Raw genomic sequence first — 121,896 nt, 5'->3', positions numbered from 1 at the left:
TGTAATGAGTGTGTAGTGTGAAATGTGTGTATGTTGTGCATGCAGTATATGTAATGAGCGTGTAGTGTGAAATGTGTGCATGCAGTATATGTAATGAGTGTGTAGTGTGAAATGTGTGTATGTTGTTCATGCAGTATATGTAATGAGTGTGTAGTGTGAAATGTGTGTATGTTGTTCATGCAGTATATGTAATGAGTGTGTAGTGTGAAATGTGTGTATGTTGTGCATGCAGTATATGTAATGAGTGTGTAGTGTGAAATGTGTGTATGTTGTGCATGTAGTATATGTAATGAGTGTGTAGTGTGAAATGTGTGTATGTTGTGCATGCAGTATATGTAATGAGTGTGTAGTGTGAAATGTGTGTATGTTGTGCATGCAGTATATGTAATGAGTGTGTAGTATGAAATGTGTGTATATTGTTCATGCAGTATATGTAATGAGTGTGTAGTGTGAAATGTGTGTATGTTGTGTATGCAGTATATGTAATGAGTGTGTAGTGTGAAATGTGTGTATGTTGTGCATGCAGTATATGTAATGAGTGTGTAGTGTGAAATGTGTGTATGTTGTGCATGCAGTATATGTAATGAGTGTGTAGTGTGAAATGTGTGTATATTGTTCATGCAGTATATGTAATGAGTGTGTAGTGTGAAATGTGTGTATGTTGTGCATGCAGTATATGTAATGAGTGTGTAGTGTGAAATGTGTGTATATTGTTCATGCAGTATATGTAATGAGTGTGTAGTGTGAAATGTGTGTATGTTGTGCATGCAGTATATGTAATGAGCGTGTAGTGTGAAATGTGTGCATGCAGTATATGTAATGAGTGTGTAGTGTGAAATGTGTGTATGTTGTGCATGCAGTATATGTAATGAGAGTGTGTAGTGTGAAATGTGTGTATGTTATGCATGCAGTATATGTAATGAGTGTATAGTGTGAAATGTGTGTATGTTATGCATGCAGTATATGAAATGAGAGTGTGTAGTGTGAAATGTGTGTATGTTGTGCATGTAATATATGTAATGAGAGTGTGTAGTGTGAAATGTGTGCATGCAGTATATGTAATGAGTGTGTAGTGTGAAATGTGTGATTGTAAAATAAAAACACTTCCATCATGTTGGTAAACAAATACAACAGTATTATCAATGAAGTTGTACAATAAAAAAAATATAGCATAAAACAATTACAACCAGTCCAGGTATTAAAATACTGACAAATATTATGAATTTAGTGTAGAAGTGGGCATAACTGAAATTATATAGGCAGCGGCTTTATGGAAATATATGAAGCTCAAGTATCTTTCGCATACTGACAATTCCCAAAATGTTGCACCAACAAAGCAGAAAAAAAAGTAATAAAATGGTTGTACAATCAATTCTCTTAGAGGGTTAATTATAAAATAAAAGTAATTTTCTTTATTTGTGAAGATGGCAAAAAGACATGAACATTGCAGATTCATGTCTTGAAGCAAAGAATTCTTATTGGAATCCTATATTTTTGCTAAATAGTTTTGTTATGACCAATAAGAATTTAAAGGGACATTTGGAGTGCAGAACAGCTTTGAGTAATCAGGCCTGCGTGTCACTTGGCCGAGTTTCTTTCTTCTCCAGTATATTGCTTAAGATGGAGTCATAGTATGGACTAAATACCAGTTTATTGTAGTTGACAAGACGTGCAAATCTGACAGCAATCTGCTCCAGTTCTTTCTGAATGGAGCCCAGTCCCCCTGGTAATTGGGGGAGCGACTTCTGACTACTGGAGGATAAACAGCTCAATAAAAAACTCTGGATCCTTGAATCTGCAAAGAAAAATGCAAACAGATTATAATAATATAAAGTAAATCTACATCTATAGAGAAATATGTGCACAGGATATGATACTTATTCTTGAACAGTTCATTTAAAAAAAAAGTGTCAGGTACATAATTATTAAAGTAACAAGACTAGAAATTAAATATACAAAATAAAAATCTATATTTTGTATCATATTCTATCTAATACTAATCAGTGAAATCCCCCAACCTCTATGTGGGACAGGGCAGAATTATTCACCACCCCCCTTTTACTACATTTAAAGGGACGCTGTCAACTTTTATTGGTTTTCTTTTAAAAATGGGTATTTAACCCTTTGAGTGCTAAGCACTTTCCCACCTGGGTGCTAAGCTGTTTTAAGACTTACACTGTTGGAAAGGTTAGCTGCTTAGATGCCTGAGATACAGGCTTCTAAGCAGCATGCCCCCTGCTCCTATACTTAACATTGTGAATTTTAAATAAAGTTGTGCGGTGACGCCATCACGTCATTGTGTGTGATGTCACCGCTCATAACGTGAAGTCCCGGCAATGCCTGTCACTATGCAGGCCCGATCGCCATGATAGGAGCGGGTGGGAGCCCCCAGATCTCCCTCAAGGCGGGAGAGTGCTAGCGACAGCTCTGAGCCATCGTTAGCACCAGAGTAGGAAACTCTGCGACGGCTCAGAGCCGTCGCTAGCACTCAAGGGGTTAAAAATAGATTTAAGTTTTTGTATTTTGGGAAAAAAAATTGAAATCTTCTTGTAGAGGTATGTGTCTCTCCATCTGTAAATCATAGACAGTTGTTCTTATCATTGAGAACCCGCAAGTAGCATGAGACTAAGGGGCCGATTTATTAACAGTCGGACGGACATAATCCGCTGTAGCGAGTCATGTCTGCCCGACATTGCTGAATGCCGACAGCATACGCTGTTGGCATTTAAAACTGCTTGTGCAATGCCGCCCCCTGCAGATTTGCGGCCAATCGGGGTGTCAATCAACTTGATCATATGCGATCGGGCAGATTAATGTCCGCAGCCTCAGAGGTGGCGTACGACTTAAGACCACTGCTTCTTAACTCCTGTTTCTGGCGAGCCTGAAGGCTCGCGCAGAAACAGGGGCTTTCAGGGCCATTCTGCCCTTAAGAAATTGGCCCCTAATGCTGCAGTATTAGTTCAACTTAAATTTAAACAACCTTTACATGTTTTCAGGCAAAAACTATTTATTTCATGTAATTGGCAAGAGTCCATGAGCTAGTGACGTATGGGATATACAATCCTACCAGGAGGGGCAAAGTTTCCCAAACCTCAAAATGCCTATAAATACACCCCTCACCACACCCACAATTCAGTTTTACAAACTTTGCCTCCTATGGAGGTGGTGAAGTAAGTTTGTGCTAAGATTTCTACGTTGATATGCGCTTCTCAGCTTTTTTGAATCCCGATTCCTCTCAGAGTGCAGTGAATGTCAGAGGGATGTGAAGAGAGTTTTACCTATTGAATGCAATGGTCATCCTAACGGGGATCTATTTCATAGTTTCTCTGTTATCGGTCGTAGAGATTCATCTCCTACCTCCCTTTTCAGATCGACGATATACTTTTATATAACATTACCTCTACTGAATCTCGTTTCAGTACTGGTTTGGCTATCTGCTATATGCGGATGGGTGTCTTTCGGTAAGTATGTTTCATTTACTTAAGACACTCTCAGCTATGGTTTGGCACTTTATATATAAAGTTATAAATATATGTTTGTACTTATATTTGCCATGATTCAGGTTTATCAGTATATTTCCTTTTTGCAGACTGTCAGTTTCATATCTGGAAAATGCATTTTTTTTTTCTTTTTAAATTTCTTACCTGGGGTTTTCAGATTTACTTTTTTCTAAGTGCGGGCTGTATTAAGCTTGCGAGAGCGCTAAATGCTATAATTTATTGCGTCATTCTTGGCGCAAGACTTTTTGGCGTGAACATTAGGTCTGTTGACGCAAATTCGTCATTTCCGGCGTCTTAGTTGGCTCTGAGTGTTTCACGAGGTTGCGTCATCTATGGTACTCGTGTTAAGTTCCGGACGTTTTTGGCGCCAAAAAATATTTTTTCTGTTTGTTGAGCGTCATAGTTGGCACCAAATATTTTCATTATTTAAAACCCCATTCCTTTTGCCTCTGGTCTTTTTTTCAAATGTCAGAGGCCTATGCTTTTGCATTTTTTCCAATTCCTGAAACGGTCTTATAAGGAAATTGATAATTTTGCTTTATATGTTATTTTTTCTCTTACATATTGCAAGATGTCTCAATCTGATCCTGTCTCAGAATCTGCTACTGGAATTCTGCTGCCTGATGTTGGTTCTACCAAAGCTAAGTGCATTTGTTGTAAACTTGTGGTAACTGTTCCTCCAGCTGTGGTTTGTAATAGTTGTCATGATAAAATTTTACATGCCGATAATGTTTCCATCGGTAGTAGTTCATTACCTGTTGCTGGTCCATCAACATCTAATGTTCAGGATATTCCTGTAAATTTAAGAGAATTTGTTTCTGATTCCATTCAGAAGGCTTTGTCTGCCATTCTGCCTTCTAATAAACGTAAGAAGTCTTTTAAAACTTCTCATAGAGATGATGAAATGACCGACAACATACTGATTTATCTATCTCTGATGAGGATCTGTCTGATTCAGAGGATCCTGCTACAGATATTGACACTGACAAATCCTCTTATTTATTTAAAATAGAGTATATTCGTTCTTTATTAAAGGAAGTATTGATTGCATTAGATATGGAGGAGACTAGTCCTCTTGATACTAAAACTAGTAAACGTTTAAATTCGGTTTACAAACCTCATGTAGTTATTCCAGAGGTTTTTCCAGTTCCTGATGCTATTTCAGATACGATTTCTAAGGAATGGAATAGACTGGGTACTTCTTTTACTCCTTCTTCAAGGTTTAAAAAATTGTATCCTTTGCCTACTGATTAGAGTTTTGGGAAAAGATCCCCAAAGTTTATGGGGCCATCTCTAATCTTGCCAAGCGTACTACTATTCCTACGGAAGATATTACTTCTTTTAAAGATCCTTTAGATAGGAAGCTTGAATCTTTTCTAAGGAAAGCTTATTTATGTTCAGGTCAGCTTCTTAGGCCTGCTATTTCTTTGGCTGATGTTGCAGCTGCTTCAACTTTTTAGTTGGAAACTTTAGCGCAACAAGTATCAGATCATAAGTTGTATAGCATTGTTAAATTAACTCAACATGCTAATAATTTCATTTGTGATGCCATTTTTGATATCAGAATTGATGTTAGATATATGTCTTTAGCTATTTTAGCTAGAAGAGCTTTATGGCTTAAATCTTGGAATGCTGATATGACTTCTAAATCGACTTTGCTATCTCTTTCTTTCCAAGGTAATAAATTATTTGGTTCTCAGTTGAAGTCTATAATTTCAACTGTCACTGGGGGAAGGGAGCTTTTTTGCCTCAGGATAAAAAATCTAAGGGTAAATTTAAAGCTTCTAACCGTTTTCGTTCCTTTCGACAAAATAAGGAACAGAAACCTAATCCTTCCCATAAGGAATCTGTTTCCAATTGGAAGCCTTCCTCAATCTGGAATAAATCCAAGCCCATTAAGAGATCTAAACCAGCCCCCAAGTCCGCATGAAGGTGCGGCCCTCATTCCAGCTCAGCTGGTAGGGGGCAGATTAAAAATTTTCAAAGATGTTTGGATGAATTCAGTCCAAAATCATTAGATTCAGAACATTGTCTCTCAGGGGTACAGAATAGGTTTCAGAGTAAGACCGCCTGTGAGAAGTTTCTTTCTCTCACGCATTCCAGTGAACCCAGTGAAAGCACAGGCTTTCCTGAAGTGTGTTTCAGACCTGGAATTATCTGGGGTAATCGTGCCGGTTCCTTTTCAGGAACAGGGTCTGGGGTTTTATTCAAATCTGTTCATTGTCCCAAAGAAAGAAAATTCATTCAGACCAGTTCTGGATCTAAAAGTCTTGAATCGATTGGTAAGAGTACCAACATTCAAAATGGTGACTATAAGGACTATTCTGCCTTTTGTTCAGCAAGGGCATTATATGTCCACAATAGACTTACAGGATGCATACCTTCATATTCCGATTCATCCAGATCACTATCAGTTCCTGAAATTCTCTTTTCTAGACAAGCATTACCAAGTTGTTGCTCTTCCTTTTGGCCTAGCGACAGCTCCAAGGATCTTTTCAAAGGTTCTTGGTGCCCTACTCTCTGTAATCAGAGAGCGGGGTATTGCGGTGTTTCCTTATTTGGATGATATCTTGGTACTAGCTCAGTCTTTACGTTCTGCAGAATCTCACACGAATCAACTACTGTTGTTTCTTCAAGAACATAGTTGGAGGATCAATTTAACAAAAAGTCCTTTTTAGGTTTCCAGATAGATTCAGTATCCATGACTTTGTCTCTAACAGACGAGAGACATTTAAAGTTGGTTGCAGCCTGTCAGAACCTTCAGTCTCAGTCATTCCCTTCAGTAGCCATGTGCATGGAGGTTTTAGGTCTCATTTTCACATGAGACCTCTTCAACTTTGTATGCTGAACCAATGGTGCAGGGATTATACAAGGATATTACAATTAAGATCCTTAAATCCCAATGTTCGACTATCTCTGACTTGGTGGTTGGATCACCATCATATAGTTCAAGGGGCCTCTTTTGTTCGGCCAACCTGGACCGTGATTACAACAGATTAAAGTTTTTCAGGTTGGGGAGCTGTCTGGGGATCTCTGACAGCACAAGGGGTTTGGAAATCTCAAGAGGCGAGATTACCAATCAATATTTTGGAACTCCGTGCGATTCTCAGAGCCCTTCAGTTTTGGCCCCTATTAAAGAGAGAGCCGTTTATTTGTTTTCAGACAGACAATGTCACAACTGTGGCGTATGTCAATCATCAGGGTGGGACTCACAGTCCTCAGGCTATGAAAGTAGTATCCCGGATACTTGTTTGGGCAGAATCCAGCTCCTGTCTAATTTCTGCGGTTCATATCCCAGGTATAGACAATTGGGAAGCGGATTATCTCAGTCGTCAAACTTTACATCCGGGAGAGTGGTCTCTTCACCCAGATGTGTTTTCTCAAATTGTTCAGATGTGGGGGCTTCCAGAAATAGATCTGATGGCATCTCATCTAAACAAGAAACTTCCCAGGTACCTGTCCAGGGATCCTCAGGCGGAAGCAGTGGATGCATTGACACTTCCTTGGAGTTATCAACCTGCTTATATTTTTCCGCCTCTAGTTCTTCTTCCAAGAGTGATTTCCAAGATCATCATGGAGCAATCGTTTGTGCTGCTGGTGGCTCCAGCATGGGCTCACAGGTTTTGGTATGCGGATCTTGTTCGGATGTCCAGTTGCCAACCTTGGCCACTTCCGTTAAGGCCAGACCTTCTATCTCAAGGTCCGTTTTTCCATCAGGATCTCAAATCATTAAATTTGAAGGTATGGAAATTGAACGCTTAGTGTTTAGTCATAGAGGTTTCTCTGACTCAGTGATTAATACTATGTTGCAGGCTTGAAAATCTGTTTCTAGAAAGATTTATTATCGAGTTTGGAAGACTTACATTTCATGGTGTTCTTCTCATAAATTCTCTTGGCATTCTTTTAGAATTCCTAGAATTTTACAGTTTCTTCAGGATGGTTTGGATAAAGGTTTGTCTGTAAGTTCCTTGAAAGGACAAATCTCTGCTCTCTCTGTTTTATTCCACATAAAAATTGCTAAACTCCCTGATATTCATTGTTTTGTACAGGCTTTAGTTCGTATTAAGCCTGTCATTAGATCAATCTCTCCTCCTTGGAGTCTTAATTTGGTTTTGAAGGCTTTACAGGCTCCTCCGTTTGAGCCTATGTATTCTTTGGACATTAAATTGCTTTCTTGGAAAGTGTTGTTTCTTTTGGCCATCTCTTCTGCTAGAAGAGTTTCTGAATTATCTGCTCTTTCTTGTGAGTCTCCTTTTCTGATTTTTCATCAGGATAAGGCAGTTTTGCGGACTTCATTTAAATTCTTACCTAAAGTTGTGAATTCCAACAACATTAGTAGAGAAATCGTTGTCCCTTCTTTGTGTCCTCATCCTAAGAATTCTTTAAAAGGATCTTTACATTCTTTTGATGTGGTGAGAGCTTTGAAATATTATGTTGAAGCTACTAAAGTTTTCAGGAAGACTTCTAGTCTATTTGTTATCTTTTCTGGTTCTAGGAAAGGTCAGAAGGCTTCTGCCATTTCTTTGGCATCGTGGTTAAAGCTTTTGATTCATCACGTTTATTTGGAGTCGGGTGAATCCCCGCCTCAGAGGATTACAGCTCATTCTACTAGGTCAGTTTCCACTTCCTGGGCTTTTAAGAATGAAGCTTTAGTTGATCAGATTTGCAAAGCAGCAACTTGGTCTTCTTTGCATACATTTACTAAATTCTACCATTTTGATGTTTTTTCTTCTTCAGAAACAGTTTTTGGTAGAAAAGTTCTTCAGGCAGTTGTTTCAGTTTGATTCTTCTGCTTATATTTTCAGTTTTTTTCTTTTCCATTATAAGATTAAAACTTATGATTTGGGTTGTGGATTCATTTTTTTCAGCGGAATTGACTGTCTTTATTTTTTATCCCTCCCTCTCTATTGACTCTTGCGTGGAGTTCCACATCTTGGGTATTGATATCCCATACGTCACTAACTCATGGACTCTTGCCAATTACATGAAAGAAAACATAATTTATGTAAGAATTTACCTGATAAATTAATTTCTTTCATGAGGCCCACCCTTTTTATGGTGGTTATGATTTTTTTTTTTTGTATAAAGCACAATTATTCCAATTCCTTTTGTTGATGCTTTTTACTCCTTTCTTTATCACCCCACTTCTTGGCTATTCATTAAACTGAATTGTGGGTGTGGTGAGGGGTGTCTTTATAGGCATTTTGAGGTTTGGGAAACTTTGCCCCTCCTGGTAGGATTGTATATCCCATACGTCACTAGCTCATGGACTCTTGCCAATCTGAAAGAAATGAATTTATCAGGTAAATTCTTACAGAAATTATGTTTTTGACACATGTAAATGTTTCTTTATCATATGCAGGACAACTTTTAAGAGCAATATCCCTTTTAAAGGGATAGTAAACGTCCCTTTGCACTATGTGCAGAATTATGTATCATACTCAAGCCCTTTTGTTTCAAATTGATCCTCTAAATTAGTAATTTGGCACATACAACTATACTTATCTCTTGTCTTAAAAATGCTGTGCAGAAGAGGATAGCTTCAAAAAGTGCGTCACGGGTTCACTGACTAATCACAGCAAGCTCCATGGCGCCATCTACTGCATATAGCATGCTCCTGTGCTAAGTAAAGGTGTCGGCTGCTAAAAACATAAATACCAACATTTTATGACTCTATTTAAAATTATCTTCACTACTGGGAGCTAGCTGCTTATTTGTTGTTTTATATATATATATATATTATTATTTTTTTTTTACACCAAGATATCTACACATTGATATTAATATGATGCATTTTACAAGCTATATGATTGGTTTATAGGTTGCCATAACTACTATATTTTTGGCGCAATTTTCAAATGGTTGGGAGTGTGGTTACACACATATTTAAAGAAGTTGTTTGTCATACTTGTTTTATGGTCTGAGGAAGGGGTGTTTTTGTGACCCTGAAACATCGCCAATATGGAATAAAGTTTAAAGATTGTATATTCAACAAATCCAGTGAGTGCAGTCCTTTTGTCAGAACTGTTACCTAAATGATCTAGCACCCTGGTTGCTGACTTTATATATATATATATATATATATATATATATATATATATATATATATATATATATATATATATATAATCCTCGCTTATACCTTATTTTAAGGTACTGCAAAGCCTCAGCACACTACCGAACAATTAAAAACAATTGAAACCCACGCAATTGGGATTCTCACCTGAATATTGCAGAGTTATTTTGTATCTGCTTCTGGCAATCTAAAAAGCATTACTGGGCTAAAATGCTGCACCCAGGTGGTAAATCGCCATAGAACAGGCTAACAATGGTATTGAGCCAGTTGTTCGTTCCTGTGAGTGCACTTCTCTCTGTATGTATTTAGTCTCCCTATGGGAAAAAGGGGCAACCAGACGTGGACTCCTTGCTCAGTGTGCTTAGAGGAATATGGCTATACCTCACTGACGAGGCAAAATGAAGGCCGAAACGATCGTCTGGGGTTGCTGTGTTCCTTGTTCAGAGAGGAATTGCCTGGTATTTCGGCGCTGGACTGACTGTAATAGACGAGATCAGACTGATATACTACAGGAGAGTTCTACTCTGTGAAAAGCATTACTGGGCTAAAAAGCTGCACCAAGGTGGTAAATCGCCATAGAACAGGCTAACAATGACGTTTCGGTACCGGACTGGTAACAATTGTTTTGGAGATACTTGAACTACCCATTGAAAAAGATGCCAGTCCGGTACAGAAACGTCTGGGGGTATTTTGTGCAGTGATATGCTGAGATAATGAGGTGAATAAATTTTATCACTTTCAAGACCAGTGAGTGCAGCGTTTTATTCTTAAAGAGGATAAAGGAACTTTGTTTATGTGTTATACGCAGCACCCTGGCAGTTGCTTATGAGGTCCTAGTGAGTGCACCTGGAATTGGATTGGTATATATATATAATCCTCGCTTATACCTTATTTTAAGGTACCTCAAAGCCCCAGCACACTACCGAACAATTAAAAACAATTGAAACCCACGCAATTGGGATTCTCACCTGAATATTGCAGAGTTATTTTGTATCTGCTTCTGGCAATCTGTAGCAGAAGCCCTATCCTTCCAGAGCGAAGTTATTCTACCACCAATTGGTACATTTTATCTGCATGCGGTATCTCCGTAAACAGGCCTGGGACCCTATTGGTTAACAGTTCTCTATACGCCAGATCTCTTTTGTACTTAAAGTGCCATGAAACCTAAATTTGTTTTTCTTCATGATTCAGATACAGCATACAGCAATGCACATGGGTTAGCCAATAACATTAGTTGTATATGTGCAACCATCAATCAGCAGCTCCTGAGCCTACCTAGGTATGCTTTTCAACAAAGGATACAAAGAAAACAAAACATTAAAATAATAGAAATAAATTGGAAAGTTATGCTCTTTCTGAATCAGGAAAGAAAAATGTGGGTTCCTTATCCCATTAAGAAAATGACCTCCCCTAATCCTGTCGCAGGCTTGTTTTCCTGTGTACAGTGTGTCACCAGAGGATGACACATTAGCTCAAGACTACAGAGGAATTTGACAATATAAACCACAGATGCTTGGTACAAATGGGTTAAAGTTATTCTCCTGTGCCACTCCAGGATATCGCGGGTGAGACAATTTGTCTGTATAAGGAATGGGGGTGAATAAGTTTAACTACATGTTTAAGCCTTTTGAAGGAATTGAGCATATACTAAAAAGAAGAGAACTATATGGTAACAACTATATAATAACTATTTAATAGTAACTAATTTCCTATGTAATTTTTAACTAAAATTGTGGTTATAACCTCATTTAGTTTAATGTTGTTGCCTTTAGCATAAGTGTGAGTATAATAGAACGTCTCCTGGCCTCTCCCAACGTTAGTGACCGACCCTCCATACAAAAGGGTTGTGGCAGCTGTGATCTATGGTGAAGCCAGTTAGTAGCCTCTTGTATCATTTAGCAATAAAGAACCTTTTTTTCCATATGGGCTTTTATTTCACAACCTCTGTAAATAGTTTACAACACACGCAGGGTTTGGCAGACAAGTTCTCCGTTTCTCCAGTTGACCTTGTCCTTATCAGCAGTTTGTTGACTAAATAGCAGCTCTCTATTGTTGGATGTGTGTTAGCAATTTGCTTCATACGTAGAAATAAAAACAGTTTTGCAACCACTGGGAAAAAAACGTACCCAATCACCTTTACAACTAACAAAGATCATGTGCTGTTACCTATTAGTTGGCGAATCTGATTTGAAGGTGAACCAGCTGCCTGAATCTGACCCTTAAGCGCAGCCTGTCTGTCTGCCGAGAAGGGAGTGAAGCCATGCTGAGTTAGAGTGCTGTTCACTTCCACACAAATCTTCTCACCCAGTGCTGCCAAAGCTTCGTCCATATTGAAAGAACTAAACAAAAATGATATAGATAACAAAGAGAAACAAAACAATTAACGCAGGATTCATTACATAAGTAAAGTTCAGGATCCACTACACCGATATACCAGTATTAGTTGTGCTCATTGGTCGATACGTACCTCTGACCAATGCGCAACCAATAAACATAAGCAGGAAGTGCCTATCAGTTAATGAGCATTAGTAGGATGTACAGTTGCAGGAATTTCCTAGTTAAACAGCTTTTAAGTCACATTTTATTCATGCAAAAAAAAATCAACTCTTTTTGGATGCAGCTCTTTCATATAGATGATGAAACTTTTAAAATGCCAGCACACCTGTAATTAATTGTCTACACCACAATATCACACAGAGATATCACTGGGGGTCACAAAGTTATGTGGCGCCTGCAATGCTGCCCACTCATCGATCCAGCATGTGACATTTCTGCCATGGGGCAAACTTAAAGGGACAGTCTACACCTTAAAGTCTTACCCCTTTCTATAGCATGCAGCAGGAACAGTAAAAAAAAGTTATTTTAAAATTAATATTGTTTCTGGCCACTTTGAAATGGCTGCCAAGCTCCGCCCACTAAAGACATCACAATCTGGGCTGCATCTAGCCACTGCTCATCTAGGCACTGCTGAATAGCATTGACAGGCTGTTAAATCTAACTAGTGAGCCTTTTGTGATTAGACGCCATATACAGCCCAGATTGTGATGTCATCAGTGGGCAGAAACAATATTCCTTTTAAAATAACTTTTTTACCATTCCTGCTGCATGATATAGAAAAGGTACATAAAGGCTATTTGCAGCTTAATCTAAGTTAAGACTTTAAGATGACTAAAGTGTAGACTGTCCCTTTAAACTGACATGAAACCTCAAATAGAAAGAGAATGCAATTTGATTTTTTAAAATACATTTTTATTGGTTTTTACATGTTTTCAGTATCAACATAAACAGCCAAAAGCAAATGAGTGAAAAAGAAATCAAATTATGCATTACAATACATGCATTGTTTACGAAAAACAAATCTCAAAATGTCACAATAATGCAATATTGCTTGTGAAACTGATGCATATTAAATAAACAGAATAAATCAAATCAAACAATGTGTAATGGCTTGTTTTTTCAAGCTACATAGGGGGGGGGGGGGTAAGGGTAGAAAAGAAGAAAAAGAAAAGAAAAAAAAAAAAAGGGGGGGTGTATCTGGGCCCTTTCACCAGACCCCCAATAAAATTATTTTGGTGTTTCTGAAGGGATAAATAAGATATTCTATTTCATTAGGGGGGAAACTTTTAATAAGTAAAGACCATTTCTTAAAGTATAAATATCTCGATCATTATTCAAGTCTACATTATGCTCTTCTAGTATATATTGTTTTTTCAAATAATTCTTCATTTCTAGAATATTAGGCGTAATTGTTGCTTTCCATTTCTTGAAAATCAGGTATCTGACCACTAAAATAATCAGATGAATCAATTTTTTGTATTGACAGTTTTGAGTCCCTTCCCACAGAAAAATGATTTGTGTCAGGTGAATATTACGCATGGCCAATTTAAGGGTATTTAATGCCCAATAGGCTATTTTCTGCCAAAGTTGGTAAATTTTAGGGCACTCCCAAATCATATGCACCAGATTAGCCCTTGGGTAGGAACATTTTGGACAGGAACTGAAAGAAAGGTTTCCTCCTCTAAATCCCTTCTCTGGTGTATAATATGTCCTATATAATAAATTCACATGGGATTCTGTCCAAGTTGAGGACAATGTAGTTTGAGGTACCAAACATAAAGACCTTTGAACAAGGCAAATGTGTATATTTTCGGAGGGAATAAAATTGCTCAATTTTTTAGATATTTCTCTCATATTTGATTCACCTTTTTGGAAGATATGCAGTTGATATCCAGTAGAGATAGATAGGAGTCCATTTTTGGCCAGTGTAAGCCAGTCCTCAATTTTACCCCAATGCCAACTCCGACCACATTTCGCAACTACCTTAGAGACATAGGCCTAGATTTAGAGTTGGGCGGTAGCCGTCAAAACCAGCGTTAGAGGCTCCTAACGCTGTTTTTTACCGCCCTCTGGTATTTGGAGCCAGTCATTAAAGGGTCTAACGCTCACTTTCCTGCCGCAACTTTTCCATACCGCAGATACCCTTACGTCAATTGCGTATCCTATCTTTTCAATGGGATCTTTCTAACGCTGGTATTTAGAGTCGTGGCTGAAGTGAGCGTTAGAAATCTAACGACAAAACTCCAGCCGCAGAAAAAAGTCAGTAGTTATAAGCTTTCTGGGCTAACGCCGGTTTATAAAGCTCTTACCTACTGTGCTCTAAAGTACACTAACACCCATAAACTACCTATGTACCCCTAAACCGAGGTCCCCCCACATCGCCGCCACTATATTTAAATTTTTTAACCCCTAATCTGCCGCTCCGTACACCGCCGCCAACTACGTTATCCCTATGTACCCCTAATCTGCTGCCCCTAACACCGCCGACCCCTATATTATATTTACTAACCCCTAATCTGCCCCCCACAACGTCGCCGCCAGCTACCTACAATAATTAACCCCTAATCTGCCGACCGGAGCTCACCGCTAGTATAATAAATGTATTAACCCCTAATCCGCCTCACTCCCGCCTCAATAACCCTATAATAAATAGTATTAACCCCTAATCTGCCCTCCCTAACATCGCCGACAGCTAACTTCAAGTATTAACCCCTAATCTGCCGATCGGAGCTCACCGCTACTCTAATAAATTGTTTAACCCCTTAAGATAATTCTAACCCTAACACTAACACCCCCCTAAGTTAAATATAATTTTTATCTAACGAAATAAATTAAGTCTTATTAAATAAATTATTGCTATTTAAATCTAAATACTTACCTGTAAAATAAATCCTAATATAGCTACAATATAAATTATAATTATATTTTAGCTATTTTAGGATTAATATTTATTTTACAGGCAACTTTGTAATTATTTTAACCAGGTACAATAGCTATTAAATAGAATGCAAGCTCAATCTGATTGGCTGATCGGATCAGCCAATCGGATTGAACTTGATTCTGATTGGCTGATTCCATCAGCCAATCAGAATTTTCCTACCTTAATTCCGATTGGCTGATAGAATCCTATCAGCCAATCGGAATTCGAGGGACGCCATCTTGGATGACGTCCCTTAAAGGAACCGTCATTCGTCGGGAAGTCGTCGGAAGAAGATGGGTCCGCGGTGGAGGTCTTCAAGATGGAGCCGGTCGTCATTGGATGAAGATAGAAGATGCCGCTTGGAAGAAGATGGTTGCCGGTCCGGATCTACTCTTCTTCCCGGATAGGATGAAGACTTTGGAGCCTCTTCTGGACTTCTTCAGCCGTCGCTTGATAGAAGACTTCAGCCGGATGATGGATGTCTAGCCCCCGCTTGGGCTTGGATGAAGATTTCGGAGCCTGGAATGATCGGTGATACCTGGCATGGTGAAGACAAGGTAGGAAGATCTTCAGGGGCTTAGTGTTAGGTTTATTTAAGGGGGGTTTGGGTTAGATTAGGGGTATGTGGGTGGTGGGTTGTAATGTTGGGGGGGTATTGTTTTTTTTTTTACAGGCAAAAGAGCTGAATTCTTTGGGGTATGCCCCGCAAAGGGCCCTTTTAAGGGCTGGTAAGGTAAAAGAGCTTTGAACTTTTGTAATTTAGAATAGGGTAGGGCATTTTTTATTTTGGGGGTCTTTGTTATTTTATTAGGGGGCTTAGAGTAGGTGTAATTAGTTTAAAATTGTTGTAATTTTTTTCTAATGTTTGTAAATATTTTTTTTATTTTTTGTAACAGTTCTTTTTTATACTTTAGTTAGTTTATTTAATTGTATTTATTTGTAGGAATTGTATTTAATTTATTTATTGATAGTGTAGTGTTAGGTTTAATTGTAGATAATTGTAGGTAGTTTATTTAATTAATTTATTGATAGTGTAGTGTTAGGTTTAATTGTAACTTAGGTTAGGATTTATTTTACAGGTAATTTTGTAATTATTTTAACTAGGTAGCTATTAAATAGTTATTAACTATTTAATAGCTATTGTACCTGGTTGAAATAAATACAAAGTTGCCTGTAAAATAAATATTAATCCTAAAATAGCTACAATATAATTATAATTTATATTGTAGCTATATTAGGGTTTATTTTACAGATAAGTATTTAGATTTAAATAGGAATAATTTATTTAATAAGAGTTAATTTATTTCGTTAGATAAAAATTATATTTAACTTAGGGGGGTGTTAGTGTTAGGGTTAGACTTAGCTTTAGGGGTTAATACATTTATTATAGTAGCAGTGAGCTCCGATCGGCAGATTAGGGGTTAATTATTGTAGGTAGCTGGCGGCGAAATTGTGGGGGGCAGATTAGGGGTTAATATAATATAGGGGTCGGCGGTGTTAGGGGCAGCAGATTAGGGGTACATAGGGATAACGTAGTTGGCGGCGGTGTAGGGAGCGGCAGATTAGGGGTTAATAATAATATGCAGGTGTCAGCGATAGCGGGGGCGGCAGATTAGGGGTTAATAAGTGTAAGGTTAGGGGTGTTTAGACTCGGGGTACATGTTAGAGTGTTAGGTGCAGACGTAGGAAGTGTTTCCCCATAGAAAACAATGGGGCTGCGTTAAGAGCTGAACGCTGCTTTTTTGCAGGTTTTTTTTCAGCTCAAACAGCCCCATTGTTTTCTATGGGGATATCGTGCACGAGCACGTTTTTTAAGCTGGCCGCGTCCGTAAGCACCGCTAGTATCTAGAGTTGCAGTGGCGTTAAATTATGCTCTACGCTCCCTTTTTGGAGCCAAACGCACTGAAAACCCAGCCATTCTGTGAACTCTAAATACCAGCAGTATTTAAAAGGTGCGGGAGAAAAAAAGCACGCGTAGCTAACGCACCCCTTTGGCCGCCAAACTCTAAATCTAGCCGATAGTGTCTGACTTGTAAGTATGCAAAGAAATCTTTATTTGGGAGGTTAAATTCGAAACTCAAAGTATTAAACGTTTTAACTGCTTGAATTTCTGTTTCCAGTAACAGAGATCCTATTTAATCCTAAATTATTCCATCTCCGAAACACAGCTGACTGGGTACCTTGTTAGAATTCTGGATTTCCAAGAATAGTTTGGAACTTAGAAATATTAGCCTTAATTGCTAAAGTTGCAAGAATCTTACGCCAAGCTAATATAGGCGTATATATGGATTTGAGTTGTTTTACACTCTTAGGAATTATATTAGGTCCACAGTGTATCAGAGATACAAGGGAGAATGGGTAGGTCATATTATTTTCAAGGACATTATTAGTAAAGTAATCTAATTTCAAGATCCAATCTACCAGTATCCGAGTTATATGATCGAATATCAGGCAGCACCAAACCTCCAAATCAAATTTTTTGGGTAGAAAGATCTTTAAGTGAGAATCTCTATTTCTTATTTTGCCAAAGAAACCTTCGAAGTGAAACATTTAAATCTCTTAAATCCTTCCCTCTTAAAAAGACTGGGGTGTTTTGCAAAACATACATTTTTTTGTTAAAACGACCATTTTAAACAAAGCTATCCGTCCAGATATAGAAAGTGGGAAGTTTTGCCAGTTTTTCATGTATTCTTTGACTCTATCAAGGACAGGGAGTATATTAAGCCAGTTCTCTGGATGAAGAGTTATAAAAATACTTAAAGAACATACACCTAGATTACAAGTTTTGCAAAACGAACGCAACACCCTCCATAGCGCTGCTATTACAAGTTTCAGAAAAGCCGCCTTGTGCGTGCGATATGGTGGCGATAAGCTCCATACCGCACAAAATCCAAGGGCTGCTTTGACGTACTCGTGCATGCTTTCCCATAGACCTCAATGGGGAGAGAGTGTTAGAGAAAAAACTGACACCTGCAATCGCGGAATGAAAAGCTCTGTAACGCACCCACATTGATGTCTATGGGGAAAAAAAGTTACGTTTAAACCTAAAACCCTAACATAAACCCTAAGTCTAACACCCCTAATCTGCCGCACCCGACATCGCTGACACTAAAATAAAGTTATTGACCCCTAATCTGCCGCACCTGACATCGCTGGCACTAATAAAAGTTATTAACCCCTAATCTGCCGCTCCCGACATCGCCGCCACTAATAAAAGCTATTAACCCCTATTCCGCCGCTCCCCGACATCGCCGCCACTAAATAAAGTTATTAACCCCTAAACCTCTGGCCTCCCACATCACCGCCACTAAATAAACCTAATAACCCCTAAAAAGCCAGCCCCCCACATCGCAAAAAACTAAATTAAACTATTAACCCCTAAATCTAACAACCCCTTAACTTTAAATTAAATTTACAATATCCCTATCTTAAAATAAATAAAAACTTACTTGTGAAATTAAAAAACTAAGTTTAAACTAACAATTAACCTAACATTACTATTCTAATAAAATTAAAATCACTACCAATTAAAAAAACTAAATTACACATTAAAAAAAAACACTACTAAAAAAATTGAATTCTAAAATAACAAAAAATAAAAAATACTAAATTACGAAAAATAACAAACGAAATTATCAAAAATAAAAACAATTACACCAAATCTAATAGCCCTATAAAAATAAAAAAGCCCCCCCCAAAATAAAAAATAAAAACCTAGCCTACAATAAACTACCAATAGCCCTTAAAAGGGCCTTTTGTAGGGCATTGCCCTAAAAAAAATCAGCTCTTTTACCTGAAAAAAAATAAAAAGACCCACAACAGTAAAAGCCACCACACAACTAGGGACAAGCAGTCATAGGAAGCAGGTGAGGCAGTGCCACACCTGCCATTTCGGATATTTTTAAATTATTATTTTTTTTTAATAACCCCCCCCCATTTCCCCCCCTCTATATTGCGCAATAGAGAGAGGTAGCATAGGGTTCGGCTTTCTCTCTATTTTGCAATCTTGCAGCATATCAGTAGCCGCTCTCCTGTGCCACCCGGTGGTGGTTTGTAGCTGCAGCACCGCTAAAAAAACTACTTATAGAGGCATCTCTAATGCGGCCTCTTAGTTTGTAGAGAGCCAATGAGCGCAGGTTATGTTTGTTCGCCTGGTGATTGACAGCACCAGGAGAACTTGACCAGCGATGTGTGGCTCTCCCTGCGCAGTGCGCATGCACAATACAACGATCCCTCCACGCCGGTGCTCCACCCCACCTAGTCTGACTCTACCGGTAATACATGTGTGGGGTGAACTGTTATATTGCTGTGTCAGTGTTTGAGCCAATGGAGCCTGCTCAATTATTCAAACTAGGCACTGATCCTGGCTGGAAGGCTCATAGCCTGTTTACAGAGAACCGACTAAAGAATGAACCGTCTCTACAGCTCAGCCTTTTGGAAGCAGGATGAGCTGCCGCATTGAGTTTGTTGGGTAACAACGTAGCCGTAATGTCCCTTTGGAGTAAGGTAGGAGAACCAATTTTTATCATTTTTTAATTTACAAATGTTTCTCAGAACCCTTAAAAGGGATATATAACCCTCTTATACATTTTTCATTGTTTTCTTGGCATCTTTATTTGAAAAGCAGGAATGTAAGTTTAGTAAGCAGCCCATTTTTGTTCAACACCTGGGAAGCACTTGGTGATTGGTAGCTAAATGTAGCTGCCGATCAGCAAACGCTACCCAAAAAATGGTCCTGCTCCTAAGCTTACATTCCAGCTTTTTCAAATAAAGATCTCAAAAGAATGAAGACAAATTGATAATAGGAGTAAATTAGAAAATTGCTTAAAACTGCATACTTTATCTGAATCATGAAAGAAAAAATGTGTCAAGTGCCTCACCAGCCTCTGACCTCACATCACTGCACCCAACCAACCCTCCAAAATAAAAAAACTAACTAACAAAAACCTAAGCTACCCATTGCCCTGAAAAGGGCATTTGTATGGGCATTGCCCTTAAAAGGGCATTCAACTCTTTTACACTACCCTGAAAAGGGCATTCAGCTCTTTTACATAAAGCCCACACCCTAATCTATAAAAAAAAAACAAAAGTATTTTGCAAAAAAAAAAAAAACTAACACTAACCACCAAAGATCCACTCACAGTTTTAAAGTCCAGACATCCAGGCGGCGAGATCTTCTATCTTCATCCAGGCGGCACAGAGCAGGTCCATCCTTGAAGACATCCAGCGCGGAGCTTCCTCTTCATACGGTCTCTGCCGTACACTGGATCTTCAATGCAAGGGAGCCTTTTCAAAATGGCGTCCCTTGCATTCCTATTGGCTGATTTGATTTTTGAAATTCAAATCAGCCAATAGGATGAGAGCTACTTAAATCCTATTGGCTGTTCAAATCAGCCAATAGGATGAGAGCGACTGAAATTCTATTGGCTGATTTGAATAGTCAATATAATTTCATTAGCTCTCATCCTATTGGCTGATTTGAACAAATCTAAAAGTTTTCTTTGAATCCAAATTTAAGAAGGGAAAAAATCAGATGGTCATAATGAACAGAGACAAATGCTTTTTCAGCATCGATCGATATGATCGTTAGATCATGAGAAGTTATTTTTTCCTGCCCAGGAAAATTGTAGCAATCAATAGTTAAAAATGTCTCTCTAATCTTGGCAGCAGAGTTTCTTTTATGCATAAACCCAGTCTGATCTTTATGAATGATATTTGGTAGTACAGTTTGTAAACGGCTAGCAAGAATAAAAGTAAGTAATTTATAGTCGGAATTGAGGAGCACTATGGGTCTAAATCTTAAAGACTTTGTAGGGTCTTTTCCTTGTTTCAAAATTAACGTGGTCATAGATGCAGAAAAATTGGAGGGAATAGGTTTATTCTCAATATAAAAGTAATTAAAAAGATTTTCCAAATAGGGAATAATATTTTGGACTAAGATTTTATAAAATTCATTAGGGATTGCATCCGGTTCAGGTGCTTAAATTGATAAATTTTTGAAAGTTTTTTAAATTTCATTTTCAGTAATAGGGACATTCATGTTCATGATTAATTCAGAAGATTAGGTGGGATTCTTGATCTTTCCCCAAAATTCCTATGAATATAAATGATTATAATATTTGGTAAAGACTTGCAAAACCTCTTCTGGAGATGTGGCAAATGTTCCATCATTATGCATTCTATCAATTACTGGAGGTTTATTAATATTCTTAACTAAAGCAGCTAATAATTTACCCGATTTATTCCCATGCTTATAAAACTTAGCTTGTGATCTTATTTCAGATTGTGTTTTATGAATTAAAAAGTTGTCCCTCTCAAAGAGAATGCAGTTTTAAACAACTTTCCACCTCACTTCTGTTATCTAATTTGCTTTGTTTTCTTGGTATCCTTTGTTGAAAATCAAACCTAGGTAGGTTGAGAAGCAGCAATGAACTACTGGGAGCTAGCTGCTGATTGGTGGCTGCCAAGATATGCCACTTCTTACTGGCTTACTTAATGTGCTCAACTAGCTCCCAGTTGTGTTTTGATGCTCCTTCAACAAAGGATACCAAGAAAATAAAACAAATTAAATAAAATAAGTACATTGGAAATTGTTTAATATTGTATGCTGTATCTGAATCATGAAAGACAAAATTTGTATTTTATATCACTTTATACAAACAGGAAAGTTTACCATCACTTTAAACAGATCCGGAATGTTAGTGATATTTTAGATGGACTTTAATTCATCGGTTGTAATGAAGATGCGCTATAACTTACTTTTTAATGTAGCGCTGAAATTCAAATACCCTGTGCTATGGCCACCCACTTCAAAAAAAAAATTTGGTGAGCTAATGATTTGAACTCTTCTCCAAAAGTGCTATACAGCTAGAGTGCCGATTGGAGAACAGATGTCTAGAGCGCGGGGTATTAGAAGGGCATGGGTAGATTACAATGTAAGTTACAGCACATCTTCATTAGATGTGATCAATTAAAGCCCTTGTAAAATGTTGCTTAGATACTGGACCTGATATTAAAACATTTAAAGTTTACCATCACTTTAAATTATCCCCTTGGATGCTTCATAATATGTTTTACCTCTCCAAGAATTTAACAAAATATTTTAGTGAGGGGTGCAAACTTTTGTTAACCCCCTTAGACCACCTAATGATGACCCCTAACTCCTGTCTAGAGGTGGGTGACTAGCAATACAGGATATCTACAAACTGGTGATATCTCGTTCTACATGAGATTTCAGTTCTGTACAGTGGTTTTGCCGAGTTTAACTGAGCACTTCTCTATTGCATACAGGATACTCGTCTAGCATCTATACCAGACAAACAAGAACCAACTCGTACATAGCACCATAGCAACTAAACAGTTTATTGGAACTCTCGGGTGCCAACTCAGTCCAGTAATCCACCAGAGAAGCACAGCGAACGGCTCAATGGTTAGGTGTAAAAACTTGTTATTGTGTCATGACCTATGGAATTTTATACTTTATGATTATATTCCAATCTGTCACTCCTTCATTTCTACACTTCCTTATACCACCTTATTTGCTCACTGGAAATATGTGTGTTATACAAATACCCCCACTTTCCAGCAATGCAATACCTGTCTAGATTTGAACACAGAATTGCTACATAGCTAGGGTGACTTTTTCCTAGCCTGTGTAATAATACGGCCGTTTCTAATAAAAGTGACCTTGTGCCTAGCAGCAACCAGATTAAAAAAGCGCTGTGGAATCTGTTGGCGCGCTACAAATAACCGATAATAAGAAGAAGAAGAATCAGCGAGACCAATGAGAGTGACTTGCTTCTCTGGAATGTGTTTATACTTGTTTTAGAACATTTACAAATTACTTTTTATAAATGTTAATGGTATGTTATTCCAAGTAATTAGAGAAGCAAAAAGAACACAAATGACAGCAAATGACAAGTCCTCTCATGTATAGCCATATACGTACTAGCAGACGGGTGCCCAGACTTACAGAGGTAGCACCTACTTTTTTATAAAAGTGATCAGTCTGATGTACTTGAACAAGTGCTGAATTTAAAGGAAATTTGTACTCACATTTTCCCTATCCTTAATATAAAACGCCAGCATTTTAACATAGTGATATATATATTTATTTTTTTGCCTGATAAAATGTGAGTTAATAGGTATTTAAATTAAAAGGGACAGTAAAGTCAAAATTAAACATGGTTTAGATCAAGCATGTAACTTAAAGGGACATTCCAGCCAAAACTGAAATCCACATGGATGCATTTCAGTTTTGAATTTAAGCATTTTTATAATATAAATGTGCTAGCAAAACTGCTTCTAATAAAAGTTATAGCTGTTTCAAATGTGTATTTAAGTATGCACCGTGCACTAGCATTTTAAACACAGCACTTGCTTAGAGAGCCTAAGGTGCTTGGGCCATCTGGTAATAACTCAAATTGTTAATTGCTGACATGATACAAGCCCCACTGGCACTCTGAGCAGCTGTAGTACACAAAATGCTGGTGCACTGAGAATATCTAGCTATGCCTCACATGCACGTGCAGAGAAAAATGTTAACCCTAAAACAGTGATAACTTTAACTAGAAGCATTTTTGCTAATATATGTATATCGCAAATATGTTTCTATTCAAACATGTAATTCATCTATGTGCATTTAAATTTTGACCGGAATGTCCCTTTAATGAAAAAAATCCAATGCACTTATTTGATCAAATCTGCTTCCTTTTGTTGGAGAGTAAACCCAGGATATAGTAAAATTGTTTTCAGCAATGTTTATAAAAATGTCATACAATGTTGCAAACACTGTTGCAATAGAGTGCTACAGACATGTTTGCTGTTCTGAGCCCCTATATGCCTATCTAGGTATTTTTTTTTTTTTAAAGGGACATGAAACACAAACTTTTTCCGTTATGATTCAGATAGAGAATACAATTTTAAACTTTTTTCCGGTTTACTTCTGTTATATAATTTGCTTCATGCTCTTGGTATCATTTGTTGAAGAAGCAGCAATGCATTACTGGGAGCTAGCTGAAATCATTGGGTGACACAATGATATGATGCATATATGTGCAGCCACCAATAAGCAACTCCCAAGCCTACCTAGGGATCTTTGTCAACAAAGGATACCAAGAGAACAAAATAAATTAGATACCAGAAGTAAATTGGCAGGTGTGCGGAGTAGCGTTCCGTTTCCTTTTTACACCGACCAAGAGGATTGGTATATTTTAATAAGCTCAGCGACTCAGCTAAACATCTAGAAGTAACAGCAACGCATCGATCGGGACGACTGTCTCTCCAGCTGCAGGCAGCATAGGGAGAGAAGTTGCGAGGACGCCGTGTTTGTACTAGAGACTGTCACGCCAGTGAATCAGATAAGCCGTTTCAACTAATGTTTCTTGCACGTGCATTCTTTAGCAGATGTGCGTGTTTTATGATTTAAAATAATACTGGCTCTTTGTTTTCTTTCCTTTACATCCAACACTGAGTGTGTCCGGTTCAACTGTAGCTGCACCACTGAGAACACAGTATGCAGATTTTCTGTACAACTGAGAACACAGTATGAAGATTTTCTGTACAACAAGACTGTCTATTGAATGAATAGAACTTACCGAAACACCCTCGGCTAACAAGTACTTTTCATAAACATTTATATACAGGATCCCCCCAGAGATTTTTCGTTTGGGGACTTTATACTTCTGTGTGATATCTCTAATTATAGCGCTCTGCTTTGTTTTTTGTTTCTAGTATATAATAACCATTAGCAGCATCTGCCTATTACCCAATAAGCATTAGTAGGAAACACACAACGGATACTGCAGTATTAGTACCAAGTTTACATTAAACAGATTTTCTTTCTTTTCTTTTGTTTCATGTTTAAATGATGTTCTTGAATAGGAATTATAGGGAAAAAATACAGTTATGGTAAGGAGTTTGCAAGCCATGCATAGCAATATACAAATCATCTTGTGTTGAATCACAATTTACTCAAACAACTACCTATGTGTTTAACCATTTTGGAGGAATTAAAACACATAGTGCCCCATTTATTAATGTGTGTGGGGACAAATATCCCAGTCAGGGAACCTGTCCACCTGCATTTAACCTGCAGTTATCATTGCACAAGAATGTCCTTGTTTAGCCTTTCCCCCTGTCCTCACTCAACCAATTGATGCAAGAGAAGACATGTCAATCATTCCAGAAGCATCTGAGGAGGCGGAGAGGTTAGGAAGCTCCAGTCTTACACGGCCTGTACTTCAGATTACATTCTCTACCAAAATAAAGCATATCAGTTTTGCATCAGTTTATCCCTTTAATACTGCTTGGTTTCCCTGGCGATAAAACATAGCAAGGATTTTATTTCCATGTTAAACACATGTTAATAACTTTTTATGCCTTAGATGGACTGCCATTAAAAGATGATCCAGAGCTGACAAACCAAAACGTGTTCAGCTACATCAAAGAAGCTCGCTTTCAGGCAATTAGGCAGTTTGAAACTAAAATAAAAAAAATGCTGCAATAAAAGCTATTCTACAGACTGCCCACTTATTTCAGTTCTTTTGACAGACTTGCATTTTAGCCAATCAGTGCTCACTCCTCTGTAAATTCATGTGCATGAGCTCAATGTTATCTATATGAAACACATGAGCTAACGCCCTCTAGTGGTGAAAAACTGTTAAATGCAGAGGTGGCCTTCAAGGTCTAAGAAATTAGCATATGAACCTCCTAGGTTTAGCTTTCAACTAAGAATACCAAGGCCCCTATTTATCAAAGGTCTTGCGGACCTGATCCAACAGTACGGATCAGGTCCGCAAGACCTCGCTAAATGCGGAGAGCAATACGCTCTCCTCATTTAACATTGCACCAGCAGCTCACAAGAGCTGCTGGTGCAACGCCGCCCCCTGCTGACACGCGGCCAATCGGCCGCCAGCAGGGAGGTGTCAATCAACCCGATCGTACTCGATCGGGTTGATTTCCGACGATTCCTGTCTGCCTGCTCAGAGCAGGCAGACAGGGTTATGGAGCAGCGGTCTTTAGACCGCTGCTTCATAACTGCTGTTTCTGGCGAGTCTGAAGACTCGCCAGAAACACGGCCCTTCAAGCTCCATACGGAGCTTGATAAATATGGGCCCAAGAGAACAAAGCAAAATTGGTGATAAAAGTAAATTGGAAAGTTGTTTAAAATTACATTCCCTATTTGAATCATAAAAGTGTTTTGCACTTGACTGTCCTTTTAATAGAAATACATTACATAATTTATTATTTATTTTATCAGTCTACTTACGGAAACCCCACTCCCTCCAGCAGTATTCGAATGAGAGATTTCATCCGATCAGGGAACCCAGGAAGGCCAGACAGAGCAGAACTTGCAGAATTGTGAGTTATCAAGAGCAGAGTCCCTACAATAGTGAGTTGGGTCAGTTCCATTTCCATCTCTTGAAAGCGAACTTGGTCCATTAACAGGGTCTAAGGACACAAAAGATAATACAAATGAACCCTTTTTTATAACCTTATAATAGCAGATGGCTAATATTAAAATAACACTGAGATAGAGTTAAATTGCGTTGCAATGTTTAACTGCAGTATCACAATCTGTTTCTTTACATCACAAGACAGGGTACAATGCGGAGAGATCAAGTGTAAATGCCCCACAGAATGAATTGAGACACTGTATTACATAGTTAAAGTGATGGTAAACAATTATAAACTACTAAGTGCCAATTAAAAGCAAATTTAAAAAAAAAGATTATTAATATTTTTTACCTTCTATGATTCACAATATCGTTTGGTAGTATGTTTTCTGCATTGTTCCCCCTCTGGCCCCACTCAAAAGTACTTTTCTTTACTAGCCAATCAAATTGCAGGTCATCCGACAAGCTGAACGTTATGAAAAAGTAGATAGCGCTATACACGCATGCGAGCAACTATCTTTTCTAACAGATAGAACTGTCCAATAATTTCGTAATCTCCACCCTATAATGACGTGCAGGGCAGTACACCCCACTCTGTATGTCACATCACTGAAGCCTGATAATTCACAGAAGGCAGAGGGATGATATTTGACCGACAGGTGATTAAATGTAAATTATTTAAATTATAAAAGATATTTAAAAAAAAAAAAAAAGTTTTAGGTTAGCATATTTATACTGATGGGTATTGATTTATGTATAGAAGTATGCGCATCGTTTACCATCACTTTAACAGCACTATAAAGGGACATAAAACTGCGTTAGTCCATTTTCTTACTGTATAATTGCTTATTGATACATGCATACATAAATATGCACCCCACAAACAGGAGTAAGTTACACACTTCTGCTCCTGAGCTGGAGACAGACAAGTGATAGGTACACATGTGTCGCTTGTGGTCGGCACACAGGCCCACGTTCAGCTTCGTATTGGCAGCACATTATCTCTCCAAAGCTGGCTATTTGGGGGAGCTAAACACATACTAATAGGTAAGCAATAGTGTAATAAGAAAAGTATTCTAATGCATTAGAGCATTTTCTTATTTGATTTTGTGTGTCACTTTAAGTGTATATTAGAGGGATCCATCCAAATCCCACACCACAATTAACCCTTAACCATGTAGGATACCAAGAGAATAAAGCAAATCTAACAATAGATGTAAAATTGGAAAGTTGTTTAAAGTTCTATGCTCCGTCTAAATCATAAAAGAAAATATTTGGGTTCCATAGTAAGAGTAAAAAAAAAAAAAATGCAAGAAGCTTCTAAATGGGTTTGTTCCTGGGCTGCAAAACATGCACGTTTTGCAAACAAAATAAGAGTTTAATTTATTTACTATTTATTTTGTACACAAACATTTTGCTGTGTGGTGCTAAAAGAGATATTAATGTCATTTTTTGTAAAAATTTATTTTAGAAATTCTTTATTGATTTGCAACAGAACTGCACACAAAAAAAAAATAAAAAGCTGTCATTTTGCTAGAAAAACATGCATTGTGTTGCAGTCCTGGGACACACCCCTAGAAAAGCCCTTTGAATGCTGTTTATCTTATTTCCTTTATTGCAGCCAATTATGGATAAATACAGAGTCTTCTGTACCATATTAACCAATAACTATACTGCATTGCTGGAGTGTCAGATATAAATATACCAGAATTTGATATAAAAAAAAACATTTGAGTATACAGTTCCTACACCATCCCCATCACAATACAAATTCCCACTGGTAGAGCCTCAGAGACAGTTGTTTGTGTGTTGTGAGGCTGATAAGAGTTGATTACCTCTGGGAAGAGTCGGTGCGTGTGATCCCATTTAAGCAGTTGCATATAGGCACGGTTTAAAACAGAATCTGAGCACCTGGGTGCCGCAGCCGCCTCCTCGCATACAGGGTCCTTAGACATTAGCAGGTTGTTCGCTGCCTCTTGAAGCCACTCTGTGACAACTTGAAGAGAATCTAGAACAAGTAATGTTTAGATCTAGCAGAGGGACATTAGACATTGTGACACTGTCCCTATCTGATGTCAGCAGCAAACTAATAAGCTAATAGGCTTTTAAAGGGACAGTAAACACTGATATTTTAATATAAAGTGTTTAATAACATATCATAAAACAACTTTGCAGTATACGGTTATTCTTTATTCTGCCTCGTTTCCTGGTAATTTAAAGGCACAATACAGCCAAAGCTGGAATCCCTATGGATGCATTTTAGTTTTGAATAGAAGCATTTTTGTAATATACATGTATTAGCAAAAATGCTTCTAACAAAAGATATAGCTGTTTCATAAGTGTATTTAAGTATGCACCATGCACCAGCATTCGAAACACACCACTTGCTCAGAGAGCCTAAGATGCTTGTACCATATGGTAATGACTCAATTTGTTAATGCCTGACATGATAAAATCCCCACTGGTGCTCTGAGCAGCTGCAGCATTTAAAATGCTGGTGCACTGAGAATAGCTAGTTATGCTTCACATGCATGTGCAGAGAAAAATGTTAACACAAAAACAGTGATAACGTTTATTAGAAGCATCTTTGTCAATACATGTATATTGCAAATATGTTCTATTCAAATATATAATTCATATTTGTGCATTTAAATTTTGACCGGAATATCCCTTTAAAGGGACATAATACTCATATGCTAAATCACTTGAAACGGATGCAATATAACTGTAAAAAGCTGACAGGAAAATATCACCTGAGTATCTCTATGTAAAAAAGGAAGATATTTTACCTCACAATTTCCTCAGCTCAGCAGAGTAAGTTCTGTGTAAAAAGTTATACTCAGCTGCTCCCAGCTGCAGGTAAAAAAATTAAAAAAATGAAGAAATGAACAGCAGCCAATCAGCATCAGCAGTGCTGAGGTCATGAACTCTTACTGTGATCTCATGAGATTTGACTTAACTCTCATGAGATTTCATAGTAAGCTTCCTTTACCTGATTGGTGAAATAATATGAGAGTTCACGAAGCTCATCCTTTCAGTTGTCCCGGGACAGACATACTAATATGCTGCTTAGAAATCCTTTACAATGGGAGGTGGCTACTGAGGAACTTTTGAGGTAAAATATCTTTCTTTTTTACATAGAGATGGTCAGGTGATATTTTCTAATCAGCTTTTTACAGCTATGCTGCATCACTTTCAAGTGTTTAAACATTTGGGTATTATGGCCCTTTAAGTCTGAAAATAAATTCCGACAACTGGAGGGGCACATAGCAGGCTTCTCAAACTTAAAGGGACACTGAAGCCAATTTTTTTCTTTCGTGATTCAGGTAGATCATGAAATTTTAAGCAACTTTCTAATTTATTCCTATTATCAAATTTTCTTCATTCTCTTGATATCTTTATTTGAAATGCAAGAATGTAAGTTTAGATACCGGCCCATTTTTGGTTAACAACCTGGTTTGTTCTTGCTGATTGGTGGATAAATTCATCCACCAATAAAAAAGTGCTGTCCGGAGTTCTTAACCAATAAAAAAGCTTAGATGCCTTCTTTTTCAAATAAAGATAGCAAGAGAACAAATAAAAATTGATAATAGGAGTAAATTAGAAAGTTGCTTAAAATTGTATGCTCTATCTGAATAATGAAAGAAAAAAATTGTCTTCAGTGTCACTTTAAGGGTCATTTCAGCCAAAACTGTAATTCACAATTTTTAATAGAAGCATTTTTTTTTATTAGCAAAAAAGCTTTTAGTAAACGTCATAGATGTTTCACGAGTTTACTTAAGTATTCTCCTTGCACCAGCATTTTAAACAAGTTAGAAAGTCTTAGGTGCTCATTTCATCTGGTAATGACAAGTTATATAATTGCTGACCTGATACAAGCCCCACTGGCTCCCTGCGCAGCTGCAGCATTTAAAATGCTGGTGCACTGAGAATATCTAGCTATGTTTCACATGCAGAGACAAATGCTAACTCTAAAACAGGGATTACTTTTGCTATAAACATTTTTGTTAATACATGTACTGTATATTGTAAATATGTTTCTTTTCACAAATGTAATAATCTATGTGCATTTGGAATTATGACCAGAATGTCCCTTTAATCCTGACACATTTCTGCCCCTAATTAGTGTCAGCAGAGATGATCAAATAAAGAACTGCAAAACACTGGTTATTTTGCCATCATAATGACTAGCATGTATTTAGTATTTACTGTCCCTTTAAATATGGAGCCACAATAAAAAATAGCTTTAGCTAACCCATATTTTCTTTTTCGATAGAATCTGGGTTAAACAAAAGTAAACAGCTGTTAATGATTTTGCAGCAATATTTTCCAATTTTGGCTAATAAAATAAAAAAAAAGATAAAATGTATAGTTCTATATCTATACATCTGTAGAAAACTGCAGATTTGTTTTAACCCCTTAAGGACCAGGTATTTTAGACAAAAAATTCCCTAAAAGACCAGAACATTTTTGCCATCACTACATTTAAACAGAAATAGAGCCTTTTTTTATATTTACCTATCAAAACTATATATATTTTTTTTAGTAAACAACCCAAAGAATTGATCTAGAACCATTTTAGTATATTTCATGCCACAATTTCATCGCCAAATGCGATCAAATAAAAAAATGTTAAATTTTTCACAATTTTAGGTTTCTCACTGAAATTATTTACAAACAGCTTGTGCAATTATGGCACAAATGGTTGTAAATGCTTCTCTGGGATCCCCTTTGTTCAGAAATAGCAGACATATATGGCTTTGGCATTGCTTTTTGGTAATTAGAAGGCTGCTAAATGCTGCTGCACACCACACTTGTATTATGCCCAGCAGTGAAGGGGTTAATTTGGTAGCTTGTAGGGTTAATTTTAGCTTTAGTGTAGAGATCAGCCTCCCACCTGACACATCTCACCCCCTGATCCCTCGCTGACCCCCCTCAAACAGCTCTATTCCCTCCCCCACCTTACAATTGTCACCGCCATCTTAAGTACTGGCAGAAAGTCTGCCAGTATGAAAATAAAAGCCTTTTTTTTTTTTTTTTTTTTTATAATTCTTTTTTAAAAATATATTTGCTGCAGTGTAGGTTCCCCCCAACCTCCCTGATCTCCCCCCCCCAAAAAAAGCTCTCTAACCCTCCCCCTCTACCTATTTGCCACCATCTTAGGTACTGGAAGCTGTCTGCGAGTACCCAGTTTGCTGCAAAATAGGCATTTTTAAAAAAAATAAAAAAAATTAAAGTCCCATTTTTTCTGTAGTTTAGCTGTTCCCCCTCAATACACTCCCCCCTCCCCCTCCCAGATCTCTTTCTATTAATGGATCCCACATGGGTTCCCCCTCATTGCACCTACTCCCTCCTTTCCCCTCAATAACGCAGTTTTTTTTGTTTTGTTTTCCCTGTAGCGTGGCCGAGCGGTACCACCCTCTCCCGCCCTCCTCCCGCCTCCTCCAGCGATGGGCCTCCCTCCTTACGCTCCCACCCACCAACGATCGGCACCACCGCTGTCCGATGCACATTGGTAACTCTGCAAATCTATTTCTGCAGTGCCCCACTCGTGGGGCATGCAGAAATAGTGCAATCTCGCTATTTTGAGCAAGATCGCAGTAGAGAGAAGCCCAGGGTATGGCGCGGGTCGTTAAGGGGTTAATTCAATATGCCTGTAGACGTTATGCTTAAAGGGATAGTAAACACCCAAAATGTTATTGTTTACAAAGATAGATAATTTATTTATTATTCCCCAGTTTTGCATAACCAACGCTGTTATAGAAATATACTTTTTACCTCTGTAATTACCTTGTATCTAAGCTTCTGCAGACAGCCTCCTTATCTCAGATCTTTTGACAGACTTGCATTACAGGTAATTAGTGCTGACACTTAAATAACTTCACGTGCATGAGCACTATGTTATCTATATAAACACATGAACTAACGCCCTCTAGCTGTGAAAAACTGTCAAATGCATTTACATAAGAGGCAGTCTTCAAGGGTTTAGGAATTAGCATATGAGCCTACCTAGGTTTAGCTTTCAACTAAGAATAACAAGAGAAAATAGCAAATTTGATGATAAAAGTAAAATGAAAGTTTAATTTGGACTTTACTATCACTTTAAAGGGATAGAAAGGTCAAAATTGAAATGTGCACAAATGCATTTCAATTTGATATAAAATAATTTTTGCAACACACTTACATTAGCAACAATGCTTCTAGTAAAATATATTAGTTTTTTTTTGTGGCATACACACAAAACCTGTAAGGGTCCGTACACCAGTATTCAACCTCAGAGAGCTGAAGGAGGTGTGGTGTTTAAATACTAGTGCACGGGCCTCACAGCATATGTGCATATGCCGCAGAACAACATTAATAACTTTTACTAGAAGCATTTTTGCTAAGTGTATTGCAAAAATGAATCTATATCACATTGAAATGCGCATGTGCACATTTAATTTTTGACCTATCCCTTTAAAAGGACATAAAAGTGAAAAAAAACAGAATTTATGCTTACCTGATAAATTACTTTCTCCAACGGTGTGTCCGGTCCACGGCGTCATCCTTACTTGTGGGATATTCTCTTCCCCAACAGGAAATGGCAAAGAGCCCAGCAAAGCTGGTCACATGATCCCTCCTAGGCTCCGCCTACCCCAGTCATTCGACCGACGTAAAGGAGGAATATGCATAGGAGAAATCATATGATACCGTGGTGACTGTAGTTAGAGAAAATAATTCATCAGACCTGATTAAAAAAACCAGGGCGGGCCGTGGACCGGACACACCGTTGGAGAAAGTAATTTATCAGGTAAGCATAAATTCTGTTTTCTCCAACATAGGTGTGTCCGGTCCACGGCGTCATCCTTACTTGTGGGAACCAATACCAAAGCTTTAGGACACGGATGATGGGAGGGAGCAAATCAGGTCACCTAGATGGAAGGCACCACGGCTTGCAAAACCTTTCTCCCAAAAATAGCCTCAGAAGAAGCAAAAGTATCAAATTTGTAAAATTTGGTAAAAGTGTGCAGTGAAGACCAAGTCGCTGCCTTACATATCTGATCAACAGAAGCCTCTTTCTTGAAGGCCCATGTGGAAGCCACAGCCCTAGTGGAATGAGCTGTGATTCTTTCAGGAGGCTGCCGTCCGGCAGTCTCATAAGCCAATCGGATGATGCTTTTAAGCCAAAAAGAGAGAGAGGTAGAAGTTGCTTTTTGACCTCTCCTTTTACCAGAATAAACAACAAACAAAGAAGATGTTTGTCTGAAATCCTTTGTAGCCTCTAAATAGAATTTTAGAGCACGAACTACATCCAAATTGTGTAACAAACGTTCCTTCTTTGAAACTGGATTCGGACACAAAGAAGGCACAACTATCTCCTGGTTAATGTTTTTGTTAGAAACAACTTTCGGAAGAAAACCAGGTTTAGTACGCAAAACCACCTTATCTGCATGGAACACCAGATAAGGAGGAGAACACTGCAGAGCAGATAACTCTGAAACTCTTCTAGCAGAAGAAATTGCAACCAAAAACAAAACTTTCCAAGATAGTAACTTAATATCTACGGAATGTAAGGGTTCAAACGGAACCCCTTGAAGAACTGAAAGAACTAAATTGAGACTCCAAGGAGGAGTCAAAGGTTTGTAAACAGGCTTGATTCTAACCAGAGCCTGAACAAAAGCTTGAACATCTGGCATAGCCGCCAGCTTTTTGTGAAGTAAAACAGATAAAGCAGAAATCTGTCCCTTCAAAGAACTTGCAGATAATCCTTTCTCCAAACCCTCTTGTAGAAAGGATAGAATCTTAGGAATTTTTATCTTGTTCCATGGGAATCCTTTAGATTCACACCAACAGATATATTTTTTCCATATTTTATGGTAAATTTTCCTAGTTACAGGCTTTCTAGCCTGGATAAGAGTATCAATGACAGAATCTGAAAACCCACGCTTTGATAAAATCAAGCGTTCAATCTCCAAGCAGTCAGTTGGAGTGAAGTCAGATTCGGATGTTCGAATGGACCTTGAACAAGAAGGTCCTGTCTCAAAGGTAGCTTCCATGGTGGAGCCGATGACATGTTCACCAGGTCTGCATACCAAGTTCTGCGTGGCCACGCAGGAGCTATCAAGATCACCGAAGCCCTCTCCTGATTGATCCTGGCTACCAGCCTGGGAATGAGAGGAAACTGTGGGAATACATAAGCTAGGTTGAAGGTCCAAGGAGCTATCAGTGCATCTACTAGAGTCGCCTTGGGATCCCTGGATCTGGACCCGTAGCAAGGAACCTTGAAGTTCTGACGAGACGCCATCAGGTCCATGTCTGGAATGCCCCATAATTGAGTTATTTGGGCAAAGATTTCCGGATGGAGTTCCCACTTCCCCGGATGGAAAGTCTGACGACTCAGAAAATCCGCTTCCCAATTTTCCACTCCTGGGGTGTGGATTGCAGACAAGTGGCAGGAGTGATTCTCCGCCCATTGAATTATTTTGGTCACTTCCTCCATCGCCAGGGAACTCCTTATTCCCCCCTGATGGTTGATATATGCAACAGTCGTCATGTTGTCTGATTGAAACCTTATGAATTTGGCCTTTGCTAATTGAGGCCAAGCTTTGAGAGCATTGAATATCGCTCTCAGTTCCAGAATGTTTATCGGGAGAAGAGATTCTTCCCGAGACCATAGACCCTGAGCTTTCAGGGGTTCCCAGACCGCGCCCCAGCCCACCAGACTGGCGTCGGTCGTGACAATGACCCACTCTGGTCTGCGGAAGCTCAATCCCTGTGACAGGTTGTCCAGGTTCAGCCACCAACGGAGTGAATCTCTGGTCCTTTGATCTACTTGGATCGTCGGAGACAAGTCTGTATAATCCCCATTCCACTGTCTGAGCATGCACAGTTGTAATGGTCTTAGATGAATTCGTGCAAAAGGAACTATGTCCATTGCCGCAACCATCAAACCTATTACTTCCATGCACTGCGGTATGGAAGGAAGAAGAACAGAATGAAGTACTTGACAAGAGCTTAGAAGTTTTGATTTTCTGGCCTCTGTCAGAAAAATCTTCATTTCTAAGGAGTCTATTATTGTTCCCAAGAAGGGAACTCTTGTTGACGGGGACAGAGAACTTTTTTCTATGTTCACTTTCCACCCGTGAGATCTGAGAAAGGCTAGGACAATGTCCGTATGAGCCTTTGCTTTTGACAGAGACGACGCTTGAATCAGTATGTCGTCCAAGTAAGGTACTACTGCAATGCCCCTTGGTCTTAGCACCGCTAGAAGGGACCCTAGTACCTTTGTGAAAATCCTTGGAGCAGTGGCTAATCCGAATGGAAGTGCCACAAACTGGTAATGCTTGTCCAGAAAGGCGAACCTTAGGAACCGATGATGTTCCTTGTGGATAGGAATATGTAGATACGCATCCTTTAAATCCACCGTGGTCATGAATTGACCTTCCTGGATGGTAGGAAGAATTGTTCGAATGGTTTCCATTTTGAACGATGGAACCCTGAGAAATTTGTTTAGAATCTTGAGATCTAAAATTGGTCTGAATGTTCCCTCTTTTTTGGGAACTATGAACAGATTGGAGTAAAACCCCATCCCTTGTTCTCCTAATGGAACAGGATGAATCACTCCCATTCTTAACAGGTCTTCTACACAATGTAAGAATGCCTGTCTTTTTATTTGGTTTGAAGACAATTGAGACCTGTGGAACCTCCCCCTTGGGGGTAGTTCCTTGAATTCCAGGAGATAACCTTGAGAAACTATTTCTAGCGCCCAAGGATCCTGAACATCTCTTGCCCAAGCCTGAGCAAAGAGAGAGAGTCTGCCCCCCACCAGATCCGGTCCCGGATCGGGGGCCAACACTTCATGCTGTTTTAGTAGCAGTGGCAGGTTTCTTGGCCTGCTTACCCTTGTTCCAGCCTTGCATCGGTCTCCAGGCTGGTTTGGTTTGAGAACTATTACCCTCTTGCTTAGAGGGTGTAGAATTTGAGGCTGGTCCGTTTCTGCGAAAGTGACGAAAATTTGGCTTATTTTTATCCTTAAAAGACCTATCCTGAGGAAGGGCGTGGCCCTTTCCCCCAGTGATGTCTGAAATAATCTCTTTCAAGTCAGGGCCAAACAGCGTTTTACCCTTGAAAGGGATGTTAAGCAATTTGTTCTTGGAGGACACATCCGCTGACCAAGACTTTAGCCAAAGCGCTCTGCGCGCCACAATAGCAAAACCTGAATTTTTCGCCGCTAATCTAGCTAATTGCAAAGTGGCGTCTAAGATAAAAGAGTTAGCCAATTTAAGTGCTTGAACTCTGTCCATAACCTCCTCATACGAAGATTCTTTATTGAGCGACTTTTCTAGTTCTTTGAACCAGAAACACGCTGCTGTAGTGACAGGAACAATGCATGAAATTGGTTGTAGAAGGTAACCTTGCTGAACAAACATCTTTTTAAGCAAACCCTCTAATTTTTTATCCATAGGATCTTTGAAAGCACAACTATCTTCTATAGGGATAGTAGTGCGTTTGTTTAGAGTAGAAACCGCCCCCTCGACCTTGGGGACTGTCTGCCATAAGTCCTTTCTGGGGTCGACCATAGGAAATAATTTCTTAAATATAGGGGGAGGAACAAAGGGTATGCCGGGCCTTTCCCATTCCTTATTTACAATGTCCGCCACCCGCTTGGGTATAGGAAAAGCATCGGGGGGCACCGGGACCTCTAGGAACTTGTCCATCTTACATAATTTCTCTGGAATGACCAAATTGTCACAATCATCCAGAGTAGATAACACCTCCTTAAGCAGAGCGCGGAGATGTTCTAATTTAAATTTAAAAGTAATAACATCAGGTTCAGCTTGTTGAGAATTTTTTCCTGAATCTGAAATTTCTCCCTCAGACAAAACCTCCCTCCTGGCCCCTTCAGATTGGTGTGAGGGTATGTCAGAACCATTATCATCAGCGTCCTCATGCTCTTCAGTATCTAAAACAGAGCAATCGCGCTTTCTCTGATAAGTGGGCATTTTGGACAAAATGTTTTTAATAGAATTATCCATTACAGCCGTTAATTGTTGCATAGTAAGAAGGATTGGCGCACTAGATGTACTAGGGACCTCTTGTGTGGGCAAGACTGGTGTAGACACAGAAGGGGATGATGCAGTACCATGCTTACTCCCCTCGCTTGAGGAATCATCTTGGGCAACATCATTATCAGTGGCATCATTGTCCCTACTTTGTTTGGACATTATGTCACATTCATCACATATATTTAAATGGGGAGGAACCTTGGCTTTCAAACATACAGAACATCGTCTATCTGATGGTTCAGACATGTTAACAGGCATAAACTTGATAACAAAGCACAAAAAACGTTTTAAAATAAAACCGTTACTGTCACTTTAAATTTTAAACTGAACACACTTTATTACTGAATATGTGAAAAAGTATGAAGGAATTGTTCAAAATTCACCAAAATTTCACCACAGTGTCTTAAAGCCTTAAAAGTATTGCACACCAAATTTGAAAGCTTTAACTCTTAAAATAACGGAATCGGAGCCGTTTTTACATTTAACCCCTATACAGTCCCTGGTATCTGCTTTGCTGAGACCCAACCAAGCCCAGACGGGAATACGATACCAAATGACGCCTTCAATAAGCTTTTTCAGTGGTTCTTAGCTCCTCACACATGCATCTGCATGCCTTGCTTTCCAAAAACAACTGCGCATTAGTGGCGCGAAAATGAGGCTCTGCCTATGACTAGAAAAGGCCCCCAGTGAAAAAGGTGTCCAATACAGTGCCTGCCGTTTTTTTAATACATCCCCAAGATTAAAAGAACTATTTATAGTTATAATCCACTAAATATACTTATAAAGTAATCGTTTTAGCCCAGAAAAATGTCTACCAGTCTTTAAAGCCCTTGTGAAGCCCTTTATTCTTATACTAAACTAAGAAAATGGCTTACCGGTTCCCATAGGGAAAATGACAGCTTCCAGCATTACCAAGTCTTGTTAGAAATGTGTCATACCTCAAGCAGCAAAGTCTGCCCACTGTTTCCCCCAACTGAAGTTAATTCATCTCAACAGTCCTGTGTGGAAACAGCCATCGATTTTAGTAACGGTTGCTAAAATCATCTTCCTCTTACAAACAGAAATCTTCATCTCTTTTCTGTTTCAGAGTAAATAGTACATACCAGCACTATTTTAAAATAACAAACTCTTGATTGAAGAATAAAAACTACATTTAAACACCAAAAAACTCTTAACCATCTCCGTGGAGATGTTGCCTGTGCAACGGCAAAGAGAATGACTGGGGTAGGCGGAGCCTAGGAGGGATCATGTGACCAGCTTTGCTGGGCTCTTTGCCATTTCCTGTTGGGGAAGAGAATATCCCACAAGTAAGGATGACGCCGTGGACCGGACACACCTATGTTGGAGAAAGGAAATTCTTTAATATGTTAGAGAATGATGTTAGTTAAATGCAAGCAAGTGTGTATACTTTGTGTTTAAACCCTGCAAAGGGAATAAAAACTATAGTTAAAGGGACAGTAAAGTCAAAATTAAATTCATGATTATGATAGAGCAGGCAGTTTTAAACAACTTTCCAATTTACTTCTGTTATCAAATTTGCTTTGTTCTCTTGGTATCTTTTATTGAAGACTTAAACTAAGTAGGCTCATAAGAGCTCAGGACCGTGGAAGCGTCTTTAGTGCTCTATGGCTGCAGCGTTTTGCAACATTGTATAACAAAGCTACAAATAATGTTGCAAAACACTGCAGCCATAGAGCACTAAAGACACGTGCACACTCCTGAGCTCTAATGAGGCTACCTAGTTTTACTCTTCAATCAAAGATACCAAGAGAACAAAGAAAATTTGATAACAGAACTAAATTAGAAAGTTGTTTAAGATTGCACGCTCTATCCGAATCATGAAAGTTTCGTTTTGACTGTACTGTCCCTTTAAAAATCAGCTCTTGAACAGAAATGCACTACTGGCAGCTAGCTGAACACATCTGGTGAGCCAATGACAAGAGACATATGCATGTAGCCACCAATCACCAACTAGCTCCCCAGTAGTGTATTGCTGCTGCTGCTATGTGCATACACTTTTCATAAAAGGATACCAAGAGAACAAAGTCAGTTTGATAATAGATACAATTTAAAATTGTCTTACAATTATTTCCACTGAATCATTAAATGTAATTTAGGCTTTTATGTCCTTTTAAGAGCTTTTTCTAGAATCTAGTAACAGAAGACTCTCTACATAGACAGCACATACTTGGCAGCTTCTCTGTAATATCTTGGAACTTCTTTCTCTCATATTCCACAGAATGTTGCATCAAGTGTGGACGGAGGCTGCTTACTGCAAAGTTAGCCATGTCCAGCTTCATGAGGTCCAGTACAGAGAAAATTGCTCTATGAAGAAAAAATGAATATTGTAATTATTATTTAAATTCAGAATTTAGTTTGTTGAATAAAAATGTTGGCAGAAAATTGTTTTCATGTATTTAAATATTCAATGTATTAAGTTGTTCTTTTTATTTAAAGGGGCGCAAAACATATAAAATATTTCAAAGCAAATTAAAGGGGAAGTAAAGCAAAATACATGTTTCAATCTCCTGCTACTATCAAGTTTGTTTCATTGTGTTTAGTGTCCTGAGTGTCTGAGTAGGCTCGTTAGCAGCAAAGCACTAGTGGGAGCTAGCTGAGCACAACTGGTGAGCCAATGATCAGAGGCATATATGTGTAGCCACCAATCAGCAGCTAGCTCAAAAATAAAACACCTGATTCTACATAGGTAAACTCTTCAATGAAGGATATCAAAAGAACAAAGCATATTTGATAATAGAAGTGAACTGGAAAGTTTTTTCCAATTGCATGCTCTACCCAAATCATGAAACTTTAAAGTGCCATAAAACATGTTGAGATCTGTGCATTTCATGAAAGGGCTAATTAAGTAAAAAAATAGTTTGCATAAAAAATTGTTTACATTTTTCTGGCAAGTATTTTAAAATATTTCTCAAAAATAATCAAAATTAATTACATAGCTTTGCTGTCTGGAGTAGTCTGATCCACCTCCCCTTATCAGTGTTTAGAATCAGAAACACAGGCATTGTATTTAAACTAGGTTCACAGCAGCTTATTTGCTTCTATGCATGCTCCAGAAGATAATGAGTGTTAAAGTCTTGCATTCTACCAAAGCAAAGGTGGAGATAGATACAGCCATACAAGGAATTGTTTGGGGAGAGTTAGAGCTGTACAATTGGGAAACTTAAAAGAAAGGGTTAATGGTAAGGCACTGCAGTATAAATTTGCAGGTAAAGTAATTAAAGTACATATTATTATAGTTTGTCTTTATCCCAACTTGTTTTATGTCCCTTTAATTTTGATTTGCCCCTTTAAGCACTGAGCAGTGCATATAAACTATAGTAAATCTTACCAAAGTGCCATTTAAATATGTATTTTTGGGCCAGCTACTGAAATAGAGGTGCAAGGAATGTGCACTCATTTCTGGCAATAGAGTGAGGGTTATGGCCTGTTATTAGTTTGTACAGCTGAATGTGGTGTGGGGAAGGGGGGAGGGTTAAGCTGAAAGCACATGGGTATAAAATACATATTTCTGACATGCTTTGTTAACTTTTAATATAATATACTAGTGTTAAAGCCTGTGTACACGAGCCAAAATGTCCCCTCCAAGATCCTTTCCCTAGCCTTTATTCCCCCTCCAATCTAGGATCCCCCTGTACCTTCTCCCTCCTCCCTCCTTCCACCTCCCAGCTGCTCTTAGCATACATTTTTTTGTAGTGCAGGGGTCCCACCCCACCCGCGATGGGCCGCCCACCCTTCTCCCTCCTAACCCTCCCATACCACCAACAATCGGCACCACCGCTGTCCGATGCAGACTATTTCTGCACTGCTCCACTCGTGGGGCATGCAAAAATAGCACAATCTCGCTAATTTTAGCGAGATCGCGGCAGAGAGAGGCCAGGTCCTTAAGGTCTTAAGGGGTTAAGGCCAGGTATGTTTGATTTGCAGTCTCTACTGCACATGACTGCGTCGGACAAACATACTTTATAATATAGGATATTCACTGCTTAGAGCAATGCATGATGTGCTTTAAATAAAAAGTATACAGTTATTGTCCCTTTAGGCATATGGACTGTAACATTTACATTTCACTTTACAAAAAGAGAAAAAGATTTGAAATATTTTTAATATTAATCTTTTACCAACGCTCAGTTTGATTTAAAAGGTAACTTGTATTACTGTAAAATTATGTGATATGTCATACGCTATAAAACATCTGGCAGGTCGGGCACAAGAATTGCTTAAGTTTGTCTGACTGGGCAAACCCCTCTATACTTAGTAAAACTAGGTACCACTGTGACTAGCAGTACCAGTCCCTTACCTGAACAAGGGAACAGCTTCCTTAATCTCTCTTAGTTTCTTAACCTCACTATCCCGTGCTGGAGCACAGAGAGTCGCCATCATTCCGATGGTAAACTCTGCCAGTCTCGGGATGTTGAGGGCTCCTTTGTCCGCCTGCTGTTTGATAAGGTCTAAGTCGAGAACCTCGTTTATTTGATTCCTAAGTCGTGTGTGCCCGGGCAGCAGGAAGGAAATAAGTGTCTATAAAAAGAACAAGAGCAATATCATTAGACCTTTAGAATCAGTTCAGCGCTTAGAGCGTTTTTTGTGCACTATTACTGCAATAGTATCTGTGAAGCACAAATATTACCTGCTAGTTTTAATGTAACGTGACACTCACTGTATTCCAAAACTTTCATCCATATCATGAAAACATAATTCATGCTTACCAGATATATTCCTTTCCTTCCTGGCAGGGAGAGTCCACGACTTTGTTCCTTACTGTTGGGAAATACAACACCTGGACACCAGGAAGAGGCAAAGACACCCCAACCAAAGGCTTAAATATCGCTTCCACTTCCCCTATCTCCCAGTCATTCTGCAGAGGGAACAAGGAAAAGTAGGAGAAACATCAGGGTATAAAAGGTGCCAGAAAAAAATATATAAAAAAGGGAGCCGCCCATCAAAAACATAAATTACAGGCAGGGTTGTGGACTCTCCCTGCCAGGAAGGAAAGGAATTTATCTGGTAAGCATAAATTATGTTTTCCTTCCATAAGGCAGGGAGAGTCCACAACTTAATTCCTTACTGTTAGGAAAACTATACCCAAGCTACAGAGGACACTGAAAGAATAACGGGAGGGAACAGAAAAAGAGGCGGACCCTATTCTGAGGGCACCACAGCCTGCAAAACATTTCTCCCGAAAGCTGTTTCAGCCGAAGCAAACACATCAAACTTGTAAAATTTAGAAAAAAAGTGTGTAAGGAGGACCAGGTAACCGCCTTACAAATCTGATCCATTGAGGCTTCGTTCTTAAAAGCCCAAGAGGAAGCCACTGCTCTAGTGGAATGAGCCGTTATCCTCTCAGGAGGCTGTCGTCCCGCTCTCTCATAAGCTAAGCGGATGACACTCCTCAACCAGAAAGATAGGGAAGTCGTAGTAGCCTTCTGTCCCTTATGCTTCCCCGTATAGATGACAAACAAAGAGGAAGATTGTCTGAATTCCTTAGTAGCCTGAAGATAGAACTTCAAGGCACGAACCACATCTAGATTGTGAATTAAATGTTCCTTCTCTGAAAAAGGAATAGGACAAAAGGAAGGAACAACAAACCGCCTTATCAGCATGAAAAACCAGATAAGGGGGGGTCACATTGCAAAGCAGAAATCTCAGAAACTCTGCGCGCAGAGGCAATAGCCAACAACAAAAAAACCTTCCCAGATAACAATTTAGTGTCAACAGTATGAATAGGCTCAAACGGAGCCTGCTGCAAAACACTAAGAACAAGATTGAGACTCCAAGGTGGAGCCCCAGATCTAAACACAGGTCTGATCCTAGCCAGAGCCTTAACAAAGGACTGCACATCCGGAAGCTCGGCCAATCTTTTGTACAGTAACACCGACAGGGCCGATATCTGTCCCTTCAGGGAACTAGCAGATAAACCCTTCTCCAGTTCATCCTGGAGAAAAGCTAAAATTCTGGCAACCTTAACCGTATGCCAGTAAATGCCACACTCTTCACTACAGTACTCCACACTTTATGGTAGATACGACGAGTAACTAGCTTACAAGCTTGAACCAGAGTGACGATAACACTCTCAGAAAATCCTCTCTTGGCTAAGACTAAGCGTTCAATCTCCACGCAGTCAGCCTCAGAGAATCTAGATTTTGATGAACAAAGGGACCCTGTATCAGCAGATCTCTGCGACAAGGTAACCTCCACTGAGGAGATGAGGACATCCCCACCAGATCCGCAAACCACGTCCTTTGCGGCCACGATGGAGGTATCAGAATCACTGATGCTCTCTCCAGCTTGATGTGAGCCACCACACAAGGGAGAAGCGGTAATGTAGGAAAAATATATACGAGTCTGAACCTCCATGGTACTGATAGGGCATCTATGAGTTCCGCCTGAGGATCCCTCGACCTCAACCTGTACCTGGGTAGCTTTGTATTGAGGCAGGATGCCATGAGATCTATCTCCAGCGTCCCCCACTCTCTGCATATCTCTGCAAACACTTTGGGGTAAGGAGACCATTCCCCTGGGTGAAAAGATTGCCTGCTGAGGAAGTCCTCTTTCCAGTTGTCCACAGCAGGAATTTGGATCGCTGACAGCATACATCTGTGAGTCTCCGCCCACTCTAGTATCTGAGATACTTCTCTCATCACCAAGGAACATCTCATTCCCCCCCTGATGGTTGATGTAGGCAACCGAGGTTATATTGTCTGATTGGAATCTGATAAACTGGGACGAACCCAGAAGGGGCCAAGCCTTCAAGGCATTGAAGATTGCCCGGAGTTCCAAAATATTGATCGAAAGCGAAGACTCCTCCTAAGTCCACAGACCTTGTGCCTTCTTGGCACCCGGAACGGCTCTCCAGCTGGAAAGGCTTGCGTCCGTAGTCACAATCTCCAAGGACGGTCTCAAGAAACACGTGCCTTGGGACAGATGATCTGGACAGAGCCACCAGGAGAGCGAGTCTCTCAACAGGTTGTCCAGCACGATCTGTGGAGACAGATCTGAATGGTCACTATTCCATTGTCTTAGCATGCATAGCTGTAAAGGTCTGAGATGGAATCTGGCAGAAGGAATGATGCCTGTACAATGCACCATGAGTCCAATCACCTCCATACACTGAGCCACTGAGGGTCTCGAGGAAGCCTGGAGGGCAAGACATGCAGAAGTTAGCTTGCAACGTCGCTGATCTGTAAGGAATATTCTCATGGATATGGAGTCTATTATTGTTCCCAGAAAATTCACCCTTTTATTTGGAGTAAGAGAACTCTTGTCTAAGTTTATCTTCCATCCATGTGATCGAAGAAGATTGAGAAGGGACTCTGAGTGTTCTTTCGCTAGATGAAAAGATGGTGCCTGTACCAAGATACCGTCCAGGTAAGGTGCTACTGCAATACCTCATGTTCTGGCAAGAAGAGCTTCCAGAACCTTCGAAAATATCCTTGGAGCAGTAGCTAGACCAAACAGAAGAGCTTTGAACTGGAAGTGCTGGTCCAGAAAAGCAAACCTCAGGCACTTTAGGTCCAGAATTGGACGAAAAGTTCCCTCCTTCTTTGGAACCACAAAAAGGTTTGAATAAAACCCCAAACCTGGTGTAGGTACCAGGACAATTACTCCTAGAGAGGAGAGATCCCATACACAACCTAAGAAGGCAGCTCTCTTTTCTGGTCTTGTAGACAGACTGGAGAGTAGAAATCTGCCCCTGAGTGGATGAGACTTGAATCATATCCTGTATTCTTGAGATACAATCTCCAGGACTCAAGGATCCCGTACATCCTGGAACAAAGTGTCTGGAAAAAAAAAAAGACAGTTCAAAGGAGGGTTCCTCCGCTGAAGGAGGTTTAGAAACTGAAGCAACAGAGGGTAACTCATCCTCGAAAAACTGGGACATAGTAGCTAAATCCACCAAAATTTTGATGACTCTAGGTTAGGAGAACTATGTTTAAGCTTTCTCTTGCGTTTGTTAGAGCGAGGTAAGGCACTCAGGGTCGCAGACACTGATGATTGTAACTGCGCGGTAAAGTCCGCTAGGAAAAGGCCCCCTCCAGATGGAGGATTAGATGAGCTACGAGGAACTGCATGTGGAGCGGGTAATGTAGAAAGGGTAGTAATTTCTCGGGACCCATATTTCTGAGAAGTAGACGGCTCTGAGGGGCTAATAGCGCTATAAGTATTAGCAGGCTTGTCTCCCTTCTTAGACTTTAGAACAGGGTTTAGGCAAATGAAACAAAGTTGAGCAAGCGGGCAAACCACAGCCTCCTCACAATATAAACAGGAATTATTAATCAGTACAGAAGGAGCGGAACCTTCTAATGAAGTATCCTTCATAACTTTGTATATACCCACAGAAGGACAAACAAAATTATTTAAAAAAAATGGCATATTAATACTCCCAATGGCTGGGGCACTCACCACCTCCTAGACCCAGACAGCTAACAGTGAACACGCTCTCCTCAGGAATGATGTCTGCAGCAGGATCTTAGGAAATGAAAGAGACTGCACCCGGTCACGTGGTGCTTAAGACAGGACTTCCCCTGTTATGAAAAAGGGCGCTAAGCTTTTAGGAGCTGCGCAACACTTCATAAACAAAAGTGAAACCTGTTTGTTACAAGCCAAAAAACACACAGTCTATGAGCCCAAAAAAACCTCTCACATTAAGCAGATATAAATCCCCAAGCTTTTCAAATAATTTCCCTGAAAGAGATATTAACCCTTGATCCTATTGAGGTATAAAGGAGCCATACTGTGACCCTGTATAGCGTTTTAAAGTGTATATAAAAAAAACGGTCCTACCCTCCAGGATCCATTCTGTGGAACAGGCACAGCCTCTCAAGTGTGACAGTCTTGCAGCAGCTTTCCCTGCATCTCCAGACTCTAACTTTCATCAATACTCTCACTGAGAGGTTGACATATATGTGTGACAGGACTATCCAAATCTCCTGACACTTCTCTGCACCTCCTATAGTAACGAAAAGCAAAGAATGACTGGAGGAAAGGGGAAGTGGGAGGGATATGTAAGCCTTTAGCTGGGGTGTCGGTCTCCTCCTGGTGGCCAGGTGTTGTATTTCCCAACAGTAAGGAATGAAGTCGTGGACTCTCCTTGCTTTATGGAAGGAAAAAGCAGTTTCTTAACATGTTGATTTTGCTTTCACGTGCAAAAGAAAAGTGAAGTAAACTCCTTGCTTATTTGTAGCACTGTATTTTATATCTAGCGTTTGTCTTCATTATATACTGCCAGAAAAATATGCTAAAATTGTACCTTTAGGGGTACAATAGCTTATCACTGGGGCAGTACCCTCAAAGGTACACCCGCTGTACCCTTTAACATGGGAACATATTGGTACCATTGCAGATTGTACCTTTTAAAGGCAAATATGTACCTTTGGTAACTAAATTGGACATCAGTGCTATGGTACAATAATGTGCCCTTAAAAATGGTGCAAATTTGGCCTATTAAAGGTACTGCCCTAGTGACAAGGCCATTGTACCTTATGATGGCAAATTTGTACTCAACACAACATATTCAAAATGCTGTTGCATCAAATTTGCATTCACCTACTGTGCTTTAGCTCAGAAAGTATTTAAGTATTAGTCTAGCTTCAAATAACAATAATTAAAAAAAAAAAAACTTACAGTAGCCACACTGAAGTTTAATGATTTTGGAAAGTGTAGCCAATAAGCAGGTCCTATGTCTCTGCCACTAGAATTCTGAAAGAACCAGGTAAAGCAAACTGTTCCAAAAAGGAGCTAAGAGAAATTTATTATTTCACTATGTACTAGACTCTAACAACACATCATTTATTCTATGGTAACACACACCACATACAACATAAAGATAGAAAAGAACATATAGAAAACAACATAATAATAACATAACTCTAAGAAAAAGGAAGGGGGCTTCAGGAAAGGGATAAATGATAAATCTCACAACCATACATTTGAATTGTCACCCTTTGCAAAATATATGCAAATTTGTCTTTTTCCCCAGTACATATTTTGGTGATGAACGTTCTACCAACTGATGATGCTGTGTTACACCATGTCCAGTAACTTTCAACTGATAGATGGCGCTATGGCGTGTTACACAATGTCCATGTATGTAATTAGGGAACGGTCACAATTTTATTTTTAAAAAACTGGTTCTTAAACAGCTCGTTTATTTTATAGAGTTTATAATTATTTTTTCTTTGTAATTTAAGTTAATATATTTGCTTTATGTGTAAGAGTTACCATCTTGATGGTCTAAAGATAAACATTAAAATGTTAAGTGCTTGTGTGCTATTTAGAACAAGCAACACAGTGTCATTGAAGATATGGGTTGTTAAGTATTTTGTGTTTGTTGAATAATTGAAATCACTGTGGAAAACTATATACATATATATACACACACACCTTTTTCCCTAAGTGTATTTTTTATACTGAGTTGGGCCAGTAATTTCCACCCTTAGCTCAGAGATTTCCCAGTGCTTCCTTTTACTAAACTAATTAAAGGCAGTCTTACCTCTTTGATTTCTCCAAGCAGTATAATAGCATGATCATATACAGGAGGGTCTTCATTAAACTGAGCTTCTAAACAGTCCCAGAATGCTTTGTGGACAATGTCTCGTACCGTCTTCTCCATGCTTTTTAAAAAAGGAAAAAAAGCAGATATTGACCAGCCAAACACCAAATTAATTTAGACCAACATTTTCACATATTGTGTTTAAAATATTGATTTTGTAAGTGGTATAAATTAATATTGTAATGTCGGATTACAGCCCATAAGGGTGCACACATTCATACAACTTTTCATAGATTAACTGAATGGGTAACTAAAGGAATCTGTCCTCCCTCTGTTAACTCAATACAAGGGAGTGCTTCATATTTTGCTCTAGAATTTAAACGTTTGTGTGTTCTGTAGTTGTGGTGGCTATGCCTCCTCCACGTATGCACACAAATGATATGTCTGAAAGTCATCCTAAAGTAACATTATCAGGTTCTTATGCATAATCAGAGATCAGAACATCTTAGAATGCACTTATAATTTTAAGACTCAGACACCTCAGGTTGTTTTCTGAAGGTGAATTTTTTACGATGATCAGAAGTTTTTTCAGGAGACCTTAGTTCTTTGTTTAAAGAGGTTTTTATGAACTTTAGGTATCCAAGACCCTAAATCATCTGAGGAAAATCCTTCCAAACAACTGAATTAGATTTTTAAACCTTATGTTAAATCACAAGAGGTTTTTTCCTGTTCCTGAGGCTTAAATTAAAATATTTTTCAGATAGTAAACTAAGCCTGGTCTTCTCTTTTAATGCGTCATCTACATTTAATAGAATGTTTCCTTTTCTGGCTTCTAATGTAGAGCTTTGGGAAACATTTCATGTGGTGGATGGTGCTATTCGCATTATCCAAATGTACTACAATCCCTTAGAGGAGTGTTTCCCAACCGCGGTCCTAAAGTACCCCAACAGGCCTGGTTTTCATTATAGCTGAACCAGTGCACAGGTGAAGTAATCAGCTGATCAGTAACCATGGTTACTAACCAGCTCTCATCCATCAGCTGATTATTTCACCTGTGCTCTAGTTCAGCTATAATGAAAACCAGGACTGTTGGGGGTACTTGAGAACTGCGGTTGGGAAACACTGCCTTAGAGGATAGTACATTTTTCAGGAACCATCTGGACATGAAATTGGTAACTTTTCATCAAAAGGTCTTTTTCAGCAAGCATTGCTTCTGTATCAGTTGCATCTGCTCTCTGGTATTACAATTTGTCCGAGCAAATATCAGTGACTCTATAATAAAAGAGGAGCCAAGATACTACTATGCTGCAATGCATGCTCGTATCAGGCTCACTAGGAAATCAATGGATGCCACAGGAGTGAGGCAGTGATGCCCAAATAACTGCCCTATGGTCATGTGATCACTGTGACAACCAGTCAGAGTGATCACATGTCAAAAAACATAATTTATGCTTACCTGATAAATTTATTTCTCTTGTAGTGTATCCAGTCCACGGATCATCCATTACTTATGGGATATTAACTCCTCCCCAACAGGAAGTGCAAGAGGATTCACCCAGCAGAGCTGATATATAGCTCCTCCCCTAACTGCCATTACCAGTCATTCGACCGAAAACATGCAGAGAAAGGAAAACCATAGGGTACAGTGGTGACTGTAGTTTAATGGAAAAATTACCTGCCTTAAAGTGACAGGGCGGGCCGTGGACTGGATACACTACAAGAGAAATAAATTTATCAGGTAAGCATAAATGATGTTTTCTCTTGTTAAGTGTATCCAGTCCACGGATCATCCATTACTTATGGGATACCAATACCAAAGCTAAAGTACACGGATGACGGGAGGGACAGGCAGGCTCTTTATACGGAAGGAACCACTGCCTGAAGAACCTTTCTCCCAAAAACAGCCTCCGAAGAAGCAAAAGTGTCAAATTTGTAAAATTTGGAAAAAGTATGAAGAGAAGACCAAGTTGCAGCCTTGCAAATCTGTTCAACAGAAGCCTCATTCTTAAAGGCCCAAGTGGAAGCCACAGCTCTAGTAGAATGTGCTGTAATTCTTTCAGGAGGCTGCTGTCCAGCAGTCTCATAGGCTAACCGTATTATGCTACAAAGCCAAAAGGAGAGAGAGGTAGCCGAAGCTTTTTGACCTCTCCTCTGACCAGAATAAACGACAGACAGGGAAGACGTTTGTCGAAAATCCTTAGTTGCCTGTAGATAAAATTTCAGGGCACGGACTACATCTAGATTGTGTAGCAGACGTTCCTTTTTCGAAGAAGGATTAGGACACAAAGATGGAACCACAATCTCTTGATTGATATTCCTGTTAGTGACCACCTTAGGTAGGAACCCAGGTTTAGTACGCAGAACTACCTTGTCTGAATGAAAAAAACATAATTTATGTAAGAACTTACCTGATAAATTCATTTCTTTCATATTAGCAAGAGTCCATGAGCTAGTGACGTATGGGATATACATTCCTACCAGGAGGGGCAAAGTTTCCCAAACCTTAAAATGCCTATAAATACACCCCTCACCACACCCACAATTCAGTTTAACGAATAGCCAAGAAGTGGGGTGATAAGAAAAAAGTGCGAAAGCATATAAAATAAGGAATTGGAATAATTGTGCTTTATACAAAAAAATCATAACCACCACAAAAAAGGGCGGGCCTCATGGACTCTTGCTAATATGAAAGAAATGAATTTATCAGGTAAGTTCTTACATAAATTATGTTTTCTTGCATGTAATTAGCAAGAGTCCATGAGCTAGTGACGTATGGGATAATGACTACCCAAGATGTGGATCTTTCCACACAAGAGTCACTAGAGAGGGAGGGATAAAATAAAGACAGCCAATTCCTGCTGAAAATAATCCACACCCAAAATAAAGTTTAATGAAAAACATAAGCAGAAGATTCAAACTGAAACCGCTGCCTGAAGTACTTTTCTACCAAAAACTGCTTCAGAAGAAGAAAATACATCAAAATGGTAGAATTTGGTAAAAGTATGCAAAGAGGACCAAGTTGCCGCTTTGCAAATCTGATCAACCAAAGCTTCATTCCTAAACGCCCAGGAAGTAGAAACTGACCTAGTAGAATGAGCTGTAATCCTATGAGGCGGAGTTTTACCCGACTCAACATAGGCAAGATGAATTAAAGATTTCAACCAAGATGCCAAAGAAATGGCAGAAGTTTTCTGGCCTTTCTAAAACCGGAAAAGATAACAAATAAACTAGAAGTCTTTCGGAAAGACTTAGTAGCTTCAACATAATATTTCAAAGCTCTAATAACATCCAAAGAATGCAACGATTTCTCCTTAGAATTCTTAGGATTAGGACATAATGAAGGAACCACAATATCTCTACTAATGTTGTTGGAATTCACAACTTAGGTAAAAATTCAAAAGAAGTTCGCAACACCGCCTTATCCTGATGAAAAATCAGAAAAGGAGACTCACAAGAAAGAGCAGATAATTCAGAAACTCTTCTGGCAGAAGAGATGGCCAAAAGGAACAAAACTTTCCAAGAAAGTAATTTAATATCCAATGAATGCATAGGTTCAAATGGAGGAGCTTGAAGAGCCCCCAGAACCAAATTGAAACTCCAAGGAGGAGAAATTGACTTAATGACAGGCTTTATACGAACCAAAGCTTGTACAAAACAATGAATATCAGGAAGAATAGCAATCTTTCTGTGAAAAAGAACAGAAAGAGCAGAGATTTGACCTTTCAAGGAACTTGCGGACAAACCCTTATCTAAACCATCCTGAAGAAACTGAAATATTCTCGGTATTCTAACAGAATGCCAAGAAAAAAGATGAGAAAGACACCAAGAAATATAAGTCTTCCAGACTCTATAATATATCTCTCTGGATACAGATTTACGAGCCTGTAACATAGTATGAATCACAGAGTCAGAGAAACCTCTTTGACCAAGAATCAAGCGTTCAATCTCCATACCTTTAAATTTAAGGATTTCAGATCCTGATGGAAAAAAGGACCTTGAGACAGAAGGTCTGGTCTTAACGGAAGAGTCCACGGTTGGCAAGAGGCCATCCGGACAAGATCCGCATACCAAAACCTGTGAGGCCATGCCGGAGCTACCAGCAGAACAAACGAGCATTCCTTCAGAATCTTGGAGATTACTCTTGGAAGAAGAACTAGAGGCGGAAAGATATAGGCAGGATGATACTTCCAAGGAAGTGATAATGCATCCACTGCCTCCGCCTGAGGATCCCGGGATCTGGACAGATACCTGGGAAGTTTCTTGTCTAGATGAGAAGCCATCAGATCTATTTCTGGAAGTTCCCACATTTGAACAATCTGAAGAAATACCTCTGGGTGAAGAGACCATTCGCCCGGATGCAACGTTTGGCGACTGAGATAATCCGCTTTCCAATTGTCCATACCTGGGATATGAACCGCAGAGATTAGACAGGAGCTGGATTCCGCCCAAACCAAAATTCGAGATACTTCTTTCATAGCCAGAGGACTGTGAGTCCCTCCTTGATGATTGATGTATGCCACAGTTGTGACATTGTCTATCTGAAAACAAATGAACAACTCTCTCTTCAGAAGAGGCCAAGACTGAAGAGCTCTGAAAATTGCACGGAGTTCCAAAATATTGATCGGAAATCTCACCTCCTGAGATTCCCAAACCCCTTGTGCCGTCAGATACCCCCACACAGCTCCCCAACCTGTAAGACTTGCATCTGTTGAGATTATAGTCCAGGTCGGAAGAACAAAGAAGCCCCCTGAACTAAACGATGGTGATCTGTCCACCATGTCAGAGTGTGTCGTAAAATCGGTTTAAAGATATTAATTGAGATATCTTTGAGTAATCCCTGCACCATTGGTTCAGCATACAGAGCTGAAGAGGTCGCATGTGAAAACGAGCAAAGGAGATCGCATCTGATGCGGCAGTCCTAAGACCCAACATTTCCATGTATAAGGCTACCAAAGGGAATGATTGTGACTGAAGGTTTTGACAAGCTAATATCAATGTTAAACTTCTCTTGTCTGACAAGGACAGAGTCATAGACACTGAATCTATCTAGAAACCTAAAAAGGTTACCCTTGTCTGAGGAATCAATGAACTGATTGGTAAATTGATCCTCCAACCATGAACTTGAAGAAACAACACAAGTCGATTCGTATGAGATTCTTCGAAAATGAGAAGACTGAGCAAGTACCAAGATATCGTCCAAATAAGGAAATACCAAAACCCTGTTCTCTGATTACAGAAAGAAGGGCACCGAGAACCTTTGAAAAAAATTCTTGGAACTGAGGCTAGGCCAAACGGTAGAGCCACAAAACTGGTAATGCTTGTCTAAAAAGAGAATCTCAGACACTAAAAGTGATCTGGATGAATCGGAATATGCAGATACACATCCTGTAAATCTATTGTAGACATATAATGCCCTTGCTAAACAAAAGGCAGGATAGTCCTACAGTAACCATGTTGAATGTTGGTATCCTAACATAACGATTCAATAATGATAGATTCGGAACTGGTCTGAAGGAATTGACCTTCTTTGGTACAATGAAGAGATAAAATAAAACCCCAGCCCCTGTTCCAGAACTGGAACTGGCATAAATACTCCAGCCAACTCTAGATCTGAAACACATTTCAGAAATGCTGAGCCTTTGCTGTGTTAACTGGGACACGGGAAAGAAAAAAATCTCTTAGCAGGAGGCCTTAACTTGAAGCCAATTCTGTACCTTTCTGAAACAATGTTCTGAAACCAGAGATTGAGAACGGAATTGATCCAAATTTCTTTGAAGAAAACGTAATCTGCCCCATACCAGCTGAGCTGGAATAAGGGCCGCACCTTCATAGGTACTTAGGAGCTGGCTATAGGTTTCTATAAGGCTTGGATATATTCCAAACTGGAAATAGTTTCCAAACTGATACCGCTCCTGAGGATGAAGGATCAGGCTTTTGTTCCTTGTTGTGAGGAAAGGAACGAAAATGAGTATTTACCCTGGAAAGAAAGGGAAAGCAAGGTTGACTTAGAAGACATATCAGCATTCCAAGTTTAATCCATAAAGCTTTTCTAGCTAAAATAGCTAGAGACATATACCTGACATCAACTCTAATGATATCAAAAGATGGTATCACCAATAAAATTATTAGCATGTTATAGAATAATAATAATGCTATAAAATTATGATCTGTTACTTGTTGCGCTAAAGCTTCTAACCAAAAAGTTGAAGCTGCAGCAACATCCGCTAAAAATATAGCAGGTCTAAGAAGATTACCTGAACATAAGTAAGCTTTTCTTAGAAAGGATTCAATTTTCCTATCTAAAGGATCCTTAAATGAAGTACTATCTGCCGTAGGAATAGTAGTACATTAGCAGGAGTAGAGACAGCCCCATAACCTTAGGGATTTTTGTCCCAAAAAAACTCTAATCTGTCAGATGGCACAGGATATAATTTGCTTAAACGTCTAGAAGGAGTAAATAAATTACCCAAATTATTCCATTCCCTGGAAATTACTTCAGAAATAGCATCAGGGAGATAAAACACTTCTGGAATAACTACAGGAGATTTAAAAACCTTATTTAAACGTTTACATTTAGTATCAAGAGGACCAGAATCCTCTATTTCTAATGCAAATAACACTTCTTTAAGTAAAGAACGAATAAATTACATCTTGAACAAATACAAAGATTTATCAGCATCAACCTCTGAGACAGAAACCTCTGAACCAGAAGAACCATTATCAGTATCAGAATGATGATGTTCATTTAAAAATTCATCTGAAAAAAGAGAAGTTTTAAAAGACTTTTATGTATACTAGAAGGAGAAATAACAGACATAGCCTTCTAAATGGATTTAAAAAATAAAATCTCTTATGTTATCAGGAACACTCTGAAAATTAGATGTTGACGGAACAGCAACAGGTAATGTAACAGTACTAAAGGAAATTTTATCTGCATTAATAAGTTTGACATGACATGCAAAACAAACAACAGCTGTAGAAACAGATACCAAAAGTTTATAGCAGATACACTTAGCTTGGTAGCTCCAGCACTGTGCAGTGATTTTCCTGAAGTATCTTCTGACTCAGTTGCAACGTGGAACATCTTGCAATATGTAAAAGAAAAAAACAACATATAAAGCAAAATTGATCAAATTCCTTAAATGACAGTTTCAGGAATGGGAAAAAAATGCCAGTGAACAAGCTTCTAGCAACCAGAAGCAATAAATAATGAGACTTAAATAATGTGGAGACAAAAATGACGCCCATATTTTTTAGCGCCAAAAAAAGACGCTTACATTATTTGGCGCCTAAATGCTTTTGGCGCCAAAAATGACGCCACATCCGGAACGCCGACATTTTTGACGCAAAAAAACGTCAAAAAATGACGCAACTTCCGGCGACACGTATGACGCCGGAAACAGAAAAAAAAAATTTGCGCCAAAAAAGTCCGCGCCAAGAATGACGCAATAAAATGAAGCATTTTCTGCCCCCGCGAGCCTAACAGCCCACAGGGAAAAAGTCAAATTTTTTAAGGTAAGAAAAAATGAATGAAACAAATGCATTTATCCCAAATATGAAACTGACTGTCTGAAAAATAAGGAATGTTGAACATTCTGAGTCAAGGCAAATAAATGTTTGAATACATATATTTAGAACTTTATAAACAAAGTGCCCAACCATAGCTTAGAGTGTCACAGAAAATAAGATTTACTTACCCCAGGACCCTCATCTACATGTTTGTAGAAAGCCAAACCAGTACTGAAACGAGAATCAGCAGAGGTAATGGTATATATATATAAGAGTATATCGTCGATCTGAAAAGGGAGGTAAGAGATGAATCTCTACGACCGATAACAGAGAACCTATGAAATAGACCCCGTAGAAGGAGATCACTGCATTCAAATAGGCAATACTCTCCTCACATCCCTCTGACATTCACTGCACACTGAGAGGAAAACCGGGCTCCAACTTGCTGCGGAGCGCATATCAACGTAGAATCTAGCACAAACTTACTTCACCACCTCCATCGGAGGCAAAGTTTGTAAAACTGAATTGTGGGTGTGGTGAGGGGTGTATTTATAGGCATTTTAAGGTTTGGGAAACTTTGCCCCTCCTGGTAGGAATGTATATCCCATACGTCACTAGCTCATGGACTCTTGCTAATTACATGAAAGAAATCAGATAAGGAGAATCACAATGTAAGGCAGATAACTCAGAGACTCTTCGAGCCGAGGAAATCGCCATTAAAAACAGAACTTTCCAAGATAACAACTTGATATCAATGGAATGAAGGGGTTCAAACGGAACCCCCTGTAAAACATTAAGAACTAAGTTCAAACTCCATGGTGGAGCAACAGTTTTAAACACAGGCTTGATCCTAGCTAAAGCCTGACAAAAAGCTTGAACGTCCGGAACTTCTGACAGACGTTTGTGTAAAAGAATGGACAGAGCTGAAATCTGTCCCTTTAAGGAACTAGCGGATAAACCCTTTTCTAAACCTTCTTGTAGAAAAGACAATATCCTCGGAATCCTAACCTTACTCCATGAGTAACTCTTGGATTCGCACCAATATAAGTATTTGCGCCATATCTTATGGTAAATCTTTCTGGTAACAGGCTTCCTAGCCTGTATTAAGGTATCAATAACTGACTCAGAAAAACCACGTTTTGATAAAATCAAGCGTTCAATTTCCAAGCAGTCAGCTTCAGAGAAATTAGATTTTGATGTTTGAAGGGACCCTGGATCAGAAGGTCCTGTTTCAGAGGTAGCGACCAAGGTGGACAGGATGACATGTCCACTAGATCTGCATACCAAGTCCTGCGTGGCCATGCAGGCGCTATTAGAATCACTGATGCTCTCTCCTGTTTGATTCTGGCAATCAATCGAGGAAGCATCGGGAAGGGTGGAAACACATAAGCCATCCCGAAGGTCCAAGGTGCTGTCAAAGCATCTATCAGAACCGCTCCCGGATCCCTGGATCTGGACCCGTAACGAGGAAGCTTGGCGTTCTGTCGAGACGCCATGAGATCTATCTCTGGTTTGCCCCAACGTCGAAGTATTTGGGCAAAGACCTCCGGATGAAGTTCCCACTCCCCCGGATGAAAAGTCTGACGACTTAAGAAATCCGCCTCCCAGTTCTCCACTCCCGGGATGTGGATTGCTGACAGGTGGCAAGAGTGAGACTCTGCCCAGCGAATTATCTTTGATACTTCCATCATTGCTAGGGAGCTTCTTGTCCCTCCTTGATGGTTGATGTAAGCTACAGTCGTGATGTTGTCCGACTGAAACCTGATGAACCCCCGAGTTGTTAACTGGGGCCAAGCCAGAAGGGCATTGAGAACTGCTCTCAATTCCAGAATGTTTATTGGTAGGAGACTCTCCTCCTGATTCCATTGTCCCTGAGCCTTCAGAGAATTCCAGACAGCGCCCCAACCTAGTAGGCTGGCGTCTGTTGTTACAATTGTCCAGTCCGGCCTGCTGAATGGCATCCCCCTGGACAGATGTGGCCGAGAAAGCCACCATAGAAGAGAATTTCTGGTCTCTTGATCCAGATTCAGAGTAGGGGACAAGTCTGAGTAATCCCCATTCCACTGACTTAGCATGCACAATTGCAGCGGTCTGAGATGTAGGCGTGCAAAGGGTACTATGTCCATTGCTGCTACCATTAAGCCGAACACCTCCATGCATTGAGCTACTGACGGGTGTTGAATGGAATGAAGGACACGGCATGCATTTTGAAGCTTTGTTAACCTGTCTTCTGTCAGGTAAATCTTCATTTCTACAGAATCTATAAGAGTCCCCAAGAAGGGAACTCTTGTGAGTGGAAAGAGAGAACTCTTCTTTTCGTTCACCTTCCATCCATGCGACCTTAGAAATGCCAGTACTAACTCTGTATGAGACTTGGCAGTTTGAAAGCTTGAAGCTTGTATCAGAATGTCGTCTAGGTACGGAGCTACCGCAATTCCTCGCGGTCTTAGTACCGCCAGAAGAGCACCCAGAACCTTTGTGAAGATTCTCGGAGCCGTAGCCAATCCGAATGGAAGAGCTACAAACTGGTAATGCCTGTCTAGAAAGGCAAACCTTAGATACCGGTAATGATCTTTGTGAATCGGTATGTGAAGGTAAGCATCCTTTAAATCCACTGTGGTCATGTACTGACCCTTTTGGATCATGGGTAAAATTGTCCGAATAGTTTCCATTTTGAACGATGGAACTCTTAGGAATTTGTTTAGGATCTTTAAATCCAAGATTGGCCTGAAAGTTCCCTCTTTTTTGGGAACCACAAACAGATTTGAGTAAAACCCTTGTCCTTGTTCCGACCGCGGAACCGGATGGATCACTCCCATTAATAAAAGATCTTGTACGCAGCGTAGAAACGCCTCTTTCTTTATTTGGTTTGTTGACAACCTTGACAGATGAAATCTCCCTCTTGGGGGAGAGAATTTGAAGTCTAGAAGGTATCCCTGAGATATGATCTCTAACGCCCAGGGATCCTGGACATCTCTTGCCCAAGCCTGGTGAAGAGAGAAAGTCTGCCCCCCACTAGATCCGTTCCCGGATCGGGGGCCCTCGATTCATGCTGTCTTAGGGGCAGCAGCAGGTTTCCTGGCCTGCTTGCCCTTGTTCCAGGACTGGTTAGGTCTCCAGCCTTGTCTGTAGCGAGCAACAGCTCCTTCCTGTTTTGGTGCAGAGGAAGTTGATGCTGCTCCTGCTTTGAAATTAAGAAAGGAACGAAAATTAGACTGTCTAGCCTTAGGTTTGGCTCTGTCTTGAGGCAGGGCATGGCCTTTACCTCCTGTAATGTCAGCGATAATTTCTTTCAACCCGGGCCCGAATAAGGTCTGCCCTTTGAAAGGTATATTAAGCAATTTAGATTTAGAAGTAACGTCAGCTGACCATGATTTTAGCCACAGTGCTCTGCGTGCCTGAATGGCGAATCCAGAATTCTTAGCCGTAAGTTTAGTTAAATGTACTACGGCATCTGAAATAAATGAGTTAGCTAACTTAAGGGCATTAAGCTTGTGTGTAATCTCATCTAATGGAGCTGATTCAAGTGTCTCTTCCAGAGACTCAAACCAAAATGCTGCTGCAGCCGTGACAGGCGCAATGCATGCAAGAGGTTGCAATATAAAACCTTGTTGAACAAACATTTTCTTAAGGTAACCCTCTAACTTTTTATCCATTGGATCTGAAAAGGCACAGCTATCCTCCACCGGGATAGTGGTACGCTTAGCTAAAGTAGAAACTGCTCCCTCCACCTTAGGGACCGTTTGCCATAAGTCCCGTGTGGTGGCGTCTATTGGAAACATCTTTCTAAATATCGGAGGGGGTGAGAACGGCACACCGGGTCTATCCCACTCCTTAGTAACAATTTCAGTAAGTCTCTTAGGTATAGGAAAAACGTCAGTACTCGCCGGTACCGCAAAATATTTATCCAACCTACACATTTTCTCTGGTATTGCAACTGTGTTACAATCATTCAGAGCCGCTAACACCTCCCCTAGTAATACACGGAGGTTTTCCAGCTTAAATTTAAAATTTGAAATATCTGAATCCAGTTTGTTTGGATCAGAACCGTCACCCGCAGAATGAAGCTCTCCGTCCTCATGTTCTGCAAATTGTGACGCAGTGTCTGACATGGCCCTAATATTATCAGCGCACTCTGTTCTCACCCCAGAGTGATCACGCTTACCTCTTAGTTCTGGTAATTTAGCCAAAACTTCAGTCATAACAGTAGCCATATCCTGTAATGTGATTTGTAATGGCCGCCCAGATGTACTCGGCGCTACAATATCACGCACCTCCCGAGCGGGAGATGCAGGTACTGACACGTGAGGCGAGTTAGTCGGCATAACTCTCCCCTCGTTGTTTGGTGAAATATGTTCAATTTGTACAGATTGACTTTTATTTAAAGTAGCATCAATACAGTTAGTACATAAATTTCTATTGGGCTCCACTTTGGCTTTAGCACATATAGCACAGATATCTTCCTCTGAATCAGACATGTTTAACACACTAGCAAATAAACTAGCAACTTGGAAATACTTTTCAAGTAATTTACTATAATATGAAAACGTACTGTGCCTATAAGAAGCACAGAAAAAGTTATGACAGTTGAAAATTAATAAACTGAAAAGTTATAGCATCAAATCTTTGTAAAAAACACAATTTTAGCAAAGGATTGCTCCCATTAGCAAAGGATAACTAACCCTGATAGCAGAAAAAAAAAAAATACAGAAATAAACGTTTTTTTTTTTTTTTATCACAGTCAACTACAATCTCACAGCTCTGCTGTGAGTGATTACCTCCCTCAAAAAAAGTTTTGAAGACCCCTGAGTTCTGTAGAGATGAACCGGATCATGCAGGGAAGACAATAAACTTCTGACTGAATTTTTTGATGCGTAGCAAAAGCACCAAAAAAGGCCCCTCCCCCTCACACATAACAGTGAGAGAGATCAGTAAACTGTCATAAATTAAATAAAACAACTGCCAAGTGGAAAAAAATAGTGCCCAAAACATTTTTTCACCCAGTACCTCAGAAAATTAAACGATTTTACATGCCAGCAAAAAACGTTTAACATTAATAAATTGAGTGTTATTAAAAAGCCTGTTGCTAGTCCCTGCAAATTAGGCTAAAGTTTTATGCATACAGTATAATTCCAGTGAAGTGCCATTCCCCAGAATACTGAAGTGTAAAATATACATACATGACAGCCTGATACCAGTTGCTGCTACTGCATTTAAGGCTGAGTTTACATTATATCGGTATGGCAGAATTTTCTCATCAATTCCATTGTCAGAAAATAATAAGCTGCTACATACCTCTTTGCAGATTAATCTGCCCGCTGTCCCCTGATCTGAAGTTTACCTCTCCTCAGATGGCCGAGAAACAGCAATATGATCTTAACTACTCCGGCTAAAATCATAGAAAAACTCAGGTAGATTCTTCTTCAAATTCTACCAGAGAAGGAATAACACACTCCGGTGCTATTATAAAATAACAAACTTTTGATTGAAGGTATGAAACTAAGTATAATCACCACAGTCCTCTCACACATCCTATCTATTCGTTGGGTGCAAGAGAATGACTGGTAATGGCAGTTAGGGGAGGAGCTATATAGCAGCTCTGCTGGGTGAATCCTCTTGCACTTCCTGTTGGGGAGGAGTTAATATCCCATAAGTAATGGATGATCCGTGGACTGGATACACTTAACAAGAGAAATGACAAGTTTGTCAACAATGACTTGTCTTGGCCCCTTCCGTTCTCTTCCAGCAGACCTTCACATTTTTTTCAGTCTAAACAGTTTTAAATGTATTTAAATGCTGTGTTTATATAATGATTATAGATTTATTTATTTTTGCTGGTAAAATGTCCCTTTAAGGAGGAGAGTCATGTTTTAAGTACTTAACTCATTTAATACATTATTTCAAATTCAGGAATTCATATATCTCTATTTGATATCGGTCTAAACATTAAGAAAAAAGGAGCTGTAAATCACAGCAGTGTCATTATTGTTATACAAGGAAGCTCTATGTACCGATACTCTGGCAGCAAAATGACAGCAGGAAGGGACCAAAAGAAAAATCCCAAACAGACGTTTTATTCTTTGCATACACGTGGCATCAGGACGCTTACATATTAACACTTCTCAGGCAAATAATATCTACTGTATGTGAATATGAAATCATTGTATGACCGATAAAATGGCTGTGTTGCCAATCTGGGCTTCTAAAATAAATAAACAAATAAGTGATACAATTTCACATTATAGTCACTTTCAATGCTTGAAGGGACACGGAAACACAAAGGGCCAGAAGTAAGCTTTGTTGCGCACTTCAAGCTGCACTCATATTACAAGTGGAAAGTAAACTGTTTTCGCTTGTGCGCTAACCAGACGAGTGTTAAAAGCCGAGCTTAGAAAATCTCATAAGCAAAGCACATTTTATAATAGAAGTAAATTGGAAAGTTGTTTTAAATTGTATGCTCTATATGAATCATGACAGTTTAATTTTGACTTTACTGTCCCTTTAAGCTTTAAGATGGAAAGGCCAAGTGTTAAGATACAGAGCTTCACTAATCGACACTTGTAAGTGGTTAAAATAACAGTATGATTACTTTGAAGAAAGAAAATGTAGTTAATGTTTATAACGGCATTATAAACAGACCCCACAGCAAGTAAGCATAGGCAAAAAAGAATGCAGACTGCTATCCTTAAAACTGACAGAGGCTACGACCGCGAGGGCCGTATGACGTCACTGACGCGTTTCGGGTGTTCCCCGTAATCATAGTCAGTCATACTACATATCCCCTTAGCTTTATACCTTGCATCAATTAAGTCCCAGCCTCATTTTGAAAACTGCTACCACTGTTATATCTTTAAAGAGATAGTGCATATATACAAAAATGTTTTCAACATCATTCACAGAGTTAAATAGGAAATCCCAACAGCATATCCCATTATATTATATGATGTTATATTACACTTAAAACCAAAAACATTAATAATGATTAATTTCATTTTGAAAACATTAATAATGATTAATTTCATTTTGAAAACTGCTACCATCACTTAACTTAAAAAGATAGAGTATATATATATATATATATATATACATATATATTTACACACACATATACAGGATATGTTTTCAAACTTTCTCACAGGGTTAAACAGGAGGTCCTTATAGCATATTACGTCTTATGATGTTCTATTACACTATATAATGTTAAGATATTTTGACACTCATTCAATTCCTACTTGACAGTTTGAAAATTTAGTAATTAGTAACCAAATATACATCACTGAATAATTTTAGACATTCCGCAATCGCAATATGTCTAATATCTAAGGCAACAGCCACAAAAGTGTCAGTTTATCTGACATTAATATCTACATGTACATATTAAATATGTTCTCCCCATGTTCTTATACCCTGTTTCTACTTTGCTCCATTTACTCACATATATGTAAGATCATTCAAACTAATTTAAGCCACTAAATTCACTTGGTACTCTTCCAGTTAATAGTTTATAATAATATCATTCCTAATGCAACATGGGATTAAACCAAATGCTTCACTCCAAGTGATTAATTAGATCAAAGGCACAATTAAAGCCCTTGGGCAAACGGGTCTGTAACTTAAATATCCAGAATGCCTCACTGAGATAAAGGAGTTTGGTTCTATCTCCACCTCTTTGAGGGCAAAGAACTCTTTCATTTACTTGCCACCTAAAAGAGTCTACATTTTTTCCAAGTTCATTAATGAAATGACTAGATAGTGCTGAACACTCCTTACCATTACTGATGTTGGTAAGGTACTCCCTAATTCTTGATCTTACCACTCTAGTGGTGAGACCTACATATTGTATCTCACAACTAATACAAGAGATCAGGTACACTACATAGCTCATTGAGCAATTTACACACTGGGATGTGATATATTTGTTACCTGTGGAATAAGAAACAAATTTATTAGAGACCTAAACGTACTTGTACGCCTTACAATGTGAGCTCCCACAGCAATATGTCCCATTATGTTTTTACCATGAACTTCAATTTGTAGTACTTCTTGTGGGTAACTGGGTGGGTGAGAGAATATTACGTGTATGGAGGAGAAGCAAGGACTCTGAGCTGCATTGCTGCCCATTGTTTGTTTGGGACAGGCCGGATTCAACAGAGACTGTGAGTGAATTGTAACATTATTATTAAAACAGTGCTAAGCGCCTGTAACAGTTTCATATTTGTGAAGTTACTATGTTATTTATTGGGTCTGAATAATCAGTTAAAACTGAAATACCCTTAGAAAGAACTGTTGATTGTAAAAGCGGCTGAACAGCTATACTATCAATAGTAAAACTGAACACTGTTTCTATGTAAGGTTTACTCCAGACACAAATGGCTACTAGATGTTTATACAGAATACTTATATCTTACCTTCCCTCAGGTAGTTCCACAGGTTTGATCTGCAAGCCTCCAGCAACCACAATCTCATGAGCCAGGGCCATATTGGTGACTCCTTTAGATGCTTCCATTAGTTCCTCCACTGACACAAATCGTGAGGGGCTTACTGGAATTAACGAGGATAATATTCATTAATAGAACATTGTCTGACCAATCAAAATCCCAAAATAAAAAAGAGACTATTAAACAAAAGATTGTTGTCTCATGATAGGAAGCACAACGATCATATTTCCTAGTCACATAAATTAGATAAATATATGTTAAAATATACAAACTTAGTCTAGGAAGCAACCTTTAACCCTAAATAGTTTTTTTCCCCCAATGATTACAGAACAAAACAAAGATGCTATGATAAAACATAGGGCCACACATAACTATAACACTTTATACAGTACATTACAAAAGTAGATGAAAATATAAAATATCATATTTATGCAATATTCATATTTAATAAAGTGTTTAACTGTGTAGTTACTGTAAATATTTCACATTCCAATGTTCTTCACATAGGGGAATATGTTCTAACTATATATATATATATCTCAAACAAGGTAAGTCCAGCACCTTTGCTGATACACTCCCAGGTGTAAGAAACTGATTTCCTTTTTAAGCAAAGCTTCCTAACTGCACGCACGCTGTAGAGGCCTGCCAACCTCTCATATGTAAGTCCACAAAAATCAAAGAATAGCATCAGCACTGTTTTGTATAAAACATCCTTTCTTTATTTAAGCAACATAAGGATAAAAACTGCAATGTTTTGAGTCATGTAGACCCTTAGGCATGACTAAGGGTCTATATATATATATATATATATATATATATATATATATATATATATATATATATATATATATATATACATACATACATATATATATATATATAGTACCAAAATACAATCAGATATATGTAGAAATATGTATTTATGAATAAATAGAACATATTCTGCTAAGTGAAGTTCATTGGAATGTAAATTATTTCTATTTTCATGTCAGGTTAGCGCACTTTAGAAAACGTGATTGGGTTTGCACAAGAGAAGGGTCTCCAACCCCCCTCACTTTCCGTGCTCCATTGACTTATATAGTCTTTAATAGTTCACAAAAAATAGAGCTGAATAGTATACACACAAAAACACACATAAATTAACGAAATTAAAAAGGTACAAAGATTTAAGTTCTTTTTAGTTAAAGAATATATTTAATGTTTCTATTCCATAAATAAAGAGAAAAAAATAGATTGTGATCGTCAGTAAGATTAGTGAAGCTCTATTTCATAAAAACAAGATTTTGTTGCAAGATACAAGCAACCTGTGCCATACAATGTTGCAGGAAACAATTTGGGCTTGTAATTTGCAGCCTGTTGGATGGGCAGTCACAAAGGCAGTGGATTTGTGTTCATAAAAATCCGGCCCAAAACATGCTAACTTTCTCCAGCTTGTTGCTGAAAAGGGAAGAGGCGCATGCGTCGGAGCAGCAGCACCAATGGGAGTTAAAGTTATGAATGGTTTAATTTACATACAAAATTACTTCTTGCCTCATTGCACCCTACTTGCCAGCAGATAGATAACGACAAGGACATCTCCACGACATGAAGAGACTTCACTTTGCTCTCTTACTGATAAGTCACTGGGAGGGAGAGTGGGGGTTCCCCCTTGTCAGCCACTGGGAGGGAGCAGAGTTCTCTGCGTGTCACCCTCTTTGCAGCCTTTTAACACCACTGCCAATCTCCCACTGCTAGAGTGGAACTGTACTGTACAAGAATACAGATGTGTATAGGTCTAATAACTTGTTTGCACTTTAAATGGTAACCAAAACACGTGGTTGTCAAACAATAAGGTACCATTGCAGAGACGCATCTTTTTTAATCTAGCTGATAGTACAAAATAGACTGGTTGAATCTTATCAGTAACACACATCTTACACATTTTCCTCTAGAACAAGCTGCCATTCCTTATCTGATATATCCCAGAGGAGCCACCAGAATTCCCAAACTGATACTTTTTTATCTCAACAATATATTAACAAAACTACGCTACATAATATTTCATTCTATTTTAACTGTTCGTTATCAGTTTGCCTATTTATGTGCACACTTTATGCGAGAGCAGTTCCTACTGAACATTTGCAAAATGTTACCGTATATAAATATATAAGTCTGTGATTGGCTGATGTCTGTCACATGATACAGTGGGAAGGAAAAAGAAAGGAATCAAACATTTGTTTGAAACAAAATCTACGGCTCGTTTAAAATTCAATCTAAATGATATTGTTTTGTCTTTGTTATTCATTGTAATACCTTTCCCTGCTTGACCCCTGCCCAAGCCCTGCCCAGACACACCAACTGACCTCCCTTACACATACATGAACCTCCCTACTTCTCCATTTACATCCACAGCCCCACCCACAAGTTATTGATGGCCCATTTCTCACAAACTTTTAACCTCCCACTACCCAGAAATAATCCGACAGATGTTGAAAGAGATGCATTTGCAATTCTGCTTTATTTAAAAGTAATTTAATAGAATTCATTGCACACAGAATGAGTCTCCCTATAGTTTATGTGATTAGATATGGACAGATATATATTTAATTGTTTTAAGTATAATATGAATACTTGCTTTCTTTGAAAAGAACAGTAAATTGTTATATGCACTAGTATTCATTTATTGAATTGTGGCTCTTACATTGTATATTTCCCTGGTGAGGGCTTGGGGTTCGTTGCCTAATTTTCTTCCTGGCAGATTCCTCTGCAGTATCCGAGCCGTCTCTGTTGGAATCACCGGATGCACCCTCTCCAGAATGTGGCTTACTTGGGTCCAAAGGCATGGTCTGGGTTGTCCTTCAATGCAAACAGATAAAAGATTGGTCATAATCTGTTCACAAACATAGGCAAACTCAAGTGCACACACAAAACACTGGAAATCCTAAAAGGGACATTAAAGTAATGTTTTAATATATGCACAGTGTGGGTCCTACACTGCAGAGAAAAAAAATAAAGGGAGAGATGAGGATCTACACTACAAAAAAAAAGAGAAGAGAAGATGGGGTAGGGCAGTGGGGCTACACTACACTACAGAAAACAAAACAAAATCTATCTATTTTATGGACCTAAACTAAACATTTTGGGCTAGATATATCTATTTGTATGTATATGTGTATATATTTCTGTACACACATATATACATACATACATATTTAGACATGTATATGCATGTATCTCTATGGTAAAACCCTTTGCAGTCCTCTTTTTTCTAACCTCCGAGACCTCAGATCTTTGAGCCCTTACAAGTTTTTTATGCAATTTTTTAAAAATAATTTTTATTAGGTGTTATTATGGGTGTAACTGTACTTGTAAATGTATTTTTGATATGTTTTGTGACACTTTCAATTCCATCATAACAGTTAATCAGAGCTCAAAGGTTGCGCTAAACTGATTTGTGTTAAATTCAATAGCACTCAATTTACTTTCAACTCGTAATACGCACGCTATTTCTGCGGCATGCAAACTGTCGCAATAAACCCGATATCATTTGCACACGATTGTTAACGCGCCCCATGTAATCTGGCCCTTTATGGGGAATACATTTTTGAGTTAAATATCACTTTAATGATCTTTAAAACATTTATTTCAGAAGACTTATCTGTAACAACAAATTATGTGGGAGACACTTCAGTCACTATGTACGCTAAATAAACAGTGCAGATAAGTGTTCCATAAAAGAGGAAATTGGTTCCTAATTATTTAGCTTATAATACTAATTGCAGACTGTAATACGTTAATGACATCTCTGTTTTGCTTTAAAATAACATATCAACCAAGTCTAAACATTTTTAAAAAAACAAACATCTTGCTTGCTGCAATTGTTTTTCAAATGCCAAACATCACCCACTACTTGCCTTAGAGGAGCCAGTCCAGGCTTGAGTCTGCACACAGACTTACCAGATGATTATATTAGCATAAAGTTCATTGTTTTGCAATTATTACCTGCTAAATTCACTAAGCGGCAGATATGTAGCAAGGTAGCCTTGATGAGCCTGCAGTGGACTTCTCCAGTTCTGAGAATTAGAAAAATCCACAATTTTAAGAGCTAAATTACAAGTAAAGGAGGCAAAATAAATTATGAAACTGTATTGTAAATTTGTTGTAACCTAGTAAGCGAGTTGTGCACAAGCACATACTTTCTGTAAGCTTCAATATAAACGTAAATGGTTTGTTCACACAAAAACAAAAAAATATTTATGTTCTTTCATGTGCATAGTAGATTTTTTTGTTTAGAGGAATATGAAACCCCCAAAAATGATCTTCTTTGGAGCACTATATGGCAGGAAATAGTGCTGCCCTCTAGTGCTTTTATAAATGGATAACATTCTTGCAAAATATAGTGCTCCACACGTGTCCCTGCTTTTCAACAAAAGATACCAAGAGAACGAAGAACATTTGATAACAAAAATAAATGAGAAAGTTTTTTTTTTTTTTAAATTGACGATTATCCGAATCATAAAAGAAAAATTTTGGGTTTTATATCTCTTTAATATAACTTTCTAAATATGATTTATGGTTGGGTAATTATCCGCGTTATCTCAAACCATTTCTTTTGCAACTTTATTTAATAATAATTCTGTTTATTTGTTTTTATATATTACTTTGTACAGACAATTACTTTCAATAAAATACAACCAGTGCTATATGAGGTGGGCACCGTCATACCCAGTATTACAAGGGTTAATCTTCCAGCTACTGATTACTTTCAATAAAATACAACCGGTGCTATATGAGGTGGGCACCGTCATAACCAGTATTACAAGGGTTAATCTTCCAGCTACTGATTACTTTCAATAAAATACAACCGGTGCTATATGAGGTGGGCACCGTCATACCCAGTATTACAAGGGTTAATCTTCCAGCTACTGATTACTTTCAATAAAATACAACCGGTGCTATGTGAGGTGGGCACCGTCATACCCAGTATTACAAGGGTTAATCTTCCAGCTACTGATTACTTTCAATAAAATACAACCGGTGCTATATGAGGTGGGCACCGTCATACCCAGTATTACAAGGGTTAATCTTCCAGCTACTGATTACTTTCAATAAAATACAACCGGTGCTATATGAGGTGGGCACCGTCATACCCAGTATTACAAGGGTTAATCTTCCAGCTACTGATTACTTTCAATAAAATACAACCGGTGCTATATGAGGTGGGCACGGTCATACCCAGTATTACAAGGGTTAATCTTCCAGCTACTATGTACTCTTCACCAAAATAGATATTAAATCTGGCACCACACAAATCTTCTTTAAAACTTCCTCATACCTCAGGCAATTACTTCCATGTAGAGACCTGAGGCCAACAGAAACTGCCATTCATCGTACAGCAATGTTACGCCATGTTATTAAAACAGATTTACTTGATAGAGACAATTAACGTAGCCTCTTCCAATAAAACATTTTGTGACTAAAGTTGGTCCTTAAAACAAGTGCTAGATATTTTAAAATCTGCAATAGTTACCTTAAAGGGACACCCACATTTTTTCTTTTGTGATTCAGATAGAGCATGCAATTTTAAGCAACTTTCTAATTTACTCCTATTATCAATTTTTCTTTGTTCTCTTGCTATCTTTATTTTAAAAAGAAAGTTCAGAACCTTGGACAGCACTTGTTTATTGGTGGATTGGTGGCAAGAACAACCCAAGTTGTTAACCAAAATGGGCTGGCATTTAAACTTACATTCTTGATTTTCAAATAAAGATACCAAGAGAATGAAGAACATTTGCTAATAGGAGTAAATTAGAAAGTTGCTTAAAATTGCCTGCTCTATCTGAATCACAAAAGAAAAAATTTTGGGTTCAGTGTCCCTTTAAAGAGGTATTACAAAGCAGAAATTGTTCTAATTTGTCATTTCTGTATTTTTAACCCTAGATAACCCTTACAAATGGGTTTTGAAAAAGGTTCCTTTAGGGAGCCACACAACAATCAGCTCCTGAGCAAGACACAGCCAGTCAGCCAATCAGCAGCGGCAATCACATGAACAATATAACCATTTATTGATACTAATACAGTAAATACAAATACACTCTTGATAAATGCGTATCAAAGAAAGAGACAACTGCAATGTTTTTTTTCCGTGTCCCATTTTCTATATAGGAAATCTGAAAACATCCACACCAGAATTCCCAAATCCCACCGATAAAGGCCAAGAGCGTTTATATTAAAACACTTTTTACCTCTGTGATTACCTTATATCTAAGTCTCAGCAGACTGCCCCTTTATTTCAGTTCTTTTGACAGACTTGCATTTTAGCCAATCAGTGCTGACTCACACATGAACTATCACTGTATAGCTATGAAAAACTGTCAAAATGCACTGAGATTAGAGGCGGCCTTCAAGGGCTTAGAAATTAGCATATGAGACTACCTATGTTTAGCTTTCAACAAATAATACTAAAAGAACAAAGCAAATTTGATGATAAAATTAAATTGGAAAGTTGCTTAAAATTGCATGCCCTATCTGAATCATGAAAGTTTGATTTTGACTAGACTGTCCATTTAACACCTTTGTGACAACAGCACTTTTCCACTTTCTGACCGTTTGAGACCAGGGCTATTTTTACATTTCTGCAGTTTTTGTGTTTAGCTGCAATTTTCCTCTTACTCATTTACTGTACCCACACATGTAATATACCGTTTTTCTCGCCATTAAATGGACTTTCTAAAGATACCATTATTTTCATCATATCTTATAATTTACTATAAAAAAATTATAAAATATTATGAAAAAATGGAAAACAAAACACACTTTTTCTAACTTTGACCCCCCCAAAATCTGTTACACATCTACAACCACCAAAAACACCCATGTTAAATAGGTTCTAAATTTTGTCCTGAGTTTAGAAATACCCAATGTTTACATGTTTTTGCAAGTTATAGGGAAATAAATACAAGTAGCACTTAGCTATTTCCAAACCATTTTATTTTTTTTCAAAATTAATGATAGTTACATTGTAACACTGATATCTGTCAGGAATCCCTGAATATTTATTGACATGTATATATTTTTTTTAGTAGACAACCCAAAATATTGAACTAGGCCCATTTTGGTATATTTCATGCCACCATTTCACCGCCAAATGCGATCAAATAAAAAAAATTGTTCACTTTTTCAAACTGAAATTATTTACAAACAACTTGTGCAATTATGGCATAAATTGTTGTAAATGCTTCTCTGGGATCCCCTTTGTTCAGAAATAGCAGACATATCAGGCTTTGGCGTTGCTTTTTAGTAATTAGAAGGCCGCTAAATGCTGCTGCGCACCACACTTTTATTATGCCCAGCAGTGATGGGGTTAATTAGGTAGCTTGTAGGGTTAATTTTAGCTTTAGTATAGTAGACAACCCAAAGTATTGATCTAGACCCATTTTGATATATTTCATGCCACCATTTCACCGCCAAATTCGATCAAATAAAAAAAAAAAATCACTTTTTCACAAACTTTGGGTTTCTCACTGAAATGATTTACAAACAGCTTGTGCAATTATGGCACAAATGGTTGTAAATGCTTCTCTGTGATCCCTTTGTTTAGAAATAGCAGACATATATGGCTTTGGCATTGCTTTTTGGTAATTAGAAGGCCGCTGCGCACCACACTTGTATAATTTATGCCCAGCAGTGATGGGGTTAATTAGGTAGCTTGTAAGGAGCTTGAAGGGTTCATTTTAGCTTTAGTGTAGAGATCAGCCTCCCACCACCTGATCCCTCCCAAACAGCTCTCATCCCTCCCCCACCCCACAATTGTCCCCGTCATCTTAAGTACTGGCAGAAAATCTGCCAGTACTAAAACAAAAGGCTTTTTTTTTTTTAAAAAAATGTAAATATATATATTCTGCTGTGTAGGATGCCCCCTTGGCCCCCAACCTCATTGATCCCCCCCCCAAAGAGCTCTTCAACCCTCCCCCCCCTAACTATTTTCCACCATTTTGGGTACTGGCACGCCCCCACCTCCCGCACACACCCGACAATCGTTTCCGACTGCTGGCCAAAAGTTTGCCAGCAATGGGCCGTCCTTGGTCGTTAAGGGTAGTTTTTTGGAGGACGTACCTGGCACGTCCTCGGTCGTTAAGTGGTTAAAGAAGATATAATGCCATGTGGAACCTTGGTGTAATAATTATTGTAGATATCTACAAATAATAGCAAGAGAGCAAAGCAAAATTGATATTAGAAATACATTGGAAACTTTTTTTTAAATTGCATGCTTTATCTGAAACAACAGAATTTATGCTTACCTGATAAATTACTTTCTCCAACGGTGTGTCCGGTCCACGGCGTCATCCTTACTTGTGGGATATTCTCTTCCCCAACAGGAAATGGCAAAGAGCCCAGCAAAGCTGGTCACATGATCCCTCCTAGGCTCCGCCTACCCCAGTCATTCGACCGACGTAAAGGAGGAATATGCATAGGAGAAATCATATGATACCGTGGTGACTGTAGTTAGAGAAAATAATTAATCAGACCTGATTAAAAAAACCAGGGCGGGCCGTGGACCGGACACACCGTTGGAGAAAGTAATTTATCAGGTAAGCATAAATTCTGTTTTCTCCAACATAGGTGTGTCCGGTCCACGGCGTCATCCTTACTTGTGGGAACCAATACCAAAGCTTTAGGACACGGATGATGGGAGGGAGCAAATCAGGTCACCTAGATGGAAGGCACCACGGCTTGCAAAACCTTTCTCCCAAAAATAGCCTCAGAAGAAGCAAAAGTATCAAATTTGTAAAATTTGGTAAAAGTGTGCAGTGAAGACCAAGTCGCTGCCTTACATAACTGATCAACAGAAGCCTCGTTCTTGAAGGCCCATGTGGAAGCCACAGCCCTAGTGGAGTGAGCTGTGATTCTTTCAGGAGGCTGCCGTCCGGCAGTCTCATAAGCCAATCGGATGATGCTTTTAAGCCAAAAAGAGAGAGAGGTAGAAGTTGCTTTTTGACCTCTCCCTTTACCAGAATAAACAACAAACAAAGAAGATGTTTGTCTGAAATCCTTTGTAGCCTCTAAATAGAATTTTAGAGCACGAACTACATCCAAATTGTGTAACAAACGTTCCTTCTTTGAAACTGGATTCGGACACAAAGAAGGCACAACTATCTCCTGGTTAATGTTTTTGTTAGAAACAACTTTCGGAAGAAAACCAGGTTTAGTACGCAAAACCACCTTATCTGCATGGAACACCAGATAAGGAGGAGAACACTGCAGAGCAGATAACTCTGAAACTCTTCTAGCAGAAGAAATTGCAACCAAAAACAAAACTTTCCAAGATAGTAACTTAATATCTACGTAATGTAAGGGTTCAAACGGAACCCCTTGAAGAACTGAAAGAACTAAATTGAGACTCCAAGGAGGAGTCAAAGGTTTGTAAACAGGCTTGATTCTAACCAGAGCCTGAACAAAAGCTTGAACATCTGGCACAGCCGCCAGTTTTTTGTGAAGTAAAACAGATAAAGCAGAAATCTGTCCCTTCAAAGAACTTGCAGATAATCCTTTCTCCAAACCCTCCTGTAGAAAGGATAGAATCTTAGGAATTTTTATCTTGTTCCATGGGAATCCTTTAGAGTCACACCAACAAATATATTTTTTCCATATTTTATGGTAAATTTTCCTAGTTACAGGCTTTCTAGCCTGAACAAGAGTATCAATGACAGAATCTGAAAACCCACGCTTTGATAAAATCAAGCGTTCAATCTCCAAGCAGTCAGTTGGAGTGAAGCCAGATTCGGATGTTCGAATGGACCTTGAACAAGAAGGTCCTGTCTCAAAGGTAGCTTCCATGGTGGAGCCGATGACATATTCACCAGGTCTGCATACCAAGTTCTGTGTGGCCACGCAGGAGCTATCAAGATCACCAAAGCCCTCTCCTGATTGATCCTGGCTACCAGCCTGGGAATGAGAGGGAACGGCGGGAATACATAAGCTAGGTTGAAGGTCCAAGGCGCTATCAGTGCATCTACTAGAGTCGCCCTGGGATCCCTGGATCTGGACCCGTAGCAAGGAACCTTGAAGTTCTGACGAGACGCCATCAGGTCCATGTCTGGAATGCCCCATAATTGAGTTATTTGGGCAAAGATTTCCGGATGGAGTTCCCACTCCCCCGGATGGAAAGTCTGACGACTCAGAAAATCCGCTTCCCAATTTTCCACTCCTGGGATGTGGATTGCAGACAAGTGGCAGGAGTGATTCTCCGCCCATTGAATTATTTTGGTCACTTCCTCCATCGCCAGGGAACTCCGTGTTCCCCCCTGATGGTTGATATATGCAACAGTCGTCATGTTGTCTGATTGAAACCTTATGAATTTGGCCTTTGCTAGTTGAGGCCAAGCTTTGAGAGCATTGAATATCGCTCGCAGTTCCAGAATGTTTATCGGGAGAAGAGATTCTTCCCGAGACCATAGACCCTGAGCTTTCAGGGGTTCCCAGACCGCGCCCCAGCCCACCAGACTGGCGTCGGTCGTGACAATGACCCACTCTGGTCTGCGGAAGCTCATTCCCTGTGACAGGTTGTCCAGGTTCAGCCACCAACGGAGTGAATCTCTGGTTCTTTGATCTACTTGGATCGTCGGAGACAAGTCTGTATAATCCCCATTCCACTGTCTGAGCATGCACAGTTGTAATGGTCTTAGATGAATTCGTGCAAAAGGAACTATGTCCATTGCCGCAACCATCAAACCTATTACTTCCATGCACTGCGCTATGGAAGGAAGAAGAACAGAATGAAGTACTTGACAAGAGCTTAGAAGTTTTGATTTTCTGGCCTCTCAGAAAAATCTTCATTTCTAAGGAGTCTATTATTGTTCCCAAGAAGGGAACTCTTGTTGACGGGGACAGAGAACTTTTTTCTATGTTCACTTTCCACCCGTGAGATCTGAGAAAGGCTAGGACAATGTCCGTATGAGCCTTTGCTTTTGACAGAGACGACGCTTGAATCAGTATGTCGTCCAAGTAAGGTACTACTGCAATGCCCCTTGGTCTTAGCACCGCTAGAAGGGACCCTAGTACCTTTGTGAAAATCCTTGGAGCAGTGGCTAATCCGAACGGAAGTGCCACAAACTGGTAATGCTTGTCCAGAAAGGCGAACCTTAGGAACCGATGATGTTCCTTGTGGATAGGAATATGTAGATACGTATCCTTTAAATCCACCGTGGTCATGAATTAACCTTCCTGGATGGTAGGAAGAATTGTTCGAATGGTTTCCATCTTGAACGATGGAACCCTGAGAAATTTGTTTAGAATCTTGAGATCTAAAATTGGTCTGAATGTTCCTTCTTTTTTGGGAACTATGAACAGATTGGAGTAAAACCCCATCCCTTGTTCTCCTAATGGAACAGGATGAATCACTCCCATTCTTAACAGGTCTTCTACACAATGTAAGAATGCCTGTCTTTTTATTTGGTTTGAAGACAATTGAGACCTGTGGAACCTCCCCCTTGGGGGTAGTTCCTTGAATTCCAGGAGATAACCTTGAGAAACTATTTCTAGCGCCCAAGGATCCTGAACATCTCTTGCCCAAGCCTGAGCAAAGAGAGAGAGTCTGCCCCCCACCAGATCCGGTCCCGGATCGGGGGCCAACACTTCATGCTGTTTTAGTAGCAGTGGCAGGTTTCTTGGCCTGCTTACCCTTGTTCCAGCCTTGCATCGGTCTCCAGGCTGGTTTGGTTTGAGAACTATTACCCTCTTGCTTAGAGGGTGTAGAATTTGAGGCTGGTCCGTTTCTGCGAAAGGGACGAAAATTTGGCTTATTTTTAGCCTTAAAAGACCTATCCTGAGGAAGGGCGTGGCCCTTTCCCCCAGTGATGTCTGAAATAATCTCTTTCAAGTCAGGGCCAAACAGCGTTTTACCTTTGAAAGGGATGTTAAGCAATTTGTTCTTGGAGGACACATCCGCTGACCAAGACTTTAGCCAAAGCGCTCTGCGCGCCACAATAGCAAAACCTGAATTTTTCGCCGCTAATCTAGCTAATTGCAAAGTGGCGTCTAAGATAAAAGAGTTAGCCAATTTAAGTGCTTGAACTCTGTCCATAACCTCCTCATACGAAGAGTCTTTATTGAGCGACTTTTCTAGTTCTTCGAACCAGAAACACGCTGCTGTAGTGACAGGAACAATGCATGAAATTGGTTGTAGAAGGTAACCTTGCTGAACAAACATCTTTTTAAGCAAACCCTCTAATTTTTTATCCATAGGATCTTTGAAAGCACAACTATCTTCTATAGGGATAGTAGTGCGTTTGTTTAGAGTAGAAACCGCCCCCTCGACCTTGGGGACTGTCTGCCATAAGTCCTTTCTGGGGTCGACCATAGGAAATAATTTTTTAAATATAGGGGGAGGAACAAAAGGTATGCCGGGCCTTTCCCATTCCTTATTTACAATGTCCGCCACCCGCTTGGGTATAGGAAAAACATCGGGGGGCACCGGGACCTCTAGGAACTTGTCCATCTTACATAACTTCTCTGGAATGACCAAATTGTCACAATCATCCAGAGTAGATAACACCTCCCTAAGCAGAGCGCGGAGATGTTCTAATTTAAATTTAAAAGTAATAACATCAGGTTCAGCTTGTTGAGAAATTTTTCCTGAATCTGAAATTTCTCCCTCAGACAAAACCTCCCTCCTGGCCCCTTCAGATTGGTGTGAGGGTATGTCAGAACCATTATCATCAGCGTCCTCATGCTCTTCAGTATCTAAAACAGAGCAATCGCGCTTTCTCTGATAAGTGGGCATTTTGGACAAATGTTTTTAATAGAATTATCCATTACAGCCGTTAATTGTTGCATAGTAAGAAGGATTGGCGCACTAGATGTACTAGGGGCCTCTTGTGTGGGCAAGACTGGTGTAGACACAGAAGGGGATGATGCAGTACCATGCTTACTCCCCTCGCTTGAGGAATCATTTTGGGCAACATCATTATCAGTGGCATCATTGTCCCTACTTTGTCTGGACACTATGTCACATTCATCACATATATTTAAATGGGGAGGAACCTTGGCTTCCAAACATACAGAACATCGTCTATCTGATGGTTCAGACATGTTAACAGGCATAAACTTGATAACAAAGCACAAAAAACGTTTTAAAATAAAACCGTTACTGTCACTTTAAATTTTAAACTGAACACACTTTATTACTGAATATGTGAAAAAGTATGAAGGAATTGTTCAAAATTCACCAAAATTTCACCACAGTGTCTTAAAGCCTTAAAAGTATTGCACACCAAATTTGAAAGCTTTAACTCTTGAAATAACGGAACCGGAGCCGTTTTTACATTTAACCCCTATACAGTCCCTGGTATCTGCTTTGCTGAGACCCAACCAAGCCCAGAGGGGAATACGATACCAAATGACGCCTTCAATAAGCTTTTTCAGTGGTTCTTAGCTCCTCACACATGCATCTGCATGCCTTGCTTTCCAAAAACAACTGCGCATTAGTGGCGCGAAAATGAGGCTCTGCCCCAGTGAAAAAGGTGTCCAATACAGTGCCTGCCGTTTTTTTAATACATCCCCAAGATTAAAAGAACTATTTATAGTTATAATCCACTAAATATACTTATAAAGTAATCGTTTTAGCCCAGAAAAATGTCTACCAGTCTTTAAAGCCCTTGTGAAGCCCTTTATTCTTATACTAAACTAAGAAAATGGCTTACCGGTTCCCATAGGGAAAATGACAGCTTCCAGCATTACCAAGTCTTGTTAGAAATGTGTCATACCTCAAGCAGCAAAAGTCTGCCCACTGTTTCCCCCAACTGAAGTTAATTCATCTCAACAGTCCTGTGTGGAAACAGCCATCGATTTTAGTAACGGTTGCTAAAATCATCTTCCTCTTACAAACAGAAATCTTCATCTCTTTTCTGTTTCAGAGTAAATAGTACATACCAGCACTATTTTAAAATAACAAACTCTTGATTGAAGAATAAAAACTACATTTAAACACCAAAAAACTCTTAGCCATCTCCGTGGAGATGTTGCCTGTGCAACGGCAAAGAGAATGACTGGGGTAGGCGGAGCCTAGGAGGGATCATGTGACCAGCTTTGCTGGGCTCTTTGCCATTTCCTGTTGGGGAAGAGAATATCCCACAAGTAAGGATGACGCCGTGGACCGGACACACCTATGTTGGAGAAATGAAAGTTTAAATTTTGACTTTAGTGGCCCTTTAACATTAATTTGTAATATTTCCCATCATGAATTGCATAATGCCTCTGAATATTTTATTCAGAATCTATTTTCTTAAACAACATTTTGCTTAACTTTTTTCTTTGTTCTGAAGGATGGAATTTTAAAATCTATTTGAGTCATTTTTTTTTTTTTTTTTAAAACTGATAGTTGTTCTCATCAGCCAGTGAGGAGAAGCAGAAAGAAGAAAAAAACTAATTTTTAAACAATACAGGCGAAAGTGCAATTCTATATATTTATCCCTCCAAAATACCACTCGAAGCCGCAGAGATCTGCTGGTCCCTAGTAGAAGTGTCTGTCTGGTGACTCAGTCAGCAGCGGTTCTCTGCTGCTACCAAGCAATAATTTAATTATGTGTTTAATCCCTTGACTGGAGATAAACACAAAGTGTGTACATTTAGCACACACACTATAATTACATTATATATATATATATATATATATATATATATATATACACATACATACATATACACACACACACAGTATATATATATATATAACATTTCCACTCACTCACTAGCCCTGGGTGAGTAGAAATTGAACTGTGGCGAGAAGTGAAAGATAGTGAGTAAATGTTAAATCAACATTCACTCACTATCGAAGGCTGGGCGTGTAGGTGCAGCAGTGAAATTCTGCTGTAAAGCTGGAGCATTGGCGTGAAGGTGGAGCTCACGTGCGTCAGTGTGGAGGCACTGAGAAGAAGTGTGAACAATGTGGAGATGCAGTGTTGGGGAGAGGCATTGTTAACAGGAGTGCGGCTTATGCGAGGTAAGCAAGGCCCTGATCTGGCTGATTTGAGGTCTGAGCGCTATACAAAATGAGGGGATAGGAGGCCATATGTAAATAGAGAAGGTTGACTGACTGTAAGTACCAATTAAGTACCCACTAGCCTCTATGAATTAAAAGGGACATTAAACCCAAAAATGTTCTTTCATGATTTAGATAGGGAATACAATTGTCAAAAAGTTTCCAATTCACTTCTATTATCAAATTTATTTCATTCTCATGTTATTCTTTGTTAAAGAGATACCTAGGTAGGTAGCGTGCACATGCCTGAAGCACTACAGGACAGGAAATAGTGCTGCCATCTAGTGCTCCTGCTAATGTGTAACATTGTTGCAAAACTCCAGCCATATAGTACTGCAGACACGTGCACACTCTTGAGCTCACATTTCTGCTTTTCAAAAAAGGATAATAGTGGTGAGTAACATTTTGGCCTGGTTACACACACACACACACATTTTATATATATATATATATATATATATATATATATACACATATACATACATACATATACATAATATATACATATATAACAAAACATCTGTAAATTCTGTTTATATATATATATATATATATATATATATATATAACCTGGGATAGTTATAAGTCACTGCTCTAACCCTAGCTAAGTTTATAATCTGTGTGAATAGCGATACTTTGGCGTTAAGGGAATCTGCTGAGAAGCAGACGAAGTAAAATGGTGTGTTGTGAACCTAATTTGCATATCTTACCCATAATCCTTTGCTGCATTGGAAACAATGTATTCCAGATGTTTTCTGTGGTAAAATAAGCCTTCTGGCTTGTCTAGATTTGTTAATGATCTACACAATGAGTTTTTTATATATATATATATATATATATATATATATATATATATATATATATATATATATATATATATATATATATATATATATATATAAGCAGAATCTACAGATGTGTTTTGTGTATATATATATATATATATATATATATATATATATATATATATATATATATATATATATATATATAAATAAAAGCAGAATCTACATATATATATACCGTATATATCTACTCTAAACTATAAGAAAATAAATGGAACATCTAAAATAATGAACCATACTTTGTGGTATATTACAAATGTGATGTTATGATATATATTCATTGGATACCTATGCTAAGACGTATTAACATTGTGAGAAATTATATTGATCTGAGATCTAGCTTCTATGCTAGTATATTAAACTTTGACTGATTAGTAAAAAAAAGTGCTTTATTCCCTATCTTTTGTATGGTTCATTAATTTGGATGTTCCATTTCTTTTCTTATAGTTTAGAGTAGAGATTTTTTGCAATAGGGTCTGCACCACCTAGAGGTAAAGATACTGCATTATAAGCAGTGATTCTTGTTAATTACTCATTTAGACTGACCATTTGTCCTGTACACCTTTTCTTGTTATAATAGGCATTTTTCTATTTAATCACTATTTATTGTGAACGTTTTCGGACCAACAGGTCCGTCCTCAGACAAATAAGTGAAACAACAAAAATGTACAGTAGTTAATACTCTACCAACTATGACCATCTCACAATAAGCCCCTTGAGAGATTGTTCTGCTATGTCTTACAATGTTGCCATTTTTTGGTTGCCATGACAACAATTGTGTTAGGGGGTTGCCTTACCAATATTGGCCATAGTCGTTCGACAGTGCAGGTATTTTAACATCTTGTTAAGATGTTTAAAATGAATTGCCTTGTATATATACTGGTGTTTAGCTGATATAGATATGTATGTAACAATGTAGCTCTGTTCTGTTGTTTGTTCAGCGTATTGTACTAGCCGGTCCGGATTCTGTTTGGATAACTATTGAACCTATAACGCTCTTTGTTTCTCTTGGTTGCAATGACAACCCCAGGGCAGTCGTGCTGTGCTCCGGAATGGCTAACACAATCTACTATAAAATTCAAAAGATTTGTTTGCTTGTATTAGTATATCAATCTATAAGCTTTTTGTCTGGTCATTTAATGGATATTGTTAATTATTTTTAGGATTGTATTTGGGACCGGCCCCATGTTGCCCGGGATGATGATGTCATTTCGCAGGGCGTGTCTACCTGGGATAGCGTGGAGACCAGCGTCTGCTGCATTTAATATAAGTTTGGTGAAGGGTAAGTTTTTGCTGTTTCACTTATCTACCTGTCTAGATTTGTTAATGAACTACACAATGAGTTATTTTCTCTATTTTGTGTGTAGTGGAGGATTTTAAACTCACCTTTTACCTCCCCCTAATTTAAAATGTTGTTTTATATATATATATATATCTCAAACATCTGTAAATTTTGCTTTTTTTCATATATATATATATATATCAGTTAGAGTACAATGTCTGTTTAATTATAACAAAAACCTAATATTAGAAACATCCGCATATCACTGAATTCACTGCAAGACAAAACGATCTCTAACTCCCAAAGCCGAGAATAACCCTAAGATTTCCATGTTATTTTCACTAATGGCTCCAGACGGTCTATATCTAATATAATCTCTGCAGCAGGAAGAAAATTAAGCGCATCCAATGGCTTTAATGCAAGAAAGTCAGTCAGCTGATGCACTTGTCTTTAACGTCAGAGAAATTCCTGGCAGAGAGTTAATTATTTAAGATCTATTTAATAACTTTGCATCTACAGTCCTGGCCAAAAGTTTTGAGAATGACACAAATATTAATTTTCACAAAGTCTGCTGTCTCAGTTTTTATGATTGCAATTTGCATATACTCCAGAATGTTATGAAGAGTGATCAGATCAATTGCAATTAATTGCAAAGTCCCTCTTTGTCATGAAAATGAACTTAAAGGGACAATCTAGTCAAAATGAAACTTTCATTATTCAGATAGTAATTTTAATCAACTTTCCAATTTACTTTTATCATCAAATTTGCTTTGCTCTTGGTATTCTTAGTTGAAACTAAACCTAGGTAGGCTCATATGCCTAATTTCTAAGCCCTCGAGGGCTGCCTCTTATCACATGCTTTTTAAATTGCTTTTCGCAACAAGGAGACTGAAAGTACACATGGGCCATATAGATAACACTGTGTTAACGCCTGGGGAGTTATTTAAGATTTAGCACAAGACAATACTAAATGCAAGTCAATAAATAATAAACAGTCACAGTCATGTGAACAGGGGGCTGGAAGAAGGTTCAAAGATACAACTTAATCACAGAGGTAAAAAGTATATTAATAATATATAACTGTTTGTAAAACTGTGGTAATAAAGGGACTATGTATCTTTTAAAACAATAACAATATTGTAGACTGTCCCTTTAATTGCCCAAAAAACATTTTCAATGCATTTCAACCCTGCCACAAAAGGACCAGCTGACATCATGTCAGTGATTCTCTTAACACAGGTGATAGTGTTGACGAGGACAAGGTTGGAGACCACTCTGTCATGCTGATTGAGTTAGAATAACAGACTGGAAGCTGTAAAAAGGAGGTGGTGCTTGAAATCATTGTTCTTCTTCTGTTAACCGTAGTTACCTGCAAGGAAACATGTGCAGTCATCATTGCTTTGCACAAAAAGGGATTCACAGGCAAGGATATTGCTGCTACTAAGATTGCAGCTAAATCAACCATTTATCGGATCATCAAGAACTTCTTGGAGAGAGGTTCAATTGTTGTGAAGAAGGCTTTATCGTGCCCAAGAATATCCAGCAAGTGCCAGGACTGTCTCCTAAAGTTGATTCAGCTGCGGGATCGGGGCACCACCAGTACAGAGCTTGCTCAGGAATGGCAGCAGGCTGGTGTGAGTGCATCTGCACGCACAGTGAGGCGAAGACTTTTGGAGGATGGCCTGGTGTCAATAAGGGCAGCATAGAAGCCACTTCTCTCCAGGAAAAACATCAGGGACAGACTGATATTCTGCAAAAGGTACAGGGATTGGACTGCTGAGGACTGGGGTAAAGTCATTTTCTCTGATGAATCCCCTATCCGATTGTTTGGGGCATCCGGAAAAAAACTTGCCCGGAGAAGAAAATGTGAATGCTACCATCAATTCTGTGTCATGTAAAGCATCCTGAGATCATTCATGTGTTGGGTTGCTTCTCAGCCAAAGGAGTTGGCTCACTCACAATTTTGCCTAAGATCAAAGCTATGAATAAAGAATGGTACAAAAATATCCTTCAAGAGCAACTTCTCCCAACCATCCAAGAACAGTTTGGCGACTAACAATGCCTTTTCCAGCATGATGAAGCGCATTGCCATAAGGCAAAAGTTATAACTAAGTGGCTTGGGGAACAAAACATCGAAATTTTGGGTTCATGGCCAGGAAACTCCCCAGACTTTAATCCCATTGAGAACTTGTGGTCAATCCTCAAGAGGCGGGTGAACAAAAAAACAAAAAAAATTCTGACAAACTACAATCATTGATTATTGAAGAATGGGCTGCCATCAGTCAGGATGAAAGTTGATTGACAGCATGCCAGGGCGTGTTCAATTGCTTGGTAACACAAATTGCTAATCAGCCAATCACATGGCAGCAACTCAATACATTTAGGCATGTAGACGTGGTGAAGACAACTTGCTGAAGTTAAAACCGAGCATCAAAATAGGGAAAATTTAAGTGACTTTAAATGTGGTATGGTTGTTGGTATGAGTATTTCAAAAACTGCTGATCTACTGGGATTTTCAAGCACAACCATCTCTAGGGTTTACAGAGAATGGTCTGAAAAAGAGAAAATATCCAGTGATCAGCAGACATGTGGACAAAAATGCCTTGTTAATGTCAGAGGAGAATGGGCAGACTGGTTTGAGATGATAGAGAGGCAACAGTAACTCAAACACTCGTTACAACCAAGGTATGAAGAATACCATCTCTGAACACACAACACATTGAACCTTGATGCAGAAGACCATGACGGGTGCCACTCCTGTCAGCTAAGAACAGGAAACTGAGGCTACAATTCGCACAGGTTTACCAAAATTGCACAATAGAAGATTGGAAAAACGTTGCCTGGACTGATGAGTCTCAATTTCAGCTGCAACATTCAGATGGTAGGGTCAGAATTTAGCATAAACAACATCAAAGCATGAATCCATCCTGCCTTGTATTAACGGTTCAGGCTGCTGCTGGTGTAATGGTATGGGGGATATTTTCTTGGCACACTTTGGGCCTCTTAGTACAAATTGAGCATTTAATTGCCACGGCCTACCTGACTATTGTTGCTGACCATGTCCATCCCTTTATGACTACAGTGTACCCATCTTCTGATGACTACTTCCAGAAGAATAATGCACCATGATGTCACAAAGCTCAAATCATCTCAAACTGGTTTCTTGAACATGACAATGAGTTCACTTTACTCCAATGGCCTCTACAGTCACCAGATCTCAATCCAATAGAGCACCTTTGGCATGTGGTGGAACGGGAGATTCGCATCATGGATGTGCAGCCGACAAATCTGCAGCAACTGCAATAAGCTATCATGTCAATATGGACCACAATCTCTGAGCAATGTTTCCAGCACCTTGTTGAATCTATGCCACAAGGAATTAAGGAAGTTCTGAAGGCAAAAGGGGGTCCAACCCGGTACTAGCAAGGTGTACCTAATAGGGTGGCCAGTGAGTGTGTGTGTGTAATATATATATATATATATATATATATATATATATATACACACACACACACCTGTCTGGGGTTAACTGCCTGTGACTCTGGGGACAGTGTAGCTGCCTAAGAGTGCTATTGAGCTTTGCATGTTGCAGGGTCATAGGATGTGTACCCAGTCCAGTCTGAGAGTTTTTTCTTTGGCTGTTTTAGGGACCCAGGTTTTGGGAGAGACCTTGACGTGGTACCTGGGCTTGTCCCATTTGGCCAGATGCGGTAACTAACTAAGAGCTTGCAATTGAGTGCTGGACTTCCTCTGTGTGCTGTATTAATTTGTTTTGTAATTTTCCCTATGGGCCTTGCACCCAGATCTGTCTGGGGTTTACTGCCTGTGACTCTGGGGACAGTGCAGCTGCCTGGGAGTGCTATTGAGCACCCATGGCTGTGCAGCCAGTCCAGTCTGAGAGTGCAGTCCCCTTCCGTGTTTTGTATATGTCTAGGGTGATTACATAAGCCTAGTTCCCAGTTTGTTTCATTGAGAGCTTGCATTGTTTGGCTGTTCAGATAGGGCATGCTATTTAAAACAATGCTTCATTTTACTTTTATCATCACATTTGCTTTGTTCTCTTAGTATTCTTTGTTGGAAGCTAAACCTAGGTAGGTTCATATGATAATGTCTAAGCCCTTGAAGACTGCCTCTTATCTCAGTGCATGTTGACAGTTTTTTTACAGCTAGAAAGCGCTAGTTTATGTGTGCCATATAGATAACATTGTGCTCACACCCGTGGAGTTACCTAGGAGTCATCACTGACTGGCTAAAATGCAAATCTGTCAAGAGAACTGAGATAAGAAGGCAGTCTGCAGAGGCAATCACAAGGTAATCACAGAGGTAAAAAACATAATTTATGTAAGAATTTACCTGATAAATTCATTTCTTTCATATTGGCAAGAGTCCATGAGCTATTGTCGTATGGGATATACATTCCTACCAGGAGGGGCAAAGTTTCCCAAACCTCAAAATGCCTATAAATACACCCCCACCACACCCACAATTCAGTTTAACGAATAGCCAAGAAGTGGGATGATAAAAAAGGAGCGAAAGCATCAACAAGGAATTGGAATAATTGTGTTTTATACAAAAAAATAATAACCACCATAAAAAGGGTGGGTCTCATGGACTCTTGCCAATATGAAAGAAATGAATTTATCAGGTAAATTCTTACATAAATTATGTTTTCTTTCATGTAATTGGCAAGAGTCCAGGAGCAAGTGACGTATGGGATAGAAAATACCCACGATGTGGCACTCAACCCAAGAGTCACTAGAGAGGGAGGGATAAAAATAAAGACAGCCAATTCCACTGAAAAAATAATCCACAACCCAAATCAAAAGTTTTAATCTTATAATGAAAAAAACTGAAATTATAAGCAGAAGAATCAAACTGAAACAGCTGCCTGAAGTACTTTTCTACCAAAAACTGCTCCTGAAGAAGAAAAAACATCAAAATAGTAGAATTTAGTAAAAGTATGCAAAGAAGACCAAGTTGCTGCTTTGCAAATCTGATCAACAGAAGCTTCATTCCTAAAAGCCCAGGAAGTAGAAACTGACCTAGTAGAATGAGCCGTAATCCTCTGAGGCGGGGATTTACCCGACTCCAAATAAGCATGATGAATCAAAAGCTTTAACCAAGATGCCAAAGAAATGGCAGAAGCCTTCTGGTCTTTTCCTAGAACCAGAAAAGATAACAAATAGACTCTTTTTGAAATCTTTAGTAGCTTCAACATAATATTTCAAAGCTCTTACCACATCCAAAGAATGTAAAGATCTCTCCAGAGAATTCTTAGGATTAAGACACAATGAAGGGACAACAATTTCTCTACTAATGTTGTTGGAATTCACAACCTTAGGTAAAAATTTAAATGAAGTCTGCAAGACCGCCTTATCCTGATGAAAAATTCAGAAAAGGAGAGTCATAAGAAAGAGCAGATAACTCAGAAACTCTTCTAGCAGAAGAGATGGCCAAAAGGAACAATACTTTCCGAGAAAGTAATTTAATGTCCAGAGAATGCATAGGCTCAAACGGAGGAGCCTTTAAAGCTTTCAAAACCAAATTAAGACTCCAAGGAGGAGAAATTGATTTAATGACAGGCTTAATACAAACCAAAGCCTGTACAAAACAATGAATATCAGGAAGATTTTCCTTTCAAGGAACTTGCAGACAAACCCTTATCTAAACCATCCTGAAGAAACTGTAAAATTCTAGGAATTCTAAAAGAATGCCAAAAGAATTTATGAGAAGAACACCATGAAATGCAAGTCATCCAAACTAGGTAATAAATCTTTCTAGACACAGATTTACGAGCCTGCAACATAGTATTAATCGCTGAGTCAGAGAAACCTCTATGACTAAGCACTAAGCGTTCAATCTCCATACCTTCAAATTTATTGATTTGAGATCCTGATGGAAAAATGGGCCTTGAGATAGAAGGTCTGGCCTTAACGGAAGTGGCCAAGGTTGGCAACTGGACATCCGAACAAGATCCGCATACCAAAACCTGTGTGGCCATGCTGGAGCCACCAGCAGTACAAACGAACGCTCCATTATGATTTTGGAAATCACTCTTGGAAGAAGAACTAGAGGCGGAAAGATATAAGCAGGTTGATAACTCCAAGGAAGTGTCAACGCATCCACTGCTTCCGCCTGAGGATCCCTGGACCTGGACAGATACCTGGGAAGTTTCCTGTTTAGATGAGAAGCCATCAGATCTATTTCTGGAAGCCCCCACATCTGAACAATCTGAAAAAACACATCTGGTTGAAGAGACCTCTCTCCCGGATGTAAAGTCTGGCGACTGAGATAATCCGCTTCCCAATTGTCTATACCTGGGATATGGACCACAGAAATTAGACAGGAGCTGGATTCCGCCCAAGCAAGTATCCGAGATACTTCTTTCATAGCTTGAGGACTGTGAGTCCCACCTTGATGATTGACATACGCCACGGTTGTGACATTGTCTGTCTGAAAACAAATAAACGGTTCTCTCTTCAGGACAGGCCAAAACTGAAGAGCTCTGAGAATCGCACAGAGTTCCAAAATATTGATTGGTAATCTCGCCTCTTGAGATTTCCAAACCCCCTGCGCTGTCAGAGATCCCCAGACAGCTCCCCAACCTGAAAGACTCGCATCTGTTGTGATCACAGTCCAGGTTGGACGAACAAAAGAGGCCCCTTGAACTAAACAATGGTGATCTAACCACCAAGTCAGAGATAGTTGAACATTGGGATTTAAGGATATTAATTGTGATATCTTTGTATAATCCCTGCACCATTGATTCAGCATACAAAGCTGAAGAGGTCTGATGTGAAAACGAGCAAAGGGGATCGGGTCCGATGCTGCAGTCATGAGACCTAAAACCTCCATGCACATAGCTACTGAAGGGAATGATTGAAACTGAAGGTTCCGACAAGCTGCAACCAATTTCAGACGTCTCTTGTCTGTTAGAGACAAAGTCATGGATACTGAATCTATTCGGAAACCTAAAAAGGTTACCCTTGTCTGAGGAGTCAAAGAACTTTTTGGCAAATTGATCCTCCAACCATGTTTTTGAAGAAACAGCACTAGTTGATTTGTGTGAGATTCTGCAGAACGTAAAGACTGAGCAAGTACCAAGATATCGTCCAAATAAGGAAGCACCGCAATACCCCGCTCTCTGATTACAGAGAGTAGGGCACCGAGAACCTTTGAAAAGATCCTTGGAGCTGTCGCTAGGCCAAAAGGAAGAGCAACAAATTGGTAATGCTTGTCTAGAAAAGAGAATCTCAGGAACTGATGGTGATCTGGATGAATCAGAATATGAAGATATGCATCCTGTAAGTCTATTGTGGACATATAATGCCCTTGCTGAATAAAAGGCAGAATAGTCCTTATAGTCACCATTTTGAACATTGGAATTCTCACATAACGGTTCAAAATTTTTAGATCCAGAACTGGTCTGAAAGAATTCTCCTTCTTTGGGACAATGAACAGATTTGAATAAAACCCCAGACCCCGTTCCTGAACAGGAACTGGCACAATTACCCCAGATACCTCCAGGTCTGAAACACACTTCTGGAAAGCCTAAGCCTTTTCTGGGTTCACTGGAATGCGTGAGAGAAAGAAACTTCTCACAGGTGGTCTTACTTTGAAACCTATTCTGTACCCTTGAGAAACAATGTTCTGAATCCTCTGATTTTGGATTGAATTGATCCAAACATCCTTGAAGAATTTTAGTCTGCCCCCTACCAGCTTAGCTGGAATGAGGGCTGCACCTTCATGCAGACTTGGAGGCTGATTTAGATCTTTTAAATGGCTTGGATTTATTCCAGACTGAAGAAGGCTTCCAATTGGAAACCATTCCCTTAGGGGAAGGATCAGGTTTCGGTTCCTTATTTTGTCGAAAGGAACTAAAACGGTTAGCAGCCTTAAATTTACCCTTAGATTTTTTATCCTGAGGCAAAAAAGCTACCTTTCCCCCAGTGGCAGTTGAAATAATTGAATCCAACTGAGAACCAAATAATTTATTACCTTGGAAAGAGAGAGATAGCCACGTTGATTTAGAAGTCATATCAGCATTCCAAGATTTAAGCCATAAAGCTCTTCTAGCTAATATAGCTAAAGACATATACCTGACATCAATTCTGATGATATCAACAATGGCATCACAAATTAAATTATTAGCATGTTGAATTAACTTAACAATGCTATACACATTATGATCTGATACTTGTTGCGCTAGGGTTTCCAACCAAAACGTTGAAGCAGCTGCAACATCAGCCAAAGAAATAGCAGGCCTAAGAAGATGACCTGAACATAAATAAGCCTTCCTTAGATAAGATTCAAGTTTCCTATCTAAAGGATTTTTAAAAGAAGTACTATCTGCCGAAGGAATAGTAGTACGTTTAGCAATAGTAGAGATGGCCCCATCAACTTTGGGGATTTTTTCCCAAAACTCCAATCTATCAGACGGCAAAGGGTACAGTTTCTTAAACCTTGAAAAAGGAATAAAAGAAGTACCCAGTCTATTCCATTCCCTAGAAATTACATCTGAAATAGCATCAGGAACTGGATAAACCTCTGGAATAACTACATGAGGTTTAAAAACTGAATTTAAACGTTTATTAATTTTAATATCAAGAGGACTAGTCTCCTCCATATCTAATGCAATCAACACCTCTTTCAATAAGGAACGAATATACTCCATTTTAAATAAGTATGAAGATTTGTTAGTGTCAATATCTGAGGCAGAATCTTCTGAACCAGATAGAGCCTCATCAGAGATAGATAAATCAGAATGTTGTTGGTCATTTTAAAATTCATCAATTTTATGAGAAGTTTTAAAAGACCTTTTACGTTTATTAGAAGGTGGTATGACAGACAAAGCCTTCTGAATAGAATTAGAAACAAATTCTCTCACATTAACAGGAATATCCTGAGCATTAGATATTGAAGGAATAACAACAGGTAATGGATTACTACTAATGGAAATATTATCTGCGTGTAAAAGTTTGTCATGACAACTATCACAAATTACAGTCGGAGGTACAGTTACCACAAGTTTACAACAAATGCACTTATCTTTGGTAGAACCAACATCAGGCAGCAGGATTTCAATAGTGGATTCTGAAACAGGATCAGATTGAGACATCTTGCAATATGTAAGAGAAAAAATAACATATAAAGCAAAATTATCAATTTCCTTATATGACAGTTTCAGGAATGGGAAAAAATGCAAACAGAATAAGCCTCTGGAAACCAGAAGCAAAAATACATGAAGACTTAAATAATGTCAAAAGTCTGGCGCCAAGTATGACGCCCACAACTGACAAAATATTTTTGGCGCCAAAAAGTCTGCAACAAACACGAGCGTCATAGATGACGCAACTACGTGAAAATTTTCGCCGCCAACTAAGACGCCGGAAATGACGAAAATACGTCAAAAAACGTAATTCTCGCGCCAAAAAAGTCTCGCACCAAGAATGACGCAATAAATTATAGCATTTTGCGCACCCGCGAGCCTAATTTCAGATAAGAATTTTTTTATTTTTTTTTTTAATGTGCATTTACCAAAATGAAACTGACAGTTTGCAAAAAGGAAATATACTGATAAACCTGAATCATGGCAAATATAAGTACAAACATTATATTTAGAACTTTACAAATAAAGTGCCAAACCATAGCTGAGAGTGTCTTAAATAAAAGAAAACATACTTACCAAAAGACACTCATCTACAAAAAGTAGATAGCCAAACCAGTACTGAAACGAGAATCAGCAGCGGTAATGGTATATAAGAGTATATTGTCGATCTGAAAAGGGAGGTAGGAGATGAATCTCTACGACCGATAACAGAGAACCTATGAAATAGATCCCTGTTAGGATGACCATTGCATTCAATACGTAATACTCCCTTCACATCCCTCTGTCATTCACTGCACTCTGAGAGGAACCGGGCTTCAGCATGCTGAGAAGCGCATATCAACGTAGAAATCTTAGCACAAACTTACTTCCTCACCTCCATAGGAGGCAAAGTTTGTAAAACTGAATTGTGGGTGTGGTGGGTGGTGTATTTATAGGCATTTTGAGGTTTGGGAAACTTTGCCCCTCCTGGTAGGAATGTATATCCCATACCTCACTAGCTCATGGACTCTTGCCAATTACATGAAAGAAAGTATATTAATATAACAGTGTTGGTTATGGAAAAGTGGTGAATGGGTAATAAAGGGATTATCTATCTTTTAAACAATAAAAATTCTGGAGTAGACTGTTCATTTAACTAAAAGTGAATTTACAGTAAAATAGGACAAGACAAATAATGAACCTATAGTACAAAGTTTTAGTACATAAACATTTTATATTACAATCTTAAGCTGTTTACTGCCCATTTAAACATGTTCAAATATTTTTTATTGCTCTACTGCCTGCATATAACTCCTGCAAAGGAATTAAGCACATAAAGTCAGCTCCAGTGCAGCTAGCTGAACACATCTGGTGAGCCAATGACAAGAGGCATATATGTGTAGCCACAAATGCCCAGCTAGCTCCCAGTAACGCATTGCGGCTCCTAAGCCTTTCTAGATATGGTTTAACAAAAGATACCAAGAGCACTATGTACATTAATAGAAGTACAATGAAAAGTATCTTAAAATTGCATGATCTATCCAAACCATTGAAGTTTATTTTTGAACTAAACAGGAAGTGCTTGTTTGTGCACAGTTCATCCCTATGGACAGGTTGTTCACTAGCTGAAAATGACAACATTCAAAGTAGATGAAGTTTCATTATTACCTAATTCTGTATTTCTCATCAGGACATGACTACTTGGATTTTTGAGATCTCTGATCAGTGTCTCATCTCATTATGTCATTTTATCGTGCCAGTAATTACAGTCAGTCATTTTCATAACATCAATACAATGTAATACATTTTTTCAGAAGTTTTCTCCCAACTACCAAGCTCCTCCTATTTCCTAGCACTGGCTTCTGTATCAGTAAAATACAGTGGTTTGTTATTCACATCTTTCAGTACTGTAAATCAGAGTTCAAACTCCCATACAGTGCACCCAGTCCCAGAGGGAATAACAATAACGTGAGATCTGGAAAAAAATGTAGGTCATTTTAAAAACCTGAAACACCTATATCTCTGTAAATATTAAAGACAAAGTATATTGCAAAATTGTTTTTCCCTTAATGAATTTCCAATGACTTCTTATACCAGCTGCAGAGTATAAAAAAACTGCATTTTCAAGTTTATTTGTGTATATGAAATAGTTGGTTTTGTGATACAAAACCACAGCCTATTGAAATTGGTGGAGCTTGCAGGAAAAATCAGATCTCATTGTTATCACTTTGTGTACACACACCCACATGCTTGCTTATCTTATATTTGTCTGTAAACCAAAGCTCAATACTTAGAGAAAACAATAGAAAATTATGATGTTATTAGTTATCTCTTCTATAACCCACCAGGAGCATAATTTATTCTGCTGTCTGTGTTTACATTGTGTGTCAATAGCTTGGAATTCAGTATAGAAACTTTAAGTATAGGGGATACCACCGGCTAAATCAGCTATTTTAAATGCCAAAATAAGGATAAACGAGCTACTTGTATCATTGGGAACAATTTAAAGTTGAGATTTATTTTTGGGGGGGTAAATAGTACCTTTAATATTTTTATATTTATTATTTACACTGGAAGTTATCTTATAACTATTTCATATATTGGTTACCTACATTACCTGCGGATTTTAAGTATTTAAAAAAATAACTATAACAGAATAAACTATATAGCTACACTAAAAGGACCAGTGACAATTACTATTATATTGCATGCTTCTATACACTTCACAATGTAAACTTTTGTAAATACAAAACAATTAAAGTGGGTTTAATCCATTATTTGCAAAAACATTATCTGAAGCCTAAATAGATCTGACTGTATAGGAGCTATAACCAATATAAAGTGGACATCGTTACTCACCCAGTGACTGTAATTAATAACTATAGTAGTAGCTGGAATGCAGATGAGTATAGGGGCCGTGTATCAGGAGCATCAGTCTACACTAGTCAGGCTAGTGATACAATGTAATTCCTGGGCTCCTGTGGTACTGAGCAAGTCATGGGTAGCTTTTGCCTACCTAGAGCTGGATGTTTAGACCAGGGAGACAGGAGATGCTACAGCCGTTAAAGGAGCTGCCCATTAGATCTGCTGCATTTGGAGAGAAGCTGAGCTCAGGCATGCTGGGAAATGTAGTTTAATGACAATGTTTTGCACGGAAGCATGACAAACATATTTTTTAGAATCCAGCAGCTGCAATATGACAAAGCTGTGAAATAAAAGCGATCTTATGATTGGCTATTACAGATCATTTTCTATTGGTCATTGGTAGCTCATTTCTGATTGGTCATGATTATTCTCACGATTTTGGGCTGCTGCTGTAAGTGAATGATGTTTGGGTGCTGAAAATAGTTTGACAGTAGCAGCTCAGAGAAAAGAAAAATGGTTTTTAAAAAAGCCCATTGTAATATAATGTATTACTTATGCATAAACTAACTTTGCACTGTACGGGCATGATTTTGTAGCCTGTTTTATCTCATTTTTGTTAAAGGCATATATAATTCAAAAAGGAAATGTTATAATGTGTAAGATCATTTATTGCATGTTACTAACTGTTTAATCCCCACAGGAGTTAAACACAGTAATGGGATATGAAACTTTCTAATTTACTTCTAGTATCAATTTTTCTTCCTTCTCTTGGTACCTTTTGCTGAAAAGCAGGGATGTATGCTTAGGAGCCGGCCCATTTCTGGAGCACTATATGGCAGCAGTTTTGCAAAAATGTCCATTTGCAAGAGCACTAGATAACTGCACTATTTGCCATGTAGTGCTCCAGATGCCTACCTAGGTATCTATTCATCAAACAATACCATGGCAACAAAGCAAATTTGATAATAGCAGTAAATTGGAAAACTTTTTTAAAAGTGTATGTTCTGTCTAGATCACCAAAGAAAACGTTTGGGTTCCATATACCTTTAAGTCTGCTCCAGAGCAGCACTACTATAGAAAACATCTGTTAAGCCAATGCCAAGATGCATATGTGTGTAGCCTAGGGTTGCCACCCGCCCCGGTCTCACCAGGACAGTCCCAGTCTGAGGCTCTGTGTCCCATGTCCCGGAACTAGCCTAAAATGCCCCGGGCTAAGCGCTCCCCTGGCGCAGCAGTGACTCGAGCACAGACTTTACAAAATATAAGCTGGCCAGAGGAGCGCTTAGCCCGGGGTTACTAACCGGGTAGGTGGAGTCTGCAGGAGAGACGGTCCTGTGACAGGGCAGTCCCCCCCCCTCAAACACACGCATAGTCCACTGTCCAAACCAGGCTTTCCATTTCCAGCTGCTGCCTGCGAACAGGTAACTGGGATTCTCGTTCCTCTGCTGTATAATACTCACAGAGTTGGTGCTGTAATTATCTGTGTGAAATGGGTTTTTTAGCCGAATCTGGTTGACAGAATATCTGGATGACTGAGACTCTTAGTGATAAAGAATCTGTGTAACAGAGATAGTAGGCACTGGAAGCTTGAGTAAAGGAGACAGTGGTTCAGATTCACTAAATAGCTTTTCAGCCTCTAAAGCCTCACTAAACCCTCCAGCTTCTCTCTTTTATACTATGCCACTACAATAGAGGGTTACATAAGCTTCCCTGCTGTGTTGTATATTTTTTATATATATATATATATATAGATAGATAGATAGATAGATAGATAGATATAGATATAGATATATATATATATATATATATATATATATATATATATATATATATATATATATAGTAGAATAGAAAAAAGGGGGGGATAATTTTCATATAAGTTGCAACTAGTATATCCCCATTAGGCACTAAGTTATTAAATTAGTAACAATAATAACAATCCTATATTGGTTATCCCAGTAAGGGAAAAATAATGCTAATTATGATGATATAGTGTAACCTATATCATCATAATTAGCATTATTTTTCCCTTACTGGGATAACCAATATAGGATTGTTATTATTGTTACTAATTTAATAACCTAGTGCCTAATGGGGATATACTAGTTGCAACTTATATGAGCGCTCTACCGGCTCTCTATCCACTTAATTTGATTTGGCAGGTCACTAGTTACTGGGCATGCACTGACTCTTATCTGTATTTACTTAATCAGTAACAATACGTTGTCTTGTGTCTGCTGGCAGTTCACTGTCTTGTGTCTGCTGGCAGTTCACTGATTAGTACTCTCTCCTACTTATTGTGGATCAATCTACTAATTGTATATATTATATGGCACACCTTCGTTGTGCTGACCTTGCCACTGATTTCCCCATTCTCTATTTTGGTAATTGGGATTCCTTTGGACAGACTCACACCGGTCCAGTATTGCACTAGATAGCTTAACTGGTTGAGGTCAATCCTCTTTTTTTAGATAGTACCTGTGCAATCCGTGAACCTGTTTATGGTGTGTTTCTGCCAAAAATCCCTCTCTATTGTCACTGTAACTTTGTGTTACATTTGATATGGGGCTATGTGGATAGAGAGCCACCTCTGAATAGTGTATACAGGGAGTGCAGAATTATTAGGCAAATGAGTATTTTGACCACATCATCCTCTTTATGCATGTTGTCTTACTCCAAGCTGTATAGGCTCGAAAGCCTACTACCAATTAAGCATATTAGGTGATGTGCATCTCTGTAATGAGAAGGGGTGTGGTCTAATGACATCAACACCCTATATCAGGTGTGCATAATTATTAGGCAACTTCCTTTCCTTTGGCAAAATGGGTCAAAAGAAGGACTTGACAGGCTCAGAAAAGTCAAAAATAGTGAGATATCTTGCAGAGGGATGCAGCACTCTTAAAATTGCAAAGCTTCTGAAGCGTGATCATCGAACAATCAAGCGTTTCATTCAAAATAGTCAACAGGGTCGCAAGAAGTGTGTGGAAAAACTTAAGGCGCAAAATAAATGCCCATGAACTGAGAAAAGTCAAGCGTGCAGCTGCCAAGATGCCACTTGCCACCAGTTTGGCCATATTTCAGAGCTGCAACATCACTGGAGTGCCCAAAAGCACAAGGTGTGCAATACTCAGAGACATGGCCAAGGTAAGAAAGGCTGAAAGACGACCACCACTGAACAAGACACACAAGCTGAAACGTCAAGACTGGGCCAAGAAATATCTCAAGACTGATTTTTCTAAGGTTTTATGGACTGATGAAATGAGAGTGAGTCTTGATGGGCCAGATGGATGGGCCCGTGGCTGGATTGGTAAAGGGCAGAGAGCTCCAGTCCGACTCAGACGCCAGCAAGGTGGAGGTGGAGTACTGGTTTGGGCTGGTATCATCAAAGATGAGCTTGCGGGGCCTTTTCGGGTTGAGGATGGAGTCAAGCTCAACTCCCAGTCCTACTGCCAGTTTCTGGAAGACACCTTCTTCAAGCAGTGGTACAGGAAGAAGTCTGCATCCTTCAAGAAAAACATGATTTTCATACAGGACAATGCTCCATCACACGCGTCCAAGTACTCCACAGCGTGGCTGGCAATAAAGGGTATAAAAGAAGAAAATCTAATGACATGGCCTCCTTGTTCACCTGATCTGAACCCCATTGAGAACCTGTGGTCCATCATCAAATGTGAGATTTACAAGGAGGGAAAACAGTATACCTCTCTGAACAGTGTCTGGGAGGCTGTGGTTGCTACTGCACGCAATGTTGATGGTGAACAGATCAAAACACTGACAGAATCCATGGATGGCAGGCTTTTGAGTGTCCTTGCAAAGAAAGGTGGCTATATTGGTCACTGATTTGTTTTTGTTTTGTTTTTGAATGTCAGAAATGTATATTTGTGAATGTTGAGATGTTATATTGGTTTCACTGGTAAAAATAAATAATTGAAATGGGTATATATTTGTTTTTTGTTAAGTTGCCTAATAATTATGCACAGTAATAGTCACCTGCACACACAGATATCCCCCTAAAATAGCTATAACTAAAAACAAACTAAAAACTACTTCCAAAACTATTCAGCTTTGATATTAATGAGTTTTTTGGGTTCATTGAGAACATGGTTGTTGTTCAATAATAAAATTAATCCTCAAAAATACAACTTGCCTAATAATTCTGCACTCCCTGTATCTTTTAATTTAAGTATTAATCACTACTCATACAGTAGTTTTTATCCTTTGGTTGAATTAATAAATGTTAAGTTTTAATATCACACACCTACACTGCCCATCCACCCTTGCCAACCCTCTTGTGAGTGCTCTCATTGCTGTTTGCTTCTCCTCATCATTTTTATATATATATATATATATATATATATATATATATATATATATATATATATATATATATATATATATATATATATATATATGAATTATATATATAAAAAAAATAATTTCATAATGAATTTGAGGCTGTGACAAGCCACGCCCCAAACCATGCCCTCTTCACGCCCACTTAAAAAGTGTCCAGGATTTTTTTGGGCAAAAGGTGGCAACCTTAGTGTAGCCTATAATCACCAGCTAGCTCCCCAGTGTGCATTGCTGTTCCTGAGCCTATCTGAATTTTAAATGAGCAGTAGATTATTTTTTATGACAAATCTCAATATTGACTTCAATGTGACAGTCATCAGCCAATCATAGACTCTTGCACATGCTCAGTAGTAGCTGGGGCTTTAGAAAGTGTGCATTTAAAAAGACTGTGCACAATTTGATAATATAAGTAAATTGGAAAATCTCTTAAAGGGCCAGAAAACCTAGAAAATAATGTTGTATAATTCTGCACGTAGTGCAGAATTATATAACATTATTTTCTAGGTTTACTGCCCCTTTAACACTGCATGATCTATCTGAATCATAAATTGTATTTTGTTGTTAAACTTTATTTAAACGTTTTCAGCATAACCGCATGTCAAATGAATACATGTAAAACAAAGTAAAAAAGGTTACAGGACATTATTAAGTACATACACAAAATGCATGTATGATATACAGTTAGAAATAGGACCCGCTGTTATGTTGCATTTGTGACTGCAATTTAAAGAGTCCATAACTTAGTAGTCCAATAAAACATTTCAGTAATAATATTTATCTTACAACAGGAAAATAGAGCAAGGCTAGAAAGCAAACAATCATTAGATATGAATAACTAGGTCTAATGATTATCAGGTAATGCTTGACGAAGGAGTTCAGATCTTCAGTTAGTATACATACCATAGGCAAACATTTTAATTCTGGCTTTAGTGTCCCTTTAAAGGGCCATACAACCGAAAAAAATATTTCATGACTCAATTAGTTCATACAATTTTAGACAACTTTACAATTTACTTATCTTATCAATTTTGCTTCATTCTCTTGGTATCATTTGTTAAAAAGGGCAGCAATGCACTACTGGGAGCTAGCTGAACACATCAAGTTATCTAATGACAGCCATCAATCAGCAGTAACCTCCTATTGCTGCTCCTCAACCTACCTAGGTAAACTTTTTAACGAAGCATTCCAAGAGAATGAAGAAAATTCGATAATAGAAGTCAATTGGAAGTTTTCATATTTTTTTCTTTTTTTCCTGAAAGTTTAATTTTGACTTTCCCTATTATTTTTATTATTATTATCAGGTATTTGTAGAGTGCTAACAGGTTCTGCAGCACTATAAACATAGGTGGTATATAAAAGCAATTACAGGGATCAAATGGGTAGAGGGTCCTGCCGAGAGTTGCACTGTTGTAGTCGGCTCTTATGAAGGTGGACTACAGTACAAACAGCTGGGCTCATAGGCTTACATGCTATGGGGTTTAAGGGGATAGCAGTGGAGATAGGAAGGTTAGTGTAGGTTATATGCGTTCCTGAATAATAGAGGCTTCAGGGAGCACTTGAAGCTTTTAAAACTAGGGGAGAGTCTTGTGGAGCAAGGCAGAGAGTTCCATAAGATGGGAGCCAGTCTGGAGAAATCCTGTAAACGGGAATGTGAGGCAGTAACAAGAGAGGAGGAGAGAAGGAGATCATGAGCGGAGCGAAGGGGTCGGGAGGGAAAGTATCTGGAGACAAAGTCTGAGATGTAGGGGGGAGCAATGCAATTGAGGGCTTTATGTGTCAGAGTGAGAATTTTGTGTTTGATCCTAGAGGCAAGAGGAAGCCAGTGAAGGAATTGGCAGAGAGGTGCGGCAGAGAGGTGCGGCAGATGAATAGCGACGTGTAAGGAAGATGAGTCTGGAAGAGGCATTCATTATGGATTGTAAAGGAGCTAGGCGGCAGCTAATGAGACCAGAGAGGATGGAGTTGCAGTAGTCAGTGGGGAAAGGAAGAGAGAGTGGATTAAAATCTTAGTTGTGTCTTGGGTAAGGAAATGTCTGATTTTAAGGATGTTTTTGATGTCTGATGTTTCCATTGAGCCTGAAGGCTCGTGCAGAAACAGGCATCAAGCTCCATTCGGAGCTTGATAAATCGGCCCCTTAGTGTGCAAGGAAATGTCTAGTTTTAGAGATGTTTGTAAGGTGGAAGCGGCAGGCTTTAGCCAAGGACTGAATGTGAGGAGTGAAAGAAAGATCTGAGTCAAGTGTGACCCCAAGACATCGGGCATATGAGGTTGGGGTAATGATGAAGTTATCAACAGTTATAGAGACATGGGGTGTGGAGATTTTGGAAGAAGGGGGGAAAATAAGGAGCTCAGTTTCGGAGAGGTTTAGCTTGAGGTAGTGAGAGGACATCCAAGATGAGATATGAGAGAGACAGTTAGTAAACAATAAATAAATGTACCATTTATTCATAATCACCTAGATTATGAGTTTTGCGTTCGTGTTTTGACGCTGAAAAAATTGCCATTTCAGCGTGAAAACAGCACCGCAGCCATTACGAGTCTTGTCGGTATAGCTGTACCGCAAGCCTTTTAGCCTGTACCGCACCGTCAGTCCCGCACACGTAAAAATGAAGTTTTTTCATGGGACTTCCATAGCTCAAGCCATTACGAGTTTTGCTGTGAGGCTAAAAAACTTGTGTTACACCCTATACCGAAAAGATCCGTTTTGCAATCTAAAAGCAGTAGTTATGAGTTTTACGCTACAAATCTGTTTACATAAAACTCATAACTAAACTGCTACAAAGTACACTAAACACCCATAAACTACCTATTAACCCCTAAACCGAGGCCCTCCCGCATCGCAAATACTATATTAAAGTTATTAACCCATAATCTGCCACTCCCGACATCGCCGCCACGGTAAAAAAAATATTAACCCTTATTCCGCCGCTCCCCGACATCGTCACCACTATAATAAAGTTATTAACCTCTAAACCGCCACCCTCCCGCATCGCAAACACTATTTAAATATTATTAACCCCAAATCTGCCGTCCGCCCACATCGCCCCCACTATACTTACGTTATTAAGCCCTACACCGCTGCCACTATAATAAACCTATTAACCCGTAAACCGCAACCCCCCCACAAAGAAATATAATAAAGTAAACTATTAACCCCTAAACCGAAAGCCCCCACATCGCAATAAACTAATTTAAACTAGTAATAATCCAATAGAATGAGAGCTGCTTAAATCCTATTGGCTGATTTGAACAGCCAATAGGATTTTAGCAGCTCTAATTCCTATTGGCTGATTCAAATTTTTCAGCCAATAGGAATGCAAGGGACGCCATCTTGAATCGCGTACCTTGCATTGAAGATTCAGATTACTGCAGCGACCATATGAAGAGGATGCTCTGCGCCGGATATCTTCAGGATGGACCCGCTCCGTGCTGCCAGGATCAAGATAGAAGATGCGGCCTGGATGAAGATAGAAGAGGCCGCCTGGATGAAGACTTCGCCGCCTGGATGAAGATAGAAGAGGCCGTCTGGATGAAGACTTCTCGCCGCCTGGATAAAGATCGTTCAAGCGGGACTTCAAAAACTGTAAGTGGATCTTCAGGGGTTAGTGATAGGTTTTTTTTAAGTTTTTTTTTTGGGGTGGGTTTTTTTTAGGCTTTGGGCTTTTAAAGGAGCTAAATGCCCTCAGGGCAATAGGTAGCTTAGTTTTTTTTAGATAGTTTTTTTTTTTTATTTTATGGGTTGGGGGGGTTGTAATGTTAGTGGGTCTTTGTATTTTTTTTTTTTCAGGTAAAAGAGCTGTTTAACTTAGGGCGATGCCCTACAAAAAGCCCTTTTAAGGGCTATTGGTAGTTTTTTCTAGATTAGGTTTTTTATTTTGGGGTGTTTGTTTTTTTTTCTAAATAGGTATTAGAATAGGAATCATTTTTATTATTTTTGATAATTTGTTATTTTGTGTAATGTATTTTTTTCGTTTTGGGGTGTGTTTTTATTTTTAGATTAGGGCTTGGGCATTTCACAAAAGAGGTGAATACCCTTTTAAGGGCAGGGAAAATAGCTAAATGCCCTTTTAAGGGCAATGCCAATAGAAATGCCCTTTTCAGGGAAATGGGTAGATTAGGTTTTACTTTATTTTTTTTTTGTGGGATTGGGGGGTGGGGGTTTGCATACTGTTAGGGGGTGTTTGTTTTGTAGCAAAAGAGCTGTTAACTTCAGGTCAATGCCCCCCAAAAGGCCCTTTTAAGGGCCCTTGGTAGTTTAAAAGGGTATTAGAATAGGAATAATTGTTATTGTTTTGTATAATTTTGTTTGTTATTTTTTGTAATGGTAGTTTTTTTTATTTTTTGTAATTTCAGTGTTTTTTATTTTTTTTAATGGTAGGTTTTAGTGTAAGGCAGCTTAGGTTTTATTTCACAGGTAACTTTGTATTTATTTTAACTAGGTAGTTAGTAAATAGTTAATAACTATTTACTAACTAGTCTACCTAGTTAAAATAAATACAAACCTACCTGTTAAATAAAAATAAAACCTAAGCTAGCTCTAATATAACTATTTCACAGGTAAGTATTTAGTTTTATTATTTAGTTAATAATTGTAACTTTAGTTTAGCTCTAGTTTAATTATGTTAAAGTTAGGGGGTGTTAGCGTTACGGTTAGGGAAGCGGTGGAATAGGGATTAATAACGTTAATGTAGTGGTTGCGATGTTGGGGTGCGGCGGAATAGGGGTTAATAACTTTATTTAGGTGGCAGCGATATCGGGAGCGGCAGATTAGGGGTTAATAACTTTATTTAGGTGGCAGCGTTATCAGGAGCGGCAGATTATGGGTTAATAACATGATGTAGGTGCCGGCGATGTCGGGGGCAGCAGATTAGGGGTGTTTAGATGTGGGGTTTATGTTAGGTTTAAACATAACTTTTATTTTCCCCATAGACATCCATGGGGCTGCATTACAGAGCTTTTCATTCTGCGATCGCAGGTGTTAGGCATTATGCATGGGCTCAAACGGAGCCTGCTGCAACACACAAAGAACAAGATTGAGGCTCCAAGGCAGAGCCACCCTTCGGAACACAGGTCTGATCCTAGTCAGGGCCTTAACAAAGGACTGCCCATCTGGAAACTCAGCTAATCTCTTGTGCAGCAGCACTGACAGGGCCGATATCTGTCCCTTCAGGGAAGTAGCAGATAGACCCTTCTCCAGTTCCTCCTGGATAAAATTCTGGCAATTTTACCCTTATACCAAGAAAAACTATGCTCCTCACACCAGTGCAGGTAAGTCCGCCACACCTTATGATAGATGCGTCGAGTCACTGGCTTCCGAGCCTGAATCAAAGTGTTGATGACACTCTCAGAGAAACCTCTCTTGGCTAAGACTTAAGCCTTCAATCTCCACGCAGTCAGCCTCAGAGAATCTAGATTTTAAAAATGGACCCTGTAGCAGCAGGTCCCTGCGACAGGGTAACCTCCACAGAGGACATGAGGACATCCCCACCATATCCGCGAACCAGATATATCAGTCTGAACCTCCAAGGAACCGCTAGAGCATCTATTACTTCTGCTTGAGGATCCCTCTATCTCGACCCGTACCTGGGTAGTTTGGCATTTAGACGGGAGGCCATGAGGTCTATCTCCGGCATCCCCCATCTGCTGCATATCTCTGCAAATACCTCGGGGTGGAGAGACCATTCCCCTGGGTGAAAGGATTGCCTGCTGAGGAAGTCTGCCTACCAGTTGTCCACACCCGGAAAATGGATCGCTGATATCATACAATTGTGGGCCTCTGCCCATTCTAGAATTTGAGATACTTCTCTCATCGCTAAAGAACTTCTCGTTCCTCCCTGATGGTTGATGTAGGCTACCAAAGTTATATTGTCTGATTGGAATCTGATAAACTGCGACAAACCCAGAAGGGGCCAAGCTTTCAGAGCATTGAAGATTGCCTGGAGTTCCAAGATATTGATGGGAAGAGAGGACTCCTGAGTCTACAGTCCTTGTGCCCTCCTGGTACCCCAAACAACTCCCCAGCTGGATAGACTTGCGTCTGTAGTCACAATCTCCCAGGACGATCTCAAGAAGCACGTACCTTGGGACAGGTGATCTTGACAGAGCCACCAAGAGAAAAAATCTCGACAAGCTGTCCATTAATATCTGTTGGGACAAATCAAAATGGTTGCTGTTCCATTGCCTCAGCATGCATAGCTGTAAGGGTCTGAGATGGAATCTGGCAAAGGGACTGATGTCCATACAAGACACCATGAGTCCAATCACATCTATACACTGGGCCACCGAAGGTCTCAAGGAGGGCAAGACATGCTGATGTTAGCTTGCAATGTCTCTGATCTGTTAGAAAGATATTCATGGAGTCTATCACCGTACCCAGGAAATTCACCCTGGTATTTGGAGTATTTGGAGTAAGAGAACTCTTTTCCAAGTTTATCTTCCATCCATGTGATCAAAGAATTCTGAGAAGGAATTCCGAGTGCTCCCTTGCTAGATGAAAAGATTGTGCTTGTACCAAGATATTATCCAGGTAAGGTGCTACTGCAATACCTCTTGTTCTGGCAACCACTAGAAGAGCCCCCAGAACCTTCGTAAATATCCTTGGAGCAGTAGCTAAGCCAAACGGAAGTGCTATGAACTGGAAGTGCTGGTCCAGAAAGTCAAACCTCAGGAACTGAAAATGTTTCTCGTATATCAGATCCTTCAGGTCTATGGTGGTCATAAACTTTCCTTCCTGAACCAGGGGAAGAATTGACCGATTTATTCTCGGCGGGCTTCTTTGTCTGTTTGGACTTGTTCCAGGACTGAGCCGGCTTCCAAAATTAATTTTGGGCTGCTTGGGCTTGGATTAAGGTTGAGATCGTCCGAACGAAAGGAACGAAAATTAGATGATTGCTGTCCCTTAGGTCTGTTCTTTTTATCCTGTGGTAGGAAGATACCCTTCCCTCCAGTAACTGTAGAAATAATAGTCCAGCCCTGGACCGAATAATATCTTCCCCTTGAAGGGAAGAGAAAGGAGTCTGGATTTAGAAGTCATATCCGCAGACCAAGACTTCAACCAGAAAGTTCGGCGGACTAGGACCGCGAAACCTGAAGCCTTTGCATTTAGGCGTATAATCTGCATATTCGTATCACAAATGAAGGAGTTAGCAATTCTCGGAGCCTTAATTCTCTCCTGAATATCCTCAAGGGGAGATTCCACCTCAATAAGTTCAGACAGAGTCGCACCAGTAGGTAGCTTCTCCAGCAAACGCGGCTACAGCTGCCGCCAGTTGGAATATAAATCTGTGAGTTGGAACATTTTCCTCAGAAAAGTTTCCAACATTTTGTCCATAGGCTCTCTAAAAGAAGAACTATCCTCAAGAGGGATAGTAGTATGCTTAGCGAGTGTCAAAATGGTGCCATCCACCTTAGGGATGGAACCCCACAGTTCCAATAGAGAGTCAGGGACTGGAAGCAATTTCTTAAAAGGTTGACGAGGGGGAAAAAGGAAGTTCCGATTCTTTCCCATTTGTTACTAACAATGATGTTCGCCATACGAACTGGTACAGGAAAAGTCTGTGGGACCTTTCTGTCTTCATAAACCCTGTCTAACTTAGGGATCTTAGGTTCCTCAGGTTGCTTAGCCTCTGGAACCTCTAAAGTGGACAGGACCTCCTTTAGCAAAAAAAGACAAATGTTTAATTTTAAATCTAAAGGAGGGTTCCTCCGCTGAAGGAGATTTAGTAACGGAAGTCTCCGACTCAGAAAGTTGACCCTCTGAAGCTACAGAGGTTAACTCATTCTCGGATAGCTGGGACATACAAGCTAGATTTGACAGAAATTTACATGACTCTAAGTTAGGAGAACTATGTTTGACCGTTCTCTTGTGTTTCCCAGAGATAGGTAAGGCACTCAGGGCCGCAGACACCGCCGATTGTAGCTGACTGGTAAAGTTTGCAGGAAAAAGGCCCCCTCCAGATGGAGAATTAGTTGTGCTGAGGGGGACTGCATGTGAAGAGGTTTGAGTAGAAAGGGTAGTAATCTCTCGGGACATAGAATACTGAGAGGTTGATGGCTCAGAGGGACTAATTGTGCGATGTGTGTTAGCAGACTTAGCTCCCTTTTTAGACTTTAAAACAGTGCATAGGCAAATGGAACAAAATTGAGCAGGCGGGCAAAACCATAGCCTCCTCACAGTATAAACAGGTATTATTATTCACAACAGAAGGAGCGGAACTTTCTAATGTAGTATCAGAGTACTCCATAACTTTGGTATGCACTCTCACAGATGGAATAAAAAAACTGAACAAAATAAAGCGCTTTATATATAAAACGGCACCTTTATATTCCCAATGGCAGAGGCACTCACCACCTCCTAGACCCAGACAGGCTATCAAGGACCGATGTCTGCAGCAGGATCATAAGGAAGTGAAAGAGACGGCACCCGGTCACGTGGTGCGCAAGACAGGACTTCCCCAGCTATGAAAAAGGGCACTAAGCTAATATAAGCTGCACAACTCCTTTAAAATTTGGTAGCCTGGAAATCATGATACAGGTTATTTGTTCAAAAATGAAAGTGAAACCTGTTTGTTCCAAGCCAAAAGCACACAGTCTTATGAGCCCAAAACCTCAGAAAGTTAAAGCAGTACATAAAGTTCCCCAAAACTGTTCGAAATAATCTCCCTGGAGGAAATATTAACCCTTGATCCTATTGAGGTATAAAGGAGCCACATTGTGACCCTATATTAGAATCCCTGATATATATAATAAAGCGGTCTTACCCTCCAGGATCCACACTGTGGAACAGATACAGTCTCTGAAGTGTGACTGTCTTGCAGCGAGGCTCTAACAGGGACCTGAGTGTGTAATAGCAAGCAGTGAAACTCGTCAACACAGATTGCGCAGGAGTTGTTAGTCAACAGTCTGGATAGGTTCGCAGAAAAACTTTCCCTGCATCTCCAGACTCTAACTTTCATCAATACTCTCACTGAGAGGTTGACATGATTACTTAAAACTCCAGTCCTCTCTTGAAGGGAACATACCCATTACAGGACTATCCAAAATCTTCTGACACTTCTCTACCATCCTCCTCTAGTGACGAAAGGCAAAGAATAACTTGGAGGATAGGGGAAGTGGGAGGGATATTTAAGCCTTTGGCTGGGGTGTCTTTGCCTCCTCCTGGTGGCCAGGTGTTAGTATTTCCCAACAGTAAGGAATGAAGGTGTGGACTCTCCCTGCCTTATGGAAAGAAATCCCTAATAAACACCATATGTAAAACTTGTTCACAGTCCCTGAGTTGGAAGAAATAAAACATTTGCCCCTACTTTGAAAAGTCAAACCTCATCTATATTTTACTCAAAACATTTCTAGAATAAACAGGATCTCAAAACTAGTTTGTAGACTGAAATTACTACTATTGCCCATGTGCTGTGTACTTAGAGACATTCTACAAAACATGTTTATCCTGAAACGTCTGACTCACACGATGGCATTATTACTGTTGCGTGTCTGAATTAGCCATGCAGATTCTTTTATTCCAGGCTTTTCCAACCTAAAGTCCAGGCCTCTGATAAAGAGGTGTAGGATAAAAGACTATGGAGACCAAACATATCTTTGTTCTGTCTGGATTTAAAGGAGCAGCAAATACAGTAGATTTGCATAATCAACAAATGCATGAAAAAAAAAAGGAAATGCAATAGCACTAAGGGCTAGATTTATCAAAACTACTCTTCTTTAATTCCGTCCAAAATAGAGCATACAAACTGATCGTCATATTCATCAAAGCACTCTGCGCCTATAATTGCGCAAATCTGAAAGAAACGTCTTTGCACTCCGCTTGCATTCGCCTAGGCGCACGGGCGCGCTCCCGAGTGCAACAGTATACATTAGTAATAGGCATAATTTAACAGCCCAACCTACAAATACGCCCAGTTTCTTATTTATCATTGGTTTGCGCCGATAGGGAACTGCAATTTTGGCTTCAATTGCATGTTGTATATTTCGCCATACAGACTGAGGAGAACACCATTATAATACATATTTTTACATCTTGTGATGCAGTACTTTCTTCTTTTAACTAATTTTCCAAAGGCTCAGCGCTAAGAAGAGATTTGCGCTTCCACAGGCGCATATGGGTACCAACAGTTTTATATATATATCTCAATATATTGATATATTTATTTTTGCAATCTTAATTTATCAACATATGGCAAAAACAGCACAGAAACATTATATAATATAAATATAAGCTAAATAGTTACCTAAAAAACGCTTTTTTAATAATCAAGACATGGTAGCGTAAATATTTATAGGGATGTAGGGATTTCTTGCTTTTTTAAAAAAAAAAAAAGAGAAAAAAAGGGGGGATAGCAAAGTACCTTTATTTGCTGCCTGCGTTATTACTTTAAAAACACATCTCCTGGTTGTGTTATTCCAACTTTAATATGTAGATAGTTAATGGGCTGTGATCCTTAGTGGGGTAAAACAAACTGTTCTGGTTGTGTTTATTCAGTACTCTGAAAAGTGACTTACACAATAAATCCTTGTATTGAAGTAATGTATGTTTCACCGTGCACTAGGTCTAAATCTCTCAACTTGTGTTATCTCTATTCGTCAAGAGATAGCTAGCTGACCAATTGGCAATTCTAAGCTATTGACGCAATCTCATTGTTATATGCTTAAAATATTATTTTGTGATAAATCGGCTTGATGGTGTATCTGGTTGTAATACCAAATTTCTTACTCCGAGGGTTTATTATGTTATTAAAGATGGCTGAGTATTCTTGTCCACGTGTGGCAGATAATTATGGCTTTAACATATAAGTTGGAAAGTGGTAGTTTCTGTAAATTGTACCTAACTTTTTAGTTAGTTGTATTCACTAGATATATCAGGACTGTTTAATGATATCTGATAACAACAAGTCAGTGTGTTTAAGTAAGTAACAGTCGTTAGCAATATCGTGAGTTTTTTCACATGCTTTTTTGGTCAAAATAAAAAATCAGTCTCAAGAGATTACTAGCTGACCAATTGTTGATTCAAAGCTACTGAAAAAATCTCATTATTAGCTATAATATTGTTTTGTGATAAATCAGCCTGATGGTGTATCTGGTTGTGATTCAAAATTTATTTTTAAAAAGCAAGAAATAAAAGTTATATTTTATAAGTAAAAAGTGTTGATTAGTTACATGAATACATAGGACGTCTCACAGTACATAAAAGCATATCTTTGTTGAACTCAATTCACACAATGTGTGAGTAGAGTCAATTTGTTCCTATGCTCAGTTTCATGCTTACGTACTGCTCCCAAAGTTAGACCTAATTACGTGAGTATTACTCTTATACAAGGTCTCAAAGGAGATTACTTTAATCATATCACCTAGGCTACACTAGGTTTCTCAGGAAACAAATAAAGAATATACAAAATAATACATAATGAATTTACACAGTGATCTAATAACTAGACAGCAAAAAAGATTACAGGATTTTAATACCATGTACAACATATCAGATGAACACTCACCACATCTGGGAGATGATCAAATAAACAACCTATTGTGCCAGTCTCACAAAACACTTTACAAGCACTCCAAAAGATGGTGGAATCTTCACTTTTTTCAGAAGTATAAACAAGATAATATGATCCCTAGGGGGCTGCGGATTAAAATGTTTCCAGCATACCAACTAAAAAGACAAGATCACATTGGCCTAGATTTGGAGTTTGGCGTTAGCCGTGAAAACCAGCGTTAGAGGCTCCTAACGCTGGTTTTAGGCTAACTCTGGTATTTGGAGTCACTCAAAAAAGGGTCTAACGCTCACTTTTCAGCCGCGACTTTTCCATACCGCAGATCCCCTTACGTAAATTGCGTATCCTATCTTTTCAATGGGATTTTTCTAACTCCCGTATTTAGAGTCGTGGCTGAAGTGAGCGTTAGAAATCTAACGACAAAACTCCAGCCGCAGGAAAAAAGTCAGTAGTTAAGAGCTTTCTGGGCTAACGCCGGTTCATAAAGCTCTTAACTACTGTACTCTAAAGTACACTAACACCCATAAACTACCTATGTACCCCTAAACCGAGGTCCCCCCACATCGCCGACACTCGATTAAATTTTTTTAACCCCTAATCTGCCGACCGCCAACTACGTTATCCTTATGTACCCCTAATCTGCTGCCCCTAACACCGCCGACCCCTATATTATATTTATTAACCCCTAATCTGCCCCCCACAACGTCGCCTCCACCTGCCTACACTTATTAACCCCTAATCTGCCGAGCGGACCTGAGCGCTACTATAATAAAGTTATTAACCCCTAATCCGCCTCACTAACCCTATAATAAATAGTATTAACCCCTAATCTGCCCTCCCTAACATCGCCGACACCTAACTTTAATTATTAACCCCTAATCTGCCGACCGGAGCTCACCGCTATTCTAATAAATGTATTAACCCCTAAAGCTAAGTCTAACACTAACACCCCCCTAAGTTAAATATAATTTACATCTAACGAAATTAATTAACTGTTATTAAATAAATTATTCCTATTTAAAGCTAAATACTTACCTGTAAAATAAATCCTAATATAGCTACAATATAAATTATAATTACATTGTAGCTATTTTAGGATTAATATTTATTTTACAGGCAACTTTGTAATTATTTTAACCAGGTACAATAGCTATTAAATAGTTAAGAACTATTTAATAGTTACCTAGTTAAAATAATTACAAAATTACCTGTCAAATAAATCCTAACCTAAGTTACAATTAAACCTAACACTATACTATCATTAGATTAATTAAATAAAATACCTACAATTACCTACAATTAAACCTAACACTACACTATCAATAAATTAATTACATACAATACCTACAATTACCTACAATTAAACCTAACACTACACTATCAATACATTAATTAAATACAAAACCTACAAATAACTACAATGAAATAAACTAACTAAAGTACAAAAAATAAAAAAGAACTAAGTTACAAAAAATAAAAAAATATCTACAAACATAAGAAAAATATTACAAAAATTTTAAACTAATTACACATACTCTAAGCCCCCTAATAAAACAACAAAGCCCCCCAAAATAAAAAAAAATGCCCTACCCTATTCTAAATTACTAAAGTTAAAAGCTCTTTTACCTTACCAGCCCTGAACAGGGCCCTTTGCGGGGCATGCCCCAAGAAGTTCAGCTCTTTTGCCTGTAAAAAAAACATACAATACCCCCCCCAACATTACAACCCACCACCCACATACCCCTAATCTAACCCAAACCCCCCTTAAATAAACCTAACACTAAGCCCCTGAAGATCTTCCTACCTTGTCTTCACCATACCAGGTTCATCGATCGGTCCTGAAGAGCTCCTCCGATGTCCTGATCCAAGCCCAAGCGGGGGGCTGAAGATGTCCATGATCCGGTAGAAGTCTTCATCCAAGCGGGGCAGAAGAGGCTGGTAAGGTAAAAGAGCTTTTAACTTTAGTAATTTAGAATAGGGTAGGGCATTTTTTTGGGGGGGGGGCTTTGTTGTTTTATTAGGGGGCTTAGAGTAGGTGTAATTAGTTTAAAATTGTTGTAATATTTTTCTTGTGTTTGTAGATATTTTTTTATTTTTTGTAACTTAGTTCTTTTTTATTTTTTGTACTTTAGTTAGTTTATTTCATTGTAGTTATTTGTAGATATTGTATTTAATTAATGTATTGATAGTGTAGTGTTAGGTTTAATTGTAGGTAATTGTAGGTATTTTATTTAATGAATTTAATGATAGTATAGTGTTAGGTTTAATTGTAACTTAGGTTAGGATTTATTTGACAGGTAATTTTGTAATTATTTTAACTAGGTAACTATTAAATAGTTCTTAACTATTTAATAGCTATTGTACCTGGTTAAAATAATTACAAAGTTGCCTGTAAAATAAATATTAATCCTAAAATAGCTACAATGTAATTATAATTGATATTGTAGCTATATTAGGATTTATTTTACAGGTAAGTATTTAGCTTTAAATAGGAATAATTTATTTAATAAGAGTTAATTAATTTCTTTAGATGTAAATTATATTTAACTTAGGGGGGTGTTAGTGTTAGGGTTAGACTTAGCTTTAGGGGTTAATACATTTATTAGAATAGCGGTGAGGGGGGCGGAGCCGATAGCTGAGCTGTGCAGACGTGTGGAGACTGAGCTCTGCTGCTTCTAAGCTAAAAAACTAATTTTCTGTTTAAATCCAAGCGGATTTGCCTGTAGTCATCCTGGGCCATTTGAGGGGAACATTTGGAAAGTCTTTTCTGGCCAAATTTAACATAATTTCGGGAGATCGTGGTGGACCTGAAAGGAGTACCGGAGGCTCATCTAGGAAACACTTGCGACTGGCCGACTCTAACCCTCAAAATAAAACTAAACAGTAAGTCTACTGAACTGGAGGTGTTATTATATTCTTAGACCTCGTTTAAACTTAGAGCTGGCGATTCTTGGCTCCTAAATTTGAACTTAAAGTGAGAGGGCCTGGAGGAAACTTATGTGGCAGGCTGGAAATATTATTATTATTAGTCCACTCTGGTCCTTGTAAGGAGAAATACAGCCTTAGCACTCTTACCGTATATTAACACACTATAGGACATTTAGAGGTCACTTATATAGCTTAAGTGACATAGAGTGTGGTGTGCTACTTTAACTCAGTGTGGGCTTGAACTCTATAACTGTGTGGAAAGAGAAACAACAATACTGCCTGTCTCCATATTTTTTTTTTTCTCCCTGCATCTAGGCATAGCTAAATCTCTTACAGCCCTAGTATAAAGGCCCTGAAGAGCTGACTACAATATCTGTATACTCATCTCTCTAAACTCTGCTTAGCTATCTCCACTAAGACTTTATATGTTATCCACCAATAAAATGCAGGGATAGGGGGGTTAGTGGCCAGAAGCCCTCCCTGTGCTAGCTGCTTATACTGAACTACAAGCTGAGATCCAGTAACCAAGCTTATACCTCTAATTACCCTACCCCCCACTGTTTCCCCTGGGTAAATACAAAGATAAGCTAACTCTGCCAGCAATGTCTCAGGCCCAAAAAAATAAAAATAAGACATCAACTAGGGCTAAAAACTCTGTTGCTGATCATTTCAAACCTAAGGACTCAACTGCTACTAGGGGCTCTGTATCGCCTCACTCATGCCAAGAGAGCTCTGATAGTACTAATTCCTCCATATCCCAACAACAGGAGGAAGAAATGGAACTTATAACCAGGTCAGATATAGTGGATACTTTATCCAAGAGGTTAAATGACCTGCAGGATAACTTGACATCTACCATCAAATCCGCAGTTGCAGACCTCAAAAAAGATCTCGCAGAAATGAGAGAGAGGACTGAAGTGCTTGAGCGCAAGCAGGAGGACTTGGCGATTGAACAGCAGAATATAATTGCCCACTCCCAAAACCTTGCAGATTATGTCTCAGAAATGGAACAGAAGGTGGCGGACCTAGAGGACAGGTCGCACTGCAACAATGTCAGATTTAGAGGCATTACTGAGGAGACTCTGCAGCCTGACTTAGAGACATTTGTTAAGAAATTTTGTGTCTCACTAGCACCCCCCTCAGATCCAAATGATATGCTAATCGACAGAGTCCATAGGATTCCTAGGGGCAGAAACGCTCCCAAAGATAAGCCTAGAGATGTAATTGCAAGGTTTCACTTCTTTACTTATAAAGAGCAACTCATGAGGGCAGCCTTTTCCAAACCTCAACTTCCTGATCATCTGAGACAGATACAAGTATTTCCAGACTTATCACAGTTCACCCTTTCGCCAGTTTACCCAATCCCTCCGTTCAAGAGGCCTAAAGTATAGATGGGGCTATCCAACTAAACTCATCATTCACCGAGAGGGATCTCTGGTCACAGTGGACTCCCCAGCGATAGGCGAAGATCTTTTGAAACAATGGGATCAAGCAGATAACCATGCTGCCCACACTCCTTTAAGGCCCTCACAGCTAAGGCCTATAGCTGATCAATGGAACCCCCTTCCTCAACGTCCCCAGTCCAGTAAAAGGAATTCAGTTCTCAGGGATTCCTCTTCAGGATAACCTGATAAGTATCCATTTTAACTGTTTTACTTTGCTGAGTATGCTTTTTTTCTTCCAGGACTATTTTCAGTGACAATTTTTTTTTTTTAGTAACTGTCTCCCTGGAAGTCATTCTGTGATGCCAGTCGCAAAACCATTCCTGTATACTGTCTACTTATGCTATGGGAGACTCTGGGAAAGAATGTAACTCTTTGCTTGGTATATATTTTTTTTTTCCGTATTATAACCTATTGTTCTTAAATTTGTTTAGGCAATAAGTATATCATATGTTTTGTTTTGTATAATACTTTCAACTCATAGGGGATGAATCTAGGATTTGCTTTTCTTGCTAGTTCTTACAGTAAACTCCAATTGGGTTCTTACCAAGGTGGCTACAACTTCCTCGAGAAAGGAGGTAAAGTCTTGGCTCTGAAAAGCAACCCATTGGAGACCCACTGTGTGTGAATCCTGAGATATGTCAGTTTGTTGTTAGTTTTTTGCTGATCACCTAAGGTGTTTAAATTTTTTTTCCTTTTAAAATGTGATTTATATGCCTCACTGTCATAGTTACTTCTTTTTTTTTTTTTTTTTGATAGTTGTGGTCTTGGCTCTGCTTTTGGATCCAGATATAGTAACATGTGGTCTAATATTTTGCCCTTCTGGCTTGTTATACCTTAAATGTGAATTGATTATAGACTGTTATTGTGTCTGGCTCCAGGGTGGACCCAATAGTTAGATGCTGCTGAGACCATGCATTATGTAGATACCCACTTTTCCTTACATACTAGATTATTTTAGAATATCCAATGCGAAACCTTTGCAACCTAAGTATTAATATAGATATTTGCTCCTTACCAGGAACTTAAAGTTTAGCCTATATACTTTCACTTATGCTACGAAGTCCCGGCTTTGATTTTTCTGACTTACTTGCTTTATTTATTTATGGTTAATGTATATACCAAATGTCTATAGAGCACATATAAATTGGTTTTAGATTTGTTTAGGTAACATTTTAAATGTTTCACTTGTCAGATTATAGACAGAAAGTTTTAAAATTTATGTCTTGCTAGAAGAGACGGTGTACATAGGACATCCTGTGACATCTGATATAGGACTATTTTTGCATAAGTGCTCACCTATGTTGTGGGAGATTTTGGGGAAGAGTGTATTTTCTTGGTTCACTGTTTATAATTTTTTCATTTCTCCTGTTAAGTGTAGTCAGTCCACGGGTCATCATTACTTATGGGATATTAACTCCTCCCCAACAGGAAGTGCAAGAGGATCACCCAAGCAGAGCTGCTATATAGCTCCTCCCCTCTACGTCACACCCAGTCATTCTCTTGCACCCAACTAATAGATAGGATGTGTGAGAGGACTGTGGTGATTAAACTTAGGCCTAGATTTTGAGTTCGGCGGTAGCCGTCAAAACCAGCGTTAGAGGCTCCTAACGCTGGTTTTGGCCGCCCGCTGGTATTTGGAGTCAGTGATTAAAGGGTCTAACGCTCACTTTACAGCCGCGACTTTTCTATACCGCAGATCCCCCTACGCCATTTGCGTAGCCTATCTTTTCAATGGGATCTTTCTAACGCTGGTATTTAGAGTCGTTTCTGCAGTGAGCGTTAGAGCTCTAACGACAAGATTCCAGCCGCCTGAAAATAGCAGGAGTTAAGAGCTTTCTGGCTAACGCCGGTTCATAAAGCTCTTAACTACTGTACCCTAAAGTACACTAACACCCATAAACTACCTATGTACCCCTAAACCGAGGTCCCCCCACATCGCCGCAACTCGATTAAAAATTTTAACCCCTAATCTTCCGACCGCCACCTACGTTATACTTATGTACCCCTAATCTGCTGCCCCTAACCCCGCCGACCCCTATATTACATTTATTAACCCCTAATCTGCCCCCCACAACATCGCCGCCAGCTACTTAAAATAATTAACCCCTAATCTTCCGACCGCAAAGCGCCGCCACCTACGTTATCCCTATGTACCCCTAATCTGCTACCCCTAACACCGCCGACCCCTATATTATATTTATTATCCCCTAATCTGCCCCCCTCAACGTCGCCGACACCTGCCTACACTTATTAACCCCTAATCTGCCGAGCGGACCGCATCGCTACTATAATAAAGTTATTAACCCCTAACCCGCCTCACTAACCCTATAATAAATAGTATTAACCCCTAATCTGCCCTCCCTAACATCGCCGACACCTAACTTCAATTATTAACCCCTAATCTTCCGATCGGAGCTCACCGCTATTCTAATAAATGTATTAACCCCTAAAGCTAAGTCTAACCCTAACACTAACACCCCCCTAACTTAAATATAATTTTAATCTAACGAAATAAATTAACTCTTATTAAATAAATTAATCCTATTTAAAGCTAAATACTTACCTGTAAAATGAATCCTAATATAGCTACAATATAAATTATAATTATATTATAGTTATTTTAGGATTAATATTTATTTTACAGGCAACTTTGTATTTATTTTAACTAGGTACAATAGCTATTAAATAGTTAAGAACTATTTAATAGTTACCTAGTTAAAATAATAACAAAATTACCTGTAAAATAAATCCTAACCTAAGATATAATTAAACCTAACACTACCCTATCAATAAAATAATTAAATAAACTACCTACAATTACCTACAATTAACCTAACACTACACTATCAATAAATTAAATAAACACAATTGCTACAAATAAATACAATTAAATAAACTAGCTAAAGTACAAAAAATAAAAAAGAACTAAGTTACAGAAAATAAAAAAATATTTACAAACATAAGAAAAATATTACAACAATTTTAAACTAATTACACCTACTCTAAGCCCCCTAATAAAATAACAAAGCCCCCCAAAATAATAAATTCCCTACCCTATTCTAAATTTAAAAAGTTACAAGCTCTTTTACCTTACCAGCCCTGAACAGGGCCCTTTGCGGGGCATGCCCCAAGAAGTTCAGCTCTTTTGCCTGTAAAAGAAAACATACAATACCCCCCCCCCCAACATTACAACCCACCACCCACATACCCCTAATCTAACCCAAACCCCCCTTAAATAAACCTAACACTAAGCCCCTGATGATCTTCCTACCTTGTCTTCACCATGCCAGGTTCACCGATCCGTCCTGGCTCCAAGATCTTCATCCAACCCAAGCGGGGGCTAGACATCCACTGAAGAAGTCCAGAAGAGGGTCCAAAGTCTTCCTCCTATCCGGCAAGAAGAGGACATCCGGACCGGCAAACATCTTCTCCAAGCGGCATCTTCGATCTTCTTCCATCCGGTGCGGAGCGGGTCCATCTTGAAGCAGGCGACGCGGATCCATCCTCTTCTTCCGATGTCTCCCGACGAATGACGGTTCCTTTAAGGGACGTCATCCAAGATGGCGTCCCTCGAATTCCGATTGGCTGATAGGATTCTATCAGCCAATCGGAATTAAGGTAGGAATTTTCTGATTGGCTGATGGAATCAGCCAATCAGAATCTAGTTCAATCCGATTGGCCGATCCAATCAGCCAATCAGATTGAGCTCGCATTCTATTGGCTGATCGGAACAGCCAATAGAATGCGAGCTCAATCTGATTGGCTGATTGGATCAGCCAATCGGATTGAACTTGATTCTGATTGGCTGATTCCATCAGCCAATCAGAAAATTCCTACCTTAATTCCGATTGGCTGATAGAATCCTATCAGCCAATCGGAATTCGAGGGACGCCATCTTGGATGACGTCCCTTAAAGGAACCGTCATTCGTCGGGAGACATCGGAAGAAGAGGATGGATCCGCGTCGCCTGCTTCAAGATGGACCCGCTCCGCACCGGATGGAAGAAGATCGAAGATGCCGCTTGGAGAAGATGTTTGCCGGTCCGGATGTCCTCTTCTTGCCGGATAGGAGGAAGACTTTGGACCCTCTTCTGGACTTCTTCAGTGGATGTCTAGCCCCCGCTTGGGTTGGATGAAGATCTTGGAGCCAGGACGGATCGGTGAACCTGGCATGGTGAAGACAAGGTAGGAAGATCATCAGGGGCTTAGTGTTAGGTTTATTTAAGGGGGGTTTGGGTTAGATTAGGGGTATGTGGGTGGTGGGTTGTAATGTTGGGGGGGGGGGGTATTGTATGTTTTCTTTTACAGGCAAAAGAGCTGAACTTCTTGGGGCATGCCCCGCAAAGGGCCCTGTTCAGGGCTGGTAAGGTAAAAGAGCTTGTAACTTTTTAAATTTAGAATAGGGTAGGGAATTTATTATTTTGGGGGGCTTTGTTATTTTATTAGGGGGCTTAGAGTAGGTGTAATTAGTTTAAAATTGTTGTAATATTTTTCTTATGTTTGTAAATATTTTTTTATTTTCTGTAACTTAGTTCTTTTTTATTTTTTGTACTTTAGCTAGTTTATTTAATTGTATTTATTTGTAGCAATTGTGTTTAATTTATTTATTGATAGTGTAGTGTTAGGTTAATTGTAGGTAATTGTAGGTAGTTTATTTAATTATTTTATTGATAGGGTAGTGTTAGGTTTAATTATATCTTAGGTTAGGATTTATTTTACAGGTAATTTTGTTATTATTTTAACTAGGTAGCTATTAAATAGTTCTTAACTATTTAATAGCTATTGTACCTGGTTAAAATAAATACCAAGTTGCCTGTAAAATAAATATTAATCCTAAAATAGCTAAAATATAATTATAATTTATATTGTAGCTATATTAGGGTTTATTTTATAGGTAAGTATTTAGCTTTAAATAGGAATCATTTATTTAATAAGAGTTAATTTATTTCGTTATATGTAAATTATATTTAAGTTAGGGGGGTGTTAGTGTTAGGGTTAGACTTAGCTTTAGGGGTTAATACATTTATTAGAATAGCGGTGAGCTCCGATCGGAAGATTAGGGGTTAATAATTGAAGGTAGGTGTCGGCGATGTTAGGGAGGGCAGATTAGGGGTTAATACTATTTATGATAGGGTTAGTGAGACGGATTAGGGGTTAATAACTTTATTATAGTAGCGCTCAGGTCCGCTCGGCAGATTAGGGGTTAATAAGTGTAGGCAGGTGTCGGCGACGTTGTGGGGGGCAGATTAGGGGTTAATAAATATAACATAGGGGTCGGCGATGTTAGGGCAGCAGATTAGGGGTTAATACTATTTATGATAGGGTTAGTGAGACGGATTAGGGGTTAATAACTTTATTATAGTAGCGCTCAGGTCCGCTCGGCAGATTAGGGGTTAATAAGTGTAGGCAGGTGTCGGCGACGTTGTGGGGGGCAGATTAGGGGTTAATAAATATAACATAGGGGTCGGCGATGTTAGGGCAGCAGATTAGGGGTACATAGGGATAACGTAGGTTGCGGCGGTTTACGGAGCGGAAGATTAGGGGTTAAAACTGTAATGCAGGGGTCAGCGATAGCGGGGGCGGAAGATTAGGGGTTAATAAGTGTAAGGTTAGGGGTGTTTAGACTCGGGGTTCATGTTAGAGTGTTAGGTGTAGACGTAGGAAGTGTTTCCCCATAGCAAACAATGTAGCTGCGTTAGGAGCTGAACGCTGCTTTTTTGCAGGTGTTAGGTTTTTTTTTCAGCTCAAACAGTCCCATTGTTTCCTATGGGAGAATCGTGCACGAGCACGTTTTTGAGGCTGGCCGCGTCCGTAAGCAACTCTGGTATCGAGAGTTGCATTTGCGGTAAAAATGCCCTACGCTCCTTTTTTGGAGCCTAACGCAGCATTTGTTTTAACTCTCGATACCAGAGTTAAATTTATGGTGCGGCCAGAAAAAAGCCTGCGGAGCGTTAACAGCCCTTTTACCGCCGAACTCTAAATCTAGGCCTTAGTTTTTTATATCTTCAATCAAAAGTTTGTTATTTTAAACGGCACCGGAGTGTGTTGTTTCCTTCTCAGGCAGAATTTGAAGAAGAATCTACCTGAGTTTTTGTATATGGTCTTAGCGGACGTAACTAAGATCCGTTTGCTGTTCTCGGCCATTCTGAGGAGTAAGGTAACTTCAGATCAGGGGACAGCGGGCAGGTTCACCTGCAAAGAGGTATGTTGCAGTATATTATTTTCTAAGGAATGGAATTGACTGAGAAAATACTGCTAATACCGATATAATGTAAGTACAGCCTTAAATGCAGTAGTAGCAACTGGTATCAGGCTGATATGTATATATGTTTACACTTAAGTATTTCTGGGGAATGGCACTTCACTGGGAAAATACTGTATGCATATAACTTTTAGCCTAACTTGCAGTGTGAGCGACTAGCAGCAGGCTTTTTAATGACATTTCATATATTAGATTTTAAACGTTTACTGGCATGTTAAATCGTTTAATTATCTGAGGTACTTGGTGAAAATTGTTTTGGGCTTTATTTTCCACATGGCTGTAGTTTGTTTTAAATTAAAACAGTTTACTGAGCTTCCCTCACTGTTGTAGTGTGAGTGGGAGGGGCCTATTTTGGCGCTTTTACTACGCATCAGAAATTCAGTCACAGTCTGTCTTTTTCTCCCTGCATGATCCAGGACGTCTCCACAGAGCTCAGGGGTCTTCAAAACTAGTTTTGAGGGAGGTAATCACTCACAGCAGACCTGTGAGACTGTGCTTGACTGTGATAAAAACGCTTATATTGTCAATTGTTATACGTTTTTTTCTGATATTAAGGGTTAATCATCCATTGCTAATGAGTGCAATCCTTTGCTAAAATTGGTTTCTATAACTAATCCGGTTCATTGTTATTCAACTGTGACAGTTTTTTTGTGTGCTTCTTAAAGGCACAGTAACGTTTTTTATATATTGCTTGTAAATTTAGTTGAAAAGTATTTCCAAGCTTGCTAGTCTAATTGCTAGTTTGTTTAAACATGTCTGACACAGAGGAATCTCTTTGTGCAATATGTTCAAAAGCCAAGGTGGAGCCCAATAGAAATTTATGTACTAATTGCATTGATGCTACTTTAAATAAAAGTCAATCTGTACATGTTAAGCAACATTCACCAGACAACGAGGGGGAAGTTATGCCGACTAACTTGCCTCACGTGTCAGTACCTGCATCTCCCGCTCAGGAGGTGCGTGATATTGTAACGCCAAGTACATCAGGGCGGCCATTACAAATCACTTTACAAGACATGGCTAATGTTATGACTGAAGTTTTGTCTAAATTGCCAGAACTTAGAGGTAAACGAGATCACTCTGGGATGAGAACAGAGTATACTGATAATGCTAGGGCCATGTCTGATACTGCGTCACAATTTGCAGAGCATGAGGACGGAGAGCTTCATTCTGCGGGTGACGGATCTGATCCAAATAAATTGGATTCAGACATTTCAAATTTTAAGTTTAAGCTGGAAAACCTCCGTGTATTGCTAGGGGAGGTGTTAGCGGCTCTGAATGATTGTAACACAGTTGCAATCCCAGAGAAAATGTGTAGGTTGGATAAATATTTTGCGGTACCGACGAGTACTGACGTTTTTCCTATACCTAAGAGACTTACTGAAATTATTACTAAGGAGTGGGACAGACCCGGTGTGCCTTTCTCACCCCCTCCTATATTCAGAAAAATGTTTCCAATAGATGCCACCACACGGGACTTATGGCAAACGGTCCCTAAGGTGGAGGGAGCAGTTTCTACTTTAGCTAAGCGTACCACTATCCCGGTGGAGGATAGCTGTGCCTTTTCAGATCCAATGGATAAAAAGTTAGAGGGTTACCTTAAGAAAATGTTTGTTCAACAAGGTTTTATATTACAACCCCTTGCATGCATTGCGCCTGTCACGGCTGCGGCAGCATTTTGGTTTGAGTCTCTGGAAGAGACCCTTGACTCAGCGACATTAGATGAGATTTCACTTAAGCTTAAAACCCTTAAGCTAGCTAATTCATTTATTTCTGATGCCGTAGTACATTTAACTAAACTTACGGCTAAGAATTCCGGATTCGCCATTCAGGCACGCAGAGCGCTGTGGCTAAAATCCTGGTCAGCTGATGTAACTTCTAAATCGAAACTACTTAACATACCTTTCAAGGGGCAGACTTTATTCGGGCCCGGTTTGAAAGAAATTATCGCTGATATTACGGGAGGTAAAGGCCATGCCCTGCCTCAAGACAGAGCCAAACCAAGGGCTAGACAGTCTAATTTTCGTGTCTTTCGTAACTTCAAGGCAGGAGCAGCTTCAACTTCCTCTGCTCCAAAACAGGAAGGAGCTGTTGCTCGCTACAGACAAGGCTGGAAACCTAACCAGGCCTGGAACAAGGGCAAGCAGGCCAGAAAACCTGCTGCTGCCCCTAAGACAGCATGAAGTGAGGGCCCCCGATCCGGTAACGGATCTAGTGGGGGGCAGACTATCTCTCTTCGCCCAGGCTTGGGCAAGAGATGTCCAGGATCCCTGGGCGTTGGAGATCATATCTCAGGGATATCTTCTGGATTTCAAAGCTTCTCCTCCACAAGGGAGATTTCACCTTTCAAGGTTGTCAACAAACCAGATAAAGAAAGAGGCGTTTCTACGCTGTGTACAAGACCTTTTACTAATGGGAGTGATCCATCCAGTTCCGCGGTCGGAACACGGACAAGGGTTTTACTCAAATCTGTTTGTGGTTCCCAAAAAAGAGGGAACCTTCAGACCAATATTGGATTTAAAGATCCTAAACAAATTCCTAAGGCCTAGATTTAGAGTTCGGCGGTAGCCGTCAAAACCA

The 121,896-nt window shown here is 39.1% G+C and overlaps 1 protein-coding gene across 4 annotated transcripts; it reads right to left on the bottom strand.

The window, feature by feature from the left end:
• Positions 1-1,389: 1,389 nt before the first annotated feature.
• On the bottom strand, positions 1,390-93,129 carry TCP11L1 (t-complex 11 like 1). Of its 4 annotated transcripts, none has more exons than XM_053720412.1 (11): positions 92,979-93,121; positions 67,713-67,783; positions 66,412-66,566; positions 63,702-63,834; positions 47,785-47,905; positions 41,593-41,813; positions 39,463-39,599; positions 28,065-28,237; positions 26,103-26,284; positions 11,743-11,915; positions 1,390-1,795 (listed from the first exon to the last, which is right to left on the bottom strand). In XM_053720412.1, exons 3-11 carry the CDS (start codon positions 66,551-66,553, stop codon positions 1,566-1,568), a joined length of 1,512 nt encoding a protein of 503 aa, XP_053576387.1. In that variant the 5' UTR covers positions 66,554-66,566; positions 67,713-67,783; positions 92,979-93,121; the 3' UTR covers positions 1,390-1,565. The 4 variants fall into 4 exon arrangements, with proteins under 4 accessions (XP_053576387.1, XP_053576386.1, XP_053576389.1 ...); XM_053720411.1 differs by having other exon boundaries at positions 92,822-93,096; XM_053720414.1 differs by lacking the exon at positions 67,713-67,783 and having other exon boundaries at positions 92,979-93,129.
• Positions 93,130-121,896: the final 28,767 nt, after the last annotated feature.

Source organism: Bombina bombina, chromosome 7, assembly GCF_027579735.1.
Source record: "Bombina bombina isolate aBomBom1 chromosome 7, aBomBom1.pri, whole genome shotgun sequence".
In the NCBI taxonomy this organism is placed as follows: Eukaryota; Metazoa; Chordata; class Amphibia; order Anura; family Bombinatoridae; genus Bombina; species Bombina bombina.
The sequence above is the reverse complement of the archived record's forward strand: the minus strand, read 5'-3'. Positions and strand labels throughout refer to the sequence as shown.

What these genes read in the sequence shown, in the direction of transcription:
- TCP11L1 (XM_053720414.1), bottom strand. Translation starts at nt 66,553, where the DNA reads ATGCCTTTGGACCCAAGTAAGCCACATTCTGGAGAGGGTGCATCCGGT. An exon ending in TCACCAGGGAAATATACAAT is followed by an intron (nt 63,835 to 66,411) that starts GTAAGAGCCACA and finishes CGTTAATTCCAG; the next exon opens with TAAGCCCCTCACGATTTGTG. An exon ending in GAAGCTGTTCCCTTGTTCAG is followed by an intron (nt 39,600 to 41,592) that starts GTAAGGGACTGG and finishes TTTTCTTCATAG; the next exon opens with AGCAATTTTCTCTGTACTGG.